Here is a 123740-nt window from a genome sequence, read left to right as displayed (position 1 = left end):
CACAGAGGTGAACCCCCCTCCCCTTCTCTCACAGCTTCTCAGCAAGCAGGGGCGCACCAGGATGTTTTTTCTTGAAGAGCTGGGCTCTTGCTCAATTCGCTCATATCAGGGACTACTGCTCACACGCTTTCATAATCTGCCTCTTGTGTTTGCAGTCTTTTGGCATGTCTTTGACAATCTAGGTTTCCTGTTAATAAGTAACTTTAACTTAATGAGTAAACCTGGGTTTATCTAACAGCTAACGAGATCAGTTGGATCATAACAGTTATATTAGCTCACTGGTGGACAGAAGGTGATACCTGCTCGGATGCAGTATAGCACTCTCTTGACTTTATCTTGAGTATTACCACAACTAACCATCTGTAGTGCAAGGCCTGGCTCAATCACTGTCCAGGAAACCAGCTCATAATGTAGGCTGTGTGTGCTACTGGTTAAAGTCACTTTAAAATAACAATCAACAAAAACCGGTTAGAGAGCACAATCTACTGCAGTTCATGGTTAGGTTGTCCTTTGTTTCCCAGATTTAACAATACATATGGTAGGACAAAATGGACACACCTGGATGGCCACATCAAAAAAGCAATGCATTTCCAGGGTCAGTATAGAAGGAGCATCCTCATAGTGTGTTGGAGTGGATCAAGGTTCAACTAAGCTTATTGTCACTCCAGAACATTTTGGTCCATGAAAGCATAGAAACAGTACAGCTTATTTAGCTCCCAGTTCAGAATAGCAACAATAAAACAACTAAGTCAGAAGAGTCACACAAGAGACATCAAAAATAGTCAGTACATAAACTACAAGGTACAGCACATGAAAGCATTTTTTTTATTGTGGTACAGCAGTTTCAGTGAGATGCAGAGTTTATCTCACATGTACAACTTCCTGTATACTCCTACATAGAGGGAGCCAACAGTCTGTTTGCAGGGTGGGTGGACCCCCACATGATGCCGGAAGCCTTGTTCCTGCACCTGCTAATGTAAATGTCACAGATAGTGGTTAGGCTGCTGTCTTTAATCTTCTGTACAGACTTCACTAACTGCTTATGTGCATATCTTTCTGCAGTAGAGCAGCTTTCGTACCACACGGTGACGCATTGAAGTACAGAACAATCATTTAGAAGAATTATTGAATGTGAAAAGTCACTATTCTCAGCTCCATAGTGAGAAACACGAAGTTAGGTACACAGGCGGCCATATTCAGATGAATGCCTGGGGCCAGAGCAGGTAACATAGAATCCTGCTGGGCTGGCAAAGGATGAACATAAATTTGGTCAAATCCAGAGGCGGAAGTAATGAGTTACAAGTACTCATGTTACTGTCATTGAGCAGTTACTTTGTTTACTTGTACTTTTTTGATTTTTCAAAGTGAGTTATTTTACTTTTACTTAAGTATGGTATAAATTAAATTAAGTAATTAGTTTTTTACATTCATCCATTATTGAGTAAATGATTGATTTGTGCTTTAAAATTATCAATGGATATTGTGATCTAGAAAAATACCGGTCTTGAACCAGACACCAAACAAATGCATCACATCAAAAACAGGTCAATCTGATCAAAATGTCATGACAAAACAAAGCCACAAGACCCACAAAAACAGCAGGTGACCTCATTTAGAGTCTGTCTATCTTTTGTGTTTTATCTTTTTGTGCAGCACTTTGGAAACCTTGTGTTTGTTAAAATCGTGCTATATAAATAAAGTGGATTGGATTGGATTTTGAGTGGATTACACTTTTAAATGACTCTTCTTTGTAATGTTTTCAACTCTTCAACTCTCCACCACTGTCTGCCTCTGAATATAGCCTAATACATCAAGCCTCTAAATCCAGAAAGCCAGTGTGCTGTGTGAAAGCACACATGGGAGGGGCATTATGCTGGTTTTGGTTAGTTCAGTGTAATAAATAAAAGTCGGCCTAATGGCAATACAATACAGGGTCTCTGCATAAAAGAGGCTTATGGTTCACTGGACAGGGCTGATCCACACACAGAGACAATGAACCAGGTGAAGAACAACTACATGTGTTATATTACTGTAAGTGCAAGAAGAGTTATTCAATTTAATCCACCCAAAGAATGGACAGACATCAGGTGGAGGCTGGGGGAAGGCACAGACCAACTATTTATTCAGTGAATTTAAATGTGCTATATCGGGATAGGTATCGCTATAAGGATATGAAATTACCTATATTAGGGAATTAGATTTTGGTCATATCACCCAGCCCTAACCCTAACCCTAACCCACCCTTATCACTAAAGAAGGCAGAGAAATATCTTAACATTTAACACAAAGCTCTTCTACACCTTGAGAAATAATGAAGTAACTTTTACTTTTAGTACTTTTTTAGTGAGCTCCTGTTCTGTTGGCTCTGTCATGAAGAATATGTTGACGTAAATGTATCTGAGTCAAATTAATACACACATTCCTCAAGACACTGGCCAAGAAGATGGATTTGTGCAACTGTCAACTCAAGCTTAATGATCAACCCTGGACATAAAAAGAATCATGTTCTTTGCCTTTCCCATCCAACCTGTTAAACTTTAGACAGTTTATGGTGTACTGCCCTCCTGGTCTGTACACTGATTTCTTCATCGACTTCTCAGAGTTTTTATCAAACGTATCCTCATTACAGATAAAGTAATCATAGTAGGTGACTTAAATATTCACATTGATAATGATACTGTAGTTAATAGATAATAGATCATGACAGTAAATAATGATAGACTCAATTGGCTTCTCTCAGAGTGTAAAAAAGCCCACTTGTTTTAATCATACTCTTAACCTTGTTTTGAACATTAACTGTAATTGTCTTTCCACAGAATGCTATTTCTCCATCAGACGACTACTTGATAATGTTCGTATTGCACATTCTACATGACTAGACAAAAATATCTTCCTTAGCTGTCCATCTGATAGTTCCGTTCATTTAAGGAAGTGATTCATCGAGCATTACAGCCATGTTTCAATAAAAGCAAAGGATTTAAATGTATCCTGGGCTCTGCCATAAAAACATCTTCCACCGGGTGAGGCAAGGATCCCCCACATCTGCTTCTTGTTTGGGATGTTTGTTTACAGGACTTTGGGAAAGATTAAACAATAATGCGGAAAGGATGGATTCCTGAAATGGCTCCATGTTTTAATGCTGATGGATGACACTTTTATTCCGGCGACATCAAAAGAAAGGCTGTCCGAGAAACTATAATATTTGGAGGAATACTGAGATCAATATGGCATGCTTCGTTCTTACTGATGATATAACAAAGTTTATGGTTGTGACAATTATGTTTTTCAGTGTGTTTTAACTACAAAGTCGGACATCTCAACTCTCCCGCATATTGATAGCGGCTCCCTGACGCCCGCAAATGAGATCCAATCTCCCTGAATCTGGAGCGTGCAAGCAAGGACGCGCGCTAGAGAGTGCAGCGCGTGTGAGAGCAAAGCGTGCTGATTGTTCTGTGTTGCAGTTTATCAGAGCAAGGTCAAGCAATACAATGTGTGTTGCTGCCATAAAAAAATGAAGAACACGTGCATGTGTGCATTCTCACACAAGATAACCGACAGACTAACATGACACGATTGAACTGGGTTCACTCTTTAGACACTGATAAAATCATTTTAGACATTATTTTCTTGCTCTATTGGAGCAAGTTTCTACAGTTTGACTACAGGATATAGGTATTGTGTTGTTAATTGTATTACCTTAATATTACTTGCTTATATTACTTTTTGTATATTATTTAAACTCAATTTTGGACTATGCCAATAAAATAACTAGTCCCTCCCATTTTATGTTGTTGATTGTACTGCATATAAACACATAAAAAAGAAGAGGGTAACTCCCTGATATAACTCTCAAATCCACAAAAGCAAACTTTGTGAAAACCTGAAAAGTTTTATTATTATTGTTTTATTGTTACCCCAAACACAGCCACGGTTGACAAGCACAGACTGGGTCAATGATCTATTTTCATATCAAGGAGTTGGGAGGGGGGGCGGCCCCTCCCAATTTGAGCAGATCCTTTTCCTGATAAAAAAAAAGGAAAGAGGAGCGAAGCGGTTTAGCAAACATGCCCAAAAGAAACAAGCCAGAAAAAGAGATGGGTAAAAAACTAAAGGCAAAAAAGAAAAAAAGGTTAGTGCAGGATGCAGCCAAATGTCAGACCTTTGGAGGGGCTGAGGTCAGCGTTGCCACAGTCAGTGATGACACGGGACCGAGCAGCAGCAGCATGGCAGTGTGCTAACACTGTGAATTCTTTTCAAAGGTGCTATAACGTTATCACTGTTGCTGTTATTATTAGCTGATAAGGCCAGTGTCAGTTATAGGAGTGAGAAGGAGGAAGAGACAGATGAGGAGGGACACTCCTGCAGTTATGTCAGTGGCTTTCAGTTGAAGTCAGTAGAGTCAGTTGAATTCAGTACAAGTCAGTAGAAGTCAGTACAGTCAGTTGAAGTCAGTAGTCAGTTGAAGTCAGTACAAGTCAGTAGAAGTCAGTAGAGTCAGTACAAGTCAGTAGAGTCAGTTGAATTCAGTACAAGTCAGTAGAAGTCAGTAGAGTCAGTTGAAGTCAGTACAAGTCAGTAGAGTCAGTACAAGTCAGTACAAGTCAGTAGTCAGTTGAAGTCAGTAGTCAGTTGAAGTCAGTACAAGTAAGTACAAGTCAGTTGAAATCAGTAGTCAGTACAAGTCAGTAGAGTCAGTAGAAGTCAGTACAAGTCAGTAGAGTCAGTTGAAGTCAGTAGGGTCAGTTGAAATCAGTACAAGTCAATTGAAGTCAGTAGTCAGTAGAAGTCAGTAGAGTCAGTAGAGTCAGTTGAAATCAGTAGTCAGTAGAAGTCAGTAGAGTCAGTAGAAATTGAAGTCTTGTTTCTAAATATTTGCTTTGATTTTGATAAGCTGCTTATTTTTATTGCTTATATCACTGAACACACTCACACACACTCACATGTTTAGATTGTTTTTATACTGCCAATAAATGTTTTTGTGTTAAAATTACAGTTCCACTTGCGTCCTTCATGCAATCAGATAAAAGGCCTCTCCAAGCCAAGCCCGCCCCTGCTCTTGAATCATGAATTTCTATAATGCTCAGTAGTAACGACTTCATGAACTTCTCCAATGATAAAATTGTAACTAATAGAGACAAACACATGAACCTTAGAAACAGCTGTAGAACTTGATGTTTCCTCCAGTGGGCCCTCCTGGGAATTATGTTTGATTAGGAAATGTGCTTCAACTCCTACATAAAACAAATTTCAAGGACCGCATTTTTTCCTGACCAGCTTAATTTACTTAACAAAAGTAGGACACATCCTGTCTCAAAAAATGCAAAAAAAACTAGTCCCTGCATTTTTAACTTCAAGCCTGGATTATTGCAATTCATTCTAAGGCTGTTCAAAACAAGACTTGAAAGACTCTCCAGCTGGTCCAGAATGCAGCTGCATTTCTACTGACAAAAACTAGGAAGAGAGATCATATTTCTCCCATTTTAGCCTTTCTGCACTGGCTCCCTGTAAAATCCAGAATAGAATATAAAATCATTTTCCTCACCTACAAAACCCTTAATGGCCAGGCACCATTACACATCAAAGAGCTCATAGTACCCTATTACCCCACTAGAATACTGCACTGCCAGTATGCAGACTTTCATGTTGTTTCTAGAGATTCAAAAAGTAGAATGGGAGACAGAGCCTACAACTATTAGGCTTGCCTGCTGTGGAACCATCTTCCAGTTTCTGTCAGAGAGGCAGAAACCCTTTCTATGTTTAAGAGTAGGCTTAAAACTTTCCTTTTTGATAAAGCTTATAGTTTGGGCCGGCACAGGTTTACATTTGACCAGCCTTAGTTATGCTCAGTCTAGACTGCCTGTGGACATCCCATGATGCACTTAGCTTCTCTCCCATCCTCCCCCTCTCCATCTGTGCTCATTCATGTGCCATTAATGAGTTACAAATGAATTACTAACTTGGCTTGTTCCATCTCATGTTGTGCTTTCTCGTCTCACAGGAGACCGACTGATATCCAGCTGGACTGCTATTGGTAATTTTTGCCCTCTGCTACTGCTATTAATGTTAGTCATGTTTCTATTATTACAATTATTATTATTATTATCTGTATTTCACTCTCCTCTCTCCCCTCTCCCTCCTTTTCTCTCAGCCCAACCAGTCAAGGCAGATGGCCGCCCACCAGTCCAGAGTCCTGCTCCAGGATTCTTCCTGTTAAAGGGGAGTTTTCCTTCACCGCTGTTGCCACGTGCTTGCTCATGGAGGGCTGATCTATGTGCTGAAGTAATGTCTGTGGTTTTGTGTTGGACTGTGTGCAGTGTACACAGGTTCTTTAGGTGTTATATCTTTTAGATATGTTTCAGATACTTTTACTTTTCCCCCCATTCAATAGTATCTATAAGTGCCCTCAGATAACTTATCTTGTGATTTATTGCTAAATAAAACTGACTATACTTTAATTGACTAAATTATCTAATTCTCTTTTTCTTTCCCTTTGTTTTAAATGATAACAGAGGGATTTTCCGTGCTTTATATGATCTTAATTTTCCATCCTTGCTGCAGCAGCCACGTTTCAATATGGACCCAGACCCTTTGCTGCATGTCATCCCCTCACTCTCTATCTCATTCTTCCTTTCTCATTCCACTTCAGGCCTACCTGTCTAATAAACAAAAATATAAAAAGAAAAAAATGTAAGTCCTATTACTGCACCTTTTTTTTTTAACATTACAGCCAGACCAATGGTTTTTTTTAAGCCAACCAGATATATCTTTGTTCGGCCAGTTCCTTTTAACTTATTAACTTTCGTTTTCATTCATTCGTTTATTCTAGACATATTTCCATAGACCTGCATGGTTTCTTAGTTTCTCTCGCGAGATCTGGCAACGTTGTATGCAAACATAAAAAAGCAGTATGCAAAACGTGCATTATCCATCGATGCGCTAGACGTCAGATTTAATGGCAGTGGGCCGGTTTCCCCGCCTGCTCTTAACACACAACTGCAAATCAGAAATCAGAGACCGAGACCTATCAGAATCAGAAGGCGATTACGGATGGATTGATAATTGATGTGGCACAATTTAAGCGATGCAGCAGAGACTGCGGGGGAGGAAAAAACAGCTTCGGGCTGCTGCCGAATCGAATGTTTCATTTGCGCAGCTGCATATCCCACTTCTGCAAAACTGACAGGGCTGCAGCATCAATACGTGTCTACTAGCCCCTCCACTGCATCCGTAACGAAACTCTCCTCCTACAGCCTCGGGTTGCCAGACAGAAGGCAGAAACCGGAGGAAACGCTTCTTCTAGTCGTGGAGACAAGGGAAGGAGAGCTGGTGCTTGACTGGGCAATTTGCAGCAGCTACAGTGGTCATCAGAGCTGCGCAGTGGTGGTGAAGGTTGGTCATGGTCGGACGGGGACTGTGGATATGTAAACCCCGATTTGGAAAGCGAGGGAGCAGACTCGGGGTTGTTCCCCTTCTGTGCGCAGCGGCGGCGTGTGCAGCCTTGTTGGCTCTGCTGTTTGTGGACTTCATCGAGTCATGGGTCACCTCCATCAGTATGAACACCGTGGTGGAGGCGCATGCCGGCATCATTCCCCCGCAGAGCGTCCCTCCGACCAGACCCGAGGAGTTCCTCCTCATGCCCAGCCCGCTTGTGTGCCAGCGTGCCAAGCCTTACCTCATCACCATGGTTACCTCGGCTCCTGCAAATCAGAGGGCCCGCCAAGCCATCAGGGACACCTGGGGTGGGGAGATAGAGGTGAGGGGCTTGCGGGTCATGACCCTCTTCATGGTAGGTGTGGCGTCTGATCCTGGACTGGCCAAGCTGCTAATAGAGGAGGCCAGAGAGCGAGGAGATCTGATTCAGGGGCGGTTTTTGGACACCTACTCCAATCTCACCCTGAAGACCCTATCCATGCTGGGCTGGGCCCGCCGGTTCTGCCCTCAGGCTCACTTCATGGCCAAAGTGGACGATGATGTCTTGTTCAACCCCAGCGCCCTCCTGCATTTCTTGAACAAAAGCCGCAACCCGTACGAACAAGGAGACCTGTACCTCGGCAGGGTGCATCTCCACGTTGCCCCGGACCGCGATCCAGACAGCAAGCACTACCTCCCTTCAGGGGCCTACCCTCCCTCCGTCTTTCCGGACTACTGCAGCGGTACAGCCTATGTTCTGTCCCGCTCTGCATTGCTCAAAATATCCCTGGCGGCCAATGCATCCCCCTTATCCACACCTCTGCCCCCCGAGGATGTCTTTGTGGGTCTGTGCGCACGGGCGGCTGGGGTGCTGCCCTCGCACTGCCCGCTGTTCTCTGGTGGCCCTGGTGTGCCATACGGGCGCTGCTGCTTTCAGGCCATGGTTTCCGTTCACCACATCCCACCCAGGGAGATGTTGCACTACTGGGCTGACGTCCATTCATCACCCCCCTGCTCCTGGCTGAGTGTGCGCGTCTCTCTGGGGATGTGCAAATTCAGAGCGATGCTGGGGTCAGTGCTGGGCCTAGAACAAGGGTTGTGAAGGTTGGTGAGAAGGAGAGCTGGACTCATTGGGGCTGTGCCTCGCTTCGATACTGTGAACAGCACAAGTGCTCTTCAGGCTGGTTAGAAAATATGTGACTTTATTTTTATAAGGTTTTTTTTTTAAACACTATTATTTATGTAACATGATGTTTTTTTTGCAGAAAATGGGACTATCAACTGGAAGTACGAAACATTGTAACACTAGTTTTTATCCTATTACCCGTCGTTATTTCATTGACTGTTGATGTATGTAGAGTAACCACACAGTATTGGCATGCTGATAATACAGCAAGGACATACAGCAGCTTATGTAATGAATGCACATTGGGCATTTCTACTTGCACACTCTGACTGCTACCTTCACATGTTTAACACCTGCGTAGTCGATCACCAGCTACTTCGATTGTAGATGTTAGTCTAATAAGATGCTTAAATGCATGATGTCTCCAAAACAGTAGATATCAAACCCACAGGCTTCATATACCCCGCAGGAACGGAGTTATGCTAATATTTATAACTATTTATGTTTAGGACTGGAAATCAATCACCTCAGTACAGGTTTGTATGACAGAAGATCTAGTCATGTGCATTTCAATGATAATATATGTACAACATTTTATCATTTGGACTGTAAAAACTGGAGACAGTGGTGAAGTTGTGTGATGGACAGTGGAGGATATTAGGTACTTTAAGCTCATCTCTTCTTCTTTGAAGGCTCAGTTATTCTGCTGTTTCTTATCACCGATACAACTAATGTGATACCCCACTATAATCCTTCCAAATATCAGTATTTAAAGCTTTTCTCTGTAACAATAATATTAAACATTAAGTTGAACTTGAATAACACCATTGTGCAATGCGGTCAGACTGGATTGGTCGCTCAGTAGGCCTATATATTCAAGTTTAGTTCCTGAGTGTAGTTCCAGGCAGTGCTGTCCCTCCTGCATTGTAAACACAGATAAAATCAGTGTCTTTACACTCAAGAGGAAATACCTGTATGAATTGATTACTCAGTCACCAATAAATCAATTTAAATATTAACCTAGGTTTTCCTGATGTCTTTTTCAGAGAAGAAACACACACGTACACATCAAATGTGTTACCTATTAACATTTTTTCACCTTTCCCCATGACCAATGTAGAAAAAGAGAGGTGAGTGGTGCCAGTCCCATTTGACAGTGTAATGTTTCACTACCACCAGAAAGCAGACGCTGGGAGCCAGGTTCCAAAGTCCTTTTTGTATTTCCTAGAGCATGAAAGACTAGCTTCACAGTTTTTCAAGTCTGTCCTAAAACTAGTCAGGTGTCCATATGAACACTGAGAGGGGTTTTCCTGACTGTAATCATCATGTTCTTAATCATCACTGCAGTCTCATGTTCAAATTGACTGTTAAAAGTCCTAGAAACAAGAATAGAAACCGTGGCATTAAAAAGACAGTAAAGACATTGTAAGTGAAGTGAACACAAGGAATGATAATAAGAAAAACCTGTATCATTGTTCATTTGGGCATATAATTGTTCTTTTGTGATGTGACCAATTATTTGAGCCTGTGGAAAGTACAGCGCAAGTCATTCCAAACGTATGTGCCACATTGACTGCACATTTAAGTTTCAAAGTGTGTGAATAATTGTGAAACCAGTTTCCCACAATTCATATCAACTGCCACAGTATAAATTCATTGTATTCATTCTGTAAGTCTGGTTGAGACAAGTCACAACAAATTACATCTACAAACAATTCAGTCACACTGATTTTAAAAATCAACAAACAGCATTTAAAATCTCACCAATTAGAACTGATTTGTGATTTGCACTGGAAATAGTGCCAGTTCAGAATAGGCATTAGAAACCTTTACAGCTAACCTAGCCTGTTAACTAATATAACTTTATTGCACTCAATGCATTTCTACTACTTTGTTAACAGAGGGAACATGTGAGTGCCAGTCAAACCACTTCCTCATTCTGAGTCACACTTTTTCTGTAACTGCAGAACATACATCTGAAACATGAATCTACAGGCTGTGCTCATGTCAACTTTTAATTCAGTTATTCTGTTAATGATTCATAGTAAATGAAAATGTAAGCAAATGTAAGCCTGTTTTACATTCAACCGTGATCTCTAACAACACTGAATTCAGAGGTCTGTTTATTTTGAGAACATATTTATATAAAATATTTGACATATGCTCAGCCACCAAAGCACTCCATTTGACAAGGTCAAGAAAAAAAACACAATTTAACACAAATTGGGGGTGACATCTATGCCAAACAAGGGACCTCACATTAGTTCATCCACCCATGTAGACAGGAAGTGCTTCAGGCTACAGGCATTAAATAGAATTGCCCTACCACTGCACTCAACATTGATCACAGATTAACAGATGACTTCATCCACAATTTCTACTGAATGTGTTTTTTTCACAGAGAGCAGTAGTGTGTCCTTTATTTGAAGTTCAGAGGTCACTCCCACAAAATGTCACTGGGTTTCTGGCTGCACAATGAGTTCTACTTTTCTATTTTTTGAATCTGTCCAGAGCTGATCTCTTGCTAGATAAGGCTGCCTTCTTCTCGCTTCTTTCTTTTTCCATCTTCACTTTGTCCTGCACAGTTTTCCGTATTATATCCTGTGAGATAAACAAGTCAGATGACAAGTTAGATTAGCCTAATGGTGCAGACATAGCAGAAAGACAATGTTTTTAGCTTTGTTATATTCTGAATTATTTACCCTCTGGTCCTCATGAGCCACTTGCTTCTTGCGCCTTTCAACATTGCCAGTAGAACTCCGACCTTTTTTCTTATACTTAGGAACAAATCTTTCTTTGGCAAGTGGGTCATAGCCCTGACAAAACAAAACATGATTTCCAGAGTTTGTTAAAAAAATAATACGTTTTGGGCATGCATCTTACAACAATGTAATATGTATCTTAAAATAAAATTTGATATGTGCCAACAAGATGACACTGACCAGAGCTTGGATCCTATCTTGGTGCCTTTGCTGAAAGGTGGCGTGATCAACGTGCCCCAGTTCAGTGGGATCCAGGCTGATAAGATCTGGCTGGATCTTATCCAGCAGGGCTTTAACCTCCCACTCTTGCCTCTGTTTTGCACTGCGGTATGGATTTGCATCTAGGCCATCAAAGTTAGGTTCACCCGAGCCTGTGAATGTAAATTAGGATGACAGAGGCAAAAAAGAAAAAACAACAAGTCATGAAGTTAATGCAGAGAAAAACGTAATGCATGGATTGTTATAGGGTTAAGTGATGGCAGCTCTTGCGTTTTTAGAATTTTAAAAAATAATTGTATTTTCACTTATCAGAAAGTACACACCACCTCATTAAGCTGAAATACCAGTTCATGTCAGACTGACCTAGTTATTGCATACTTGTTATTCAGTGTACTTTTTAATATGTAGGTGCAAGGTGAAATCGAGTCAGACCTGGTACAAGCATGCTGGTGAAACCATCTCCGTGCCCGACCCCGAGGACATCCTCAAAGGGACAGAATTGCAGACCCCACGCTGTTCCCCGAACCCTGTGAGCCATGTAGGGTTTAGTCACTGGAGAGCTCCACACGTCCCTGTACACCTGCAGGGAGACAGTTTTTACAGACACACATGAATTGATATGCAGGTGTAAGTTTAGCAGTATGTAAAGATAACAATGTCTAATCAGATTTTTTTTGTATTGTAGTTCAAAAGAAGACACTTGACACCTACAGGTCCACTAGTTTATCCCTTAATGAAAAGGGAAGTAAAATGTAACTGCAAATTCACAGAAAGTTAAAGTTAATGAAAAAGTTCTTTCAGAGCAATCCGCATATCAACAAATGCTTTTAAAGTGATACAAATAATTAAACGCTCATGGTGTCAGAACCAATTTTCCTCTTTAATTCATACCAAATTACTGGGGCTGCAACTAATGATTATTTTCATTATCAAAATATATAAAATCTAAGACATAGAAAAGCAGTAAAGTGTGACATTAATAATCTGTAAATATCAAATCTTTGACATTTTAGCTTTAATGACCTAAATAATTAACTGATTATCAATATAGTGGATTAATATTCCTTTCTCTTAATCTAACAATCAATCAAATAATCTTTGCAGATCTAAAAATTAAATATCTCTATACGGGACTTCCGTTAATGTGAAGTGAATGCTCTGTAACCAATGATAGTCACACTTCAATTTTTTTTACATTTCCTGTGCATGTGTTTTGCTGATAATGCAGATGTGTTCCTCAAAAGAAAAACTGCATCACTTCCTGTGCACCAGATCGTATTTCAATGATAAATCATTAAGCGTGCAGGGTGTAGGCGACAGTGACCTGAACAATATCCCCCGTGGCTGCAGACAGCAGACCCCTCTGGCTCAGAGACAAAGAAGATGCTCCAGCTGGGAGGAAGTATGACTTCAGTGGCTTGAAGGCCCTGATGTCATACACTTTCAGCTTTTTATCCATGCCAGATGTCACCATATATCTGCCAAAACAGGAGACAATGATATCAGAGTGCTCTCTGGTGGACAATGAGGAAACTGCAGTTCAGTCACACTGATTTTAAAAATCCCTAAACAGCATTAACTGCTCACAACAGAAAATATAGTTATTCAACATATAAATCTGCAAATAAGGATTTATTCTGTCAAAGAAGAACTTGTTCATCTTGTACCACACTCCAGTGTTAGCTGCAGGGTGCTAACACTATGAGTGCTACAATGTAGAGTTACATTAATGGAGGAGCGTGTGATACACTGCATGTATGAATAGACTACACTACTATTTGGTACTGTTAGAGCTAAACGATTTCTAACTGTGATTATTTTGACTGATTATTTTAACATGATGGAGACCTGTGCAAGATGATGTGACAATATTTAACTTGATGTAAGAAGACCCCCTCTCGCTTTTTTTCCCCAACAGCTGCTTTTGGAAAAACAAAATTGAAGTTACAACACATTTTGGGAATGTTTCCCTGAGATCGCGATAATCCCAGGAAAAGAGACACCTCATCTTGAAGCCAATCTCCAGTAAAAATGTTATATATTTTCATTAAAGCGGAACTTAAATCCCATATTTGTGTATCTCTCTCCTGTCAGGCAGTTAACACTTTTCAGTCTGTTTGAGCTCCTTATCAAATATGTGGCAGCTGTAATTTTTAGCAGCTTGACAGTCAATTTGGACCCCAGTCTGTTTCTGCAGTGAAGATGCTGGAAGGCACTATTCATGGATTTATTTCCCCCATGGGAGAAAAACATGGCAATACAAGCCTTCAGAAACTCCTGTAGCTTAAACTGAGTTAAAAAAAACAAAACACTTTTAGGGGTGACTGATTCCAACAAACTCTACAAACAACCTATAACACTCTCTGTAGCCAGCAAGCTCTCCATTCAAAAAGAATCTCTGACCTTGTGACCACATAACTGTCTAGTCCTTGAATATAAGACAACTCCCACTTCTTCAAATGTAACTTCGAGAATTAAATATCATTCTATATTCCGGCAAATATGATAACCATAAAAATGATTATCATTGAAGCTACGAGGCAACCTCTTGTTTCTCAGAGAAATAATAATCCATATTGTATTCAAGGACAAGTTCACAGAATTAAGATGACTCACGTGCCCGTCTTATCCACAGCGACAGAGCGCACGCCACCCTGGTGACAGAGCATCTTGACGAGAGCTTCTTTCTGGTTGGGTGACCAGAGGGTGACTGTGCCATTAGAGTGGCCGAGGTGGATGATGGCATTGTGAGGGTTCTGGCACATCACATCAAGCCGGCCAGTCTTGGTGCAGATAGCTGCCACCTCCTTTCCCACAGACACATCGAGGTACTGCAGGAAACTCGTGGAACTCTGAACACAAGAGGAAGAAGAGGAGGATTGAAGCTAAAGAAACACTCTCAACTGAGCCACTGATGTATAACACCTGGGTTCCGGGCAAAATCCACGATTCATAGATGATACATTTTAAGTATTCCTGACAAACATGCAATGGATCATGTGCAAAACCTGGAAAAGAAGTTTAATGAACCCACCGCTGTGGCTAGCAAGAAGTGGTAGGGGAGGAACTGCATACGAAGGACATCATTGAATTTGCGGATGCAGTGAAGCTCTATTCCGTTGGAGTCGTAGATGTAAAGCCACTTTTTCTGAGCCACTGCATACATGGTCTCACTGTGGAGCCACCTAAAACACACAGAATATTTTTATAATTACAGAAAGGGTGCTAAATATTGTTGATCGGTGAAGCTTTACAATTATTACGTAACGGTTGGGATGACTTACTTTACGTCATTGACAGACTCCATCACATTTATCTCACACGTCAGCTGTTTGGACTGCCAGTCTATACAAGCAATGTGGCCTCTTCTGCCACCAAGCAGCAGGTGACTGAAGGAAAGAAGACATCATTAACAAGAAGCAAACATCTAAAACACACAAACATCTTTACATAAAAACGTTGAGTTTGCAGAGTACTTAATTTAAATCATTAGCTGTAGCAGTTATTTGATTAAATTATTATATGTTGCCTTCCATTAACTCAGATTAACTCAGGTGATGTAAATATGAATACAAGACACACATCTGATATATTGTTTGTTTGAGTACAGAAATCGTGAACTGACCGTCCAGTCTTGCTGTAATCTACTCGATATGGTCCAAACTGAGACAGTTTCAGATTAAAATACTGAAGAGGAAGAAAGAGATAGGAAAAACATACATAATCAACAAATAGTCAGACTAAAAAACAAAAGACCTGTGAGCTCTTTAAATATAATTCAAACATTTGTCATGTCTGATGCATAAAAATATAATTATAAAGTAACATTAACTTGTTTCTTTCATGTACAAATCTTAAATGAGGTCTGACAACATTGAAAAGAAAAATACATTCAGAAACAGTTCAAAAGCAGCACGATGAACAAAAACTGAATTTGTAGACACAAATGACAAACGGAAATAACTGTTAATTATGAACTAAAAAGTAATCTCAGTTTTGTACCTTTCCCAAACATGATGTTCTATTAGTTTTGTGTTAAATGTGTTTTTATAACTAGAACATAATGCAATGACTGGGGAACACTCTGCCCTTTGTATTTGACACAATATTTCCAGTACACACACACACACACACACACACACACACACACATTACTCTGCATGTCTTGAATTTATGAAGATATTTTTTACATGAGAAACTTTTGACCCATTGATATAACTACTTTATCGTGACTTTCTTTTGTAAATTATTATTTAAAAGTGACATTTGATGGTAAATAAGGTCATAATAAATATTTTATAAATAGCTGGGTTTCTGCAGAATTCAACATGTTAAAAAGTTAAGACTTTTTTTTAGACCACATAGAGAGCAATTTAACACCAGTCATACCAGAGAGTATCAAAGTATGATGGAAAACCAGGAAGGACGGTTTGGTATAGAAGTATATAACAATAATTCCTGATGATATAATCAATTAATGTGACCAGGACCCAGACAAGTGACACAAAATATATGTGTATGTATATAAATGGATTAACCAATGACAAATGAATAACTTGATTTTTGAAAAATGAATTGCTTGTCAAGACTTTCAGACACATATGTAGATACCCTGAAATGAGGATGCAGCACAATGATGTCGGAGGTGCCTACACTAATGCCCAGTCAGGGTCCTACCTTTGACCCAGATGTTATATCCACAACATCAGCAATATCCTCCTGAGAGATGGTACAAGTGTCCTCATCTTCATCTCCTTCTAGAAACCTGAGATTAGAGGGCACACAACCAGATGTTTCAGCGATGACACGTTTGATAATTTAATCTCCATCAGCACTGTGACATGAAGGAGACAGCAGCTGTTAAAAGAAATTACCCTGCATCCTCTGGGAGTAGAAGGTCAAACCGGGCAGCTTCTTTCTGGGCCATTTCTGCGACTTCCTCTGAGCGAGTTATTACATCTTTCAGCTTCTTATGGTGGCGCCGAGGCTAGGATGAGAAGAATACATAAATGATGTGACAGCTTGTGGCAACAGCTAACTCCACTTACTCACCAGTAATTGTAAATAAGACACATTGTGGCGCTTACCTTTTTTGTTTTTTCTTTCCTCTTGAACTTCTGCACCCTGTCTGCTGGAATAGGGGCGGGCCCAGGGAAGGGGTCCGATTTCTGAGGGAGTATGAACAATAATCAGAGAAAATATACTGACTTTAATCAACATTATAATTCTGAGAATTATATTAATAAAACTTCATTACTGAAGGATGAAATTAGATATTTTTTGGCATCTACGGTATTGCACTGATATGGTGCAGTGTAAATACGATCTACTTCTAGTTATAAATGCTTAAAGCTGGAGTGGAGCAGGACTTTTGTCTCCCTCATCTGGCAGTGAGAATAAAGGGGGAGGGGGGGGGCGCTCAGCTGTAAATGCCTGACACAGGCATGCAGCAACACTCTCGTGCGCTCCCTCAGTCACTGGCACACAGAGAGGGAAGGTAAAAACTGATATGTCTTGATGGTCCATTGGCCCACCAGGATTTGTTCCAATATACATGATGAATACATTGTTTTGAGCATCACAGAAACCCTGTTAATGACTAATGAATGGCTAAAGATATCAGGCTCAATTTGGGGCAAATGTTAATAAAAAATTTGCACAAGATAATTATTATCAAGAATATTCCAGTTAATGAAGTTAGTGCTGTCACAAATCATGTGGCATCCTTTGATATTTCATTTGGAGCTGAAGCCATTATCAAATGACAGAACTAACTATTCATTTTATAATGTATTAAATGTTTACTAATGCTTTACACATACCCTGTTGTAGCTTGTCTTCAATAACAGTACATACAAAGTTTAAACTATATTAGAGCTGCAACGATGAGTCGTTCAACAGAAAATCAATCACCAACTACTCTGACAACTGAATAATCATTTTGGGCGATTTCTTCAGAGAGAATGTCAAAATTCTTCGTGTATCAAAATGTTCTGGTTACTTTAGTCTTTTGGATAATAAACTGATTATTAACTACTTTGGGTAGTGTCAGAGGTGCTTACCTTTATTAGGTGCAGCCATGATGAACTGCACAGCTTATGTGTTTGGAGTGCTTGTCAGATAAAATAAGACATTTAAAGATTTTGTCTCAAGGGAAACCATCAACAACATTTTACCATCTTACATACAATGATCCCAATGAGTCACACACTTTCTGATTTAAATATTGATTTAAAAGACAGCACTGGTATCAGATTGGCTCTAAGTATCCACAAATATCTAGACCACAAGTATTGGAATTGGTATGGGAAGGGGGAAAGGTTGAATTAGTGCATCCCTGTTTGCAGACCTCTTGTGTTTAAATACACTCGTTTTGACTGTATTGATTGTTTTCATTGGGACAAAATCTGGCTGATTTTTAACCCCCACATTAGGCTCAAGGTTTGCAAGTTGTTGCAAACTTCAGTGAGTTAATGCTGATTGACAAACAACAATCACTTTCATTCTCTTACGCCTGATATTGATTTCTCCTCTTCTTGCTTTCTTTTCTTTCCTTTCTGTGTCTCTTGCTCGTCCTCCTGCTGCTGAGCAGCTTCACTCTTTTCTTCGTCTTCTCCCACTTTGTTTTCATCTTTCTCCTCTTTTTCCTTCAGTTCATCCCAGTATCGAGCAGGAGGCTGTCAGAAAAGGAGAAAACGATGTGATAGGTTAGCAGCAGCAGAGAGTTTATAGTATTTATTTATCCTCAGAAACAGGGTCAGCTCGACTCAGGACCCTGTTTGACTTACATCGGTGCTACAGCAAACACTGAGTTAAACAGGACTTAGTGTCCGTCAGTTTTAATGGCACAGCAATAGTCAGTCTTATTTGTCAGCAATAAAACCATGACACCGTTACGGTAATGGCCTCTTACTTATTTATTCACAATTACCTTTTTCTTTTTCCCCACGTGTGAATCTTTTAACGTTGCCTCGCCGACGGACGCCATCTTTTTTGTATACGTTTTTTCTTCTTCTTCTTTTTCGGGGGTTTAAAGAGCGGCTTTGCATCCTTGGTGTTGCAGTACTGCCATCTACTGGACTCAGTCGACGCCTTCAGTTTCCAATTTGTCATTTTATTCCTATCAGTCCTGCTCTCTTAAGAAAGCTGACCAGCCCTGTTTACTCTCACACTTATCTTCCCATTCCCTCCATCATATCCTTTTCTTTCTGAGGTATATTTTCTGTAGTTAACAAGTCCATGCTCTTCTGTTTCTGGTACCAATCTCCTCTTTTCTATTTCTGCCCCTATTTCTTGTAATACCCACTCTATTTGTATTGCATGTAGTTGTATTTCCCATATTCTTTGATCCCAGTGCTGCTGCCACTTCATTGACACACCACTCTGCAACTGGATACTGGACTTTCTTACAGGCAGGCCACAGTCAGTAGGAATAGGAAAGAGAACATCCTGCAGCATCACACTGAAGCTTTGTGCTTGGCCCTGTCATGTTCACACTGCTCACACATGACTGCACTGCCAGGTTCAGCTCAAATCACATCATAAAATTTGCAGATGAGACTACAGTGGTCAGTCTCATCACTAACAATGACGACACACTGTACAGAGAAGAGGTGGAGCAACAACAAAAACCTCTCCCTAAATGTGGAGAAAACCAATGAGATGGTCCTGGACTACAGGAGAGGCAGCAATGAGCACCCCCCGCTGACCATCAACGGTACGTTAGTTGAAAGGGTTCCTGTGAGTGCACATTGCAGATGACATCACCTGGTCCACAAACACCACTGCTCTCACCAAAAAAGCCCAGCTGCATCCTTACTCCCTGCAGAGACTGAAAAAGGGCCAAATCCCCTCCTTCAATCATGACAACAGAGGGACAATAGAAAGCATCCTGACCCACTGCATTACTGTCTGGTATGGCAACTGCTCTGCGGCATACAAGAAGATCCTGCAAAGAGGTGTATGATATAAGTGACAATAAACTAAACTGACTGAACTCAATTATTTTGAAAGGTTAATTTGGGTGTCCATGTTTTCGTTTTTTAACAGCTTGTTTATCTAGCTTGTCCACACTCTTATTTTCCATAATGCCCATGCATGCAGGAAAACAAAGGGAGGTGACCACAGTGCCTTGTTTTATTACTTGTGAATGTGTTCCCATTTTTTCAAACAGCACGTACTGGGGATTACTGGATGTGCCTGGCTTTATGCTGTACAGAACAAATGCTGAGTCACTACAGATCAGCACTCTCTTAGGTTTGGCTTTTTCAAACTACTTCAAAGCTATTCAAATAGTATACCACTCAACCCCACCTACACTTAAGAAATTTGATTACTTCTGACTATGTTTATTTTTTATTAACTTTTTATTTTTCAAATGCACCTATAATGAAGTAATTAATAAAACAAAGTATTTTAGGAACGTACATTATTGTTTGGCATTCCTTATAATAAAATAATTACCTGATTACCTGACTTGATTTATTTAGTTGGACTGATACTGATAGTATGATAAAACAAGCAGCCTAGATCCTTACTAAGGGTCAACTCTTGAAGATTCAGTTACATTTTGTCGTGGACGAACTATGTAATATTGTTGCTGTTGCTAAATCACCGTAAACATATCTTGATATTTCTATAATGCTATTTTGTGTACTAATCGGCCTCACATGCACAGTATTTGCAAGTAGTAATTACTGTAGACTGTTTAATAAATATTAAATTGTGACCCAGGCTGCCCACCCATATGTTGTGCATTTCCATTTCAAAACTTCCACAATGCTGAGAAAAAGCATTATACAATGTTTCTGCCAAGTTGTGAAATTCTAGAGCACAAAGTAAGTCTTCATCTGAAAGTCAGTTAAAATATAGAATATGTATTTCCTTGTGTGACATGTTTTGAAAGTGATCCTTTCCCTCACGAGCTCCTTAGCTTCTTATCTGTTTTTGTGTTTGTCCCTAATAGCCAGCAACCAAAGTTACCACTGCTCATGACCTTTGGGTTAGTTCTCTTTTACTCTAGATTCACTGAAAAGATTATTCATTTACACAGGAAACGTGCACTTCACAGACACACTGCACTTTATTTTGCCAGAACAGGACAGATTGAAGACGAACAGCAAAGACGAAGCTTTTAATAGTCTTCTTGCAGTATATTGTAGTTTTATCTCAAAGGAATTTTAAAGGAGAAAGAATAGCATGTGTTTTGAGTTTAAGCCAAGTGCACAGTTCCCAAGTGACTGGAGTTGTTTAAACGCGCATACCATTCATACAATGTGTAACCAAGGCAAAGCAATGAGGCTGCTGGGCCTCAAGGTTGGACAAAAGCTGAATCAGATGAAATCTTTATGAATTAGGCATAAAGCTACCATGCATGTTCTGTATGTTAAAGACCTGATAAATCTTGCAGGACAGGAAGGAGTAGAACTTTCTTATCACCTCTGGGACCAAGAGTACAATTACAATGGGGAGAGTGTTATGTAACAAGAAGAGACAGGAAGCAAAATAGTTTGCTGGTCAGGGAAGAATAACAGAGGGAGACAAGAAAAGGATCAGACGCAGAAACAACAGAGCAGCAGCAGCAATCGGCTTGTCCTTCACTCCAAACAAGGTATGTTTAATGTGATACTCTAAATTTGTTTTCTAAATCTGCATGTGCTTTACTTTCAAATGGGGTTTATTACTCGTTAAACATGTAGTGCAGAGTTTATGAGCATGGATTTCTGTCTGGAAATAACACAATCCTTTATTTATTTGTGCCTCTCTCTTCTATCCTTCCTTTCTCTCCTCTCAACCCCAACCGGTCGAGGCAGATGGCCGCCCACTCTGAGTCTGGTTCTGCCTGAGGTTTCTTCCTGTTAAAAGGGAGTTTTTTTGCCACTGTTGCCAAGTGCTTGCTCATGTGGGAATGTTGGGTCTCTTTAAAGTTAAAACCTGAAGAGTTTGGTTTAGAACCTACTCTATGTGTAAAGTGCCTTGAGATAACGCTGTTGTTATCTCTAACGCTGTTGTTATACAAATAAAGATTGATTGATTGATTGATTGATTGAATTAACTTGTACTTGTACACTCAGTCAACATGTAGTGACATTCAAAAGTTTAGAAACCCCTACCCCATTCTCTTAAATGAGAAAGTGTGTCCAAGCTTTTGAATGTTATGAGAGGGACATTCGTGTTCTCTTCATTTTAAACTATGACATATTTTTTCAGTTTATTTTTTACTGTGCATCTATTCTGTATGATTGACGGTATTTTCTCTTACTTTGTATAGGTACTTGTAGTTTGTATAATCTTACATATTTTGATTGTTGTGCACCACAACACCAAGGCAAATCTAATCTGCAATAAACCTGATTGTGCTCGTTTCCCCTCAAATTGCTCCAATCTCAATATTATTTTTTTTTATTTTTAAGATGGATTCACCTCCTCGACCAGAGCTGTTTGATTTCCATGGAGTTGGCATGACCCACTATTTCACAGACAACTGGGAGAACATTCAAAACTTTCAGGCCAGGCCAGATGATATACTTATTGCAACATACCCCAAAGCAGGTATGTCCAGAATCTCTTAAATATCTGCATAGAAATGAGTAGACGCCGGTCACAGGTCAGTCTCTAAATGCTTTACTAATAAAGACGGGGGACATCTCCCAGGTTTCACTGTCAAAACATGGTTGAAACAACTATAAAGTTAAAGAAAAAAACATGCATTGCTGATCCAATCCAAAGTCTTTAGAGTGGCCTTTCATATTGGGGTGGTCATATGCAGTCTGCTACAGAGGAGAATGGGGGAGTGCATTATTACCAGTAAGGTGGGTCCTTGACAAAACGCAAGGGAAGTAGCTTTGTTAGCATCCGTTCTTGCCACTGTTCAAGCAACTACTGTGCATTAAGAAATCCTAATAAGCAGAGATATCCAATCTGGTATCACAAGACTAAGAGGTGAGGGGTGAGGATCATATTGGGTCCCTGTCCATAGAGTACTGTCTCTAAATTGTACAGTCCTGCTCCATACGAAAAGTGTCCTGAGATAACTTTGGTTGTGATTTGGCACTATATAAATAAAATTGACTTGGCTTGACATGACTATTTCTTTCTGCTCTTTTATCTTTCAGGGACCACGTGGGTCTCATACATCCTTGACCTGCTGTATTTTGGCCAGGCATCTCCAGAGCGTCAGACATCCATGCCGATCTATGAAAGAGTGCCTTTCTTGGAGATCTGTCACCCACGTTTTGAGTCAGGTTGAATAGAAAATATCACATCACACATGTTTACTTCATGTTTAATTTAATACTGTGATAGCAACTACATTTTTCCCAAATCAATAAGCTAAATCTTTGGCAATGGGTTACATGAGATTATGTTGTCTAGTAGGGGTTGTTTAATAGTAAATATGGTTATTGCATTTGCCTTATCCATCATATTGCAGAAGTGCTATTCTCATCATCATTATGTTTGTAAACACATCCTGTGTTACATTGTAATATATTTTTTTTAAATTGTGAATGGTGTACAGGATCACAGTGTTGCTCTCTCCATCTTCACATCTTCATCCAGGGAAAGATCTGGCAGACAAGCTTGTCACCTCTCCTCGACTCATTAAAACTCATTTTCCAGTCCAGTTTGTGCCGAAGTCCTTTTGGGAGCAAAACTGCAAGGTACCGTAGCCTGTGTGTTATTTCCATTCTAAACATATGATCACAAGAAGCTGAGGCTAAGTAACTTCAGCTACATAAAGGTCTCATATTTCGTTTAAAGGCTAAATGATGACAAACAGAGCAATCTTTAACATGTCTACATTTATCCTTACCAAACACTCATGTTTCATGTAACATTGAATTAGTCTTAGATGAATAATGTCTCTTCTTTTCCTCTAGATAGTCTATGTGGCTCGAAACGCCAAGGACAATCTGGTTTCTTATTTCCACTTTGATCGTATGAACATGGTTCAGCCAGAACCTGGAGACTGGAGCAACTTCTTCCAGAAATTCATGGAGGGAAAGAGTATGTACAGAATGAGAAGCAATGTGTTGTTTTCATTGGAACAGAGATGCATATATTTCCTCAACACACTGGAAGTGCTTTCATGTATTGTTTTATTTCTTCAGTGGTGTTTGGCTCCTGGTATGACCATGTGAACGGCTGGTGGAAGAAGAAACAGACTTATCCAAATATCCATTACATGTTCTTTGAGGATATGGTTGAGGTTATTTTATTTATTTATTTATTTTTGGGTTGTCTGTGCTCATGTTTGTTTGTGCTGTAGCTTTCAATATGGAATTTTGTTTGTGTTTCCAGGATACAGGACGGGAAATAGACAAACTCTGCTGCTTTCTTGGTTTGTCTCCTTCAGCCGAGGAGAAGAACAGAATTGCAGGTGGGGTGCAGTTTGATAATATGAAGAAGAACAGCATGGTCAACTATTCTACGTTGGGAGTTATGCATCAGAACATTTCTCCCTTCTTGAGAAAAGGTAACCTAATGAATAAATAATGAAATGTGTGTGACAAGAAAAAATACAGCTGCAAAACCTGACTGTTTCTTTGTGGTTCGTCAGGAAAAGTTGGTGACTGGAAGAACCACTTCACTGCAGCTCAGATTGAAGAGTTTGATGTTGACTACAAGAAAAAGATGACGGATACCACTCTTCAGTTCCGCACTGAAATTTAAACAGTACTGAACAGACTGTGTATGAGAAAAGTTAAAAATGGTCATTTTATAGCTGATATTATCTTATTTAGACCTGAGAACTGCAAATTATTAAGACAAAAGATATCAAATTCTTTAAAAACTATAGGCTGTGCTATATCTGTATAAATCACAAATATTAACCAATGATGTAATTATCCAAATACATTCTTAAAGAAAACATTTAGACTGAGTTTGTATCATATCTCTGTATGACTATATACTGCACAATTTATACTGAAGCTCTCAAATGAGACAGAAATCTGTGATCATTAACCCAAAGGTGTTTATCTGTCTAAATTTAGTCTGCCGTTTCTTGTCCTTGATTATAAGTAGGGTTTGTATTTTCATGGTATATTCGTAATAAAACAATAATAAAACTTGTTCTTCTTGTTCACTAGTGTTCAATTTCATTATCTGTGTAAGACAATAAAAATGCCTCTCACCTGCCATAAACCCCCAGGACCCCCAGAGAATTTAAGAGCCAGTCTGAAATAGTTGTCATTACTGAGCTTTTTAAGACATCAAAGGTCTATCTAATATGGTATATCTCCTTCACCTCTACTACTCTTCAGGGACAACCTCCTGTTAGGGAATTTTCCATCATTTCCATCAATCATTGGCATACTGGGTCAAACTAGGCTTTGTGGTCATCGCAAGGCCACACCAAATCCCGACTCTGAGACACTGTCTCCCCTTGAGATAGTAGTAGGCAGTGAGGCTAGGTCAAATGTCGTCCATTCAATTTAATGTTGTATTGTTGTCCTTATTAATAGAAATATTGTAATATTATTTAGTGCACATATAAATGTCTTTTATATCAAGAGATGATAAGTGTAATTTAAAGCTACTCTTACCTTTCTTGCATTTCACACAGCACTTTGGAAATACTTGAACAGCAACAACCCCTCCTCCCTCCTATGTCCCACCCCCGCACCTCCCTTCGCCTCCACTCCATTACCTTATTAATAGCATTTTAACCTAAACAAAAAAATGTGTAAAAATGTAACAAAGGTAAGGGTAGCTTTAAGTAGTCTATGGGTTGAGAAGGAAAATGTAAAAAAATGTCACAATTGCCCCCAGCCTCCCCTACATCTATTTCTGTCCCTGCTTCCTGCTACAGCTCATCAATATATTAACAAATGATCGATCAAAGGAGGAAAAAAGCAAGCAAACAAACAAAAACTCCAGTGCAGGGTATACATGATGTGGCTCCTATAAGCTCCTTCACAAGCCTCCTCTTTCCTCTCTTTTATCTACATTCATGAGTGAAGCATGAATGCAGGTTTATAAGATCTATAAACTATTAAATAAGAATTCAAAGTGTTAATTGATTGTACAATAATTTTAAGTTTAGACTGTTGCTTCATAATTTTGGACTTCCTGTTTGGTGCATAAAATTCCTCCATCCTCCCATCTCCTCCTCTCATCTCTCTCTCTCATCCTTGCTGGGAGGAGCAATATGGGTGAGCGAGGAGACACATAATAAAAAGCAACCCTCTGCCTTCAGACATTCTTTTCCCAGTGAGGATAATGATTGCCAAAGGCTTAATGTAAATTCAAGAGGATTCAAATCTACATCAACACATTTACTTTATCCCTGTCACTCCCTCTCCTAACTCCTACCAGCTGGTTCTTCAAGTTAGGTCACTTCTTTGAACTCTTTTGCAAAGGTAAGCAAACTGGGGTGCATGTGGAAAGTTTAAATTGTGACTTTAGTTAACTTAACAGTTGTATTAACCAGCTCTAAAATCTTTATTTCACTATTGCCACAAAATAGTCTGTTGAAGCTGGTTAGGTTTTTACAACTACGGGTAAGCCAGTACGAATCTTGTGGATAGACTATTATACTATTGCAAAGTTTTACTCTGAAAGCTGTTTTCAACCACGGAAAGTAAATGTATTCAAGTGATGTATTGTTTAATGAGTCATAAGGTTAGTCATTTAACACATCCTGAAGTTTGACATGTCAGAGTTTTTCAGTATAGAAGCAAGTCAGGTTTAACTGTGAGGAGGGATGATAGTAACAGCTGTTTCTTCGTCCCCCACCACTACACATATGATCACACATGTGTCACAGCATATTAAAACATATGTCATATTAAATATGTTGAGAGTCAGTGTGAGAACCATAGAGGAGGTCTGGTTGACCATGAGCTGTGTAAAAGGGTTTTTTTAACGTCTTTCACAGAAATGTCAGTATCAGAAGTATAGCAAAGGTGCACAGCATGAAATGTGATTAATTCAGGAGGAGGGCAGATACCAGAAGACCGCAGGTTGGACCACAAGGATACAGGCAGGGATGGGCACAAATAAATCAAAATGTATTTCCAAATGAAATACCAAATACCAACCTTAAAAATGTATCAAAATAAGCTACAAAATACAGCAGCCAAAAAATGTATCACTTGTACACTACCTGGAAAAACATCTGAAAGCAAGAGATATTCCCATATTCAGTCAACAGATTAGATCTGCTGACCCCTCATGTTAGAGACATCCCAATATAAACCTCTGCCCTGAGAAATGTTTGGTAACTCAAGGAACCCTTCCTTAAATATACTTATTTACCCTCTTGGTGTAAAAGATTATCCACTATGAATCAGTGACAATAACTCAAAGACAAACAATCCAAATTGATGATTTATTTAGTAATATAAACTAGGTAGCATTTTAACCTTTTCAATTATTTAACACCATCACTACCAAACTTATGGTGAGTTTCATCAAAGTTGAATAATTTTGTACACACCTGAAACTTGTGTGTGCACAACCTCTAGCAATGTCAATAGAAAAAAAAAGTAAAAAAAAAAACTGGTTGTCACATTAATACCATCCAATCAGTTAAGACAAATATAAGCCAATAATTATGACATAATCAATCATTTCTTATTTGAAATGTGCAAGAGGTTGGAAATGTCCTTGTTTGAGGCAGGATATTATCTTGTCAAGTCACCATAGCACTGAAACATTTCATAGGTCAGAGAACATAGACAAATTTAAAGTCTAGAAGAAAACTGTAAAACAGAAAAAAAAAGAAAAAGAAAAAAAAGCAAACTCAAGTGTTGCTATCAAAGCTTGTGAACTCAAGTCCTTGTGCTGTCCTTGTGTGAGCAAAGGAGTATGTGTAACCTTAGCCACCTTAGCTAGTGGTGTCTACTCAGTTGATGCCTTTAAGCATAACTAACTTCTCAAACAGTATTGCATTCAGATGACGCCTATGGGGCCTGTTAATCAGTCCAGCAAAGGAAAATAAACGCCTGCACACTGTACCCCCTTAAATAAAATTAATCAATTTATTATTTTTATTATTAAGATAAATGACATAATTGCATATTAACAAGAATATTGTCAGATATTTAAAATAAACATAAGAATAACATGAACAATTCTAGTTCATACCATTTTGTTACTCTCATCCCTACTGATGAGGTTGGAAGTAACAATGCACAACTTGTCTTCAATGTCAAATTATACTGAAGTTGTTCCACATTCGTGGAAAACAGAACCTGGAATTGATATACGACACATGTGAGTTGGTGATCAGAATAAAAAATAGTTTCTGCCTGTCATTAAATCTTTTAAAATGAAATTTATCTGAAAAGTGTTACGGCTCTCCCCTAAACTGTAAGTTGTTTTGTTTTCAAATTATTATTAAATTTTCAAAAAACAAATTGGCTTCAAATTGAAATATTTCAGAGGTGTAAGCAGTAGAAACTATATAAATGAAGCAGTGCTAGTAGGTGTTTAGCCTTTGTGTTTCAGGTGAAAGACATGTGGACAAACAGGCATGAAACCCAAATTAATAGTGTTGGCACCTGCAGATATTCTTCTAATCAATCTGTTATTATTATCAAGAATTTGGATTACAGTGCATCCCTCACTTTTTTGTCTCTTTGACTGTTGCAAATGAGCAAATTGTGTCCTGTCATGATTATTCATACGGGTCATGTGGTATAGTATCTCTCCAAGTGATGATAATGATGATGTTTAAAGTCCATGTAAAGTAAGAATAAATATGTGTTCTGAGTTTGACATACCACAGAAAAGTGTGTTGTTAACCACCCTGCCAAATTTGAATGATTAAAAAAATCGCCAAATATATGAAATTAGGCTTCAAAGTTGTGTAAAACTCAGCCTCCGTCTCTGCTATGCTTTGCTTTCCAGTAGAGTTCAATACTTGTTTATCATTCATCATGGAGCTTCTCATAAAAGATTCTCAACAAATTTGCAAATGCAAAGTTGCTGTTTGTTCTCTTCATTCAAGATGACATGAAAGAGTCTTGAGACAATCTCAAAGTTTATTGTGCATTTATTTACTATTTTCTCATACTGTTATTTTCTTTCTAGCGTGTCCTTACTTTGCAATCAGATTATTCCAATGTGAAACCAAACACCACCACATGTTCATGTTTTTTGTTTGTTTTTGTATTTTTAGATGGAATTACCTGCACGACCAGAGCTGTTTGATTTCCATGGAGTCTCAATGACCCATTATTTCACTGATAACTGGGAGAACATTCAAAACTTTCAGGCCAGGCCAGATGATATACTTCTTACATCATACCCTAAAGCAGGTCTGTCCATGAACATGAACAGTATGTATAACTGCTCTTAAACAGAGATGAGCCATTTAATCATCTCAATCGTTTTTATTCTGTCTTTTAGGAAACACATGGGTCTCCTACATCCTTGACCTGCTGCACTTTGGTCAGACACTTCCAGAGCGTCAGACATCCATCCCTATCTATGCAAGAGTTCCCACATTAGAGATCACCTTCCCTTCTCTGCAGCCAGGTTTAGCAAGCAATTTCATGTTCACCATATTTCATGTCACAAATGTACACACAAACACTTTGTGTCGGTCATGGTGGTAATTTTGTCACATTTTGCTTCAATCTGTGAACTAAAATTCACATTAAGTTATGAGTCTATTGTAAAGGTTGTGTGTCAGTGAGTGTACATACTGATGTATTTATCTTCATCACCTCAGAAAGGTCCATAAACCTTTAATCACTGTAGCCAGCAGTCAAGCAAAGTGCAAAGAGGCAGTAGCAGTTTGACTTTATTTCATGAGCTGATGTTTCGGTACAAGCGTACCTTCTGTAGCACTTGACCTCTGAACTTCAGGTATGAAGAAGCCATGCTTGTAGAGAAACATCAGTTCATTGAATAAAGTCTCTGCTGCATAACATCAAACCTGTCTCTTTTCAGGCTTTTCATGTTTGTCCAACTGTAGTTAAACAAAAGCCTTTTATCATGGTTTTATTCAGGCACTGTATTTACCACTCTGAATGAGTCACTGTGATGTTAACTGTTTTAATAATCTCCACGATCAGGGGCCTCTCCACCCATCTTTAAAGGAACAGAATTAATCGACAAGCTAACCACTTCTCCGCGACTCATTAAAAGTCATCTTCCTGTCCAGTTTGTGCCAAAGTCCATTTGGGAGAAAAACTGTAAGGTACAGTAGCCTGAGTTTTATTCTTATTGTCTAAAGTTCACAGTAAATGGAGACAGGAGACAATAGGAATATCTTTTTGATACAGCATTAATGTACTGGAACTGATCCTCAAGGGACCAGCTGAAATAGATACTCTGTAACACAGGTGACACATCACCTGTGGTGGCCAAAAACTGAGTGGCAAAATGATTAATTGAATTGTATTGCAGAGCAGCCTGTAGAAACAGTCTGTTTACACAGACAACCCAGATTACATGTAACATTTCATTTCATCATGCCTGTTACTGATTTATAGTTTTAATAGTTAAAAAATGATCTAATTTTCTCTCTGGCGTTTGATCAGGTGCACTTGACCGAAAGGGAATTATTCAAACTACCCGCACACTTTTTCCTTTGCTTCTTTTCATATAGGTTAATAAGTCTGATTAAATCAGAATCATCTCTATGATATACGTATGATATATATTATATTATTAATTATTTTGGTCATGTGTCCGGACAGAATGGTGACAAAGTCTACCTGATGTCTGTCATCAGAGGTTCATGAACAGTTAGGTAGTGGTTTGTGGTGTGCATAATCCTGTTTAAAATATTGTTGTTGTTGTGTAGATAGTCTACGTGGCCCGCAATGCAAAGGACAGCATGGTGTCTTATTTCCAATTTGAACGCATGACCAAAATCCACCCAGAGCCTGGAGACTGGAGCAGTTACTTCCAGAGATTTATGGAGGGAAAGAGTATGTATGAAATACAATGAGGCATTGCTTTGCAGATGTCCATATTTCTTTCACACTCTCCATGTGCTTTCATATATTGTTTTATTTCTTCAGTGGTGTTTGGATCCTGGTATGACCACGTTAACGGCTGGTGGAAGAAGAAACAGACTTATCCAAACATCCATTACATGTTCTATGAAGATCTGATTGAGGTAATTTATTTACTTTTCTAGGATGTTTTTGCCTGTATTTGTGTGACACAGTAGTCTTTTCCTGTTTAAATGGCTTTTTCAAGGCTATATTTCATCCAATATAATATATTATGATGTAATTATGATATTTGACCATCGTGTTTGCAGGATACTGGACGGGAAATAGACAAACTCTGCTGCTTTCTTGGTTTGTCTCTTTCAGCCGAAGAAAAGGAAAGAATCAGAGGAGAAGTGCAGTTTGACAAGATGAAAAACAATAACATGGTCAACCTGTCAACATTTAGAGGGATGGATTTCAAAATTTCTTCCTTCATAAGAAAAGGTACAGTATGTTATATACTAGATATGACCAGAAAAAAACCCCAGATATCCCCCTTCAGCTAAAATATCTGACTGAACCTTTGTGATTCTTCAGGAAAAGTTGGAGACTGGAAGAACCACTACACTGTGGCCCAGAGTGAAGAGTTTAATGAAGACTACATGAAAAAGATGAAAGATCCCACTCTTCAGTTCCGCACACAAATTTGTTAAATACGTTTATTACAGGGAACTCATCTATATCACCAAATACATAGTGCTTCATTTGGTAATATGGGGTGAGCACAGAGTAACAATCTTAATTAATGGTGTAGTTAATTTCTTCAAAGTCAGGTTTTTCATGGTCCTCGGCATTATTGGGGAGGTGGAGGTGTTACTTTGAATTTGTACGCCCCAAATTTATTAATATGGGCATTATAGTAGTTGGGAGAGACTTCAATGGAAAATTAGATAGATAGAGTGAGGACCCCAAACTAAAGCATGTTAGATATTTACAGAACATCCACACCCTGTCCACCTACAGATCCACGCCAATTTATTCATGAACATCAATAGAGAGCCGATCAATAAATACAAAATGCATCTATGGCACTGTAAGAGAAAACACAGGATTAAACAGTATTCCATCTGAATATTCAAAATATATACAAATAAAGATTGACTGTTTGATAAAGATTGATCAAAGTATCTGTCCTCCTCCTACTCAGTCCAGACTTTACATCAGAGGGAGAAAAGTCTGAGGACCTCTGGCTGGTGGATAATGGCAACTTAGTAACATGAAGCCAGACTGGAACAGAATCACAACAGAACACTGTATAAGTTTTCTCTAATAATGTATTTGTTTTCTCTGTGTTCATGGAGGTTTTTTGAGAACTGAAACTATACATGGGCATTAAGACCATGTCAACATCCATGGACTCCCTCCCTAAGACATTTATGCTTATGTTGTGTTTCTGAGTATTATTTGAGTAATATGGTCCCTATATTTGATATGTTTAAGAGGTGCCTCTTGGATGTATTTTTATGTAATATGATGGCCTTTACAGCTTGAGTCCTGTTTTTTAAGGAACATAAAAATCTATCTAGTTGTTTATGTGTATGCATTTCTATTTCTATGCATGCTTGCTATCTCTATCTCTAGAAAGGTTTTTCTTTTTTCTATTGATGAATTAATTGAGACAAATGTTCCACAGTTGTGTTAGGTCATATGACTGGGCCATGGGACTTTTGAAAGATGGTGTCTCTGAGCCTCCTTACTTTATTAGCATCTGAAGAAGAGCTAAAGTTAAAAAAAATAATAATATTGTGGATCTCTGACTTTGTTTTAAGTTGTATGAAGTGATATAACCTTCAGGTACATATTTGATCTGTGATCTGATAACAGAGTTTGGCACAGTGACACACGCTTTGACATTGTGGGCTGCTAAGTACATGCCCACACACGTTTCAGGAAGTTGTGCAGTATATATATGTGTGACTATTTCATAACAAACTGACTTCTTCGTTGTGAATGAGCCAGAGAGGACCTGCTTTGAGCAATACCAACTCAGCAAGGTGAGTGGATCTGTGCATGGACTTCTTTTAAACTTGATAATTCACTGAAGCAACATGGTAGGGCTTTAAATATGTGTGTTTTAAATGTGCTGCACTGAACAGTTATTGGGTTTATTTTTATTTGATATTTTTCTGACCTCATGCTCTGACAGTTATAGACCCTTGGCAGCAAATATTGAACCGAACCAGTTGAACGTTTTAGTGTATTTGCTGAGATTAATGATTTTGAATTGTGGAGAAACATGCCTCATTTAAAGTCTGAAGAGCATTTGAGTTATTGAGGATCAAACCAGAAAAACAAGTGGCAACAGTAAATCTGCACTTAAAGAAAACAGAGTAAAGGTTAGATTGATTCGTGGAGTTATTTCATTTCATTTTTCAAATCTGCAGTTGATGAAATTAGGGGAAGCAGTAGGTTGTTGTTCTTTTGTGCATTTGATTTTGTATTTGATTTAGTTTTGGTGGGGAACAGTCAGCATTAAGTCACTAGGAAGTGTTGTAATTTCGGTGTTTTCCTCATTTAGTAAAGCATCATGACCACAGTCATGGTTGGCTGTATTGTCATTTTTTCTGTTAAATGTGATTAACACTGACAATTTCTCTAGCCTGGACTAGATGGTAACTGACTAATTAATGTCCATTATATCATACTGGTATTTTGAATTTATGATCAATCATTTTCACAGATGGAGCAGCTACCTAGGCCTACGCTGTTTGACTTCCATGGAGTCTCCATGTCCAAATACTTCACTGACAACTGGGACAACATACAGAACTTTAAAGCGAGACCAGATGATATTCTTATTGCTACTTACCCTAAAGCAGGTGGGGTTGTGAGCATGAGAGTACAAAACTTGTAGTTATTCTTTTAAATCTATTATTTATTTAATGCTAATAAATGACCTGTGTTGATATATTTTCCAGGTTTAGGCCACTGAACAGCTTGTATTCATTTGTTTTAATCTCAGGAACCACATGGGTCTCTCACATCCTGGATCTTCTGTATTTTGGGAAGATGGGTCCAGAGCATCAGGCATCTCGTCCTCTTAATGAGAAAGTACCATTCCTGGAGATCAGCATACCTGGTGTACCCACAGGTTGAGTCTTGAGATCATAGCCACATTTGTTTATATTGCAGCACAAATGTCAGTTGATTGTTACAATTTTCTGCCATAATTGCAACATTATGATTGTTATATTAACAGACTGATTTATTTATTACAAACTGTACAAAGTCCTGAAACAGCATTCTGTGAGTTCATTCAGGTATCCATCAGATCAAATTTGTTTGCATGAATGCACTCAGTTATGTGTGTTATAAGTTAAAAGGGCTGCAAAGGGCCCAAAATAAAACCTTCTTTGGTGGCTTTCTGATGGTATTTTACCAATTGAGGAGTTTATGACTTTGCAGTAGCCACGGTTATTAATGGGCTACTTGGCACCGACTTTGCTGAGGTTTTCACCATTTTTCCCTGTTGAAGTTTTTTTTAGGTGTGGGGTCTGTCTAAAGATAGAGGGTGCTTCATGCTGTACAGATCATAAAGCCCCAGGAGCAAGTCTCAGGAGCAAATGCCACTCATTAATAGCACAATATATGACTGTAAATTAGATTGAGTTTGCTATAGTTTTATGTAATATTTAATATCCAGCTACTGCATTTAATAAATAAACATTATGTGGTTAAATTTTCATACAAACTATACGGAGTCTTTCTTTAATGAGATATTTCTAATACAGTAAAAACTAGCACAGTAGTTAATATGACCTTTTGTCAGCAAAGTGTTGAGTCATGCAGCGATACCCACTAAGCCAACAGTCAATTTAAAGTAAATATAAGAGGATTAATGTGCTCTTGAGGCCCAACCCTGTAACCATTGATTTTGTGTCCTAAACATTGTGGCTCTGTATCAGGGGCGGATCTGGGAGTTGACTAATTCTGGGGCTTAGGTCAGAGCACCCAGAGCCAGGGCCAATGTTTTTTGTTTGCATACACAGAATTTAATTCTATTGCATTGTATGACTATTGCAAACATTAATAGTATTAGTAGTAGTGAGTTATTTTGGTGCTTATTAACAATTTTCCAAAAAGAATGCAAATAGGAATAAACAAATAACAATAGCAGTTTGTTTATTTGTACTTTTTTGAGTATTTTCCAAAATCAGTAACTTTGCTTATGGTTTAAATGGTTTAAATGAAGTAAAGTAGTTAATTCTATTTGAACATTCATCCATTACTGAGCAAATTATAAATTTGTGCTTTTAAAATGATCAACGGATATTGCAAGCTAGAAAAAAACCCCACGTCTTGACCCATATGCCGATCAAATGCATCACATCAAAAACAGGCAAAGCTATATGATAAATAAGGAGTTTTTTTGTTTTTTTTAAACCTGTAAATCATGCAAAGATATACAAGTAGAGTCCCAGAATATAAATATTCCTCACAAATGTTTTGGTTATAAGGCACATTGTTCTCTATTATATAAACAACTCTTAACTCTGTGTGCAATCATTCACTGACTAATTGTTGTGTTCATAAAGGAAAAGACTTGGCAGACCGTCTCCCCACGACACCTCGCCTCATTAAAACTCATCTACCAGTCCAGCTTGTGCCAAAGTCCTTCTGGGAGCAGAATTGCAGGGTATGAGCCATGTAATGGGTATGTCATTCATAAACACCTCACTTGATTCTGATTCAGATAGCTTTAAATTTGGGTTTTCTCTTCTGTAGGTAGTCTATGTGGCCCGTAACGCCAAGGACTGTGCAGTGTCTTATTTCCACTTTGGCCGCATGAACACTGCCCAGCCAGAGCCAGGAGACTGGAGCACCTTTCTACAGGATTTCATGGAGGGAAAGGGTGAGTTTAATATAAGTTTTAGTGTAAAGGAGCTTTAATTTCAGCTCATTTTATATGTGTTCCTTCATGTGTTTTCCTGTGGCCTCAGTGGTGTTTGGATCGTGGTATGACCATGTGAACAACTGGTGGGAGAAGAAGCGGACCTTCTCAAATATTCACTACATGTGTTATGAAGATATAATTGAGGTGAGCTGAAGATGTTTTGATTGTGTTAAAATCAATTCTCACCTCAATAACTGCCTGTCTTTGTTCAGTGGTTTCAGGTATTCAAATGTTTCATATGTACAATAAAGGATCAGGGACATTCACATCTAACAATATGACTCTAAAGTCAAGAGATAAATTAGCTTAGCATAAAGACTGGGAGCCGGGGTAAACAGCCAGCATGGCTCCTTCCTGTAGCCACTACACCTCACCAAGAAACAGTCTGAAACATTCCCCATTAAGTTGCGTGTTGTTGTTTTTTATTACTGTAGAGATGTTGGTAGATGGATTTTGCAAAGAGGCGGTTACCTGCTTCCCCCTGTTTCTAGTCTTTATGCTAAGATAATACAAGCTAACTGTCTCCTGGCTCCAGCTTCTTATTTATTGTACAGACATGAGAGTGGTGTCAATTTTCTCATCTGACGGCAAGACTTCTTTTAAAATATACATAGACATCTAATATGTTGTATAGAAAAGTGTTGCATAGTTGTTATCTTTCTGAGCAACAGCTTAAAATCTTATATAATGCTTGACACATCTCTGTACATCTTTGATTTCTGTATCACAAGACTAATGCTGATTCTTTGAGCAGGACTCTGCACGAGAGATAGACCGACTCTGCTCCTTCCTTGGTTTGTCTCCCTCTGCTGAGGAGAAACAAAGAGTTGTAGCTGGAGTGACGTTTGATGCAATGAAACAAAACAAAAAGACCAACTATTCCAACGTCCCATCTATGAATCACAAGGTGTCTCCTTTCATGAGAAAAGGTACAAAGAAAAATGTTTGCTCAGAGTTCTTGCTTGGATTTCTTTTTCCCTGCATCAAAATCAGCTTAAAGCATTTAATCACTGATTTCTTGATATCTGAATCCTTCTCCAGGGAAAGTTGGTGACTGGAAAAACCACTTCACTGTGGCCCAGAATGAGCATTTTGATGAGGACTACAAGCAGAAAATGAAGAATCCGGCACTGCAGTTTCGTACTGAAGTTTAGTGCAAAAAGTGTATAAAGTCCTGAACTGATGAATGATGAATAACACAAATATTGATGCATGGTAAATTGGATTGACAGGGACTTTGCCTAACCATTGTGGAATATTTCTCATTTTAGTGATGTAATCTGATGATTTAACACATTTGACTGACATTAAAGTTTGAAGAAATCAAAATCAAACCATATTTTTACATTATTATTTTTATAACAGCTGCAATCACTAACAGTCTCTTGGAAACCATGTGAATGTGTTTAAGATTTTGTTCAAAATTATTAAATACGTTAAAATAACTTGCTAGTTTAGTGACTTTTGTTCATCCAAAGAGTTTAAATTAGGTCATTTACACAGTGAATTCTATCAGGGGCACAGGAGAACTTGGAAACCGTATTCTGTGTTGACTTCATTGCCTCAGATCACGTAGACCAGTCAACATGAAATGTCATGGTTTGCGGAGCAGGTGGACCCAAATGCAGACTGCCAACTGACAGAGTCTGGATAATACATTTTAATGAACACAGAATACAAAACACAGAGACTTGGACAAAGACTGAACTGAAAATCAAAACCTATGATGGGGTAATAACTAAACAGGACACAGGTAAGTGAAACATGAGGCAATCAACTAAGGCAGGGGAAACACAGGAAGCAAAATAACAAAATACACAAAGGGAGAATAACTTCAAAATAAAACACGAGCTACAACAGGATGTGACAATAAAACATTTTTTTCCCCCCATAAATATTAACAAGTAGATGAACCCTAACACTACCGTCAGCAGCAGACTATGCACACAGTTAAAATCTTAATAGTAAGATATTATTGCAAGAGAGACTTGAGAGTAGATTAAATATACACATGATCACACTAAAATGATTAATTCACATCATAATCACAAAACAATCATCATACACACTCACAGACACACTACACAATCACAAACATTGCATGTAAACAGTGGAACTCGCTCCCGTTGCACATCAAGGAAATTCATACATATCACATTTTCAAAAGCCAGCTGAAGATGTGAATGTGGATGTTTATGCTTTTACTTATGTATCAGTTTCTTGACAGACCAGTTGTTTTGTGTGATTAATATTTTTTCATTTTGCTGACTCTTTTCTATCTCACACCCTAATGTTGTTTAGGAAGCCTTTTAATATTTGACCAGGGAAAGCAGATGGACATTTTCCTCTTAGGCTAATGCTGGCTCAATAACATGTATACACTCATCAAGAAGCACTAGCCCTGACAATTAAACTAATTAATGTAGTGAAGAAGATCAGCTGTAAAGGTGAATACTACTGGAAACCAGTCTTACCTGGTTCCAAGTTTGAAGGAGGAACTTTTTTTTCCAACTTCTTCTTTGATCTGGTGTCCTGGTTGTTAATTAAATGACTTGCATTTTTTTTGCATTCACTCATCGGACTGTTTATCTAATAGGTGTACGTGTGTGTGTTTTTGTGTGTGTGTGTGTGTGTGTGTGTGTGTGTGTGTGTAGGTGTGTGTGTGTGTGTGTGTGTGTGTGTTGAATTTGGACTTTTGGACTCACACACTTAAAGACGAACGGCATATACAGGTGAGCAAATGTGTTTGAGATTAAATGCATTATGTTTGGCTTGTTTGGGCATGTGTGGGCTTACCCAAGTGTATGTTATATTTTTCTGTTGATAGATTTTGAGTCCAGGTGAAGAAGTTTACTTTTATTGTGAGTACATGTAACTAACACTGGAATATCTCATGTTACTGCTTACTAAGACATACAGCAGTTATTTGTCATTTAATTAACTACAACAATTGCTAACTCTACTAAACACAACTTACTAACAGCTATGTATATGTAGCTGTAAGTAATAAGTAATCAACAAAAATCAGAGACTGAGAGGAGCACTCAGAGTGTTGGTGTGTGTTTTGTGCCAAAATATATCACCAGGTATTAAAAAAGCAGAGAGGGAGTGTAAGGAAAATATGTTGGTCAGAGAGAATTTAAATATTTTGTTTGCCATTCTTTATAGATCTGCTACTCAGTAGATTAAGTAAAGTAACATTTGATAGGTCTGGGTGTGCCTGTTGCTCTTATCAAAAATCACGAGAACCATTATGTTGTTTATAAGGCTGTTGGCAATAGAGCTCCTGGGTGTGCTAAAAATGATCAGTTGACCTCCCACATAAAAACATATAAAGAAAAAAAAACAACATATATTGTTTTTTTTTCACAATGACTTCAGAATTGGAGCATATTTGATGAGTGTTTTCTTCATGTTAGGTACCAATCTGACCACAACTCATTTAGAGAAACTTAGTTAGTGCCCCTCTCAGAGATGGAGCAGCCATCTCGGCCTGTGCTGTTTGACTTCCATGGAGTATCCATGACCAAATACTTCACTGACAACTGGGACAACGTACAGAACTTCAAAGCAAGACCAGATGATGTCCTCTTAGCCTCTTTTCCTAAAGCAGGTGGGCTTAACTTTATGTGGATGAGCTTCTTTTTTTCTTTTTTCTTTTAACAATACATTGTTGAACCGTTTGGTAGTATGTGTTTGCTTTAGTTGATGCATCTGTTTCAACTCCAATAAGAAATCTCTTTGAATTTCCAAGGAAACACATGGGTGTCCTACGTCCTGGATCTTCTGTATTTCAGCCAGATGTCAGCTACACGTCAAGACTCAGTCCCTCTTCATGAAAGAGTGCCGTTCTTGGAGCTACTCATGCCTGGCATACCATCAGGCAAGTTCATTAAACAGCAGATGCAGTAAGTTAGTTTAAATCGTCTGCTGCTGCACGTCTTTTAACATGGCACAAGCAAGTATGAGCACATTTCACCTATTTTAGCTTCACTCCACTGGCTGCCCTTCCATTTTAGGATTCATTTTAAAATTCTTTTATTTGCTTTTAAAGCCTTGAATGGCCTTGCCCCACCTTACCTCTCTGAGCTGCTGCACCCCTACACTCCTAGCTCATCTCTCAGGTCAGCTGACCAGCTGCTCCTGACAGTGTCTAAAGCTAGGTTTAAGCTCAGAGGGGATCGAGCTGCACATTAGACAGGCCTCTTCTCTGTCTCATTTTAAAACTCTTCTTAAAACCCACCTCTTCTCTTTGGCTTTTGACACCATGTAGAGTGTTGATTTTATGTGTATACGTGCATATTTTTATCTGTGTGGGCAGTGCATTTTATTTATTTCATTTTATTTTATTTTATTGCTTTTATCTTTCTATTGTGTACTTCATCTTTTTATTGTGCTTCTATTGTGTTATCTATTTATTCAGTTTTATCTTTTTGTGCAGCACTTTGGAAACCTCGTGTTTGTTAATATGTGCTATATAAATAAAGTGGATTGGATTGGATAATTGTTTCATTCTGGTAACATCACACTTTTCAGTATCAGGAGTGGATGAGCTGAATAAGTTAACCACCTCTCCACGCATTATCAAGACACACCTGCCAGTCCACTTTGTTCCTAAATCTTTTTGGGAACAGAACCCCAAGGTATGTTGCAAATTAATTTTAAATGTAAGTATGGGGACATATACATCCATGCTTATGCAGCATTTCCTTCTGATCTTGCTGCAGATTATCTATGTGGCCCGTAATGCCAAGGACACTGCAGTGTCCTATTTCCACTTTGATCGCATGAACACTGCCCAGCCAGAGCCTGGAGACTGGAGTAGCTTCCTCCAGAGATTCATCGAGGGGAAAAGTGAGTTATGGGCAAAGATTTATAACACTTATGAATGAGTGAAGATGTAATAATACCTCTGTTTTGTGTTTCTGTTATCTGACAGTGGTGTTTGGTTCCTGGTATGATCATGTGAGAGGCTGGTGGGACAAGAAACAGACCAGTTCTAATATCCTTTACTTGTTCTACGAGGATATGATTGAGGTGAGCATTTACATTGAATTCACTGTTTGTAAGATTGTGAATATAAGTACACAAGATCACACCTGTTTTCTGTTTGCAGGATACTGAGCGAGAACTGAGTCGGCTGTGTTCTTTTCTGGGACTGTCTCCCACCGCAGAGATGAAGAAGCAAGTGATAGAAAAGGTTCTGTTTAACAACATGAGGAAAAACCAGATGGTGAATGGCTCCCTTGATGAAGTCCTTGATTTCAAAATATCTCCTTTTATGCGCAAAGGTTAGATGTTTTTGCCTTTATGTTCATGTAAAAACATAAATACTGTTAAGTAAGAAAGAGAAAAATGCTTTTTTTGCTTTTAAATTTTATTGATGTCTTCACAGGGAAAGTTGGTGACTGGAGGAATCATTTCACTATCGCACAGAATGAACAATTCGATGAAGACTACAAGAAGAAGATGAAAAACACTAATCTAGAATTCCGCACAGTCTTGTAGCTGATTTGACTCATTCTCGTCCTTGACATAATGTAAAAGATACAAAATCAAAAATAATAACACAACATATGACAATAAAGAGATTTCAAGATATCTTGGTTTTATTTGAATCCAGACATGAAATGCATCAAGAAATACAAGAACAAAATATCAATGAGCAAATCAAACATGATGAATCTAACACTGTATTTCTGCACTGTGACTACAGACTGGAGGGGGCACGTTGATTGTATTTTCTATGGCACGTACTGCTTTGTGTAGGGGACAACACTACGGGTGCTGGAGGTACCACCCTGGTCATGAAATAGTAGAAGAGGTAACAGCAAGTACAGATTCATTGGAATGTAGACAACAACACAAAGGCCATTGTACTGCAAATACTAAACAAGTCAAGCATCACACATCACTGGGAGGTACTGCGAGTCACCCCGAGGTAACTGGAACAAAAATTGTCGTGTGATACACTGACTGGCTCATGTCATGATTATCCACTTAACTGAAATGTATCAGTCAGGATTTCATGACAGCAGCCCAAGATAACATTACAGCAATAATTTATAAATAAAGGATAGCTCATGTTGGAAGAAAACTTTTCAAATATATGATTCGGGAGGGAAACACTGGGCTATTTTTAGGGTCACCTAACAGTTTCAAAGTTGACGAGACTAAATATGGTTCCACTTGAAGTGTTTTGTCTGTTTTTTTAGCGCTACCTTCATCATCATTTCTGGACAGGAAAAAATAAAGAAATCTAAGTCCTGCATACCTTGGCCATTAGTTATACATTCTACAAGACCTGCATCAATATTGCAATCCTGAGCACAGCCCAGAAAGTCCTTGACTTTAACCTCTGAAGTCAAGCATCAACGTCACAACTCTGCAAGTCCTCACAATCTGATGTCAAAATAAACTGTCTGCGCAGTTCAAGCAATACCACTTTAGATTGTCTTTCACAGTAACAACTATGACTATAGTTTGAAAACACCTTTATTCATGAACATCAAAAATAACATTATTTACATTGTTGCTTATACATGATATTTTTTGAAAGATATTTTCCTCTTGAGTAGTAAAATATTTCAGTCTAGTGCTCAGGTGTACAGTTAAGTGCTCTGTTATTGAGTTAGGTCGAGTATAAGAGTTTTGAGGGTCATGCCAAGCCAGTCGTGAGAGGTGCAGCCCTGCAAAGCTGTGTAGCATTTAATCGGATTAGATATCAAACAGTTTGAATTGATTCAAAGCAACTTATAGTATCATGAGTATATTCAATATTGTTCGTCAAATTGGGTAAAAATGCAGTTTGAGGCTTTAATTGTACATAATTACTGATTGCAAAAGCGTAATCCTACAGCAAAATAACAGAGTGAAATGCATTAATCTCACAGGTGAATACTTGAATCTCATTTTGATGTCTGGTAATTGCAGCCGCACGGACGGACAGTTTCACATGTAAGCATGCTGTCTGCATGTCACCTCTACGCCCGCCGTGTCTCTGGCTGTTGTTTACTGCCTGCCTCTTTATGTAATCAGCTTCACATTTACTAACAAGGCAGACTGGACAACAACAGCAGCAGCATATTAAGAGCTTAGAAGTAGTAATCCGTAGCTGAGTCACTATGACACTTGTAAGACGCTATAGAGAGTTAACCCAAATAATGGGTTTATAGAACCATAAAAAGAGCAGTGAACCAACAGAGGTTATGTATGGCACATCTTTACATCACAAAGCAAACTGAAATATGAAAGACAGCAAATAAACTCTATGAAAGCAATGAAATTCACTGTTGATATGCAGATTTTTTTTTTCACAGAAACAATAAAAATGGGACCTACAGAAGCTTTGAGCCGCATTTCTCTTTTACCCATCAAACTTATCCAAACTGTTAAGTACTGTTTCCAGACAGGGAGCTGGTGATCTAAATCTGTTTTCATACAGTATTGGAAGTTCAAATTCATCACCATCATACACCGTGAGCAGAGACCTGCTGAAGAGCCAGTCACAGGACATACTGAAATGTATGTACAGTATGTCCCAGTGTGCATTGTGTTATATTAGTGTTATGTGTTTGTGTGTTTCCGAAACAGGACGAGACAGAGAGGAAGATGATGTGTGTATGAGAGAATGAGATGGAGAGTGTGCTGTATTGTTTATCTGTGCTAAATCTCCCAGTTTTACTCCCAGAGTAAAAAGTACACTATATCTGTTCCGTAAACACAAGTTGTTGAACCGTTGTAAAAGGCAACTAGGTGATATCCTTTAAGTTCATCACCCAGAGACACTTTTATGCATTTTCCCTCTTCTAAAAAGAATTCATTTTTAGGCAGTTGAAAGGTCAAATGTACCCCAAAGTCTCTTGAAGTTGTGCACAAGTCTTGGTTCGGAACAGTATTTGTTGACTGGGTATTAGATATGTGGTCATTGGTCCTCATGTGTTTGGTTTATAAGTCAATAATTTCACTGCTGACGCTGGCGGAGTCGTCATGTCGGTTGACCTCCAGGTAACTCCGTGACCCGACTGGCTTCCCCGCCCTCCCCCGCACACTTTCTGAGTCTGGTGTGATGAATGGCCGTGTGTCGTCCACTCCATCCTCCCCCAGCTGACCCGTTGATGTTCTGGAGGGACGAAGTGACACAGGGCAGGACACTGATGAAGGGACGCTTCCCACCCCGCCCTCCCACCGGTGACCCTGGTGGGAGGGTGTGGGGGGAGCAGTCACTTGCCTGCTGGGCACACTGCTGAGAACGCTGCCCCCCAGTGGCATGGAAGACTCAGTTGGGGCATCGCTGCTCTCAGAAAGCTGAGGATCACTGTTCCTACGAAGCCATGGCCCCTGGCTGACCCCTGAGCCAGGGGAGGGGGACTGTGAGGTGGGGTTCAAAGGATGAAACAGGCTGCCTGCTCCGAGCAAGTGTTCCCTGTGCAGAGCGTCGTCAATGCTGCGGGTCAGGTTAATGGGAGAAGGGGGCCGTAGGTCAAACTCATACAGAGAGAGTGAGGTGTCTCTCTCCTGATCCAGACTGCCACTCACTGACCGCTGTGGAGGCTGACCCAGTGTCTGCAGTCTGAGCAGAGACCCCGTGGAGCCATCAGATACGCCTCGTTCTGCAGAGTGGCCCCTGTGGTTACGTCCCCGGTTGCTATCTTTGATGCAGCGTGGCTGAGCGGTAGCCTGCTCGTGGTTCTGGTTCCTGATGAGACTCTTGCTGATGTCAGCTCCAGGACGCTCCTGGCCTGCCCAGTTGTTAGGCACCTCCCCTGGTACTCCTCCTCCTACTCCTCCAACCCCATTACTATCAGACTTTCTACAGGGCTTCCCCCTCAGGCTCTGGACTATCTTGGACCAGCAGGTATGTCTATGAGAGGAGCCTACAGATTGGCCAGGGGACGGCATGTCTCCTGCTGCTCTGCCATCTCCTGCCTCCCCCTCCTCCCTTCCCCGGAAACTTTGAGGCCTCCAGAACACCCAGGAACCCAAGACTAGGAGAGAGAACCCCCAGGCCAGCTCTAGGAGCCGTGCCCAGAAGTGAACCAGCCACCATCCCCAGTTGAAGTGTGTCCAGTCCCCTAGAAGTCCATAGAGCCATAAGGTGGCATGGACATGCAGCCCACAGCACAATGCCCCCAGAACTGCACACACTGCCAGCACTCTCCCTAGGATGACCCCCATCCTCTTGCTCCCTGTCCAAGCCTTCCTCCTGGCTTCTTCAGGGGCTCCAGGGTGGGGAATGGGAGGGCAGCGTATACGTGGAAAGACATAGCAGAGGAATCCCAGACAGATACCCAAGCCCCAGCACAGGGACATGACCTGCAGGGTGACGGGCACCACAGGAGACAGAGCTGGGGATAGTAGATCAGCAGCCAGCAGCAGAGTACACTGCAACACGGCCAACACAGCCACGAGTGGAGGACGCTCCAAAGTTGAAGGTAACACGCTTACTCCTGCCACCCTCAACGCCAGCAGTGCCATTGCAGCCTGCGTCCACACCAGCATGTGTAGAGGCAAATTGTAGAGGGCCGTAACTGCGGGGCGAGGGAGGAATTTACGTGTCCCATAGGGGTCAATTAGAAAGAGTGCGGCCCTGAGGCCCCCAGTAACAAACAGGAGAGCATTGGCGAGCGCAAGGGCCCCCCGATGAGGACAGTTCGCACCAGGGGACAGGGTGAGGCCGAGAGCAGCTCCAGCAAACAGCAGGATGAAAAGGCTAGCTGATCCGTAGACGTGCAGCTCCCAGGCGAAAGCCAGCGTCCTGCTCAGGTCACCCCAGTAGAGAAGAGTGCTATTAGGGGAGAGATTAGAGCTGGGAGAGGGAGCTGGATTAGAGGTGGAGTGGGGAGCTTGGTGAGGAGGTCGCTGGAGAATGGAACGGTTCTTTCCGACGCCAGCTTGATACGTGGGGCCAAACCTTATTCGGGTAACAGGTACAACACCGGTAGTAAGGAAGGAAGAAGTCCCTGGAAAAAGAAAAAAAGAGAGGGTTTTTTTCAATGCTCTGTTTTTTGATTTAGAAGTTAAAACAAACACAACATATAACATCTCCCCCAACAATCTCAGCAGTAAGGAAAAAAATAAATAGTATCCACATAAATAACCAAATAAGTACTAATATAAATAAAAGGAGTACACATATGTACACCCATACCTACACTTACATACATGCATTTATACCTATACACATGTACGTACTCAGATTTAAAACATATGAAGCCAAAACGCAAAACAGAAATTTCCTTCATCAGTGCCATTTAACTGAAAAGCAGAGCGCCCAAACAAAGGCACATGAAATTCTATTTTTGAGCCACTAGAGGGGTGTAGATCACCATCAAAGTCCTGAGCTAAAAGCATCTGGACCTCTCAGCTGTTCATAGTAACTTAATCAGATCTGCAGATACACATTGTCCCGAGTCTATAAATGATTTCTAAATTCTCAATAACGTCTATATTTAAAATCTTAAATTTCCACCACTTCCTTTTCTTTCTCCCTTCTTTGAACATCGGGTTAGCGTGTTGCCACCCCTCAGCTCTACAATTTTATCACAAAACTTGGCCGAGAAAGGTGATAACACAATCCCTAAACCAAAGACGAAAACCAAAGTGTCCCTTTATGCAAGAACACAAGTACAGATTAAACATCATGTATATTTACTTGAAAGGCTACACGTTTAATCCAGCAACAAGGCACAATAATATCACATCATAACACTAGCATATAAAGTAGGAGGAGTCTGATTCTAGCTATTGTTAGTCACCTTTGCACTGAATTACTTTAGAGGAAGTTTACACGTGTAATAAAACTGTGATAAAAGTGACAAAAGTGATAAACAAGAATCTCAGTATGATTTGAGTACGATGCCTCCTGATAATTCATAAACACTTCAGAGATTATACTGAGCAACACTCCAACAACTCCTTTAGTTAACTCAGTGGTAATTGTGTATCTTAATTGGACTAGATTATATAATTAATGAGAACATCTACATTGCATAACATCATACAGCGTCACAATGCATCTATGAACTGGAAACACTCAATCTTCAGCCTTTTGTAGAGTTATACAAGACACAATCTCCTAAAAAAAATAGCATCTCACTCTTTTATTTCCTTATTCACCCACATAGACTACTTCTGTTAGTTTAAGGTACTGGAAACACCCTGCAGCATTACAACCATATGTCAATTCATCACTGAGTGCTTTGTGAGGTATCTGACTGTAAAGATAACACACAGCATAAAAAAACTTTACTTACGGGGAACTAAGATACAGTCTTAGCTAACAGGTATGTCTAAAGTTATTTCTGAGGAATTGTTTCACACACCCACTCATTTAACTTGATGGATGGTGGAACAACATGATCAGTGGTAAAACTCTCAAACCATCAGCCTCTTAGAGAACCTTAAGCCTTTCCTCACCCTGTAGAAGACGCCCATAAAGCTGACACACCGACTAATGACTCACTTCAACATGTGCTGCGCTTCCTGGCTCTCACTTTCACTCCATCCCTCCTATTTCTCAAACACACACACACACACACACGCACGAGCACACACATTTCACTTTCAGCCTCACATACATGAGGTGATAGCTGTGCACGCAGATCACAGTCACACTTCTTTATTTATATAAAGGTATGTTTGACTTCCTTCCCTCTATTTTTTCTTCTTTTTCTTACAGGAGCAGACACATTCCAGATGTCCTGATCACATTTCACAGCTGGATATGCTTAAACTTACCCCTGCCCTTCAGTTTTCTCTTTCAAACACAAACACAATGCTGACATAATACGGCCACATGTGCCAGTGAGCTAAAAAAGAAATATCCTGTTCCATCGCATAGGAAATATAGTTATGTTTAAGGCCCAGTTATCTACATACATGGATGCAGGCAATGAATCCTTTCAAAGACCTGCTAAAGAGCCTACTTGAAGATTTTAAACGTGCTCAAGGGGAAAGAGAACCTGAATGTTAAAAGTTATGAGGACGTTGTTCTTAAGGTATCTAAAGAGGCTGGCTCATGTGCCCCATGTGTCATGCTTTCCCCTTTTCCATCGACTTTTCCTCCGTTCCCCTCCCTTCATCCCTTTCACTCTGCATCTGGTTTTCATTACCATCCCCACTCCCTGCATTTCTATGCCTCTGTACCTTTCTTCCACTACACTTTCACCCAGCCCCATCTCCTCTCTCATCTGTATTCCCAGCAGTCTCTTTTTCAGACCCTACTTTTCCCCTCTATATCTCTGCCTGGCTGCGATTTCTACCTGCCCCCCTCTCTGTATTCAACCCTCCCTCTCACCTCCTACTCATACTTTCTTGCCTCACTGTGTCTACCCCACACAACTTACACCGCGCTTTCCATGGAAAAGTGTCTCTGCTTTTTTTCCCTTCCTTTGAAGCCTTTTCCAGATTCTTCCAATAAAAAAGAAAGTCCCAGCTGCACAAAGAATTCCATTTTAAATCTAAAAACTAGTTAATCCAGCTGTTTCTTAAACAATCACAAAGAGCAAGACCTTCTTTTTCTTACCTGTCCTGGCTGTCGCGCTCGCTGCACTTCGTCCCATTTGTGCTGTTTTGTTGGGTTGATTTATTATTTTAGGTGATGTTTTCTCTGCCTCCTGTGTGGTGGTGAGCACACTTGCTGTAACTGTGGTTGTCACTTGATGCGTCACAGTGTTTGACTGTGAATTGTTTTGGCTTCCAGCGGTCACTGACTGTTCTGTGATTTGTGGCTGTTTCTCAGTAGGGCCAGCAGTGGTGGTTGTGGATTGGGGTAACGTCGTAGCAGCAGAGTCTTGCTTTGGAGTAACTCTGCTGGTTGGCGTAGTAGTAGTCGCTGTCAGATCACCTAAAATTGATGGAAAAGACACATTTAATGACAATAATAAGAATACATTTTATTTGTAGAGCACTTTTAACAATACTCAAAGATGCTTTACAGGATGAAACCATAAAACAATAAAACCATACAGAATAAAACAAAATAGAAAAAACAAAACAATGACATTAAAAGCAGATTTGAAAAGGCAAGTCTTGAGAAGTGATTTGAATTTGATGAAGTCAGTGACATTATGCAAAGGTTTTGACCTCAACAGCACTTTAGCACTTTAGCATCATGAAGGCTTCATTCTAACATGTTTATCTTCTCACCTGTTAATACAACAGTCCGAGGTGTTGCCTGTGTCACCACTGGGGACAGTGTGGCTCTTGTCTCAGTCTGTGGTGTCGTAGAGACTCTGACGGCTGTTGTCAGCGCAAACAGTTGGGGCTTTACAGTTGTGGCATTCATTTCTGGTGTCTTTACATCAGACAGTTTAGATGATACACTTTCAGACACCGCAGTCTGTGCCTGTGGTTGATACTGTGCCATTTCATCACTGACCGTTGGCAGAGGAGCAGGTGATTCCTTCACAAGGTCCACTATCGGAGTACTGCTTGATTCCAACCACTGCAAATCACCATCCTCTGTGCCATTAACTGATCCCTCCTCTGAACTGCCTGCTGTCACTGGCTTATCATCAGCAGGCTCATCGACAGCAATGGAGGGTAAAGTTGGCAGAGGTGGAGTTGAGCCTTTTATTGCAGCACCCCCCTTTGCTTTAGCCCTCATGAGTGCTAGACTAGCTGTGTCAGTCCTGGACCTGGAGACAGTTGGTTGAGTAAGTGGTCCACTGCTGAGATTTCGTGTAGTGAGGGCTGATACAGAAGAAGGAGGGGACTGTGCTGTAGGGCTTGTCACTCTTTGCTCCTGCTGCACTGAATTCATAGTTGTCAACCTATCCTGGAATATGATTCTGACAGGCACATCACTGCGGCCTCTGGGAGGTAAAGAGGGCCAGAATCGAACAGTTTGTTTAGTTGGTTGAGGTCGGGAATTAACAGGTAGGTCCAGAGGAGTGAAGGATGAGTCAGTGATGACCTGGGCATTTAAAGGACGAATAGAGGAGAGGATGATGCTTAAGACAAGGAAGGATATGGGAGCCATGGTCTGCCTTTAAGTGGTGAGCAGTGCCTGATGCCTCTGACTGTGTGTCACACCATCCTTCATATGTGTTTCTGTAGAGAGAGAAAAATAGAAATTGTGTAAATGTCTATTACTTCAAAGGCACAGACATACAGAGCATTGTGGACATATGAACATTGTGATATCGCACAGTTTAAATTGATTCAAATTTAATAGTATTTAACATATAATATACATACATTTTTTCTTTCACTTTAAACTATGCAATAACAATATAACTTCTGGTATATTATCACTCAATACCAATATTACTCTTGTAAATAAAGTCACGATTATTCTTATTGTTTTCTGTACTTATTATTATTTACTGTTCTTTATTATTTTTCTTATTGCTGCTCTTCTATTTTACTGTCCACTTGCTGCTGTAATAATGCAAATTTCCCCATTGTGGGACTGATAAAGTAATATCTTATCTTGTATCTTTTTTTAACACTAATGGTCACTGTTTGATAGCTCTTTGTTGATTAATAAAACTTCATGGAATAATTGAAGTGGTTAAAAATTGAGGAGAGCATATTTCAGCCTTGCTGTGCTGATTCAGAGGGCATGTCAATGAAGCTGCCATGAGGTTTTGGCAGCATATCACCAGCAGACATGCAGGGTGCGGTAAGGTGTACGGTTTCAGAATATATGACCCTAACCCTATGCCCACATAGAAAACACACACATACATTCACACACACATTCACACACACCCACACACACAAAAGTGTTTCGGTTGTAAGTTATATAACAAGTTGCACCATCAAATCCAAAATCATTCATTCAATGGCAGATGGACACATTTTATTATCTCTGCCATAAAATGTTCTTTGGACAACGATCAATTTTTCCCCGCTTCAGTTCCTCGTTCCAAGCGGCAGGACTTGACTCCCTTTTTCTGCGAGTTGTTTGACTCATGGTTGCCAGGAGCTGACAGCTGTAACGCACAGTGTGGTGAAGCTCAGAGAGCCCAGTGACATGGAGAAACCCTGTGGTCCTCGAGGATTACACAATCAAACGAGTCATCTATAACTAAACAGCTGCCAGTCGCATCCCCTCAACATGCACATCATTCTTATCAAAAACACCCCTTTTCTTTTACTGTTTCAGCCTCTGACTTACATAAACCTTCATTGCTCACACCAACCCTCTCTACCCATGACGCACAGTGGGAGATAACCCTTAGGGAACAGAGTCAGGATCATACTGAAACTTCAGTTTAAAACGCAGATAAAATAGAAATGAGTGCCTGCGGGAGAATTCATTTTACTGCTTATGACTCACCTAGCCCCCCATTCACAGACGACAAGTAACTGCAGCTGCCGCCACGGTTGACATGTGCATTTCGTGCTCCTGAACACATAAGACTGAGTAATCTATGTGACTATTTGGAAAATTGTGTAGGTGTGCACACAAGAGGGTCAGTCACCAGGCAGGAAGTCACAGAGCATAGAGTGGAAATGTGAGAAAATATAAACTAATGTTCAGCAAATCACATTCTCGACTTGACTTGGCATGATTACTATTAATGTATCAGGAGTATTTTACAAGAGCAGCTGGACAGACAGAAAAACTGTCCATATATACAGCAACATGACTGGTACTTTATCTCAACCTCCACCCTCTCACAGTAGCCTTGATGTTTATTTTCCTCCCTGTCTCAGCCACCTCTTCTGCTCTCAGTCTTGCTGGCTGTTGGCCAATCAAACTGATGATTAATCCCTGTTTTTCCCCTTTTCTTTCTTTTCCTCTCGTTCCCCCATTTAAGTTGTTATATCAACACAGTCATACAGCGTGCTCCTGTGCGAAGGTTCAGGCTTGAAGATAGAGAGATAAGCAGAAGTAAGAATGTGGAGATAAGACAGAGGAGTAATTTCACAGACGGTGTGGGAGAAACAGAGATGGAAAGCTGGAGAAGGTGGAGGAGGCTATGTGATGTAATGAAGCTGACAGTGAAGGGTATGGCTAAGCGGTTGTTGTTGGTGGTGGTGGTGGTGTTGGGGGGGGGGTTTGTGCGACGGGATCGTGACAAAATTAAGACGGAGAGATGTGGTGAAGGCTGTAAATTTAGAGGATGTAGACAGAGCGGGGGTTGCTGGTTGATAGAAGCTGACAGGAATTAAGAAGCAGAATATTTGAGGGGTAAAAAGAAGAAGAGTCATGAGGAAACTGTATTTCAAGACTAACAGGTTTTTGTTTTGGTCAAAGTGCAGATATGGCAGTCCGTCCAGGAAGCCATGCGGAGAAACTGAGCCGATTTCACCTTTCCACTGAGGTTAACTAGCAGGTGCGTAATCGCTGGCAGCCAAGGGTAAACAACCTGACGATTGAGAAATGGCTTTTAAAAAAACACGAGACTATCTTGATCCAAAGTAATCCAGCATGTGTCAGCCTGTGTGTACATAGATATCTATGTGTGTGTAGGTAGGTAGAGATTAATGAGTCTGCAAAGTCTGTTGGCCAAATAAGCTTTAGTGAGAGGACAGAAACACTCTGCTGCTGTATTTGAAACGCTGTCAACATTAATCTCATCTCCACACGTCGGCCATAAGGACTCACACACACACACACACACACACACACACACACACACACTCACACGGTTCACCAAAATGTTTTTCTCCACTGGATTTAGACCATTTGAGTTTCCATTGGACTGATACAAAACGGAGCAAATTTGAGGGAGATTGGCAGCTCCTCTAGGCAGTTGGAATTACAGGCCAGGAGCAAGCGACCAACCAACCATTTCCAACCAAACACTACAAAGACCAGATTGGTGTAATCAGCTGGTTTGGTGTTTGGCTTTAAAGAATATCTTCATCCTCTCAGCCCTCTACGCCACATATTTGCACACTGCATCCCTCAACTGTGTGTAAAATACCGAAATACAAATGAACTTCTGGGACTGTCCAGGGAGGGAGGGCAGATGGGTGCTCAGTCAGTCAGAGTATTTTTATCATGTTCAGACCCCTGGGGCCAAGGGACACATCATTCTTTATTGCACTGGGTTAGGCATGTTGGGTAGATGTCGTCACTCTGTCTCGCACAATACGTTCTTTATTCAGAGCAGGAAATGCCCACGGATAATATCGAACAGTACAGCAGCAATCTGAAGATTACTATAAACTCCTTCCACACAGTATAGACCTGCTGGTTATACAATCACATCACTCAGTACTACAGCAGCAGCTGCTACTAATCAGTTAATCGTTGCAGTCGTGATGTCATGTCTGCGCTGATCTATTAATATAACTAGTTAATGTTCGTACATAAGGGAGAGGGGGCGGGGTGTGTGCAGTGAAGTTTATGGAGAGTCGTCCTCTTTTTTCATGTAAATGCTCGCTCTCTCTATTTCCTGCCAGACTCCAGTCTGGCAGTCCAAAATTTCCATTAATTTGAGTGAATATTTCCAGGAGCAGACTTCTGTTTGTGGACAGAAGGCTCTGTGTCTTTTCAACAAAGACTGACACTAATGTACACTTGTCTCCATCAGGGCTGGGCATCGATGCTAAATACTTGTTTTTTGTTATCAACCAAAATGTATCTGTGGCATCAAGTATTGAAAACTGTTCAATACTGAAATCTGATAGCAAACTTTTGGTTAAATGCATAATCTTGTTTTATTATTCTTTTATAAATTAGTCCCCAATTAAATGCATTTTGCCAATTTTATGCTGTATTTTATTTTATTTAAGCAAAGTTCTTGTTCAACTCTTACACATGAACATTTATGACATTAGCTTTTTTTTGTTAAATGAAGTAAGTAAGATATTTGTAGGGTACTTATTTGTTACATATAGCTGCTAGTGCCTTACACGAGCAGCTCTGTAACTGATTAGGTCAGTGTGCTAACATGCTCACAATGACTATGCTACAGTGCTGATGTTTAGCCAGCAGGTATAATGGTAACATGTTAATAATCTTTAATGAGTTAGCACGTTAATATTTGCTAATTAGCATTAAACACATAGTGCAGTTGAGGCTGATGGACATGTCATCAGCTCTGCAGGTATCACTAAACTTATTAAACTTCATACTGAGGGACCAAAATTCATGTCAATCCATCTAATAGTTACTGAGACATTTCACTCAAATTGACAAAGCTCATTGAACCACAAGACGAAAAGTCAGGGCATCACCAAAGTCATGAGGATTCACTCTTTGGACATTTGGAAATGTAACATCGATTAATCAATTAGTTGATCAACAGGAAATGAATCAGCCACGAGGTTTTGATGATCAAATAATCATTTTAGTCATTTTTAAAGCAAAAAATACTGAAAATGCTGATTGCAGCTTTTCTAATGTAAGAATTTGAAGCTTTTCTATGTCATACATGATAAATTGAGTAGCTCTGGATTTTGCACTGTTGATCAGACAAAACCAGACATTTGAGGGCTTCACCATGAGCTCTATGAAACTATAACAGGCTTTCTCCTTATTTTCTGACATTTTATTAATAGATTAATGGAGAAAATTATTAATAACCCTAATTATTAGTTGCAGCCCTAAGATTAATGCCTGCACAAAAATTCATGGCATGTGAGCCCGTGAGATGTTTCAGTTTTTGCTAAAAAATGAAAAATGTCACATACTGTACTGGTCTAGTCTGCAGCAGTATGTATGAGTGTGTACCATTACAAGGCTTTGCCCACTACCGTAGGAGTTTAATCTAAGTAGCATTCAATGTCAAGCCGTTTAACGAGTAGGATTACAAGTCATGAACAGAGAGACCCTCAGCTAGTTAACGGGAGATGAAGAAGAATATGAGCGGAGTGGGGGAAATTCACGACAGATAAAGATCTTTTTGAAAAAACGACAGTCAAGATTCTGATTTCATGGCACAAAAAAACTACTGTCAAAAGTACAGTTTCTGCAGTGACAGCAAAAATGGAGAGACGCGGAGAGCACAAGACGGAGAGAACAAGAAAAAGACTGGAATAAACCGGCAGAAAGCTGTGTGCAACGGTTCTTCCGTCCAACAGAGCAGTTAAATATTACTGCTTGAACATCAGCCTGCAATACAGATGTATAACTTGTTTGTACTGTGCTGTGTAGGGGGAGAGCTGAGACTGTGAAGCAGTGTATGTGAATTTGTGTGTACGTGAGACAGAGAGAAGGGGGGAAAATGGGAGAGGGAGTATGTGTGGTTATGTTGGTATGCGGGTGGTGGGGGGAGGTCGCTGGTTTGACCGTTAAAAATTCCACACCTTGAAATAACATATGGATTGCAAACGGCTCCCACAATATTCTCTTGCTCCTTTTATTTATTTTATAGCTACCAGAGCAAAATAATCCACTCAAGCAGGCACTTAACAACTCGGTTTAAATTAAATTGGTTAATATATCAGGAGATATACAAGCTTCATATGCTTTAATGATACTCCAGGATGTTACCCAGAGGGGGTCACCCAACTTCCAGACCCCTGCCTGAGACTAAAGCTGCCCATTTAGCTCTTAAGCCAAACTAAAGCCTGTTAAAGATGTCTCTCTCGTGGCACTCAACTGCCTGGGGGTGTGTAGGGGTCAAAACTTCAGCGGGGTAACCGACCACACAGTGAGGAGGCGCTATATGAAGAGAGGAGGCTCCGGAACCAATCACGGGTGCTTTTGATCCCCATTTGAAGCGGATGTCCAGCTTGAAAGTGCCGAGCCGCACAACATCTTTGACTGATGTTCCGCCTTCATGTGAGCCACAGATCAAAGGCTGAAGGTCGGCCTGAAAGGGTGAGGCCCTTCCAAGTGTGCTGTGACTCCACCACCACACACACACACACCCACACACATCTTAACACATAGGACATAGCCCTCTGGACACGAGACTAGCTCACCCATGCTACAAATATTGACATACCATGGCAAGAGAAGTTTACTGAGAGGGTTTACACAGATTCAGTGATAATTACAGCCTGTCCAGATGTTCAATTTAAGACATGCACTCCTCCAGAAAACCCCACCATGAGACAGCAAGCCTGGTGACCGATTGAGACAGCTGCCAAACCATGACAAGTCACAAAACACTTTCAGGAAAACAGATTACAGGCATCACAAGTCATAAACTGTTTGCCTGCTACAGGGAGTTTAACCACAGCTCCACTTTTTTCTTTAACCCAGTACTCTCACACTGTTACAGCTGGATGCAATAAAATAACTGCTGTGTTAAGTGGTGTGTTGTGTGTGTGGCAATTAGGGAATTTGCAAACCGACTGTATAAAGCATTATCTTTTACATATTCATCATTACTGAGGTATATTGATTTCTTAGACTGCAATAATGGATTTATACTGTAAGCTACTTGGTTGACCCATAGCCAAAAAGATCTTTTATAAAAATCTATAGATCATGTCTGTTGCTTTGTGGGTTTGTACTTCATTGATATACTGATGTCTTGAGTTATGCTTTATTTTCCACAGCTCTGACACTTAAGGACTGTCTATTCTGGCAAGCATTTTATATCTGCTGGAAGATATTATTTAACTATCCTGCCAGTTTAAAAGCCTCTGGCCCAAAATATAAATGAATTATATTTTCTTTCACCAGCTAAGCCGTAAGTAAGCCATTTATAGGCTACCCAATACTGAGGTATGCCTGTGTGGAATATCTTCCATCCTGTTACACCCTTTTACTCTCTCAAAACCACATCACTTCTCCATGAAACCGCTATCAAAGCAGGTAGTAAATCTTTCTTGAGCTACTTTGGAAAGAGATGGAGAGCTCTTTTGTCTTGTCAGTGGATCAGGGTGTGTTGTTTTCCTTTTGAATTAAAGTGGTCTGACAGGGCTCTGCGTTACATCCAGTAGCACCCTGGAGCAGATCTGGTTGTGCGCACTGGTACTTGGGTTTTGCCACTTGGATGCGTCCAAATGAATCCTGATGAGGAACAGGTGAATCCAGATCCTCAAAATGCCGCAAACCCTTGAGCCTGTATGCTGAAGTTGGGCAACCCCTCGTAAATTTACCCTGCTATAAACACTGAAGCACAACACGTTGCGCACCTGCCAGCACTGCCCAAATTGAGTAATAGTAGACTACCCCTACTTGTTGCTATTTCACCAATGCGCACCCACTTATTTTCACTTTCTGGGCAAGCCTTTTTTTAATTTCCTGGGACATTTTAGCGTTTAGTTTGCCATTCAGTCCAATGAAACTCGAGAAACTGCTAGGTGAGTCGCATTACTGGTGAAGCCTGAATTGGGCCATATAATGTGTCATAAACTGGGATTATTTCTAAGCTTCGAAGTACAGCTGGCTCACGATCAAACTGCTGAAGCTAAAAGCTTTCGTTACTGAGAAAAAAAATGCGACAAAAATGAATGAATTCTCCTGTTTTACTAATGTTCAGATATAACATTGGTTAGATCCTCGTTAATGCGCAGTGTTACACCCCGTTAACTGGCGGTTATACGTCTCCATCCCGTAGTAACGATTACTAGCGTTAACGTGGAGTAACGATGGCAACAGTAACGTTTAATATGCCGTCGTAAACTTCACAGGACGGTGCTAATATCCATAGACTGTATCTGAATAAAAACTGGATTTTGTTTTATTCAGATATAATTGGATTTAGTTACGCGGTGTTTTAGCAGTTCGTCGCAGGTTAACATTAAAAGCCAACGTTACCGTGTACGTTACCATCACCATGATGGCTTCAGCTGACACAATTACCTCGAGCAGCCGCTTTGTCCTGGGTTCATTAACACAACTAAAGAACCAAATAAGAAACCACGTACACGCTCAGGTAAATATATGACGGTACGGAAACCCCCCTCGGTGTGTTAAATTCGCGTTTATAACGTGTGAACCGGGTGATACCTCGGCACAGGTAAGAGGCAACGTCACGCATGAATCACTGCGCAAAGTAACGCCGCATAGCAGCCACTCCACATCCTGGTCCACACTACTAACAAACATACCCGCAGGTCTGTATGGGTCCTCTCCGATGGCGTCCTCTGCGGCAGGATAAGAGGCTAGGGCATACAGAGGTAGCCGGGAGAAAAAAAAAAGCGTAGAGTCCAAGATTCGCCGCTTATTAGCTGCAGGATTCAACTGGAGAGTACACGCTCCTCTATCAGCACACGCACACACATATACAGAGAGGCTGCGTTCAGCCTTGTACCACTGCCAGCTCTCCTACCATGAGCTAAGGAGGAGATGCACGCCCCCCTCCCTTCCAGACAGCTCCATCTCTCTCTCCACATCGCTCCCTCCCTCTCATTTTTTTCTCGCACAAGCGGATAAACACGATTGCCTACCTACCAACCTACCACATGGCACGCATCTTACGCAACAGCCCGGCACGCAGTTTCAGCCTGAACACTGCACCTCTCCATCTACCTTAAGAAAGAAAGAAGCCTGGTTATTATACAGTGCCCTGTGGAAACATGACGACACTGATATTGACATCATCACTCAGCATGAGAGTGCCACTATGCAGGTTCTGGGGTTTTTCCCACGGATTATAGCTGAAAACAAGGTGTCATGACACACACATTACTAAAGTGGCTAGGCGGTGTCAAAAAGGTGTGTCATGTGCACACAGGTGAGGAGACACCTGACATGTTTTGGCAGAGTGGTGCAGCAGAAGAGAGGACAATAAGCTGGGAACAAAGCTGTGCATGAAACTCTAGCTCCCTCTCCTCTGCTGCCCTCCAAGTTTGAAGAGGGGAGCAAGCCAGCCTGAGCCAACATGATACAGTTTCCTCATGCTGCACCTTGGCTCTGTGCCTCACCTTCATCCCCCGCCTGATTGTCTCAGTGTTACACAAACACATCAATCTAGTTTGGACATGCTTTTGAGTCACTGTTCTCTGCAGAAATGCAGACATAGTCTTGGTTACAAACAGGTAACCACCATATTGTCTACTCATTATCCCTCTTTGTGTAGTTGTCACTTTCATTAGATTGTCTGCGTCCTAAAATAACTTGTGCAGCTCAGGGGATTGTCCTAATGCCATTACATTACTACTGAGCCAGCAGGAGAGACACTGAGGAGGTTGGACAAGAGGAGCGAGGACACTTCACATTGGTAATCACGCTACTGTACATGGATTATGACTAATATTCTATAGGTTAGGGAGGTATGAAGGCACCAAACAGATAGAGAAGATTAAATACTGCTTGTTCATTTCTATGTTAAGTTTTAGCAAGAGATGTCATTATCACATGTAGGCAATTTGTGTACATCTCCTATCTGCCACTCACCTCCTGGGTGCAGTGTTTATATTATGAATTCAATGTCATTTTTCTGCTGTAACAAGATTACAGTAATCTGGTGTACCAGCAGGGGATTTAATTCATCTGACAGCCTCAAACGATATGTTAAAAGGCCCTGATAAGTCTTTTCTTCTACCGTGAGGGGGAGCTTTGAGAGCGCTCCACAAAAGTTAAGGGATAAATGAGACATTAAGGCACTTTGGTGGTCCTGTGTTAATTAGCTGAATAAAACTGGAACTTTCCTTCACAATTAATATCCGGATATGAGGCGATTTTGTCTTCTTGTCCCACTTTCTAAAGTACTCCCTAATAGACTTTTCAGATACATTTTTAACACAAAAGTACTTCAAAGACCATTTGAGCATAGCACCTGTCAGCAGTTGCTATGCTCTGTGACCATGTGCTTTTTTATTATTACTTTTATTATTAATGTTGTTGTAGTATTTTTTAATCATAATTTTGATTTCTTTTTATTGTGTTTAAAGTGCTAGATAAATAAAGTCAATAATATCATTTTCAAGTAAATGAGTCAAACTTTCCTTAAAAAAAGCAATTAAACTAACTTGAAATACTGTATGTTTACATGACCTACTTAAACTAAAGCAGGTCAACTGTGTAACTCAAATGTATATCACCTTTTAGTGACAGCTCTTCATATAGGGAATTTTTAGCAGACTTTAAATAAAGTGGGCATAGTATTTCAAGCTTGCTAAATGAACTAATTCTTAATAAGGAGGGAGTTGGCTGCACTGACACTGACATCCACCAAGCCCATGGTCCTCATGGTAGCCCACACCCATATATACAGTGGATAATGTTTCTATACCATCTTTGTCCAGGAATGTGTGGAAATACATTCCACTTAGTCATTTGGATTGATCCTGGTAGAGGCTCTGAAATTCAACACTGGAGCAGACGGAACTGCTTCTTCCCCTCAATCTATATGGCACTGAACCTTAATCACAGCCAGCCAAGCAGGGATCCTATCAGATGGTAGAACATATTAATTATCTCCACAAAATAAGCCTCTTTCATTAAGAACAGCCAGGACCTTCATATGCTAACGTCCATCAGCACACATTATGAGTCAGGAAAGCTTAAGATCTGAAAATATCTCTGCCAACTCTGTGCTCTCAGTCTCTCTCTCTCTATGTCTCTGTGGCTTTTCCCCCTCACCCTATAGCTGTCTAGACACCAAAGAATAATCTCCCCAACGCTGGGCCTCAAAGAAAGACTTCCATGTGGGGACTGACTTCCCCCTGTCTCTTAGGCTCCCCCACGGCCTCCTCCAGCAGCATTAGGTTTCACCACATCTAACGTGAATCAACACAGTGTCTTTATATTTTATCCATCTTAGGTAGTATATCAGATACTGTTATATAATACATCTGTTACTATTCAGGAATAATAACATACATCATTTTAGTAGTAGACAGGAGGATGGATATACATTGACCATTTTGGGCTCACATGAGAAACCTGTGCAGGGTTTTCATATGAACAAAGGATCACATTTTTAAAAAATATTGTAACCTATGACATAAAGTGCAATATCATAATGTAAAATAATATATAATTATCAATTGATAGAAATATTGATATTCACATTGTGGTAGTTATTGCCTTGATGTCTCTGGTTGTTTGTAATTAGGACAATTTTGCATGTCAGTTCTTGCTTTGTGGCAACATATTGAATTTCTGCATCAATGTGATGATATATCTTTATTTTTCAGGTATTCATTTTTTGGATTAGTCAAAAAATGAGATTCCCATTTAGTTACTTTATCCATAAACTGTTAATAAACTGGCAATAGATTTTTCAGAAAATGTTCTATAACACAGTAGCCTATACAGTATATAAAATCCCATTTGTACCAAATTGCATCACATCTCTGGAAAATATCCTGAAATTAACTGTTAAATGCCTGCAAATTACTTTTCCAAGAAATTACTGTAAAATAGGACCCATAAAATAAAAAGTTACCAAACAATCATCAAGAGACAAATTAAATTTTGATGCTGCACATCTGGAAGTAAATAGAAATGTCTCCCTTTTGCAGGCGCTACAAATGTGGCGCCCCCTGGTGCCCACAGGAAATAATCCTCTTTGGGAAAGAAGGTGCATCCCTCCAACTAAACAGTTCCAGAGGGCATAAAACAAGCTGAGACCCATTTCTTACGTAACGCAAAGGCCACTGTTGTGTCGTCTTTATGTCAACTTGCGTGTGCACATGGCTTTTCCTTTAACATTCATGTCCCGCACCTCCAGCACACTTTCACCTATCCCTCTCTTTTTGTTTAATTTTCCCTGTTCTCTCGACTCTATTTTTACTGCTGCTTTTCTTCTTCTCCCTGACTGTGCCCTGAAGCTGGGCCCCAGCTTCTGTCCAGCTCAACCAGAGTAGAGATGAAAGCTGACTCACATATTCATTAACATGCATGGCTGCACGCCTTTCCACAAATAAACAACTTCTATGGATGTAAGACATGCATATTCAGACCCCCACACAGATGCAACAACTCCATGCATGATGCACCTGCTCCCTTAAGCCTACATGAAAATCTGTCTTTCAAATGAGGTCAAGAGGGACTCTTAATTGTGGTTACCACATTAGAATAATTTGTCTCCATATATTTTTAACAAACTAATATTTTGCTCTGTAATTGTCATAAAAGGACAGTAATAGGCCAAATGCTCCCAAAGACATGTCCATGTTGTCACCAGAGACCGTCACACTAGCCCCGGAGCAGTGACAGCAGATGACTGCAACTCCTGCTATAAAAAGACCAGCTGACACAGTCAACCAATGCCTATAGATAAACATACAGACCCAATGGCACGTCACAACTGCCCAGCCAAGCCACTTTATTATGATCCAACAGTCACACACTATTTTGATACAGGGAATGCACTGGAGAAACATAACACACCATTTTGGTGTGCAATGACATTCACATGAATGCCATGACGTATTGGTATGCGGTGTAACAGAAACCCAGCGTATTCACCCAGGGAGTGTTCACCCAGGGAAGTAGTGCTATTTGTTCTCAAATTAAAAAACAGAAGGCTGGGCTACAGCAAATGACCCATTATATGGTATCAGCTTGCTGAGCAATATCTTCCAATGCATAGTGCCACCTAGAGGCTACTTAAGGTAACATTTAGCCCAAGTTAGCAAACATGACAGTGATGGTGTTAAGTGGGATTGTGATGTATAGGGTATTAATAACTGAGCTAATATGGACAGTTTGTCTCAAAACACATACACTAAAGAAAACTATTTTGTATTTATTATAAAATCACCAGTGTGCTGTGTTTATAGCAGGGAAGTAGAAAGGTTACAGTAAAAGTAGTAGTAAAGTAGGGAGGTTACAGTAAACAATATAAACAATATATGTACAATAACCTGAGGTTTTTATGTCATGTTCCTGGCATCCTTTATATATTTCATTTTCAAACATGATGTGACATGACAATGGGGTTTTCAAATGAGGCTCAGTTAAAAAGGTGTGTGGAAAATGCCTGGTGCTGATGTGAATCCTGATGTAAGAGTCTTGTTTACCTCACACCACCTTCTCATCCTTAACAGACTTCTTTGTGCTCTTGCGACACGCTGACTTAGTTTTCCTGTTTTTCACAGTTCCATTTTCTTCTGTTTTAATTTTTGTTTTCTTACATGCTACCATCCTCTCTCCTTCACCGTCTTCCTCTTTCTTTGGCTTCTTCTGATGCAGCGTTTCTTTCAGATTTTGGAACTTCTTGAGGTCAGCACAGAACAACACCTAAAGAGGCAGAAATGTGATCTGTTGTTATTGTGGACAGAGTGCAAGGAGACAGAAACACACTGACTGATACTGAAAGATGACACTCACCGACTGTGCCCAACCAGCATAAGGACCCCACAGCTTTCTGAAAAAATCCCCTGTGTAGAAATATAACATTTGGCATTGTCTTAACAATTAAACAAAAATCATTATTCATTGTTTACACTATGATGATGAGGTCCATGAGTACTAACCAATATCTTTGTGAAGTTTATCTGTGATGCTTTTCTGTCCGCTGCCAGAACCATATTTGTAGTCACGCTTTGCAATCTGCCACACATGTGTGTCGACTGGCACGGCCTCTAGCTTATCCAGGGACATTAGACATACACAGTCTGCCACCTATAGGACACCACAACACCTTTAGGTACACATTACTGTTATAAGTGTACTCTCTATGTTCTCTCCTCATAAATACTAACAAACTGTATGAGGCTAACAGGTTCTGTTCCTGCTGTACCTTGGTGCCCACACCAGGGAGTGTACGCAGAGCATCACGGGCCTGCAGATACGGGACATCTCGTAGACCTTCAAGCCACTGGAGCCCATGGGTGTCCAGAATCTGTTTCGCACTCTGCTGCAGGAACCGAGCCCTGTATCCAAAACCAAGTTCCCGGAGACAGGCCTCTACGCTGCTGTCTGCCAATTAAAATAAAGAAAACAACACAATTATGATCACTGTATTCAATACAAGCATACTTCTTTATTAGAAATTCAGATCCAAGAGACTAGTCCCACTTAAGAACTGGGTTAAGAAAGAGATTAAACAGGAAACAAGGTAATAAAAGATGTGTAACATAACCTGGAGAGAAGTTTTTATACCACTCAGTTTAACCAATGCACTGATCTTATTACTATACTTTCATATATCAGAGGCTGACATCAACAAAACCTGGTAGTAAAACGCAATGCCCCATGTGAACTGTGCGCATGTCCCACTGAAAACATAGTGTCTCTAGTTTGGCAGGATTTTCTACCACTGAACCACTAGCAAAGCACTACAGCAAAACATATGGGGCAAAGTTGTGAACCCTGTAGTTATGTTACTCTTGGCAAGAGATACAGGAACATGTAGCACCTGCAAGCGCAGACAGGGAGGGAAAATTGTAGTAAGAAGTTTGATCCAGCTGGCACACTGGGACACCCAGAGCCTGACACAGTCGCTCCACCATGCCCTGGATACGAGAGATGTGATTGTTGGAGGTACAGATGAAGGAAAACAGGCATTCAGTGGGGTCCTGGCGTAGCATTCGCACACCTGGGGAAAGAAAACTATGTATTCAAGACACATTGGACAAAACAAATATCATCACAGTCATTACTTACTGTGTAAAAAACACACACTGACCAGTGAAAATGTCTGCAATATGCTTGAAGTGGGGGTCTGCTGCTCCCCACTCCTTGTACAGATCTCCCAGTTTAACATTGAGCTGGAAGTAATCTCTCAGCATCTCCTGTTCCTTCTCAATGTCCTGCAGTGGGGTCACAGCCACAGGCTCCTCCTCCTCTTCCTTCTTCAAAGCCCTTTTAAAGCTCATCTCTGACTTGATTTCATTCTGGAGAGTAGCACCAGCTCTCTTCTTCCTGTCACTTGAACTTCCCTCCTCCGGCCTGTCGTGGTGGCTTTTATAAACGTGGTACCATAGAGTGTCATCTGTCTGGGTCAGAGTCCACACTCGTCCCCCCATCACTCCGGTCCAGTGGCCCTCTGCAGTCTCCCTCCAGCTGTGGGTTGAGATATATCATGAGTGAATGCAAATGCACAACAGGGTGATCTACACTGTATCAAGTGTCCTATTGATTATTATGCTGACAGACGGAGAGACTACACCTGAGCCTTAAACATAACAACTTACCGGAAAGATTGTCCACAGGCAAGAGTGAGATCCAGACGCAGCTCTGACTTTGCACAGGCCAGACGTCTCCACATGTTTGCACCCGATGACAGCACCGCATGTTTAGCCATAACTGATCTGCTGCCCCCTTATTAATTATGCTGATTGGAGAAATAAATGTGCAAACCGGTATAGTAACTTACGGCATCATAAAACACTTCCCTACACACGTCTGTAGGTGCGTTGATTGTGGTGGACAAAAAAGACCTTACACTGCGTAGCAATATCACACATTCAAACAGGAAAAGTGCAAAGGTTGGATGTTTATAACTTTAAATGTCATCTACTACAAATCATAAATTATTCCGGTATTAATTTCATGTTTAAAATTCACTGAAATTACTGTTATGTCAATCTGATGCAACATTTTTTAATTCCGGTGGCCCCTCCCTTTAGAATGTCAACATAACCGCTGATTGGCTATCTGGCCTGTAGTGGGCGGTAACTTTAATCAAGATCATTGGCAATTGGTCAACGCCATTCTTGCCTGTCGTGTGCGATTGGCTCATATAGTTGTACAGCATTCTTTTTTCTGAGGTGTACAGGAAATCGTCCCTCGCCGTTTCTGTCCAAGAGAGAGTGGTGTGTGTGGCGGCGTGTCTGAGTGTGGCTCCCAACAAGCCGGTGAATATACAGAGGATAAAATGGCGGATCCTGTGACACTTTTCATTTCCATTGGCCTCAGTGAGCAGAAAGCTAAAGAAACGCTGAAAAATGAAGCGCTTAGTGCCACCCTGAAGGACGCGATCACTCAGGTTTGACCCGACACCTCCTGAATTGTGACATGTACTCCTTTAGCTCACTTGTTGTTCCTCTTTACTTCTTTCTCTTATCATGTGTTCAGAGGTATGTGCACCTATATAGCTCATAACTATAGTTATATTTCCTCTAAACTGTGTTAGTTAGTGAAGCAGGGTCACTTCACTTTCATTTTCACTCAATTCAGGTTACTTGAAGATATGATATCAAGGGGCAAGATATAAGGAGAAGTGGTCCTCCCTGTTTTTGTCCCTTATATCTTGACACACTGATTTTTTTATTGGCAATAGTTAATTCTGCTATTTTCCTCTCTGCTCTCATTAGGCTCAGCGTGTCAGTGGATCATCAGAATTGGACAAAGCCATGGGTACACTGCTGTACAGTATGGCATCTCGCCTTAAAGACACCAAACGCCTGGCTTTCCTCTCTGACACCATAGCTAAGCGCAAAATCTGCACAGAGCTACAGCTGGCAGGTAATTTTTTGACATTTCTGACATGTCATAACTTGACTGATCTATAGGAAAGAGGTACCAACACCGAGTGATACTTACATTTTTAAAACCCCTCCTCACCCAAATATGTTTCAAGATATGTATAAAATTTGCGTCTTTGAGTGATTATTTCTATCAGATTTTCCATCAAATTTAAACAAAAGTTAGATTATCTTGTTAAAATCTGTAAAATGACATCTGGTCCAGAATAGATAAATCAAAAGTTTAATTGTTGGACACAAGATATCTCCTACTTCACTGAAAAGTCAGTTCTCAGTGTGTGTGTGCACTGCAGGCTTCATGTTTCCACATCACACTTATGTAAATTAAATATTGGACCAGGGGCTTGTTTCAGGAAGCAGGTTTAACTAACTCTGAGTTAAAACCTTAACTCTAGGTTGACCAACTCTGAGCTGTCAAACAGTTAGATCAATCAACTCTGAGTCAAAGTAACTGAGTGAAGCTCGTGCATGAGGAGATACCAAGCCCTCATCAATGGAGCACAGACAACATGATTCACCATGACAACAGAAGAAACAAAGGGCTCAGTCCTCCTATTTCTCCCCAAAGGAGTTAGAAATATTAATGAATACATGCAGATGATGAGTATATATTTAAGAAAAAAAACAATACAGTAGCAGCAGCAAAAGAACATGAGCTGATGTGGCAGAAATGGACTGACAGTCAACAGTGAGTATTAATGAAAAAAAAGAGAAACATTTTGTCTCGAGTGGTCGACTTATTCAACATTTATATTCTGTGTATGTGTGTGTGTGTGCGCGGCACATTTAATATTCATGCAGACCCCAACAGGTACAAAACGTAGGCCTACTTGGCAGCAACTGAATATGAAATATAAAAATATAGCATGAACATGAACTTGAACAGAGAACTTGTTCTGAACTGAGAGCATGTCCATGTGGTGTCGTACAGACGATACGAGGAGTGAGAATATTGTTCAGATAAATTATCGATTGTACAGAAAAATGGAAACACTCAAACAGAACATCATCAGAGAATGATAAAACATCCCAGTGGGGTCCGATCACCCTCTGACAGAGATTTGTGCTTCAATATTAACTGACTCTTTAAGAAAAGGACACACCATGTCTGACACCTCCTTCAGTCTGCAGATAAACTCAGGGTTAGTTGAAGAAAACCTGCCAGCGAGCAGGTTAGATTCACGGAGTATGTTGCCAGGGTAACTGACTCAGAGTTAAGCTGAAACCGAAAAAACAGAGTTTCCCTCATCTCAGGGTTAACTAACTCAGAGTTTTCACTAAACCTACTTTCTGAAACAGGCCCCTGCTCTACCTCCTGAGTCACAGTGGCTGCTAAATAAACATGCCATTTGAGCCCATATCTTATTCAAATACATGTTGTGCATACTGTGTTTTTGTCTGTTCTGCACTGTGTAGATGTATATAGATGTGTTTTTAATTGTTGTCATGGTGAATCATGTTATCTGTGCTCCATTGATGAGGGCTTGGTATCTCCTCATGCACAAGCTTGAAGAGTTGGTCAACCTAGAGTTAAGGTTTTAACTCAGAGTTAGTTAAACCTGCTTTCTGAAACAAGCCCCAGGTTGTCTACTAATCAAAAGATTGGTCAGTCCATACGTCGAAGTGTGTTTGGGAAAGATACTGAACCCCAAATTGCTCCCAATTGCTATGCAAGCGGTGTGTGGGTGTGAATCCTGATGAGCATCCTCAGCCATCAGCATGTGAATATGTGTATAAATTAGTGAACATTGATATGTATTGTAAAAATGCTTTAAGTGAAAGGTGATATATAAATACAGTCCATATATAATTTACCATTTAGCACTGCTATGCAAAATAAAAAATGTATACACAAGGACACAAGGTTTTAAATCATGATATGTAGTACGAGTAAGGCTGTGTGACTGTGTTAATTTGATGCTCTGTAACTAATCTGAGTAAGCTTGATATAAACATAAACATCTAAATCTAAATCTCACAGCAGACCAGGAGATACAAAACATTTAACAAACACATTGAAAAAACTCGTGAAACCACATATCATGCTAATGTTTGTAGAGGCTGGAGGAGGTTGCATTGTGAGCATTTTACTAAGCAGAATGAATGAGTGACTCCTCCATCAATTTCTACTTCCTCTTTTTTTTTTGCAGCTGCTTTGGACTTTGTGAAGAGTCATCCTCAGGACCCCCTCAACGAGAAGGAGTTTGAAGCAGCATGTGGAGTGGGCGTGGTCGTAACACCAGAGCAGATTGAAGATGCAGTAAGTGCACAATGACCATAATTATGTCATTTTTACAAGCTTTACAGTGCACTGTGTGTGTAGTGACAGAGGAATGTTGTGCAGGTGGAGACTGTGATCAAGAAGCACAAGGAACAGTTGGTAAAAGAGAGGTACCACTTCAACATGGGACTGCTAATGGGTATGCACTCATGCTTAAATGGATAAATATTTTTGAATACATAAAAGTCTAAAAGGCCAACAGAATGACTCACAGGGTCTTTGTGTTGCAGGAGAGGCACGCGCTGCTCTGAAATGGGCTGATGGAAAGGTCATCAAAAATGAGGTGGACATGCAGGTGTGTTTGAAAATGTCTGTCCTTGTGATTTAAAGATTTGGATCGGGCATTATTAGATTCCCACTGCATTCTGTAACTAACTCTGACTTTGATCTTAAAGGTCCTGCATCTGTTGGGTCCCAAGACAGAGGCTGACCTGGAGAAGAAAGCAAAGGTAACTCATCTCATGTTGTATAAAGGAGTAGTTAGACATTTTGGGAAATACACTTATTTGCTTTGAAGTTGGCAAAGACTGCAGAAAGTCTCTTTGTCTGTAAAAATATTACTCTTATAAACTACAAATTGTAGTTTTTACACTTCGGTTTTTGAACATATTAAATGAAAGAGATATATCATGTTAATAAATTAGCTTTATTATGCTGAGCTGAGCTTAACGGCCGCTGCTGCTTCATATTCACCATACAGACATGAGAATGGTATCTCATTTAACTCTTTGTAAGAGAGTAAACAAGCGTATTACCCAAAATTGTTACTTACTTACTTACTATTACTTCGTTGCACTGAAGGTTTTGATTACATCTGTGGATAATTAAAAATCATCTCGCAGCCCCAGAAGACTAAAGTTGCAGAGAAGGATGTAAAGGCGAAGAAAGAGGAGGTGGCAGTGAACGGTAAGCAGCAGGCAAAGTGGATGACTGAATTTTACTGTTTGTGTTTGTGTCAGGTGGTTTGTTTTTAACCGTGTGTGTGTGTGTGTGTGTGTGTGTGTGTGTGTGTGTGTGTGTGTGTGTGTGTGTGTGTGTGTGTGTGTGTGTGTGTGTGTGTTTCAGGTGATGTGATGACTGGGGAGGGAAAGTCGCTGATGGAGCAGCTCAGAGGAGAAGCACTGAAGTTCCATAAAACAGGTGAGGAGGAACCATCTGAAACAATTAGATACAGTAGCATCTTTGCTTGTTGCTCTGTTTTTTTTTCATACTCTGCCAGCAATTTTTAAAAAGTTTTCTCATCTTTCATCCTTGCCTTCCATCCTACAGGTGAGAACTATAAAACTGAGGGCTACGTGGTTACACCCAACACCATGAACTTGCTTAAGAAGCACCTGGAGATCAGTGGTGGGCAGGTACAAACCTCATATGAGTAACATTAGCTTTTGGAAAAGAAGCATGCTAACTTGAAAATGATCATTCATTTGGATTTTTCTTCCTCCCATGTTGAATTATTTTAGATTCGTACTCGCTTTCCTCCTGAGCCCAACGGCATCCTTCACATTGGACATGCTAAAGCTATCAACTTCAATTTTGGTTTTGCCAAGGTGCGTAACTTTTTATCCTCTTTCACCTCCACATCAGTTACTGTCGAAGCTGTTTAACTCCCTCTAGTGCAAATGTATTTTTTTTAACCTCATCTTGTCTCACAGGCGAACAGTGGAATTTGTTTCTTGAGATATGACGACACAAATCCAGAGAAGGAGGAGGAAAAGTACTTCACTGCTATCAAGGACATGGTGGAGTGGCTTGGTGAGTTTAATTTTCTTGATTTACAATATTTGATCTGATGAATTTTTTTCTTTTACTTTCTACATTCATGAAGGTAGTTTCTCATCAGCGTTACTGTATTACACAGGGTATGAGCCGTATACCGTCACACACGCATCAGACAACTTTCAGCAACTCTACGATCTTGCAGTGGATCTTATTCGTAGGTGAGTGTAACAACTGTGTGTATGTGTGTGTATGTGTTGGTTAAAGTGCATGCATGGATGGATGGATACATTACATTTCATTCTTCTCTTTGTCTTCTGTCAGGGGTCATGCGTATATCTGCCACCAGAAGGGAGAGGAACTGAAGGGCCACAACGTTCCTCCATCACCGTGGAGAGATCGTCCCATCGAAGAGTCACTGGTGTTGTTCGAGAGGATGAAGAAGGGTCTGTTTTCTGAGGGAGAGGCTACACTCAGGATGAAGATGATCATGGAGGATGGGAAGATGGACCCGGTGGCGTACCGCATCAAATACACGCCTCATCATCGAACAGGAGATGAATGGTATGAAAACCTAAAGTGTTGCTCTATTCACACAGGTAGTTTTATTAATACTTTCCTCCTCACAACAAGCTGTGGTTTACTTTCTTTCCAGGTGCATCTACCCCACGTATGACTACACCCACTGCCTGTGTGACTCCATCGAGAATATCACACACTCACTCTGTACCAAAGAGTTTCAGGCCAGGTGTGAATTCATTTTTTTGGTGCTTTTAGTAAGTAGTTATACTTCATCATAGACTTGCATGGAAGCATACAAGCGTGATTGTTCCTTTTGTTACTGTGACAGGCGTTCATCATATTACTGGCTGTGTAACGCTCTGGATGTCTACTGCCCTGTTCAGTGGGAATATGGCCGCTTGAACCTCACCTACACCGTTGTGTCCAAGAGGAAAATCATCAAACTGGTAGAGACAGGTGTTGTCAGGTAACATGGTATTTCTGTTAGCTGTTTGTTTCCAGTCTGTTAGTTAAATGTGGGGATAGAGAGAGCACTGCTATGGAAAAGAAATCTAAATCAGCAGATATCCTGAGGAGAGAAAAAGTCTGCCTGCTTTTTGCGCACCTACTTACTTCAATAGTTTTATATTTCATATCTTATTTTTTTTTTTTTTTACTTTTTCACAAAAGCCACTTTTCAGATGTGCACCTCTTAGACCTGCAACAATTACTCAGTTAATCAGTCAGATTAATCAGCAAATATTTATACAGTTCAATAATTGTTTTAGTTATTTAGTTAGTTTTGTAAGCAAAAATGCCAAAAACTTAATTAAACATCCTTTGGTTTTGAGCTGTTGCTAAAAAAAAAAAAGACAGTTGTTGGAAATGATAACAGGAGGTTTAAGTACATTTCTGACATTTTAAAGACAAAGGATCACAAAAAAAAGGATTGGCAGATTAATTGATAATGATAATGATTATTAGTTGCACCACTCTACTTTTAATAAGATGGCAATTCTACATTGTAATCTCATAACAGAATGCAAAAGTGACGCCAGCAATTGTACAGGGTCGGACTTTCGACACAGCCCAAGCCCTCCTGAGCATATTGAATTTATTATAATAGCAACATAAATCTCTGACAGCACATAATTGACTCTACCACCTCAAAGCATACGGTTTATTCTACTCACTGTGATTTATTCAGTCTTTGTGCTTCTTAAAATGTGTGACTACATACCATATTCTTCTAATTACAGAGACTGGGACGATCCCCGCCTCTTTACTTTGACTGCACTGAGGAGACGAGGTTTCCCACCAGAGGCAATTAACAACTTCTGTGCACGGGTATGCAGAACGTAATGTATGGAAGGATGAATGGTTGGATGGATGGATGGAGGAACTAGTAGTCTAATGTAGTAACACGCTGTAATAATACATTCCATGTGTTGGCAGGTGGGTGTCACTGTTTCCCAGACAACGACAGAGCCTCATCTGCTGGAGTCATGTGTCAGGGATGTGCTTAACGACACAGCACCTCGAGCAATGGCTGTCCTGGAGCCACTCAAAATCACCATAACTAATCTTCCTGAGAATTCAATGGTACATTAGTGACAAATACACAGACATATCTAATTACCAGAGAACTTGTTTTATCCTGGATGCTCTGTCTTTTATGTGACATTAACATCATGCATCGTCGTCTTCTCTTTCAGTCTGAAGTACGAGTGCCAGACTTTCCTGCCAACGAATCCAAGGGTAGCCACACCGTTCCATTTACACGCACCATCTTCATTGAACAGAGTGACTTCAGAGAGGTTAGAGACAAACATCCATACGTACTTTATTTCTACATTTTTTGGATTGTAGACAGAAGATGATGGTGGGCTCTTCTTCTTTTGCAGGTGATGGAGAAGGGCTACAAGCGTCTGTCCTTAGAACAGCCTGTAGGCCTAAGGCATGCTGGGTATGTCATTTCTGTCCAGAAGGTCATCAAGGTACGTCCAGATGTTTTACTCAGTAGCTCTAAAGTAAAATGTAATAGTTTCCCCAGATCATATTATACTCACATGTGTAATAACACACATGATCTTAGCATTTTATATTCTTAGCAGGTATTGGCTTTATGAATGTCTTTAAAGTACTATTTTATGTATCATGTGGTCCGTCTGCTGTCTTCCGCTGTGTTTCTCAGGACTCTCAGGGTAAAGTGGTGGAACTGGAGGTGACATGCTGCAGCTCTGACACAGCTGAGAAACCAAAGGCCTTTATCCACTGGGTCAGCCAGCCACTGAAGTGTGAAGTGCGCCTCTATGAGAGACTGTAAGTCACAGAAAAGCCATTCTTAACCAACACTTCATGTAGGAAACTCATTTACCAAAGGGTATTTGCAAGTCCTGAAAAGGCTTTAAAAACATTGATTTTAGTTTTCTCAAAATAAAAAGGCCTCAGAATGTTTTTAAGTCTCAAAGGTAATTCACCAATGTCTTAAATATTTTTTTCTCTGATGTTTCTTTTTTATGTAATTTATGTAATTCCAGACCTCTGAGTTATTTTTTAACAGATGAATCTATTGATTATTTCTCTTTCTGGAGCTTTCGTCCAGGTCCTAATTAATTAGTTATTAGTCATTAGTTATATTATTGGGAATGATTCTTATATACTGTCAAGAAGTTGCACTTGGTAAATAATTCTAGGCCTCATATCCCTAATGGTTTTTATTGATATCTTTCATAATTTTAACATAAAACAGGTATTAAATTACATTCTATGTGGCATTAAAAAATGTCTTTAAGTTTGTGAAACCTGCATAAACTCTGAAAATCTCTCTATCTTGGTAGATTCCTGCACAAACACCCAGAGGATCCATCTGAAGTGCCTAACGGCTTCCTGAGTGACATCAACCCTGTGAGTCTCTCTTCCCTACAGTGATAGAAGTGGATTTACTGAGATGTTGTAGTGATTGTTTAACATTTCTTCATTTCCTCCTTTTGTTATTCAGAATTCCCTTAACATCAGCAGTGCCTTAGTGGATACTTCGGTCAGGGGAGCAAAAGTTTTCGACAAATTCCAGTTTGAGAGAGTTGGCTACTTCTCCCTGGACCCTGACAGCACCGCAGACAAGGTACAGTACCACAAAAGTACTGCTGCTACTAGATTTAGGCAGATATACTTTGACATTCTCATGTTTGTTACATCTTCACTTCTTTCTCATGTTTTTTATGCAACTTTGAAACTGCACTGTTTGATATTGCAAATGCTCATTATTAAAAGCTTCTATTTTTAGTTCATTTGAGATATTATTTTTGGCTACTACTACTCCGCTACTATGCAAAACATTTTGGGACCTATGTAACAGGAGTGTGAACTGTAACGTGATCTTTTCTCTCACTGCAGCTCGTCTTCAACAGAACAGTCACGCTCAAAGAGGATCCTGGGAAGATCTGATTGACTTCGATCAAACCACATTTCCTGCTTCCCATGAGCCCACAGAAACATGTCCAAATTGTTTGCATCACTCAGTGTGTAAAACCAGCAGAAGAACAGACTGTTTAGCTTGAGATTGAGCCAAATCAGACACTGTAATAAATATGTCCATATTTCTAAATTGCAGTTCTGGTGCATGCAGCTGTTTTACAGAAATTGGGAAAACTTAACTCTATTTCATGATTTTTGGTTATAATTTCCTGAGAGATTAATGGTAAAAATAATTACTGCAGCTTTGGTTTAATCAATCTGAAGCTTTGCCAGTCAGTGTCAGTCCTAATTTCTTTTAGACATCCGCTGCAATAATATACACTTAGTGTTTCTTCTTTGTTGAATGTATGCAACTTTGACCATGGTTCAACAAGAATCTCATCTGTGTTAATTTAACATTGAATCTATGCTGGCGTTAAACACAGGAGATGCTCTCAAATGCCATACATGACTTTCTTACAAAGATGGTGGATCACTGCCAAACCATCATATGTTTTTTTAAGTCTCAGAGGGATGCACGTGTCCTTTTGACAGGAGATGAGAATAAATAATAATGAAATAAAACTGCCACGTCTCTGTCTTTATCACCTCAAGTATGGATGCACTGATTGTGGTGATGTAGACAATGATATTATACAACAAAATCAATATGTCTGATGTAGTATATTATATATTGTCTATGGTTATTGATGCCTTCACATAATATTGAAACTGGTGGAGGGGGACAGTAAATGATCATGTGTGTATATTAACTTAATAAATAGAAGTATTTGCTGTTGATTTTACAATTTCAAAAAGCAAGTCTACAGTGTAAAAAATCAAAGCTCTTACTGAACTGTGATATAATCTATAAAAGCAAGAACACAAAATAATGTGGAAGCTACACTGATTTAAACAAAAAAAATCAATGCTGCTCCATTCACTGGCTAATATAATTATTTGAATATAACTTACAGCCTTTTATTCTGTTGCTAATGTGACAAATTTCCATTTTAACACTACTTTATACTTCCACTCCACAACATTTCAGAGGGAAATACTGTACTTTCTACTCCACTATGTGTATTTGACAAATTTAGTTATTTTTCAGATGAAGATTTGACACAACGGACAATATAACAAGCTTTTAAAATACAAAACATTTTTAAAGATGAAACTAGTGGTTTCCAACCTTTCTGGCTTTTGACATCTTTCGAAAAAAGCAATGTGTAGTATGGGTCACATGTTTTATGTCTGTGTTAACAGCTCCACCAAATAGTGATTTTTCTCTCTAAACTTTTCACATGGATTCATTTCAGTAAATGTGTTAATAATTTAAGACTTTTTTTGGTCCATAACAGAAAACAGTGGAGGAGATGCAGGCCATAGACTGCAAATAATAATAAAATAATATAAAAAGTAATATTATTACAGCTATGATGCAGACCGTTGACTATAATAATATGATACTGTAGTCATGCAGGCCATGCTGAACCGTATTAACCCTCAACTGCCCAGAGTTTACGGAGCACCACCCGGATATTCAGCGCATCTCTGCAGGACCACCTTAAAAGATTCAGAAGCCAGTGAACCACTAGGAGCGTCTGTCTGGCCTAAGTGGTTTTTAAGGTGGACTGACATCTACCCTGATCTGGCCAGCCACTCTACCTGAGTCTGTCGCCTTTAACAAACCATCTTACGAGCTTGAGTCATCGCGATACCAGCCGGTGGAAACACCGCGATAGCAGCGCAGAGTTACAAATCGCTCTCTTATTGGTCTGAGGACGCTGTTGTAAGATGGCGCCCAGAGAAATATGAGTGGTGTAGAAAAAGAAAAAGCAAAGCCATCTAACGAACACCACTAAAAACACAGAGTAAAACAAAAAAGAGAAGAGAATCGGCAATACGTGGCTCTCCTCGCTCGTGGGGAAAGACACGCGCCGATCAGAGGGGCAGGAGAACGCTCGTGGGCGGCTCGAGCCTCGGCCCGGTTGGAGGAAGAGGTAGCTCACGCGCCTGCTAATGTTAGCCTGCTAGCTTGTGGGACGATAACAAAAAATATAGTCGGTGTGTGTAACCTTAGCGGCATTAGAGAGTCACCCCAGCTTATTTAGCTCCGTGTAGATGAAGCAGCGGTGAGTGTAAGTGAGCTATGAAGCTGCAGTGGTGAGACCCGAGCGCTTTAATACCCCAAACTCAGCTGTGTCTGGCTCTTATTTGTGTGCCGTGTACCTGGCTAACAGGAGCTTGTTGTGTAACCAGCTGTTTTGTGGAACCACTTGCTCCAAATATAAATAATCGTAATCTAATCGCCCCGTGAAACTGTGCGGCTCTGTGTGTGTTTCCCGTCGCTGCTTTTGAATAACTGTCGGATTTTGGAAAGTGACCGCGCTTTTTGTCCCAGCTCAGCTCGTATACACTCAGCTAGATTTAACCCTTTCGTATTACCACCCGTCTGTGGAGCTGCTTGAAAACACTGTGTTTGAAATTTTAGCTTTCCTTTTCATTGTTATTTCAAGCATAACATATCTGCTTAATAGTTTTATAAGAGCTACTGCGGTTATAAGTATAGTAAGCAATTTTAAAACAACCCTACATGAATTCCCCCTGTTATCCAGATTCCCCCTTCATAGAAGAGGACACTGTTGGCAGCCATGAATAACTCCCTGGATGGCACAGGCTCCTATGAAGAGCTTGTGAGGCAGAAAGCTCGGAGCATCCCTCAGCATCGCATGAAGGAGTTCCTGGAGTCCTTGGCCAGCAAGGGTCCAGATGCCCTGCAGGAGTTCAACCAGCAAAGTGGAGATACTACGACCACCACCACCACAATGGTCTATCAACAAGAGGCAAACTGCATCTACACAGACAGCACTGAGGTGGCAGGGTCACTCTTGGAACTGGCTTGTCCGGTAAATCTGCTTATTAAGTTTTTAAGATTAAGGTTTTGTAACTCTCAGTTAAAATTCTCTCTGATAGGCATGGTTCTCTGATGCAGGTTCAGGTGCAGGTTCAGCCGCAGCAGCAACAGATACAAGAGTCCACGTCTCAGCAGCAATCTGTACAGCAGAATACAGAGCAACAGATAGTGCAGGTTTGTATCTGCGATGTGCTGTAGTGGTATCTTTGTCACCCAATCATCCATTTAATCCCTGGGGTGCACATTCTTCTCTTTTCAGGTGCAGATTCAGGGCCAGCAGCAAGGTCAGATGCTGGGCCAGGTCCTCCAAGTGCCCTCTGGGTCCCATCAACAGCTACAAGGTGTGACTACGGCACAGCTGATTCAGCCTGGGGACCTCACTGAGGAGCAGCACCAACAGGTATGCCAACACATGCACACACCACATTAATGGCAGGATTGCAAATGTTATTATCAACCAGAGTTTTAATCAAAGTCCCTCTTTTGTGTTATAGCTGCAAGCCCAGTTGGTGGCAGCCGTTGCAGGGGGGCAACAGATCCAAATCCAGACAGTCGGAGCTCTCTCTCCCACCCAGCAGCAGGACAATACTGAGAGGAGGGTACTGGGAACCACTGTTACATCCCAGGGAGCAGGCGTCCTTCAGCCAGCCAAGAAGCGCAAGGTGGATATGCCCATCACTGTGTCCTACGCTCTGCCTGGTCAGCAGGTAGCCACAGTCCTAGCTATCCCTCAGGGACAGGGTCAGCAGCAAAGTTATGTGTCCCTGCGGCCAGATCTGTTAACTGTGGACAGCTCCCACCTTTACAGTGCCACAGGCACTATCACCAGTCCAACAGGGGAGACCTGGACCATCCCTGTTTATTCTGCTCCTGCTGGATCTGGAGGTCGTGAGCAGGTCACACATATTGCCATCCCCCAGGAGGCCTATGGAACAGTGCAGGTTGCAGGAGCGAACACTACAACGATGACCACAATGCCAACACAAGTTACTATTGATAATGACAAGTTGAAAATCCCTGCCAGTCAAAGTCAGACAGCGCAGGCTGTTTCCAGCATAACGAGTTCTGTAGGAATGGGGGGCCAGGAAGAGGTGGTGCACACGCTGGCTGCAAACACACTGTTCCCTGCCCAGCTGATGAATGGAAATATCCACATCCCAGTTGCAGTACAGGGCTACTCCAACGCTACACAGTCCCTTATCTGGGACCCACAGCAGCAGGTGCTGCACACACAGGGGCTGTCAGGACAGGACGCACAGCAACTACAGGTAATAACACAATGTTCCTATTTAGGTATTTTATCTTCACCAGATGTACACACAGTGATGCATCTCTTTGTATAGAATGGGGTAAAGGTGTTGTATTTGTGTCTGTTCAGGGTCAGACAGTGGTAGCAGAGGTAGACAGTCAAGGCCAGCAGCAGGTGCAGGAGCTGCTGTTACCCGCTACTTTGAAGCCAGAGGAGGGGCTGGACGTGTGGCGGGTTTGGGCTCAGCGGAAAAATGCAGAGTTGGAAAAATCTGACAAAAATAAATTGGCCCCCATTGGCCGTAAGTGCATATACACAATGTTTATTATGTTAAAAAAGTAACATACAGTTTTATCTGTCAATCTAATCACTGGCATGTCTGTGTTTTAGGACGCCAGGCACTGCGTTTCCAGGAGGACTTAGTGTCATGTGCAGTTGCTGAGCTCTGCATGGGTCTCTCTTTGATGACAACAGAGGCCCGAGGGCTGGAAGGGGAGTGTTTTGAGTCTGATGTTCTCTATTATATTTTTCTGTGCATACAAAAAGTAAGTTCACTTCAAACATACAAACACTCACAGCTTTCAACATTCGATCCATCACTGTTGGTACTTGTTTTTAATGTGGAAACACTGATGGACCTCATCCGTTTTCCTTCCCTGCAGTATCTGTTTGATAATGGTCGTGTGGATGACGTTTTCTCAGATCAGTACTACACTCGCTTTGCTCACAGTTTGCACCAGATCCTGGAGCCCTGGAGACCACCTATTCATCCACTAGGTGAGACCAAAAAACCTTTATCAAACCTATCAGGGACTTGCAGTGTGTGTTCTTATCAGCTTCATGTCTTATCTACTCAATTTTTATCTCAGACACAGTGTGCAATAGTTAAGGTATAAATGTATTGTGCCAAAATTTCTGTCTCAATCTTAGGGCAGAGATAACAGGTTATCACGTTATTTTTTCCTTCTGGTAACAGCGTGTTATCGCTGGATGTGTGGTTTGTTCACCAGCATTTATCTGCATTATTTGGCGTTAATGCTGTGAGCCAAATCTGATATGTTTGTTGTTTGCTGTGATATCTATGGGAGGATGAATATCAGGGTTTAGACAGCTTCTCTTCCTCGCCTTAAAATGCAGCTGAATTAAGGAGGCACGACTCTTCTGAAAAATCACAGAGGCACCAATGCTTTTTAGTCCTGCTCATTTTACTTGCTGACACACTGTCAGTGTGAATAGCTTGACGTAAAAGTGCTGACTCAGTTTGTTTATATTATCTATATATTCTAACGCAAGATTAAAAAAAGAAAAGAAAAAAAAGTTAAGATCCAATTTATTATTCCATTTTTCTTAGATTATGTGAATTTTCTTTTTTTCTTTTTCTTTTTTCCCTTTTCATTTATTAGAGCCACATTCACTCTTAAATCATAATGTATCAGTCATGGCCTTATATTTAGGCTCTCACTCAAGTACACTTTGTGCTAAATCAATGACTCCCAGAGGTCAGCTGTTTGGCTGCTGGCCAGTTGCTCACTTAAGTCCAACTGACTACTTTTATTGTATTCATTTTTGACTAATAGAATAGTTTTGACGTTGTGATTTTCAATGCATGTATATTTCTGATCAATAACCTTCACAACAATGCAGGCATGATGATAGAGAAACCTGTGTGTGTGTGTGTGTGTGTGTGTGTGTGTGTGTGTGTGTGTGTGTGTGTGTGTGTCAGCTGAGACATTGTGTCCTGCTGAGTAGATAATGGAGAGTTTTTCAGTGTTTGACATATATAAAACACACAGACGTTTATGGGCTTAATGAATAAATGAATCAATTAATAATCTTCACTTACACTGCGACTTTTACAGCAGAGCTTTTTCTAAGAGGTGTAGCACACACACACACAAAACAGGCAATGTTGCTAAAGTAACAGGCCTGACATATGAGGAAAATGTAGGCTATGCCTCAGCCTCACACTGTAATTATACAGTTAAAAATATCCCAGAAGGCTTTTGTATTTTTTTGCCATTGACCAATTATGCAAAATAATGTCAGATGTTTTAAAAATAAAATATGATGTAATGAAACTTTCAGCAAAAATATATATGATTATGTTTTTCCACATTGTACTTTTTATCCATGGTTTACATTTTTGGTTATATCCTGTCAATGAGTAATTTTCTTCTGCATGGTGTGTAACAAAGTGAGTGTTTTTCTTAAAGAACACCTCCTTGCTGCCCGTACATGTTGAGTATATCAAGAGAAGCTAGCTAGAAGCTAGTAAACTCATTATATATGGAATAGTGTAATTCATGTGCCACGGGCCATCATATCTGGGGAAAATACAGCCATAATTTGTCCCGGCATGTCACTGGACCCCCTCCCCCAGATGCCTACTTTGTCCCTCTCTATGAAGCTGGCTTCTTACCGCTGTGGAACTCCTGTCCTCTGTCCACTGAGCTGAAATATGAAACATAACTGACAGTTAAGCTAACCGGTCCTGGTGAAGGTCACTGTCTCTGCAGCTTTTAAACATTATTTATAGTTATATATTTAATTTGAATGCATTACGTTGAAAGCATTTTACAGCCTCTCAGCTACACTGTTTGTATCACTGTAATCAGAAAATGCTGTACAGCGGAAGGGTTTTAAATGAAACAGACGGTGGATGAATGAGGATGATTTTCTTCGCTCCACCTGAGTTGGTTTAAGTTGTTGGTTTGTGAAGCACTGCAGTGACTGTTGGTCAGCAGGTCTTGTTTATTAGAGCTGGAGTTAGTCTATGAGTGGGGTATGAGGGTTTTAACAAAGTAGTCCTCCTTCTTCTTGTAAAACTAATTGTCTAGTCATTAAATCCAAAATGTGCCCAAATGTTTTTCTCTTTTTTTAAATTGAACTACAAGATGACTCCAGTGTGTGCATCGGAGGCTGCTGCGCTGTTCCCTCACAGTTTAGTTGTATCAACATATGCATTGATCAATGTTGTTACAGAATATATTTTTGGCCATTTGTCAATTGATTATGAACCCCCCCGCCCCCCACCCACCGACCCACCTCTTCTCTGAACTGTTCTGAAATCCCTGCAGTATAGTTTGTCTCAATTGGTTATATTTGCATGCAACACTATTTTGTTACATATAATCTCTTCATCTCCCCTGTAGGTTATGTTATCCCCAGTCATGTGACAGAAGAGATGTTATGGGAATGTAAACAGCTGGGAGCACATTCCCCCGCAACGCTGCTCACAACTCTAATGTTCTTCAACACCAAGTGAGTTACTCTTTGCTTGCACATGCTGCCACCTCAAATTACCTGAGTCATTTAGTGTGGTGACTTAATTCTTCAAGAATTTGGCTATACTGCTTTACATACCATATTATCTAAAATCTAGATCACAGTAATAAACACAACCTGCTCATCTGACGTGTATTCTGTATTTTTACAGGTATTTCCACCTCAGGACAGTGGATCAGCATTTAAAAGTGGCCTTTTCTAAAGTGCTAAGACACACCAGGAAGAGTCCCAATAACCCCAAAGACAAGAGCACCAGCATCCGATACCTAAAGTCTACAGAGAGGTTCATAGGGCAGAAAGGTAAGAGCACACATTGATTGGATTCGTGCTGCAGTCAGATTTCATCTTAAGGGTAAATAACATTTGTATGTGTGTTCTTTCAGTCACAGACGACATGTACTCAGAGCAGCTGGAGGACCCGGAGAATCCGTTGAGATGTCCGATCAAGCTCTACGATTTCTACCTCTTCAAATGGTAAATATAAAACTAAAAGAAAGCTGAGTAGGGATAGAACTGGAAGAGGAGAAAATTGTTTATTTTCTTTTTTCAAAACTTTATTTATTGGATTTCCAAACAGAAAACACACAAGTAGTATACTGAGTTTCAATTGAGACTTTAAATAATTACAAAACAGAAGATGAGAGAGAAAAAGAAACGGAACACCTGCGTGAAAAGAAGATAAATGTACAAAACAGATTTGGTCACCTATGAAAAATAAAACGTGTAGTTCCATGACAAATGTAAAAGTAAACGTGTTTGTCAGCCTTCATTTAGTTGATCCAATATTGCAACAATAAAATGTGTGAAACCACATAACAGGATTACTTTGTAGTGTCACTCTGGCAGGATGTGGTTATCAATTCATAACAAGAGTGACAGTTTCTCTTTGGAGATGCTCCAGCTACGTTTAGGTAAAACTATTTGTCTTTGGTAACATACAAGAACATGGATGTGGTATAACTACTCCTTGCTCTCTTTTCAAAAACAGTGAATGAGTTGCATTGCAGGCACAAAATTCAACAAATATAATAAAATGATCAAAGACATCACACATTCAAAACCTCAGACAATTCAACTGAGACCAGGAAATGATATTTTACATTCGTAATTCAAGTGTTGTTAAAATAATCAATCAATTATTTCTTTTTCTGAACACTAAATCATAAATACTACAGAAAAGTGTCTTCTGTCACACTAACATTAGTAAACATGGGCAGAGATACACTGGATATTTTTTTTTAGTGAAGGCATTTTGTCACTAAAATGCTGCTGACTGTTGTTTGCATCAGTCTCTGGGTCAGTGTCGTCCCTCTGAGTTTGCTGTTTTAAAGCTGTATGGCCATGAATAAAACAGTCCTTGGCTTCAGTAACTGTTTTTCCTTCATGTTACTCACCTTGTGTTGACTGCTCCACTTCACAAAACTCACTCCTTGCTCCTCTTGACAAATCACAGACACACCGGCACAGAGGTGTGCTTGACTATGTTTGTGATGCAGTTGCTGTTACTTGAAATGTCACTTTTTAATTGAGCTATAGAACATTAGCTTGCCTAAATTTAGCTAACTTCAGCTTTGTTTGCCCCAGAGGCGAATAGTTACAAGTGGTGCATGATGGAGCCTAGTTCTTACTTTTTTGTCACCTTTTTTTTCTACCCACTTGCATTTGCAGCTGTAACATTTTACCCAACTTAAATGCTGATTATACAACTATATTTCAGTGAGATGAAAGGAACAATGGCCAATTCTACAAGAAAAGATTGTACAACAGTGAATTTTCTTTTTTAAGGGTGCTATCTGCATCATTGTGGCACTAATCTTCTCCTTCATTTGCAGCAAAATGAGTATTTAGTCAATTATAGTGTAGGCAGACTGTGGCTAAAATTGTAACTTTGACATCAGATGAATGATAATGTGCTGACACTGTTCTGTTTCTCTGTCAGTCCACAGAGTGCTAAAGGTCGTAACGATACCTTCTACCTGACTCCCGAGCCTGTTGTGGCTCCAAACAGCCCCATCTGGTACTCCACTCAGCCAATCCCAAAAGAACAGCTGGAGCAGATGCTCGCCCGCATCCTTGCTGTCCGCGAAATCCAGGAACACATTAACATGTCGGAGAGTGTGCACTAGTTGATCGGGTCGGAGAAGAATGAACGGACTAGACTCTTCCTCTTTCTCTTCACCTAGCCTTTGATTGCTCATTATCGGTAGTTTTCTATTCTCTCACACCCTCTTGTGGTCTTCAAGGGTGGCATGTATATGTTTATATTCATTATGTGTCAGCATATCTTACACACATGGACTGTACATACACATACAACCAATACAAGTCATTATTTGTCTTACTGAGACAATTTCTCAACCTTACCACAAGTTGCTTTTTATTTTTGTTTGTTTGGCCAAAAGATGATTGGACACGAACTCTAATTTAAATGTTTTAACTGTTGGATATTCTCACCAATAGTCTGAAAAGTTTATTTCTCTATTCTTTTTTTGTTTTGTTTTAATCTGTAATATATTTCATATATATTTTCTCTGCGGTTGGTCGGCGCTATGCTGCTTTTCATAAAAATCCCTCTTTGTTGCTCTACTTTCCTCGTCTGCCTTGTCACTATTAAGTGTCACAGTGAATACCTCAGTGGTATTATGGTCGCATTAAGTAGCCTAACAGGCTAAAAGCTCATTTTCAACTTTTGTGACGTCTCCCTCTCTGTCTTTGTTTTTTCACTCTTATCTGTGTTGAGCTGGACACCGAACTCTGGAGATGACTGGCTTGTTAGTGAATGCTGCTTGGGCTGTAGCGGCCCCCTGCTGGACAAGCTCAGCCACACAGAATCACATCAGGACTCTGTTACAGACTTTAATGCAATGCAGCTACTAGCACTTGCCACACAGTGGAGATGTGGCAGAGGAACGGTCATGGATACTGACTGCTGCTGGATCCTCCTTTCTCTATTCAGTACATCACCAACACCCCCCCCCCCCCCCCCTCCAAACTCACCTGAAGAGGGATCTTCTTGTATCATACATGTTTATTACATGACAGATGAAAGACTAAAACAGTGGTTTGCCCTAAATGTTCTATAATGTATAATACTCATAGCTCCTTCATGTACTGTAATGGGTTTCAGTCATCTAAGGAGAATGGCAGTGCCTGTGTGTTTTTGAAACATGACCTTTTTTGTACAGCCACTATACCATGCGTCTGCCTTTCTAGCAAGTCCGGTATCAATTCTGCACATGCATCCTTGATTACTGATAGCCTGCATTGTGTGATATAAAATGGTGCACAATGATTTTTCAAAAAATCTAAATAAAAGTCATCTCAACAAATGTAATAGAAGCAAACAGACTTACACAAACAATGAACCAATTTACACTCTTTAGTATTTTTAGTTAAAGGACAGATTCACAATTTTTCCAGTCTGTCTTAAAACAACAGTCAGGAGCCCATATGAACACTGAAAGAGGTTTTGCTCCTAGTCATTTCTCCTGTACATACTGGTCCCCTTCAAATGCACTTCTAATGTAAGTGATGGAGCCAAAATCCACATATGTCCACACATTTTGTGCAAAAATGCATTTAAAAGTTTATGTAAAGCTTCAGCAGCCTGAGTTAGTCAGAGAATATCTGCCACATTTACAGACTTTACAATCAAGTTCCTTCTTTGATTGTTGTGAAGCTGTTGGAATTGGGGATGTATAGTAATAAAGGGAGGGAGTTTGACATTAAAAAGACTAACATTGAAAGAGATCCCCTTGATATGACTAATTTGGACAGCTTCAGATAAACTTACAAATGCATTTTACCACAGATGGAAGCTTGTGGATTTTCACTTACATTATAAGTGCATTATGAAGTGATCATTTAATAGCCAGAATGAACAGGATAAATGATTACAGCTAGAAAAACCTATTTCAATTTTTATTTGGCCATGTGACTGTTTTAAAACAAACATGAAAGATTGTGTCCCGTCCTTTAACATGAAGAGTGTTTCCTCAATGGTAACCTGCTGACAGGTGTACTTGCACTCCTTATTAAATTGTGTGCTCAGGTCTCATACTTGTTCTCTTGCTCCTTTGGCAAGTTATTCACAGACTAGTAGAGAAACAGGTTTGACCAGAATGACAGGTTATGTATTTTTCGTACACTATGTAATGTTGTGTGTGTGGTTTCTTCATCAGCATTTATTTTGCATGTTGTCAGACCAGCTTCCCGCCTTCAGTGCCTGTCGTCATGCAGCTGCAACAAATTATCTGACAAGCCTTGCAGCAGTGTCTTGTGGCTTGTCTTTGGTTTTTTTTATCAGCTTTACAGTATGTGAGTTCAGGAGGTCTGTGATCCCAGATTAAACTGATGAGGAGGGCAGCAACCTCCTCAGCAGGTTTCCAGGGTGTAAAATCTTCTGCATTGTGTTCTGCGGTTGGTCTGATGGAGGTTTCTGTCTGTGATGGTGATGTCTCCTCCTCCCCGTTCGGTCTCTGGGTCCTGAGGAGCTGTGAGGCCCATCCAAAGCGTGGTTAATGTTTGAAGTGGCACCCTGAGTCTGGGGGCTGCTGAGAGAAGAGAAGACACCTAATTAAAATGTCATCATACGTTATGGTGACTAATAATACGCTGCCTGTGCTGAAACTCAATTTAGTGTGCTTATTTCTGTATCCTCACCATGCTGAGGCTCCTCCGCTGAGCCAGTGATGAAGACACTGATGAATAAATATGTACTGCTCCTGAGTACACACAAAGGAATGAGCAGGTAAATAGGATGGTTGAGTTTATGGTAAATGGTCTATGACTACTAAGGATGCAATGAAATACCTCTGAGTGAATCACAGGTATGCATTCAAACACTGAAACGCTAGTATCACAGTTTTCAAGTTTGTCTTATAACAACAGCCTGGTGCCCATTTGAATATTGAACCTGGCTTATACATACACACACACACACACACACACATATATGTATATGTACATGTATGTATATATATATATATATATATATATATATATATACTGTGTAATAATAATAATTCCTCTTGTGTTGTGAACATATGCATATTATCAAATTTCCATAATGCCCATTACAGGTGAGTGTTAGTGCTGAACTGACCAGATTCTGGACCATCCACATTCGATGTAGCCGTAGGTCCTCCACAGCAGCTCTGACATCAGGCCGGATGCCCCTCGCACACAGCTGCATCAGCCACAACAGTGCTACAAATGTCCCAGATCGGCCAACACCTGCACTGAAACACATGACAGAGGATTTTAAAAAACAACAATCTGATAAACCTCCAAACACACTTGACAGGATTAGAGGATTAAATCCAGCAGAGGCACATTTTTTTAACAATATGAGTTTCTTAGAGGAGATGGTGATGGACTCAAAGTCAGAGGTCACACCTGCAGTGCACCACAGCTGGCCCCAGGCGTGGAATGGCCTTCAAATGTTGCCGCACATGCTCAGTGAAGGCACAGAGTGAGGACACTTTTTTGGGGATGCCCCGATCTGGCCAGGCAGGGTAGTAGTAGTGTGTGATTATCCTGTCTGTTGGACAGTCTCTCTGAAAAACAAACCACCCTCCTTCAATCCTACAACAAGGACTTCTTCTTTGATAGATTACAGGTACGGTCAGTGCACACAGAAGTCAACAGCAGCAGTTTAAAGGTGCCAGATGGGATGATGAATGAGTCCCACACTCACCTGTCTGAGGTTAATAGTGGTGATAAAATAGTCTGGACCTTGTTTGCAGGTCACTGTCGTCACTTGGATCAGTCCATGATAAACTGTCCCTCGTTCCGGAGGCCAGTACTTTTCACAAAGCACCTACAAACACAAAAATAAGCTGCAAGGTCGATTCCTTTAAGAATTGTATGGAACTTCCTGTTATTATACTGAAGGAATAGTTCAACATTATGAGCTAAATTTAAAAAAAAAAAAACGATACCACTCTCAGACATAAGAGCATTTCCCAAATGATTTCCCAAAATTTCAAATTAATATAATGAGCTTGTTCTTATAAGAGAGGTCAGAGGTAAATAGAGATTAGCATGCAACAGGCATGCACACAGACTAAATGTATCTTTTCTCACTATGTCCTTCTGTTTCAGAGCTGTCACCATGACGACTATCCTGACGTTTTGCTCCCACACCATCCTCCAGAAGTCAGCCATGGTGTTGTACAGCGGACCCTGAGTGCAGATGAAGTCTCTTTCTGTTCCTCCACCCTGAATACAGACACACATTTAGTCATTAACCAGCAGAGGCAGATACACAGACAGACAGAGTTATCGGTTAAGTTAAGGAAGTCAATGAGTTCTTACAGGCACATAATTTGCATTGATGTAGTCAGTGTGTGGATGGGAGTTCTGGATGGATAGCCTCACCCGACAGTGGTCATCTATGATCGGATGTGAACACAAAATGAAGAGCAGGCAAATAAATGTCTCAAACACTACTAAACTTACTTATTTTAAACAGTTAAACTAATTCATGCTTACATGGCAAAATGTAGGGGTATCTGTTCTTTACTCTGTTAGCCTCCAATTCCCCAACTCTGGTAGAGAGGTCTTTGCCAACTTCATTAAGATCCTTAACAGAGCAAAAGACATTAGCACACACGATTAATAGCCTACTCCTAGCTTCACAAACCAAAATCAATTTCTAAACAAACTTACCTCAAACTCCTGTTTAAAACCTCTGTTCTTATTGCCGGCGAGTGCCTGGCAGTGCATATTTAACTCCTGCAGGATCTGCGCTCTTGAGTAAGTTTGCACCCTATAAAATATGATTTTGTCACATTAAAATCAAACATTTTCAGATCATTGATACACTCAGACAGTAAGGATAAGTCTGGTGATATTCTTTGTTTTTCTGATTGTTAAGAAATGAAAAAAAAAACTACAACCAGCAATTGATCCTAACAAGTTTTGTCTGTAATGGACTGGTATGGACTTCATTTATACTGAGCCTTTCTAGTTGTCTGGCCACTCAAAGCGCATTAAAATACATCAAAATTCACCTGTTCACACACACAATCGTATGCTGATACCTGAGGCTGCTGCACAAGGTGTAAACCTGATCAGCAGGTGTGAACAAAGCAATGCAGCCTGTTCTTTTGTGCTATAGAGCTCAATTGTTGTACACAAACAATGATTAACTCATCAGTGAGCCACACTGCTGCACTGGGTAGCACTTTATTACCAAGAACACGGACATCATAGTTTATCTTGATTTAAACCCACCATCCAGCTGTGTGTACATACTAGTGCCCCACATCTGTGACGGAGCGATACAACAGAGTGATAAATATCTATAATGCCCATCTGTACATTTTTAGCCTCTTTTAAAAAAGAAGTATGTTTGTGCTAAAGACAGGACAGTAAAGTTGGGAAGTCAAAAAATATCACCAGAATTATCATTTGATCATATTCTCAGGATGCTATGATGAATGTTGTCATCCTTACCTCATGTCTTTCCATGAAGTCAAACCCTAACTCAAAATACAAAGTTAGCAGGGACTTTGGGATGTTAGATGATGATGATGTCCTTTTCAGCGTCAGTGCTGTGAAAAAGAAAACAAATCCTCTCTCATAAATGAAACATTTCTAATTCAAATCAAGGATTATTACTAAAAAACAGAAATAAAAAGAAACAGAACAACTGAGATGTTGGTGGATTGTGTCTAATAATGCGTCTGGCTCCTGGTTACCCTCCCCCGAGCAGTTAGAAAGGAATTTACATCTTCAACAGTTATTTGACACCACAAAATACACAACACACAAAAGTGCAGGTACGTGTGATTACCTTAGGGAAGCTGACTTTGTTAGTTTTACTGTATTAAATTGCTAAATTATACATTCAAATCTGACTGTACTTCTCTTCTTACCGTCTCATTTGAATAGAAATACACGTACCTGACAAACACAGCTCAACATTCCCATCGGGCAATTAGCAACACTGACCTGACAAGACTGAAAACCTGCTCCAACAAGTTCTCAACCCCAAACACTACAACACCAGAGACCAGCAGGAGGGCAAATCAGCTTCAGTATTGTATGTTTGTTTCAGGATTACCTTTCCAAATGGGCCTCAAGTGAGATCCAGTACAAGATCACGTTGCTCCAAGTCATCTTATAAGGTGTCTAGTTTAGTTTTAATCATTCCCCCCCCCCCCCCCCCCTCTCTCTCTCTCTCTCGCTCTCTCTCTCCCTCCCTATGTTTGTGTCTGTTTCTGTCCCCAGGCAGGAAAAAGTGTGATGGGTGGAGACACAGTGGGTGGAGATAGGAACACAAAACTTCAGACATTTTCTAACATTATTCGATGGCCTCAGCTTTTCTTTGTTCTCATGATGTCATTCCTTGAAATTGTAAACAAAAAATAATTTTTCTTCTAGGAACTCTCTTCCATTCTGATGTGGTTGATGGTATTTAGGGATTTTTTTGTTTTTTGTTTTTACCTTTGAGTTAAAGCCACTTCTCACTTAAGAGTTTAACTTTACCAACAACAGTTTTTTTGTTCAGTTGAACAAATATTTTTGTCTTTGAAACACATAAAAACAAAAGAAGTGTTATAACACCAATTATTTTGTTAGATTAAAAAATTCAATGAAACATGACAGCACACTGCGGCCTACTTCATAGGTTGTTGCTTAGTCACATTACATCCTCACCTTAATGATGAGAGGCCATTCAAGCTATGTCTTTTCAGGCAATGTAAAAGGACCAATTAACAATTACATTTTTAGTTTTTCAAAACAGGTTACAGTGTGATATTTATGATGTTCAGCACAAATAGTTCTATTGTGTATGTAAAATACCAATCAAACACATGGACACAGTACAAGGGTAGATGTTCTGTTGATGTTTGATATAAATCTATATAACAAACATATTGTCTTGGGTAAAACAACCAATATTACACTTACAATAGGTTAAGGTCTATTATAATTTATTATAGAAACAGGCAGGTTTAAAAGTCTCCCTGAACAGAACATGTTTTGTTTTTTATTTGTTACACATTGTTACTTTGCTCATTTTGTGATGACAGACTTTAAGTTAAAACATATTTAATTATTGACACTCTGTAAAATGTTTCACAACTGTGACAGTGGTGAAACATTTTCACCACAACACAGAAAATAACAATTATGTAACTCATTTACTGTGCTGGTGAGTGGAGGGGGGTTAATGATTTGTGAGCTCACATGCCCTGATACATACACTTACTACAATAAAGTCATTCTGCATTTATCTTTGTATTTTATTCACATTTGCACAAAGATGCACTGTTAGTAAGTCATTTAAAAACATGAACATACAGTAGCCTAAATGATAAACCTGGATCACAGGTCCTTGAAGAACCTGAGTAATAAACATGTATTTGATCACAGTTTCACTCATCAGAAATAGCATTACAACAGGAAGAATGAGGTTAACAGTGAAGACTATTTGTAGAAGTGTCACTCCTTGCTGCCGTCAATGAGGAAGTAAATAGGTGTGACAGGGGTGAATTAGTGTAATGTGCCAAAATAATCTGACAAATGTGAGTCACCTAAACTCAAATGCAAATGTTTCTTTTTCTGCCAAGTGCTAATGATTGGGACTGCTGTCAAATGAAACCTGGTTTATCAATCCACACATGTGAAGCCATAGATTGTTGCAGGGCAATCCTCCAACAGGTCCGTGACAAAGAAGTCTGACTAATTAAATGTTAAGGATGATGCAATGATGCTTATTGTTATCAGATTGTGTTCATGACTCAAAATATGCGAAATATTGCATTTAAGTACATTAAATGTGCAATGTTATTTAATGTTATTTTTAGGCAAACTGACAATTATTATTACCAATATTTATACACACACCTCATATAACTACATTGCTATACTATCTGTAAAAGCAACAAAAAAAAAAAAAAAAAAAAAAAATGTAATTGCTGAAATGACCACATGTGGGCATGCACTTCGGCCTTGGGTGTCATTAATCAGTTTTTATTGAATGAATGAAGGTCATTTAGATCGTCAGCCTCCTGAACTCTCCTACGTCAGGGAGCAATTAGGCACAAGAAACACTTTTTTATTTTCCATTTCTTCTATTCATATATCGAAATATCGCTAACCCTAACCCTATTACTGTAATTCACCCCATTGTGTAACGCGCCTGCGTGATTTTTTAAAGCAGTACAGTAATGTTTCGGTTTTGATAAGAGTTTATGGCTGCAGTAGTCAAAGCTGATTGGGCGGTTGTTGAAAAAGGAAGTAAAAACACTTCTGCGCAACTCTTGCCCAACGCAAGTTGCTGGTGGACATTGTGAGATATTTAACTGAAAAGGACACGAAATAATAAAATAACTTATCGACAGACTGCAGCCTGTGAGCTCAGAAAAAGTGAAGGAAGCAGAAATGCAAAGAAGTTACTTCTCAGCTTTACCGATGAGGCACTTTTGAGAAGTCGAGCGCGCTTCCTGGTGTGGATTTACGGAGAAGAAGAAGTGAAGTCATTGACAAAGATTAAACATCGACCTGCAGACTGGAGGGCATGGATCAAGCACGACCACAGGACCCGCAACCCAGCAAGGTAAAAACCCTTTAAAGGGAGAAAGCTGACAGATGCCATGAAGTGCTTAATTGCCAGGCAGGTCTGCTAACATGCCCCCCCCCCCCCCCCCCCTTTAAACAACTTGCATTTTTTATTACCTCTAATATCAATCATTTAAAGCTGAATCAATATCTTAGAACCAGGGTACCAACAAAAAAAAATGTTAGTTATCTTACAAATACGTAGGAAACATAGTGTACAAATATCAAGTATATTAACAGCAGAGGAGATTAACACAGTTCTACCACATGAGGGCACTAATGAGCATTACACGAGCAAGTACATGGTAGAAATGTGGTGGACATGTGGTGACACTTCGCCGACTCTTCAATGCCCCCACCACTTCAAGTGGGTCCCTGAGAGGTTTCCAGGGGGTTCCCAGCAAAAAGGGGAATAATTGATTTTCACTATAATCCCAAATACGTAACAGAGTGTCAGGGTGTATGACTATTTTGGTCGTGGATTTCATACACTTTATAAAACTTCTAAAAAGAGAAATCTTATCAGATGGGGTACCCTGGGACAAGATCTTATCAAACGAGGGTCCTTCATTTGAGAACCACTGTGTAAGAGCACTAAATTAATATAGATATAGATATATAGATAATAAAGATGTAAAGATTTATTGTCTAGAAACTGAGTAGTAGGCCATTAATAACCTGTATTTTATTTGACCACAGTGTCACTCTCAAGAGGCAACTGTAATGACAGAGTGTTTATCATTGACCTCTATAAAATATATTAATATACATATTTAATATTTATCTCTTAATGTGTGGGGTAGACGTTTAGCGCTCTCATGACACTTGTAGAGTTCACAACCACTAAATGTAAATTACATTTCCTGGATGCTGGGTTGATTTCCTCTGTCTCACACTAAATTTAATGAACCATGCATAGTTCAAAAATCCGGTGTACTTTTGAACACGTAAAAAACATCTTTATCTTGTGCAGGAATATGTATCTTTTTATTCAAATATCTAAAGTTGCAACTAACGATCTCTACTTATTGGTCAATCTGTTATTTATTTGATTTAGCTAATGTGAGTCAGTGAGTGTGTATGTTTGTTTATAGAAGGTCAGGGTGAGAGATGATTGTGTAATGTGAACGATTGTGATAATATCTGGAAATGTGAATGTAAATGAGGCTTGTGTTAGCCGGACACCATCCTCGGATATATATATATATATATATATATACTAACTAACCAAGATAAATGATAATGCTTGATTACCAGAATAATGTTTTAGCTGGAGAAATGACTGAAATGATCCAATTATCAAAATAGTTTCAAATTATTTTTCTAATGATCAACTGATGGATAAATTGACTAGTTTTTTTTAATAATCTCATACGCCATACTAACACATAGCTTTCTTTCTGTAGGGCTCCATGTCGTGGCACAGAGAACACAGTGACGAGTCTGCAGATAAGAGGCCCGCTGACAGCTCTGCATCTTCCACTAAAGTACGTCCTGCTCTCATGTGTTATGTCTCAAAAGATTATTCTGCTCTCTTTGTAAGCAGCACACTGTGATAAATGAGTTTACCCCTGTTGATTCAGGATGAGAAGAGGCCAATCAGAAGAGTGCGAAGTCCATCCAGGCCGAGGGCATGGATGTCCAGTTCTTCCAAATCCAAGGTTGCAGGGCCGTTCTACAAGCCTCGGTAAGACTGAAAGGCTGAGGACAGCGAGCATGTTGTATTTTGTTTTCCTTTCAGTGTGTTCTATTTCCACATGATCGAGGCTGTTGATTTATTTACCTGCAAAGTATTGACAATGGCGACAACGCTCTGAAAGCTTTTCCCCTCCAATGATGCAGTTTTCCAAGAGATGATCATCCATTTTATAAACCTGGCTTCAGCAGCCGTTACCATTACTTCAAACACCGTTCTTACTTCAACCGGAGGGATCATTTCCATCCTAAACTTCACCACCTTGCACTGAGGGAGAGGGAGCGAGAAAAGGAGCGATATGAGCAGAGGGAGAGGGACCGAGAGAAGGAGCGATACGAGCCGAGAGAAGGAGCAGAAGGAAGTTCACCTCCAAAACCAAACACCAGTAAGTTTATGTTTGAACATTTACTTAATATACACATCAGAAGCTCACTATATAGCCAAACATATGTTTAGTCCACTGCACACATACACTGTAAATGAACTTTACTATGAAGCAGGATATATCTTGTGTCCAGCAGTTAAACTTTTGTGACAGAAATAGTAGATGAATAGCAGATGTTATTTTAAAGTATATGAAGTTGTAGAAAGAATATAAAAATATTATAATAAAAAGAGTAACTGGAAACAGTTTGGAGAAGGCCGTTTCATGTTTCACTCCTGTGCACAAAGTGAGGTTCATAAAGAAATGTGGGTGGCTGTAAGAGCAGGTCTTCTTCCACTAATCCAGAGGTCTTCAACAGAAATGTCTTTAAATACACATCAACATGAATCCAACACACTGTAGTGAACAGATAAATGGAGGCAGAAGATGTCTTTCAGTCAGCAATGCACACATTCAGCGACACACAGGAGCTCTTTCAAGCTGGGCACCGGTTCATTCACAACACCTGTCACACCAATGAGGAGAACCCGCCCCTATCACTGCTGTGCCAATCACTCTAAAACTGTAACTGCACACAGTCTGGACCGTTCAGACCCCTTATGGATTTTCGACAGGGCAGAGTCCAAATAAAACACCAAGATCTAATTTGTTTGTTTGTGAAGCTTGGAACACTTTTAAACTTTTTAGAAAAGTTTTTGGACTAAATAAATAATTAACCTCCAATGAAATGACATGCTTTTAAATGTTCTATTGCAGGGGGTTATAATGACAAAACAGTCTTAAAATAGCCTACAATGAAATTAAATGGTTTCAAATGTTTTATTGCACAGGCTTTCACAAATAGCCTTTTATATTATGGCAGTGCTCCTTCCCTCTTCATCTGCCTTTCCAGCCTCCTGCAGAACTCATCCACTTCACTGAAAACAGACAAAATGATAAATACTGGAATAGAAGAACCATCAATGTACTCAGAAATAAGTCAAATGTTCGTTACACTGTCAGATACATTTTCAACAAAAACTTTTATGACATGAAACGAACGATGTGATTAACGTTCAATACCTTTTTGTCCGGGTCTGCAGACACGTCCTCCATATTACGAGTAGGTAACATTAGCATAACACAAACCAGGGGGCGCTGTAGCAAAAAACCAAGGGGTCTGAATGTGCGGGTCTGAATCTGCAGGTCTGAATCTGCAGGTCTCCGGGTCTGCAGACACATGCTCCTCGGTTGGGATGTCTGTTATTATTTGAATATCTTAGTATTGAATGCACAATAACAAGGTACATACATTTATACATGGCACCATAGGACCAGTTTAATATAAAACACAATTTTAAACAATAAAAAGTAGGGGGTCCCCGCTCCATCTCTCCATCACTTTGGGGGTCCTTGGCCTGGAAAACGTTGAAGACCCCTGCACTAATCAGAAGATCAGTGGTTCAATCCCCAGCTCCTTCAGTCAGCATGTTGAAGTGTCCTTGGGCAAGATACTAACCCTCAAGTTGCTCCCAATGACTGTGCCAGCGGTGTTCAAGTGTGTGTGTGAATGTGCATTAGATTCAACCCCGATGAGCAGGTTGGTATCTTGCATGTCAGTCTCTGCCATCAGTGCATGAATGTGTGTGTGAATGTGTTACCATGAGACTAGATCAGTGCTATATAACTGCAGTCCATTTACCATTTCGTGAGTTTAACCTGAACTCAACTGGTCTGCAGAGCTTCGACCGCAAATCATCAAACACCTTTGGCCATGTGTGTTTCAGCTATTTTTGCACTCAGTGTCACCAGGGCTGAACCGTGCTACCACTTCCTGTGCAGTGGAGTCAACCCGTAATAACAGGTCCTACTGCAATATTTTTAACAGGAACTATTCAACTATTTAGTATTAAAGGCAACTCACACAACTCACAGCACCATTCCTTATGCACAAGAATATAAATAGTGTAAAGAAGTCAGCTTGAAGTTGGATAACATTTGCTTTCCAAATGTTATCCAACAGATTGCTGATAAAACTATAAAAGAACAGTTTAGGTACATGATATCCAAAGCAAGCAACTTGATTCATGCATCAAAGAAAAACAGGCTACAGCAAATCTGAAAACACCCACTGCCAAATTAGTCTCTTCACCTACAGTATTATCCACATAGCACACACACATTAAAAATTTAATTGTAACAATGATAGAGATGAGTTCTTTAAAGGTATGTAAACTGCTTCAGGTCTGATATCACTTTAAGTAGACTGGACCAGTTAAGAGCCAGCTATACTGACTGTATTTCTGCCAGTTCTCTTGATGCTGAATGGGAGCAAATCCCTGCAGCCAGGTTTCAAAATCTTGTGGAAATCCTTGATATAAGAGTGGAGGCTTTCATAGCAGCATGTGACTGGCCATGGTTTTGGAATGAGATGTACAGCAATCAGATATGACTGTAATGTTTGGGTGACAACATACTTCTGACCATAAAGTGAATGATGTTGGAAGGAGGGTGTTTTCAGCCTTACAACATAAAACATTTAATGTGTACAAGGGGGTTATATGCAATAACAGAAACACATGTAATATATTTTAATAAAACACCACCACAATCCACACAATTAAATAATATTATGAACTTAACTCTCTGTGTTAGTGTCTTCACCCTCTGTAAATATGAACACATTTATACATGCATCTACAGTATATTTACATAAGCGTCACATTATGTTTGTGCACTTCATTACATGGCCATTGGGTGGCAGTGCAAGCAAACAGAGGCAACGGAGCATTTTCATGAGCACTTTGCATTACAAATACTTGTAGGGCATTTGCTCATCGTGGTATCTGTTGGTTGGTAGGTAGTCACATTCTGGTAGCAACAAACCAGTGTTACATAATGTTGATCACCAAGAAGCTTTTCCTGGAATCAATAGATGGATTATGTCAACACTCTTATTAACTTGTTGATAGTAGTCAAGCTGTTACACAGTATACATCTGATAAATAACATAGTTTATTTGCAGGTAGATGTATAAGAAACATGAGGATGACCTCATCAGTTGTTAGGGTGAAGTCTGGAAGTGAACAGGAAGGCTTTAAGATCTGTTGATGATTATGTTTCCTTGGTTTTAACACTAATTGTGAAGCTCATGTTTCAGATTTCTCTTCATCTGTTGCTGGGATAAAGTGGCTCGGTATGTTGTTGTTAACAACAGAGCTGTTGGTACTGTATGTTTTTATCCTCTCTCGCACTCAGGCACTGTATTTGTGTGCACACTGCAGCACTGTGGAGGTGTGCGTTTGTGTGTGCGTGAGTGTGGAACAGGTTTTCCGTGTGCCAGAGTGATGGTGAGATGATGGTGACTCATTGCTGATTTGTGTGTATATATGAGAGAAAGAGAGAGAGAGAAAGCAGCCAGCACTATATAATGAGCCATAACAAAGCTATTGCTTCACATAGGAATACTGCAGTCCAATGTTTGCAAAGTAAGTTTCCCAAATATCAGCAGGTTTTACTTAAAGTTAAATTGATTATCAATACCTGCAAAGAAAATGAGTGTTGTTCTAACAGGAGCTTGAGGAGGCAGAGAGGTTGATTAGGAGGCTTTAAACATCAATGGTCACCCAGAGATGCACCCAAAGATAAATACTCGCAGGCATGGTGAATAGAAAAAGAGGACTCTTCAAACATGTATCAATCATTTTGTTTGAGATAGTACACACATTTTTGTGTTGTTTTGACCTTCTGTTTTGTCTGTTTTCCAGCTACCAGACCTTTCTTAACCAGGCACACTCCCAGCAGAGACAAGGACATGCAGTTCACCGTAAGTTCACAAGCAGAAAAACCTGCTTTCATTATAGACTGTGGAAAAATGTGATGATCTACTCATCCCTTTCAAAAAACCTAATATTATTTTTCCTTACAGAATATTGATTTGTTTAAGTGTTGGTGTTGAAATATGATTTATAAGAGCTTTATTCTGACTAGAAAACAAAAACATTTGAAGATGACTGCCTTTTTCCTGGGTTTTTAAAACAGTGCAAATAATAATCTCAGCTCTTAGTGAAATCCTCTGCATCATAACAAACATCACTACCTATTGTCTGGAACCTTCAATTAAAAACAAAATTGATAGTTGTTTTAATGTTAATAGTTAATATTTTAATCATGATTTTCTCATTACAGTTTTACCTGATGTGCTGTGTTTGTAGTAGAGATTGATTTAGCTTTGTGGGAACAGCCCAAGTGCTGCAGAAAAGGCTGAAATAACATGATCGCATACATTTCTTGGCTGACCTAAACACAGCAAGAAGAGCAGAGCGGCACGTGATGAATCACTGCTGGTCACTGCTGCAGTGCAGGAAGAGTGAAAGAGAGAATCAAAGAGTGACTGGCTGGTTTCTGATTGTTGTCGGTCAACAGTCTAATCAGTCTTGTGTCTATTGAGCTTTTGATAACATTGAAACAACTAAACGTTAGTGTTAGTTATTGATATTTCCTAATGCTACAATAGTAACATATTTGATTATGATTATGTTGAGTGAAAACATTTTTTCATTTAGAAGTGAAACTCTTCATTGTGATTTGCGGTACGACCACAATTAAACTATATGCAACTAACCCTCTATAAAATGTAATCATGAAAAGCTGTTTTGTTATGTGCAGCATTTAATTTTTATGGTGCGTTTGTTAGATATCAGCTGGTTTACTTCCTTTTGTGGTCTAGATGGCTAAATAGGGGGTAATAAATGTATCACCCTTTATTAATAACTTACCAACAATTATAACTTTATAACTGCAGACTTGATGCTGTTAAGGGACTCCTTAAACCTGCATTCAATTATTTCTACACTGACATATTTTAAAAAGTTGATTGGGCAAACATTTCATATTTAGCAGATGTGGAGCAACATTTATTTTGAGTAGTATATCTTGGGCCACCTGATGAATAGAAGCAACATTCACTGTTTTTTTTTGCAGTTTGGTGTTGGGCAGGTAGGTTAGCTGTGAGAGTGAACCAAAATATAATATTAAAGGCTGTAAAATCAAAATAATGAGCTACAAGACGATAAAACACTCTTATCTCCTGTCTCTATGCGTGACCTCTTTTTCTCTACTTGTAGTAATTTGATTTATTGTTAATATAAAAATACTGACTATAGCTGCTTTAATATAGACTTTTAGGTACTGCATTAATGGGTAAATCAGTGGTATGTAAGATAGCCACAAATTAAATTAATGTTCTTGCTAGTTGCCTATTCTGTGCTCCAAATGGTTAACATATTATTTATTAATAAAGCCAGTTTCTATAAACCTTTATTTATTAGCATGGACTAAATATGCAGTCAGAACAAATTCAAATTTTATAATTGGCTTGCCTCAGTGTTACAAGTTGACACTTGGAATTTTACTTTCTAGTCATCTATTGCTCATTAGCAGGTCGGTCATCACCAGCGTTTGCAGTCATGTTTTTGGCCAGCTGTCTGATTGCTGCAGTCCAACTGTTTTGTCCTGTTTTCTCTTGCAGGCTTCCCAGAGTGGCAGGAACCAAAGCAGGGAGAGAGATCACAGAGGGACCAAAAGCAAAGAAAGAGAGCGAAGCAGAGATGGGGAGCTCCCTTCAACTACTAGCCAGACAGCGGCACGAGACAGAGCAATCCAGCAAAAGAGGAGAGAGATAGATGAGGTAGAGGAGTGTGATTACACACACACACACACACACACGCACACACACGCACACACACACGCTCTCACACCTTGGGAGAAGGGATAGTTATAAACAGATTGAGGGTGGAGAGATAAGAGAAACTGGGATTAGAGAAAGAATGACAGGAAATATCTTTGAAAGAGCTTGGAGACATGAGACAAGAAAAAAAAGATTTGTTTTCTTCAGTCTGAACATAAACTTTGAAATGATGGGCCTGAGGCAACTTGAGTGTCATTACTGTCTTCACTTCTCAGAGCCCGACAAAGAAGAGGTCTCATTATAAATTTAAAGTTATTATACATTACATATTTATTTGTTTATTTAGAGAGAGAGAGAGAGAGAGAGAGAGAGAGAGAGAGAGAGAGAGAGAGAGAGAGAGAGAGAGAGAGAGAGAGAGAGAGAGAGAGAGAGAGAGAGAGAGAGAGAGAGAGAGAGAGAGAGAGAGAGAGAGAGAGAGAGAGAGAGAGAGAGAGAGAGAGAGAGAGAGTCTCTCTTGCTGCAGGATTATAGAGGCAGTCTGGCAACAGGTAACTCATGCAAACTTGTACACCAATACTCTGTATACAGGCACACATGATACTTGTGAACAGCCTGCATGCGAGTGTTTCTGCAGGATTGTTAATCCATTCAGTGGTAATAGCAAACACATGACACGACTTCTCACTCAACTCATTTGCTGTGTGCTCTTCCTTCCCCCCTCCCCCCCAGCTCTCCCACTTAGTCTTCTCTCTCTTTTTTTTTTTACTGATTCTTGTCACTCTTCATCCCTTCATCCCATTTAAACTCTCTGTGGTTGTGTGTCTTACAGGTGTACTATCAGGAATGTGAAATGTTTGGCCTTGTGGTAAAGATGCTGATTGCAAAGGACCCATCCCTAGAGCAATCCATCCAGTCCTCACTGCAGGAGAACCTCAGAGACATCGGCAAACGCTGTGTGGAGGCAATGGAGAAATTTATAGAGGAATATGACTCCAAGGAAGTGTCTCACTAATCAGACACACTCTCCTGTCCATCTAGCATAGATCCCTCTGGTTAAATCTTTTCTCAAGTGATTAAATGCTGCTTTTGTGTTTGCCAGAAGAGGGATTTAGCTTGTACATCCTGCTGGCTGAAAGAAGTCTTTCTCTGTACTTGACCTTATGCTGAGCTCTGATCAACACTGGTGAAATATGAAAAGGAAACTGATCTGAATTTTTGATACTGCTTATAATTTTGATAATGTGATGATGATAAAGAAGCAAACTAGTTGTATTGCTTTTATTGTCCTTAAAGGGGGCCTGTTATGCTCATTTCGAACTTTGTACTTGTATTTGTGGACTCCACTAGAGTAACTTTGCACCACCAAACAACTCCATATTTATCTTATACTGGTTCTTTATGCAGCCCCTCAGTTCAGCCTATGTCTCTGAACAAGCAGTCTTGGCTCCTGTCTCTTTAAGGCCCCCCTCCTGATGACCTTACTCTGTTTTGATTGGCCTGCTTCAGGCTGAAAACAGGAAAAACAGAACCTGAGCAATCACAGGAGTCTGAAGCCAGTTTACCTAATTTTTTGACATTTTGTCATATTTAGTATGAACCTTGTAATGTTATGTATATGACTGAAAATAAGGAAAGGCATAATAGGTCCCCTTTAAGATATATTTTCATATCTGACTGTGCTTAATTTATGATCACTAATTTTGTATACAGCACATTAAACATGTGGTAAATAATATTTTTGGTGACTTATTCATTGCTAGATGGGCAAGCCAAAATCAAACCATAGCAGGAAATACACAAATGGGTCAGTAGGTGACACACAGTGTTGTTTCGTGGTCAGGCATTTGTACAATGAGGAAGTGGAGATTTCTTTCAATGCTTGATCCAGACACTGACTGATAGATCAGCATGTAGATACATACACATATCAGAGTATATGAGCTGATAGATAACAAGACATTACAGAACAAAGTAAGCCAAAGAAATGTTTGAGGTTAATTAAGAGCACACCAGGCTGACAAGTTTAAAGACCTACATTTCCTGGTCAGTACATCTTCACCGATAATACCATTTACTTGTCATAGGGGGCACCAATCAGCCTGAAAAATGGCTGAATAATATCAGTTGGAGGGAGCTTTCTGAAGTCTGAGAGAATTATCTCAGCTTGGGCTTTTTACAAAGACTTTCTTCTTTGGGCTTGACAATGTTAGGTCATGGTTAGTTATCTTTCTGATAGGTCACAGTGAGTCAAAGTAGGTCATATTAGGTCCTCTTTTCTCCCCATTAGAAGAGGAGTTCCTCAAGGTACTGTCCTCGGATAAGTGTTATTCATTAGAAACAATATGACCTTTTCATTGTACAACTGTAACTTCTATCTATACACACATGACACAGTCCTTTAGTCCTGTGCAGATTCTGTTCGTCCTGTCACTTAAAACCTATAGCTATTGTAGGAGCCATTTCTATGTGAATGTGTGTCAAGGTACCAAATTGGTCCAGTAGGTGTCCTCATGGTGTTGGGTGTACATTTCTGTATAGGTGGGAACTTTCTGTCAGGTGTCAGGTGTTGCTATACGGTTGAGCACACAGTTTTTCGACTGCTCCGTCACATTTGTTTGTTTGTTGTCTGTGACACAGCTGAATGGACTTTATATGCACTGGCAATGGAACCTTGCATGTTATTGAACATCATTGAAACGGTGAGAAGCAAATCTGGAAGCTGTTTGTTTCACACAAGCTATAATCGTGCAGTAGCCAGCGCGTCGATTCGTTTTAGCCTGTCTATGCAGCCCCTCAGTGGCTTTAAGTTTTAGGCTTAGCCGCTACAGCTATCATTAAACCTTGTTCAAAAACTTAATAATAATAATTTGAAAGTGGTCCTAAACTGGGCAAAAACAATAACACAATAAATATTGACTATGGAAGTTTTGAAATGTGTTCTGTTAATATTACCATAATATTAACATAATATAGATAGTGCAATACTATAAATATTTAGGCAACTTACTTTTAGTTTAGCAAAAACATCTCGAACACAATAAAATAAGAAAATACAGGCAGAATGCTTAATCTCTGCAGATAAATACAACACTGCATACTTCTACTGGGTCATAAATGATGGTTGAGAGGGATATTTTGTATGTTATGCACGTACAATGTCATTAATGAGGGACAATACCATACTCCTTGTTTTGAGCAGAATGTTTATCTGAAGTTAATATGAGACTTTTGCAGTCAGTCAAATCAAAATTACTGTCCTTTTAGCACAGAGAGTGATTCCTGTTGTGCTGTGGTGGAAATAAAGTAGCAATCAAAAGTTTGGACACACTTTCTCATTCAAGGGAATGGAAAGGTATGTCCAAACCACTTTCTGGGGAAAGACAAACAGGTAATTCTGTACTAAAAAGACAATAACTTTGCAAGATATCATCATTGGTTGACTGATGTGGATGGCTGAAGCCTGTTTTTGCCTATTTTTGCATGGAACGATTGTGGGTTTTGTCTCCCATCACTTACATTTAAATTATGAACGGATCTTCTAATGATCTGTATGAACAGGAGGAATGATTACAGCTAGATAAAGCCTGATTCAGTGTTTATTCAGGCACCTAAATATTGTTTAAAGACAGACTTGCAAAACTGTTCACATAAGTTGTAATACGTATTTTTCATATTCTTAGATATCGCTCTAGCTGTCGTAGCAACATCTGTAATTTATTTATTTATTTGCAATTGTGAGCATCTCCTCCATTTCTTTTGTGCATTGCATAATGGTACAATAGTGTACATCGTTAATGGTGACTTTTTTGAGTGAACAAACTACATCATCCTTTTATGGGACGAACCAAGAGTCTCAACTCAAGGTAACAGGTCAGAGGTCAGTTACAACCAACCGGAGAACTCAGTATGAGATACAACTTGCTGGTTGTTCATTGAAGTACACTTTATTTTCAGTATGAGACAACAACAACAAATTGACATGCAAGTCTCCCTATCTCTACATCATGTTATACAAATAATGATTCTTTAGTTACAAAATATATAAATATTTAAGACCATATGTACATGACATTTACATTACTACATCCATTACTTTATTAAGTTTATTACTATATATACATTTAACAGGTATTATTCTTTAATATTTGTATAATTATTATTTGCATTATTATTATTATTGTTAGCATTATTATTTTTATTCTTACTCATCTATAAGTAACTCTCAAAAAAACAAAGCATGTTGCAGAAGAGAAAACGGGACCATACCTGACGTTACTGTGCCTGAATGGTCAAGGAGCAGAGGCTATTGGGCGCTCTGTCCTTGGTAAAGCATGGAGAGCTGGCTATGTAGAGCACAAGGTTCAACAGACTATTTGTACAAGGTGATAACCGGGCTAGCGAGCCAACACTATATTCCAGCAGCATTTGGATTCCACTGAGGTAAACAATGACATAGCTTGGAATCTAGCACGTAGCTTTCACTATCCCAACACAATTTCTGGTTTGTCCACATAGAATAAGTTTACTGCCCAGGGCTAGGGTCACTGAGCTGCGACATGAACAGTCAGATCACTGCAGTTTTACTTCCCTTTTCAAACTGTAATGGAATAGTTCGATCTCTCTGTAACATGGATACACACACAGACACACACACACACATCATGTTACCTCAACCACAGTCGTATTTAGTAGTCAGATTCATCGGTGCCTCCTGGTACCATCATCGAATTTGATCTCCATCATTGTAAACATCTCTGTTGTGTAAGCCAGCTGAGCTTCCTCTTATGATTAGATCATTCTGTGTAGGTGTGCACAAACACTACCCAGTGTAGAGTTGTGTAAGCTCACAAGCACGAAAAATAGGCCTTTTTCTCGCTTCAACCCCAACACACATACACGCAGACACACAAACTCATAGACAAACACTCTATTCACTCTGTGTCAGCTGTCTCACTCTCACCTTCCCACTCCCTCTGTTCCTACTCTCTGTTGCTTTTAACGTCTCCTTACCTCTCTCTCTCATCTCTTTCACTCTCCTGCTTAATCCCTTACCCTCTTTTTGCTCATATCTATGAAATTATGCAGTTTTTGCTCTTCCTTCTCTGGCGGTTGTGCAGCTGGCCATGAATCGGCCCATGCAGAGGTCCATGATGGCCAACTATCCCAGAGGGGCTGTAGCGATGGCGCAGCTCCTCATTGTTGATGTAGCACAGCTGCACGGGCCGAGGGATTGGTTCACCCAGGAAATAACCCTCATCTCCCTCAGACTCAGAAGAAGAGGAGCAGCTGGAGCACCAGGGGTCAGCAGCTTCCATGTACCCATCGCCCCAGCATGGCCCACCTAGCCCCACAGGCTGCCAGCCAGCATTCTGTAGGGTGAGATCAGAAGTAGTGCGGGGGCAGGGCCGATGGGGCTGTTGTCTGTAGGCGCCTGGCTCCAGACCAAACAACTCCCGGGCAGCATGACCGGAGGGGAAGCGATCATAATCCTCCTGAACGCGGCGGTAGGGTGGCTCCAACATTTGAGCAGGCCGGTCCGCCACCAAGTGTAGGGCGTTATCAGAGCGAGAACGGCGAGAGCGTTTGTGGTGGCGGCCACTGCGGTGCTGCCCATTACCATGGTTTCCACGATGGTGTTTGCGACGTCTTGGTTGTGGCTGTTGCTGCTGGGTTACGGGTTCCTGCCCGTTTATACGTCGACGGGGCATCCTGTCGCTCATTGGAGCCATCCGCAGGTTCCCACTGCTGCCCATAACCCCGACACGACCTTTGCTGTCGAAGCCCAGTGGTTGTGGGCCGTCCCAGTACTGCAGCGGGTAGCCTACTCTTAGTGGAGTGTACATGTTGTTGTTGTAGGGGCGAGAGGAGGACAGTGACTCTGTGCTGTGGAACTGGACTGAGGAGCTGAGGGTTCCCATATTGCTCTTCTCAGACACATTCACACCTGAGTCCTTACTCAAGTCAGGCATAGAGAACCTTGACAAATGCTCCTGACGCCTACTGCCCCCGTCCAGAGAGTTACCTGCTAAAATAACAAATAATCACATGTCAGATTTTCATACAATTTGGATTTGTATTATATTTGATCACATTGTATGATTTATCAGACTGTACCTGTGGCATTGGACATGGTGAGGGAGTCCATGGATCCACGAGGAGTCTGTTCTAGAGGAGTGAGAGGCTCATTGAAGCTCATGGCATTGATGGGGTTCCTCCTGGTCAGCGGGGGCCTGCCATCTCTCTGGAATCCATGTAGGCTGATGCTCCTCTTGTCAGAGAAACCCTGGTTCTGGCTAGACATCTCATTGAAACTCATCTGGGTACGTAGCTTGTTGGGCCTGAACTCATCCTGACTGTGGTGGATCCAGTTTTCATTAAAGGAGTGGCCTCTCAGGGCCGCCATAGGGGTCCTCTTGGCATTGCCTTGTTCCTTCCCCCAGGAGTCAGGCCTCTTACCTGGGTTGGCAGGAGTCTGGGCTGGAGGATGAGGATTTGCGTTGGGATTGTAGCCCTGCCTAGGGTTACACTGACCCAGCAGATGTATAGATGTAGTGGTAGGGGAGGGTTCCCGCTGGGGGCCCTCATAAGCAGCAGCAGGGACGTAGGGATCATCCCGGCTCATCCACACCTGGTTAAGACTTGGGGCACGGCTTGGAGTACGGCTGGGTGTACGGTTAGGTGTCCTGCTCGGGGTCTGGCTAGAAGAGAGGCTTAAACGGTCCATCTGAACAGACAAGGGATCAATTTCAGCTGACAGACGGTCGGGCATGGGTGGAGGAGCTGACTGGCGGGCCTCAGCACTACGCCGCTCTTGCTCAGCATTCCTGCGCTCCTTTTTCCCAATCTTGGTGCTGTGGCGGGACTCACGGGAACGGGCGCTCTGGAAGGCTGAGTCTGAGGAGTCGGACTCATCTGGATCCTGATAGCAACACATTAGTACAATTAGGAAACTGCTAATATGTATGGTCATACTGAAAAATTTGTCCTGCTAAAATATATAACAATATAACAATTCAATAATGTTCATAATACTCATTTGTTGATCAGCTACCTGTCCAGCACTGCAGGACCGTGAGCAGAAGATTTGTCCCTGCTTTGGCAGAAAGGGACGGCCAAGCAGAGAGCGTTTGCAACGAGCACAGCAAAAGCATTCCTCAGTCGCATGCCAGTGCTGCCCATCATATGTCATCTGGCCTTGGTCAATGCCTTAGGTGAAACACACAACATTAATACATAACATACCAGAAAGAAAGTTTATTAGTAAATACTCAAGGGTTCCAGCTTTAACTGCTGAAAAATGGTAAAATGTTATTTTACAAAGTCTGCTGCTGCTAATGAACACAGCCCACAGTCTGATTTTAGCCATTAGGTTAAACTCATTTTTGCCTGATATAATGGAGTCATTTTCTACAAACTGAGCTTCCCCCCCCCCCATTTAAAAGCAAAACCATTTGTGAGTCTATGCCCATACATGACTGCCGGATTTGTAAGAAATCACACATAAAATTCAGCAGCCCTGTTTCTGAGCTGAAGGAAGTAATCATCTTTCACAGCTCCCATCTGGATACAACATGGGCCCATCCTCTGAAACACACTCTTTCACTGTTATTGGAGCTTGGTGATGATAATAACCATCCACATCTCACTGCACTGACTCCGCCTCTTCACAGCTGTGGCACACAAGGCTGATTATAGCCACACTCACAATAAATAGCTGTTAAAGGTTTTCTATGATGTTAGTGTAAAAAAAACATGTCCATGTGTTTTTGTAACAGTTTATGTTTGTTAAAAGTCTTGATACAACAATAAAAATAAAACCCCAAAAGGAAACATGTGTAATACCTATGTGTTCTCCACATGCATCACAGTACTCTGCATAAAGGGACTCAAAGCAATTGCAGCAGTGTGGCCGCCCGTCCTTCATGATGTAGCGCTGGCCGCCGAGGGTGGTCTCACACTCGTAGCAGCAGAAGTGCTTCATGTGCCAGTGCCTGCCCTCTGCCTCGGTGCATTCATCGGCAAAGATAATCTGCATGAGCCAGATATTATATTCATCAGCAGAGACATTCAACACAGAGATTTAATTGAGTTAAATGAAATGTTGGAATTAATGTTAAGCAAAAGATGAATATTAGCTCGTTTTACATTTGCAAATTTGCAAAGATGACTTTTAATGTTGCTGTTTAAGAAGTTACTGGGTAGTGATGATGTTTGGGGTACCTCAAGGCTCTATCCTCGGCCAGTTATTTTTTTCATAATATTTATTTGTTATCCCCAGGATGATGGCCCCTAAACTTTTTTCCCCATGACCTTTTAGAAGCAATGCTTACTTGCTACCTCTCTTCACACATGACATATGTCAATGAGTAAATAAATATCTTGTGGAGCAAAACAGTTTGTTCTTCTTTCTTATCCCGTTAAGCATCTTGCAACCATTCAAAATTGAATGTCACATAATTACTTGTCACAAAAAACGAAACAAAACCCCCCCAACAACCTCAAATTGTTATCATAAAAGAAATTTGTCTTACTATCCTCCAGTTTTCCAGCTAGCAGAAATCCTTGTGTCATATCAGATAGGTATCAGTTAGAGCTGCAGTGATTAGGCAACTGCTTTGGTCAATTAATGAATTAATAATCTCAGTAATTTTTCAAGCAAAAATTTGTTGGTTCCAGCATCTCAAATACAAAGATTTGCTGCTTTTCTGTGTTGAATATTGTTAGGTTTTGGGCAGTTGGTTGAAAGAATCTTGGACTCAGAACTAGGATAGGTTTTCTTTCCAACTTTTTACTGTATTTTATAAATTTAATGATTAATCAATTAATAGAGAAAACCATTGGCAGAGTGATTGATGATGTGAATAATCATTAGTAGCAACACTAGCATCACTTGTACATAACTATTTCTATGATTTAAGGGAAATAAAACAGATATGACACTTGAGTTACTGCATGTGTCATCATATTGATGGTACACTATGCTTACCAGAGCTATTTTTACTGTATGTCATGCCTGCGTGCCACATTTTATGGTAAAACAAACAAGCAGACTTTCTGTATAATGGCAAGAATGCTGAGACATCTTTTCACTCCAGACCAATTTCAAGTCTCTGAGCAAGGAGCCATTCAGCTATTTCCAACCCTGCAAGGCTCCAGGCCGAGACAGACGCACCTCATCACAGGCACAGCAGCGGGGTTTCAGCCTCTCGGCGTGGTGCCGGCCACAGTAGATCTTGCCATCCTGGTAAAAGTAGATGAGATCCACCAATAGCTCCTCACACATGCTGCAGACAAAGCAATGAGGGTGCCAACATTTTCCATGACCCGCCCTCACAGCAAAAACCACAATGTCCCCTCCGTTTATCTGACCACCACACTGTAGGAAAGGAGAGGAGAGGAGAAGGAAGGGAAAGGATAAGAAAAAAAGGAAAGGACAAAAACAGAGAGGAGTGAAGGGAAGAGATGAGAAGTGGACAAAAGGGATCAATTAGGGGTGGGAGAAAAGCATGAGAAAAAAAGATTAATATAAACTGTAGGTCATGCAGAGTTAAATAGATATAATTCTTCTTGAAGAAATTAGGATGCAAGATTGAAGTATTTTCTACTTCTTATCTGTTTCATCCATCTGATGAAACATCAAAAAGAAGCCCGGGTGAGTAAATCCAAAAATATAAATGAAAAGGAGGACAACAGAGCAAAAGGAAGAAAAATTAGTTATTGGTTTTACCTTTTCACAGATGGCCCCATTTATGGTGAGGGGGAAAGGACGGACGTTGCCCCTGCCCAAATTCTCCTTCTTCCGTTGGTTGCTGAAGAGCTTTAGCTCTCTTTTCTCCTCCTCGTCCATTGCGTTACAGTAACGTACCTGAAGAACACGGTTCATCATCAGTTCAAGCGCAGATGTCACATTTGTATTCAAAACCAGAATGCTCCTGAACTACTGGAAGTCATAATACCAATACATTTGTAATGTACTAAGGTGTGACAGAATTTTGCTATTAAAAAACATGTTTCACCTCATTGTCATGTGGTGGCAACTGGTGAAGAAGTTGTTTGATACGATATTTCTCTCCAGGGCTGTTTATATAAGGGACCTTCTCTTCTGGTAAGGAGTTATAATATTGATGAACCTGAAACAAATGACACAAATATGCAGTTCTGATAAAACTTAATGTTCAATTATGAAGCATCTGTTATGTTGAGTTGAATATTTTTACATATTCTACCTCATTTCATTACTTTATGGCAACACACCCAACCTAAATTAAACTGAAATTACTTTCAAATTAATTTATAATGTTCTTCATGTGAATAACATTTTGTTTTTTCCTCCATCAAGGCAGTCCTTGGTGTTAGTGTCTGGAATTGAAAGAGTGTGAGCTCTGTGCTGCTGCTGCAGAAACAACCTTGAACAGAAGCAAATTCTTACATTTTTCAGAAGCTGATTCAGCTTCCTTAAAGGAAATTGTATTACAATTATGATTCATGATGCAGCAGGACTTGGTATCCAAGGCCTAAACATCCTTTTGTATTTGCATGTTAATGGGTGAAATACAGAAAACCTTGGTTGGTGTTTGAACACTGAAGGGATGGAAAACAATCTTGTCAGTTGTCTCTGATTTCAGTACAACAGCCTTTGACACAAAGTGGCCCAGTGTTCAATGCAGTGTAAATATCTATTTTGCTGAAGTTGTTGTAATCCAATTTACATAATCAGTGGAGTGGAGAGTGAAAGGGAAAGGAAGAGCATCTCAGACTGCCACCCCTCAGATTCTCACATATTTATTTATTCTACAATGTAAAGAGTGACACTGAGCCTCATGACAGTTTTGCTGCTCTAGATGGTTTGACGTGAGGAATTCTTTTCCAGAATTTGATCTTTAAATGGGAAACAGGTCAGCTATGAAGGACAACTACATGTATATCAGTGAAACATACTCTCCTCAGTAGCTCCTCTCTGTTTTGAGCTCTTTGTAATTTGGTCAAAGATACATAAAATGCTTTCTTTTACCACATTCTGTATTATCAAGCTCTTAACATGACATTAATAGATACTAAATATTATAGTTTTAGATAATGAAGAATGATAAAGAGGAAAAATATCCTTTATCATGCTATTTTGCCACAATCATATGATCAATTAAAATACTGGGTCAGAGGTGGTCATTAGTCCTAAGATAAGAACATTTTGTCAGAAACATGAGGAATAAAACATTTCAACAAGCCAATCATGACTCAATGAACTGTACTACATGAAATTATGCTTTTCTTTCAAAATGCAAATTAGATTAATGACATTGAACAGAGCGAAACAACAAGTGACAGGCTTAGAAATCGTTACATTCATGTGCATTAAAAAACACAACAGGCAGCTACAATTGTCTACACCTCCTGCTCAATGAGAGAGGCTGTAGCCTTTTTCAGCATCCTGTCAAGATGGCTGACTGGAGAAAATGACTGTTATCACCCCAGCCTGTCATCTGTTAACAGGGCCTGTTGTATTAGAGTGCTGCACTCACTAAATAAAGACAGAAGTGTTTATACCCAATATAGTTGAGCAGAGCCATGTTTATCTTAAGCCACAACTGACAAAAACAGTGGACAGAAATAAAAAATGATGATGAGAAAACATCTTCTTCTGGATATGCACAATTGATTACATTAGCTTGGTCATGCATGCAATTAAAAGGCGTTTAAACTGCAAATGAGTCCAGACAGGGAATTGTGGAACCTGAATACATAAACACATTGCCACACAGTTTCAATTAGATTCATCCAAACATTCAGTGTCTCAAATTACTTCCATTCCTCTGGGTTTTAAATCTGAAAGGATACACGAAAATACAGAACAAATCGATGGCTAGCATACCAAAACCATTCTTAAATGGAAAAATTAAAATGTGCACACAGCTCCAAACTGACATATTCTCTCATATTTTTATATATTCTTGATAGTGATCAGGGAAAGTTCTACTGTTTCTATATGTACAAGGGGACTCCACCTGGACAAACATAACCTCATACATTTCATAAACGTGAATCAGATGTTTCAACCATTGCGTCACATCTGTTCTCCAAAACAATGCAATCAGCTAATCAGCCTGTGGTTACTTTTCAGGATTTTAGTCATGGTTGTCATTCTGACTGTGAACTTGATTCCTACACAGTGTTAGCTTTAACACTGGCAGCTCAGAAATGTCTTTACAATTATTCTTCCGTGAAACGCCTGGCAGCTCAGTCGGAGTGATTTGTATGTCTTCCCTGCACCTTTTCTCTTGTCCTCTTCTTCAACCCAAAGAGACTGAAACAATAATGATCCATTGTCTTGTTTTCAGATCAGTGAATTTTCCATCTCTGGATTATTAGGAAAATGCCACAGATACTTTATCGTCCGACTAATTAAATTCTTCTGACCGATTTGGTTCAATTTGATATGGTCTGGCTTTGTCAGACCAAAATAAGCATTAGCTAATGAGGCACGACGGGGAAGGGGTGTTGAATGTGAAGTGAATATCTGAGGAGAAGAGATTTTGGAGCTGGTGTACCTGTTCAGGGCTGAGGCCAGGTGGAACCCAGGCATATTCCTCCAGTGCACATCCAGAGTCATCATCAGAGGTCGAGTTTCTCTGGAAGTCGTACATCAGCTTGGTGATGGTCTTCTCCATCTCCAGAGACATGGCTGTCACAACATGCTCCTCTACACAAACTGCTTCAATGGACACAGGTATTCCTGTTGATGAAAAAGGCAGAAGAGAGAATGAGAGATAGAGAAAAGAGAGGAAAAAAATGGGAGATGGCAAAATCGTAGCATTTTAGGCTATTGATTGATTTGACGGTGAACATCAGGTGCACCACAGCTATAGAAAATATGTAAGTTATGAACAATACATTTTTCTCATGCTCTCACATACAGGAAAAAAACCATTGGTGGTCCAAATCTGTTAAATGCATTCAAGGTATGAATGCCATTCTAGCTTTGTATGGTTGTAAAAACATCAACTGTGAAGTAACAATCAACATTTTCGAGTGGCAGGGGACTTTAAATTTGAGTTTTATTATATTAAACGTCACTTTTATTCATGTTTTACTTGCAGCTTTAATGCTGGAAAAGTCATAGTCTCAATCTTACAATCAAAAGGCCTGTATTTAAGTAAGCTTTCTTTTTTTAAATAAGTAAGAAATATACTTGTGAGCCTATATATATTATCATATATAGACATGCATACTATGCCTGCACATACACATGCATACACAGAGATTTATTAAATGCCATTAAGTGACATATTATTAAGTGTCAAGTTAGATATATTGGAGCTCTTTCTGAGTCCTAATTACAATACATTGTAATTGGGTTTGAGTATTGTGATTAGGTTGTTAGTTGTAATTACAATAACTCCAACATACCTTGAATGGCACCATTAGTGATGCTATGAGGTAAATGTAAGCAGCATATTAGCATGCATCTTAGTTTAGTGTGTTAGCATGATACCATTTGCTAATTAGCACTAAAAGCAAAGCTGAGGCTGATGGGAATGTCGTAAATTTTACCAGTGTGATAACAATCTTGATGTCCTGGACATAAAGGTATCAAACATAATTCATTTCAATTCAGAATTCACACAAATTTCATGGTGTCACAAGGTAAAACATTAGGTGATCATGCTTCATCCTCTGGGAACTATGACTGTCGTACAATCCATTTGATAGCTGCTGAGATATTTCAGTCTGGACCAAAGGGGTTGACTGAGTGACTGAGCTGTGCTGCAGACATCACTTAAAAATTGATTTAAATAATATCACAGCAGCAGAGCAATCCAAACACATCATTATCAGCTGCTGTATCTGCATTCAATACTTTACTCGAATGTATGGATTCAAGATCAGTTCAATGTTCTCCTACATCTTGCTGCACATATTTTCTGACACATGAATAATTAATAGGGCTAGGTATCGCCTCAACCATCAACGTATGAAGATAAAATGCAACTCATTATGCAGGCAGCTTGAATATGTAGTGAGCCAGCAACGGAAGCAAGAATGATATCTGTTTACATCACAACGCTGATGAGTGGAGAGAGTCAATTAGTGTGAAGTAAAGGACACAATAGTGATGTCAGAGCCTGATATGAGTTTTAAAAAACACAGTGATTATTGAACTTGCTGTAATGTATCATATTTGTGTGTCTGTAGGTCAGGTATCAAGGTCAAACCAGTTTACTGGGAAAAAAACACTCCCCGATGATCTGTGTTTAAGTACGAACAGGCTCTGACATTTTCTGATTCAAAATGATTTCTCAGGTATTCTCTGGTGGTTTCGGAGAGCAACACTGTTTCAAGCAGATTAGAAATCACAGGAAACCAGAGCTTAAGCAGTGGCCAAGGAACAGCCGACATTTCCACAGACTGAGCCAGTGAGTCAGCCTCCATCCAAGCAGAGCTGAGTACTGTTTATCTCTCTAAGATGGGTGCTGCTGATTTCTTTGTGAGAAGAGATCGCAGGTATGTAACCTTGAGCCTCCGGTCTGGCCTGAAGCTGTGCTTCATTAGTGTATGGAGGCTGAGTTAGAGTGTGCCTGCTGGGAAACCTGCAGCCTGTTGCGCCAGTTAGACATCTGTTCATACATGACTTAAGTTGGCGATATGAATCCTAACTACATTCTGACATTTAAATTCATTTCCTTTTCCTTCCTCTGTGTCATAGAGACAAGTGTATTTATATTTAATTGATAGCATCTACAGTGCCTAAATGTACCTCCTTGTCCAAGGACAAACGTTTTTGGAAATATGCTTGTTTGTTGTCTTTCTGGTAGCTACATAAAAAAAGATATTAGAGGGGAAAATTACTTATTAATTTCCATTCTCACAGCAGACATTTTGACATGTCAGAGCAACAAATTAGGGCTAAAAAGCATTCTCTATAATCTTGGTAGCTCAGTGGGCACCTATCAGCTACAGAGTTAATGTGTCATGATGATAGTCTGTGGCTTTGAAGGCAGGATGAAAAATAAGCTTCTAAATCGCTCTAAAACTGCCCTATTTTCATTTTGTCTCATGTATGCTAGCATGCTAGCCAGTAATACACACTAATCAACTAGGTTTTGTTTAAATATAGGAAAATGTGCAAAGTTGAGTACTTAAAGTACGATACCACTGACGATGCTGGCTCTAATAGACTCTCATTCAAAATCATAAACTTCTCTCCAGAAATACGAAGTCAATAATTTTCAGTCAGTCTCAATCTCTACATTTTGGCCCTCTAATGAGTGTGCTGGTCATTTTGAAAATGATTGATCTGTTAAAAAGAATTGCTTTGATATCTGCTGTCTGGGCGTTGATTGACAGTTAGCTTATCTACTGCTCTATTCAGCTCCGGGACTTGCACTGAGTTGGGCTATTTTTTGCAATATTTCTGCAAGATTAATGTTACTTGATTATGATATCTGCCCTTAGCTAATGTAGCTTGTATTAAACCAAGTGTGCACTAGGTTCACGTCTGTCCGAGTTAGCACGGCATGTTTCCAGAGCGTGGAAGGCAAAACCCCTAAAGTGGGGCATTAAAACATTCTATGTGTGTATTTATATACAGTGTTTGACAAAGAAGTTGCAACAGGCCCAGCTATTGTTTGTTAGGAAATAACACCAGTGTGTGTAAGTTCCCATCAATGTCTTGTTTAGTTACAAGTGTTAAATACACCTAATACCCCAACTGGTCAAGGCAGATGGCCGCCCACCTAGAGCCCGATTCTGCGTCAAGTTTCGTCCCGTAAAATGGGAGTTATTCGTGGCCGTTGTCACAAAGTGCTTGCTCATGTAGGCACGTTGAGTGTCTTTGAACTAAATAGAAGAGTACAGTCTAGACCTGCTGTATGTGAAAGTGCCTTGAGATGACTTTTGTTGTGATTATAATACATATAAATAAAGATTGATTGATTTATTGATACCCAAGACACAATATGTACATGAGAGATTGGATATGTAGGAAGCTATGCTAGTCGTTTCCCTGTGCTTCCAGTGTCTCTACTAAGCTAGGTTAAACATGTCATAGAGCTACTCTGTATTGAGCAATGAGATGAAAATATATTGATCTTATCTTCTAAGTCCAGGTAAGAAAGAGCATAATCCTTCAAAATTAAAGAGTATTCCTTTGAAGATGTTTTTAATAAGGTTTTTCCATGGAGGACAGTTTGACATGTCATAGCAGGAAAACCATAGCTTTAACAAATTGCGTTAATGAATAGTAAATGTGCATGCTGACTCTCTGACCTGGCTAAGTAGGGAATGTCAATAAGATGGAGCACAGATTAATGTTATTAGTTACACCTGTGTTTTACCTGCTATGATAATGCTGTGAAAAAGAGGACATCATCAGCAAGTCATCAACCTTCTATTTTATTTTAGAGTCAATCTTTTAAAATTGTGTGATTTTGTAAGAAGTTATGTAGATAAACTACAAATTCTTCCTAACAATGAAGTTGTGTCCTCTTCCTCTCTAGCACAGTATAAGTAAAACCATTGTGGGGTTATGTTAAATCCACTTTGGCACACATATTGTTATTGTCAAGTGGATGACAGCGTCACTGCATGCAACAGCGCTCCGCTTAATGCTCCTTTCACACCCTACTTATTAAGATGTGATGTAAGTCTCTACTGTGCATTGTTAAACAAAGACGCAGCTTTCGTGTCAAACTGTTTCAGTGTCACGGCTTGTCTTTGCACCAAAACTTTTGACTGTATGCACATTGAGCTGGTACAGAAGACTGCTGATGAGTGTGTGACTTTTTGACGTAATAAACACTTGCCAGGCTGAGCGGTTAGTCATAACACACTCCTCTGTTCTTCCCCAGCAACACAAGCAGAGAGGAGAGACAAGTTGTGAACTTCTGTTTCCTGGGGGAGGCACAATTTTGGGTAATTCATGCTTCAGAAGTGTTAATATATTTGGGGAGAAAAGAAATGTTTTTCTGTTCTCTATTTTGTAATTTTCTACATTTTTAGTAATTTGCTTGCCTTTCTGGAAATGAAGCCTTTTGTTGTTACTGTGCTCACATTCACATGCTGTGATAAATACTCATCATACATCTTAACAGAGCTGTAGTCAGATGGTTGACTTTGCTGATTGCACTGTCAATTTTCAAGTGTTGTTAATAATTTCCCCCTTTAATAGGCAACCTGATAAGATTCTTTAATAGACGTGAACCATGTTTAGTTTTCTGTGCTCAGAAAGCTGCTTCCATTGATGTTATTTATTCAACAAATGTTTTGAAATCATTTTTTCAATAGAGGAACTGGCAGAAAGACAGGAGACACTGCTTTAATGCCATCCATTAAGTCATTTTATTTAAAGTAATCTGTTTATTTAACAGAATGTGTGATGTGTGATGAAAGGCATTAAAATATCCAATGAAAAGCTCAATAAAAGTAGCTTAGTGATGGGTTTGCTTTTCTCTTTTAGCACAACTGTGAAAAGGTTCAGGGTTTTGTAATTAACAGTGTGTAAAGGTCTAAAACACAAATAGACAATCATGTGCCTTGTAAGACCGAGTGATTTCACTCTTTCTCTTCTCTTTCCAACCAATCAATACAGCCTCAACCAGAGAGGAGAAACTAATCATTGAAATCAGCTGAAGAAGTGATTGGCTCAACTAAAAAGCGTTACTCTTCCTTCCACTGAACATGTTTTCTGAATAGTTTCAAACAACTTACAATCTGTCCTGACTTTGTCCCTGCTCAATCTTTGACCGTTAAACCACAATTAGATCATCAGAGCTATTAAGTGGGTTGGCACTTAATATATATATATATATATAATAACTAAAAAAATATTTGACATTTGTCTCAAAGGGAAAGGTGGGCTGTAAAGTGCTAAATGTTCTCTCCCTGTATTTCATGACTTTAAGTGCATTTTTACTGCAGCGTTGAGGGGAAGAGGAGAGATAACCCCTCTCTGTGAGATCATACATCTTTGACTGCATCAGGATTATTACAGTAAAATATGAATATTGTCTCTAATAAGAAAACTAGATCTGAATTCAGGATCCTAAACTGATCTAAAATATCACTGTCTGGATAACAGTTTAACCTGTAGTCTACAATTTGTCACTTTTTTATAATGGGGTATCTCATCTTAAGAATCTTCTTAAGGTCAATGTTAAGAATTAAAATGGGAAATATACTCATTCACTTCCTCGCCGTGAGTTGGACGAGAAGACTGATACCACTTTCATAACTGTCCGTCAAACATGAAGCTACAGCCAGCACTATTTGCTTTGCTATTTCTTGCTGGATCCAGTAACTTCTTGGAGTCTCTGCTGGTTGCTTGGCAACTGCTCAGAACCAAGAAATAGTCCTGCACACAAACCCACCGTCAATTTCTTACTTTGCTTAAACAAATGAGATATTATTTGGTAATAAGTGAGATTTAGAGGAGCTGGTAGGCAGATTTAGTTCCACCTTGGACAGAGCCAGGCTAGCTGTTTCTCCCTGCTTCCAGTCTTTGTGCTAAACTAAGCTAACTGGCTGCTGGCTGTAGCTTATATTAACACAGCAAGTCATCCAAATTAAATGCAAATACTTTGTCCATCCACGCACTCCACAGGGACACATAGGGGCGTTTACTCATCTGCTGTTCCTTTCAGCTGGGTGACAATTTATCTGTGCCTTCCAAAATCTTGATGCCTGGTTTAGTTTAGGCACAAAGATGACTTAATTAGTGCTAAAGAAAGATCATGGTTTGGGTTGAAATAAGTACTTTGTTAAGGTTAGAGGACTTGTGTGTGTGTCATGGTTACAGCAATAACTACGTGGTTATGGTCAGGCAGCACTTAAAAGATGCCTGAGGACGACCTGTAGTCTGATGTGGCTTTGATTTAGTGTTCAGGAACGCACATTTTGTTGACCCACCCATCCACCCCAGACCTCTGCAGACTTTATTTCTGTATAATAATGTCACCTCACCTCCTTCTTTGCTCCTGACATCCAAAAGTCACAATTAAGACGACTGCTGGAAGTATTTATCACTTAATCTTAAACATACAGTCATTTTAGCGTTGAAGTAGTGTCAATCTTTTATTCTAACTAATAAGCATATTTCCCTGATTGTCAATGTTTTGTTATAATCTGCATGGCTGACATCTCAAACAAGCACAATCAAGTGATGGGTTAAGTTTGAAAAATTGATTTTTATTTTCTCAGGCTCATAATGATTAGTTACCGTACTGAAATATGAATTATTTGACAAAGATGATAACTATTTTAACCATCCGCAGTGACTGTTGAATGGAGGAGAGGACGACTCATCCAAACTGTATCTCAGTGAGGCAGCAGTCAGCCAACTGTAGGTCAGTTGGAAAAACTCTGCAAGTTGCCGTGGCAACTGGTTGGTGTGCTTAGTCTTGAACAACACCCATTTACAAGTGTGTCATGAAATGTACGATTTTACTGATAGAACAATAAAGTGCACACAGAGAGAAAGAGAGAGCTGTAATATATTTTCATTTGTTGGTATCTGTCTTTATCGGGAGGCACAAATCTACCATCTTTATGCTTCTTTCATACTCACTGGCAGGGTTACATAATGGATAATATACATGCTGTAGGCATATCATGTTTTAAATATTGTAAATGATCACTGAATCTGATTTTAGTTTTACCATAATATGCCTCTTCTTCAGTTAGATCCAATTAGTAGTGTCTTAATTTACACATAAATTAACTGAGATTAATCAACATCTCTGAGCCAGAGCAGAGAAGATCTTCATAACAAATTAGGTAATTTTGAGAACAAAGAGAAGAGGCTCTGCGTATAAATCCACAACCTCTCAGGTTCCAGCAAGAGAAAATACACTCGAAACACATACGGAGAGAGAAATAAAAAATAGAGAAACAATAGATAGAGGGCTGTAGATGCAGTGTTAAGAGCATCGCTTTTCCTTTTTCACGTGTCATGCTTCACCCACCTCCCTCCTTCCTCCTCCCATCCTCATGTGCCTCTGACAGGCTCTGTGTGGGTGTGCATGAGAGAAAAAGAAGGAGAGGGAGTGATGGAGAGAAAAAGCTCTTATTTATGTAAAAGCTGACATGAGAGGAGGTGCTCGGCTGAAGCACAGAGCCTGACCAAGGCTTGATTAACTCTTCACAGTGAGAGCATAACCAATCAGAATCAACACTATCCTCTCCGTGACAACAAATGCGATGCAGAGTCCACATTTAATCTCCTTCTGTTGCCGACATACAGTTTGTCAGCAGTAATTAGAATTTCTCTTGGTTGACAAATTCTCTGGTTCTGTATATTTACAATCATCCCCTTTAAAACACCCCAAAAAACTGATAAAGCAGACAGCGTCTTATTAAGCTTTTCATTGATATTTAACTGGTGCTTTGAATTGAAGCATTAAATGAGACACTAAACATTACAAGCTGCAATCGATAAAACTGGTGAGGAGTTTTGAATTTGCTCCTGCATCCCCTTTAATACACAAAAGCTGAACCAAAGAGGATGCTAATCGCCTCGACAGGTTCTTGGTTGTCAGTTAATCTCAGTGCTGTGTGTCTGCAATTATTTCATTGTAAACAACCGCTGTGTGGAATTATTCGTCCAACATACAGTAATTAATCACCCTTTGTGTGTCAAGTGCTCTGCTGCAGTAAGATGGAAGGCAGAACTTCAGGATTTATGAATGCTGTTCAACCATTAACTATGTGGTTGAGACAACTAAAATCAGATGCAGCAGATTCAAAGTCACGTCATTCACTCCCCTCCATTGGTAATGGCAGCACTTTACCATTTTCAACTGCATCATATTCTCAAAGACTAAGCATATCCGGTGAAATATTCAAGCCATGGAGTGGGAGGTTTGAAGCTTTTTACTCATACCATTTTTGCTCACTCTCGCTCTCTTTCTCTCTTTCTGTGTGTGTGGCTCCACGTATCCTCTGAATGTTAAAGAGGTAGTAGCAGTTTAGTTTGCCCCCCAGGCCCGTCCTCCTGAAAAACTGTAAAACATCAAACACTTCAACAATATGCCCCTGGGACATTGGGAATATTGTGGCTCACAAATACATGATGTGACAAAGTACATAAAGGTCAATTATGGCAAAATTGAAATGCAAATTTATTGGGGAGGCTGGCTGCAGAAAGACTGAGAAAGTGGATGTCCTGTGATGAATTGTCTCATGTATCTTGTTATCAGCCAGGCCTCATCCATTTACTCGTGCATTTTACAGATGCTGCCAAGTCAATACAATTATCCAGTGATACAGAGAGATGAATCCAAATGCAAAATTGAGAATACAGTACAAAACCAATGTAAAATAGATTAAGGCTGCAACTAACAATTATTTTCATTATGGATTAATCTGTCAATTATTTTCTCTTAGTTGTCGGCCTATAAAATGCTTCCCAAAGTTCAAAATGCAACCTAAAGTATCTTGCTTTGTCCCAACCAACAGTCCATAACCCAAAGAAAATCAGTTTACTGTCAAAGAGGACTAACTAAGGAAATATTCACATTAAAGTACCTAGAAATCAATCAAAAACAATTAATCAATTATCAAACTAATTTTATGTTGATCTAATTGATCAATCGACTAATCATTGCAGCTCTAAAATAGTTAACTAAGTCACTTTAGTAATATTTGTTTGCCTGTAATACAGCACTGAATTAACTTAGTTTATCATGTTTCTACTTTGAACATGCTTTTCTCTTTCAACATACATGGTGAGGAAAAAACTCAAAAGCTGCTCTTCTTCCTTATTATTACTCTCCTAATCATTCTTAGAGATAATGGTAATTATTTGCCTGGAAGCCTTCCACATCGACCAAAAACTAAAGCAGGAGGGTTTGGATATTCATCAGATAATAGTTTTGCTTTTCCAAAACAAAAATCACACCGATATGCTTTGAAATCCAATTGATCATTATTAGCTTCATTAACTGATATTGGGATCCTTCATGCTGGCTCTCAAGGCCGCACAATCATACTAATTTGCTGGCTCGTATCATAACTCACACACATTACATAATGGACTGATGTAATCAATTTTATGGGCCAAACGACAGATGAAATCATCCTTTTCACCTCTACCAGTTTCTGAGTTTCCAAAAGGGTCAGCAGGTCCAGCTCAGATGTAACAAAAAAAAAGAGACTATGATTTTCGTTTAGAAAAAAGCCATAATGTGATGCCCTTTTGCAAATGTTTCAAAGCATTCATACAGATTCATAGTGACACAACAAAGCGTGGTGGGCAGGACTGAAACAGTAACCTACTGCCCCCCTGACACTGGTGTGTGAGCCTCCCTACTGAACTTACAACAGCCTGAAATGTCAACCCTTGGCCTCTTTCCCCTCCCCTGCTGAACTCATGGTTATCCCTGATTAATAATAAAGGTTTCCAGACACACATGCTCGCACACACACACACACACACACACACACACACACACACATATGACTGCCTACATACACCTATACCTCTATACCTCCCAATCCTTAAACTTCCAACCTTCCTTTGTAATGACAGGGGAATTATCTTACACAGTGGGGGAACAAGTGTGCCACAAGGCAGTAACCCTCCATACAGCATAATGGCACGGGAGACGGTCGCCATGGAGTCAGCCTGTTGAGTAAAAACAGCAACTCTTGCCCACTATCTCAGATATACACCCATGTAATGAAAAGAATAACAGCGTGGCAACTGAGCAATAGGCTCCACACGAAATATGTTATTCGCTTATCTAAATGTAGCAATACGAATGCAGGAGATGACAAAGTAGTTTGTATGTCAATGCATTTGAGGAAGAGAGAAAATAGAATAGATGACTGAAGATAACAGATTTTTTTGTCAGATTAGCTCCCACCAAGGAGTTGAAATAATGTAAATTTCAATCTTTCAAGCAAGTTCAGTGTCCTTCATTCCACCATCTTGTTCCTTAATCTTCATGTGCACAGAAGGGGAAGTGTGTGTGTGTGTGTGTTTCGTGTGTGTGTGCGCTTTGTGTGTTCAATGGCTCTCTGAGGCCTGCGTGGCAAATCGTTGTCAAGGACACTCATAAAGAAACAGCCAATAGAGTTAGATCTTGTCTCCTGATAGACACTAGAAATAATCATCCTTTTTGTGACAACAAAATTCAGATTTTAATGGCACAGCCATTCATTAACTGTTCAGCTAGGAGTGGCTGTCAATACGCCATCAAATCCAGAAATATGTAACCCTTCATTTCAATAACAAACAGCTCTCATGTAGTGCCAATCAGCTCATAATCCAGTTATGAGGATTAAATTCTTACTGCAGCTTATTTGGATCAGGACTAACAAGAAATTAATTGAAAGGGGTTGACCCTATAGGAATAAAGCTCTGTGGTTCAGCTGGCAGAACAGACTGAGAAACGCTCAGAGTGGAAGACAAAATTGGTGATATAATTGGGAACATAACACACACTCAAATCGGCTATCTGCATCACTCATATGGTGTTGTTGTCAATACCTAGAAGGACAACATTTTCACGTAAAGGCACTATGGATCCCAACAAGAAAAAGGCAATAAAGGAAACACACACACAGACACACACGCACACACAGACACACACGCACACACGCACACATACTACTGTTCATGTTCCTGATGCGCTAATTGCTGGAGGTGTGCTCCTGAAATCCAAAGTAGGACTCTCTCTTACCTACAGAAGCACAAATTTCACAAGGACCTGAAAAGCTGTAATTAAAGGGTGACACATTTCTGCTCCTCTCCCACTGTGTGTGGGATGGCCTTAAATAGAATTGCAGGGTTTCAACAGGCAAATCGCACTCTACGCTGCCGCAAAGGCACCATCCTGTGTTTCAGTGAGGGAAATGGATACCGCCTGTGTTCGTAAGCCTCCCCTCTTTTGTAGGAATTTTATCAGAATGGTTTGACAGACAGGCGTGATCAGGTATGATGACAGGGATGGCTGAGTAGCAGTGGGCTGCCACAGAAGTGCGACTCTGAAATGGCAATACACACACACACACACCAGCACACAGAGCATCAAGTTTCCAGACCAAGCCTGTGACTTGTGTGAGGAGTGCAGCTGGGCAGGCAGAGGCACATGTTTTCTTCACAACTGCTGCCGGTGATTCACAAACTGAGGCTGACTCCTGTTGTGTGATACCATTTACATCATTTGCCCAAGGGTGTAATCTTTAATATGGACCCATTTTGATTCCACTGAGCCTTGTGTTAGGGGTGTGTGTGTGTGTGTGTGTGTGTGTGGAGGGGTGTTATGTGTTCTATCTGTGCAGGCGTGTATTTATTTGTCTCTACATATATGTGTGTGCGTATATGTGTGTGAGAGAGAGAGAGAACAGTAGAGAAAGAGTCTGTTGCTATGCATTTTTACACGTCCTCCCACTGGTCTCTTCACACGAAACGTCAAGGCACAGTGGAGTTGAACACATATAGCTGAGCCATTTCC

General features: G+C 40.0%; 13 protein-coding genes across 15 annotated transcripts; 8 read left to right on the top strand and 5 right to left on the bottom strand.

The window, feature by feature from the left end:
* The first annotated feature begins 7299 nt into the window (after positions 1-7299).
* Positions 7300-8657, top strand: b3galt4 (UDP-Gal:betaGlcNAc beta 1,3-galactosyltransferase, polypeptide 4). The gene has a single exon (XM_053317594.1). It carries the CDS (start codon positions 7397-7399, stop codon positions 8510-8512), a length of 1116 nt encoding a protein of 371 aa, XP_053173569.1. The 5' UTR covers positions 7300-7396; the 3' UTR covers positions 8513-8657.
* Positions 8658-10658: 2001 nt separating this feature from the next.
* wdr46 (WD repeat domain 46) lies at positions 10659-18506 on the bottom strand. The gene is made up of 14 exons (XM_053317591.1): positions 18449-18506; positions 18030-18194; positions 16605-16685; positions 16392-16504; positions 16195-16282; positions 15143-15204; positions 14802-14906; positions 14552-14702; positions 14134-14369; positions 12842-12995; positions 11950-12097; positions 11479-11669; positions 11239-11352; positions 10659-11137 (listed from the first exon to the last, which is right to left on the bottom strand). The coding sequence occupies exons 1-14, from the start codon at positions 18503-18505 to the stop codon at positions 11027-11029; spliced, it is 1776 nt and encodes a 591-aa protein (XP_053173566.1). The 5' UTR covers position 18506; the 3' UTR covers positions 10659-11026.
* A 2007-nt stretch (positions 18507-20513) lies between these two features.
* Positions 20514-24627, top strand: LOC128357282 (cytosolic sulfotransferase 3-like). 2 transcript variants are annotated; one of them, XM_053317598.1, is made up of 8 exons: positions 20514-20518; positions 21930-22068; positions 22632-22760; positions 23077-23177; positions 23397-23523; positions 23628-23725; positions 23818-23992; positions 24077-24627. In XM_053317598.1, the coding sequence occupies exons 2-8, from the start codon at positions 21930-21932 to the stop codon at positions 24187-24189; spliced, it is 882 nt and encodes a 293-aa protein (XP_053173573.1). In that variant the 5' UTR covers positions 20514-20518; the 3' UTR covers positions 24190-24627. The 2 variants fall into 2 exon arrangements, with proteins under 2 accessions (XP_053173573.1, XP_053173574.1); XM_053317599.1 differs by lacking the exon at positions 20514-20518 and adding an exon at positions 21010-21127.
* A 3954-nt stretch (positions 24628-28581) lies between these two features.
* LOC128357616 (cytosolic sulfotransferase 3-like) lies at positions 28582-31129 on the top strand. The gene is made up of 8 exons (XM_053317982.1): positions 28582-28590; positions 28646-28784; positions 28876-29004; positions 29571-29671; positions 30281-30407; positions 30501-30598; positions 30746-30920; positions 31014-31129. Exons 2-8 carry the CDS (start codon positions 28646-28648, stop codon positions 31127-31129), a joined length of 885 nt encoding a protein of 294 aa, XP_053173957.1. The 5' UTR covers positions 28582-28590.
* A 1340-nt stretch (positions 31130-32469) lies between these two features.
* LOC128357281 (cytosolic sulfotransferase 3-like) lies at positions 32470-36808 on the top strand. The gene is made up of 8 exons (XM_053317597.1): positions 32470-32527; positions 33157-33295; positions 33439-33567; positions 35012-35112; positions 35202-35328; positions 35417-35514; positions 36125-36299; positions 36412-36808. The coding sequence occupies exons 1-8, from the start codon at positions 32525-32527 to the stop codon at positions 36522-36524; spliced, it is 885 nt and encodes a 294-aa protein (XP_053173572.1). The 5' UTR covers positions 32470-32524; the 3' UTR covers positions 36525-36808.
* Positions 36809-38062: 1254 nt separating this feature from the next.
* Positions 38063-40978, top strand: LOC128357280 (cytosolic sulfotransferase 2-like). 2 transcript variants are annotated; one of them, XM_053317595.1, is made up of 8 exons: positions 38063-38102; positions 38790-38983; positions 39125-39253; positions 39907-40013; positions 40098-40224; positions 40310-40407; positions 40487-40661; positions 40766-40978. In XM_053317595.1, exons 2-8 carry the CDS (start codon positions 38845-38847, stop codon positions 40876-40878), a joined length of 888 nt encoding a protein of 295 aa, XP_053173570.1. In that variant the 5' UTR covers positions 38063-38102; positions 38790-38844; the 3' UTR covers positions 40879-40978. The 2 variants fall into 2 exon arrangements, with proteins under 2 accessions (XP_053173570.1, XP_053173571.1); XM_053317596.1 differs by having other exon boundaries at positions 38091-38102; positions 38831-38983.
* Positions 40979-43182: 2204 nt separating this feature from the next.
* Positions 43183-49367, bottom strand: LOC128357615 (proline-rich transmembrane protein 3). Its single transcript, XM_053317981.1, has 3 exons — positions 48520-49367; positions 47897-48217; positions 43183-45332 (listed from the first exon to the last, which is right to left on the bottom strand). Exons 1-3 carry the CDS (start codon positions 49352-49354, stop codon positions 43318-43320), a joined length of 3171 nt encoding a protein of 1056 aa, XP_053173956.1. The 5' UTR covers positions 49355-49367; the 3' UTR covers positions 43183-43317.
* A 12542-nt stretch (positions 49368-61909) lies between these two features.
* On the bottom strand, positions 61910-64458 carry ogg1 (8-oxoguanine DNA glycosylase). Its single transcript, XM_053317593.1, has 7 exons — positions 64270-64458; positions 63762-64138; positions 63492-63671; positions 62874-63052; positions 62608-62755; positions 62462-62511; positions 61910-62371 (listed from the first exon to the last, which is right to left on the bottom strand). The coding sequence occupies exons 1-7, from the start codon at positions 64377-64379 to the stop codon at positions 62153-62155; spliced, it is 1263 nt and encodes a 420-aa protein (XP_053173568.1). The 5' UTR covers positions 64380-64458; the 3' UTR covers positions 61910-62152.
* A 400-nt stretch (positions 64459-64858) lies between these two features.
* Positions 64859-74101, top strand: qars1 (glutaminyl-tRNA synthetase 1). Its single transcript, XM_053317581.1, has 23 exons — positions 64859-65063; positions 65392-65542; positions 67713-67822; positions 67907-67982; positions 68074-68138; positions 68239-68292; positions 68686-68749; positions 68909-68983; positions 69113-69198; positions 69304-69390; positions 69496-69595; positions 69702-69780; positions 69884-70123; positions 70215-70307; positions 70410-70547; positions 71320-71407; positions 71516-71662; positions 71776-71877; positions 71965-72057; positions 72255-72382; positions 72901-72967; positions 73062-73184; positions 73457-74101. Exons 1-23 carry the CDS (start codon positions 64953-64955, stop codon positions 73505-73507), a joined length of 2328 nt encoding a protein of 775 aa, XP_053173556.1. The 5' UTR covers positions 64859-64952; the 3' UTR covers positions 73508-74101.
* A 1220-nt stretch (positions 74102-75321) lies between these two features.
* On the top strand, positions 75322-84397 carry LOC128357272 (transcriptional regulator QRICH1-like). The gene is made up of 12 exons (XM_053317582.1): positions 75322-75519; positions 76135-76425; positions 76512-76607; positions 76693-76833; positions 76928-77701; positions 77812-77983; positions 78073-78227; positions 78345-78459; positions 80835-80943; positions 81119-81267; positions 81351-81441; positions 82907-84397. Exons 2-12 carry the CDS (start codon positions 76171-76173, stop codon positions 83091-83093), a joined length of 2244 nt encoding a protein of 747 aa, XP_053173557.1. The 5' UTR covers positions 75322-75519; positions 76135-76170; the 3' UTR covers positions 83094-84397.
* Positions 84398-85312: 915 nt separating this feature from the next.
* On the bottom strand, positions 85313-87696 carry LOC128357614 (receptor-type tyrosine-protein phosphatase V-like). The gene is made up of 9 exons (XM_053317980.1): positions 87640-87696; positions 87463-87553; positions 87286-87362; positions 87013-87189; positions 86666-86788; positions 86365-86525; positions 86072-86207; positions 85630-85691; positions 85313-85520 (listed from the first exon to the last, which is right to left on the bottom strand). Exons 1-9 carry the CDS (start codon positions 87694-87696, stop codon positions 85313-85315), a joined length of 1092 nt encoding a protein of 363 aa, XP_053173955.1.
* A 3532-nt stretch (positions 87697-91228) lies between these two features.
* On the top strand, positions 91229-100999 carry LOC128357283 (periphilin-1). Its single transcript, XM_053317600.1, has 7 exons — positions 91229-91540; positions 92949-93029; positions 93126-93229; positions 93385-93623; positions 97370-97428; positions 99133-99291; positions 100121-100999. The coding sequence occupies exons 1-7, from the start codon at positions 91502-91504 to the stop codon at positions 100301-100303; spliced, it is 864 nt and encodes a 287-aa protein (XP_053173575.1). The 5' UTR covers positions 91229-91501; the 3' UTR covers positions 100304-100999.
* A 3361-nt stretch (positions 101000-104360) lies between these two features.
* LOC128357274 (prickle-like protein 2) lies at positions 104361-120329 on the bottom strand. The gene is made up of 9 exons (XM_053317589.1): positions 120314-120329; positions 111837-111988; positions 109308-109421; positions 109019-109156; positions 108464-108667; positions 107134-107320; positions 106343-106497; positions 105406-106210; positions 104361-105313 (listed from the first exon to the last, which is right to left on the bottom strand). The coding sequence occupies exons 2-9, from the start codon at positions 111966-111968 to the stop codon at positions 104361-104363; spliced, it is 2688 nt and encodes an 895-aa protein (XP_053173564.1). The 5' UTR covers positions 111969-111988; positions 120314-120329.
* Positions 120330-123740: the final 3411 nt, after the last annotated feature.

Source organism: Scomber japonicus, chromosome 4, assembly GCF_027409825.1.
Source record: "Scomber japonicus isolate fScoJap1 chromosome 4, fScoJap1.pri, whole genome shotgun sequence".
In the NCBI taxonomy this organism is placed as follows: Eukaryota; Metazoa; Chordata; class Actinopteri; order Scombriformes; family Scombridae; genus Scomber; species Scomber japonicus.
The sequence above is the reverse complement of the archived record's forward strand: the minus strand, read 5'-3'. Positions and strand labels throughout refer to the sequence as shown.

Coding starts and splice junctions, on each gene's coding strand:
- LOC128357615 (XM_053317981.1), bottom strand. CDS start 49,354: ATGGCTCCCATATCCTTCCTTGTCTTAAGCATCATCCTCTCCTCTATT. Junction 48,218..48,519: donor TCGGACTGTTGTATTAACAG/GTGAGAAGATAA, acceptor CATCAATTTTAG/GTGATCTGACAGCGACTACT. Junction 45,333..47,896: donor GAGCGCGACAGCCAGGACAG/GTAAGAAAAAGA, acceptor TTCTTTTTCCAG/GGACTTCTTCCTTCCTTACT.
- LOC128357616 (XM_053317982.1), top strand. CDS start 28,646: ATGGAATTACCTGCACGACCAGAGCTGTTTGATTTCCATGGAGTCTCA. Junction 29,005..29,570: donor CTTCCCTTCTCTGCAGCCAG/GTTTAGCAAGCA, acceptor CCATCTTTAAAG/GAACAGAATTAATCGACAAG. Junction 30,921..31,013: donor TTCTTCCTTCATAAGAAAAG/GTACAGTATGTT, acceptor GTGATTCTTCAG/GAAAAGTTGGAGACTGGAAG.
- ogg1 (XM_053317593.1), bottom strand. CDS start 64,379: ATGGCTAAACATGCGGTGCTGTCATCGGGTGCAAACATGTGGAGACGT. Junction 63,672..63,761: donor TATTGCAGACATTTTCACTG/GTCAGTGTGTGT, acceptor TTCTTTCCCCAG/GTGTGCGAATGCTACGCCAG. Junction 62,512..62,607: donor TAAACTTCACAAAGATATTG/GTTAGTACTCAT, acceptor ATTTCTACACAG/GGGATTTTTTCAGAAAGCTG.
- LOC128357614 (XM_053317980.1), bottom strand. CDS start 87,696: ATGCACTGCCAGGCACTCGCCGGCAATAAGAACAGAGGTTTTAAACAG. Junction 87,363..87,462: donor ATACCCCTACATTTTGCCAT/GTAAGCATGAAT, acceptor ATCCGATCATAG/ATGACCACTGTCGGGTGAGG. Junction 86,526..86,665: donor CCACTATTAACCTCAGACAG/GTGAGTGTGGGA, acceptor TTTGTTTTTCAG/AGAGACTGTCCAACAGACAG.
- wdr46 (XM_053317591.1), bottom strand. CDS start 18,505: ATGGCGTCCGTCGGCGAGGCAACGTTAAAAGATTCACACGTGGGGAAA. Junction 16,283..16,391: donor CTACTCCCAGAGGATGCAGG/GTAATTTCTTTT, acceptor CTCTAATCTCAG/GTTTCTAGAAGGAGATGAAG. Junction 12,098..12,841: donor CCACGGGGGATATTGTTCAG/GTCACTGTCGCC, acceptor GTCTCCCTGCAG/GTGTACAGGGACGTGTGGAG.
- LOC128357283 (XM_053317600.1), top strand. CDS start 91,502: ATGGATCAAGCACGACCACAGGACCCGCAACCCAGCAAG. Junction 93,230..93,384: donor GGGCCGTTCTACAAGCCTCG/GTAAGACTGAAA, acceptor CCAATGATGCAG/TTTTCCAAGAGATGATCATC. Junction 93,624..97,369: donor ACCTCCAAAACCAAACACCA/GTAAGTTTATGT, acceptor TCTGTTTTCCAG/CTACCAGACCTTTCTTAACC.
- LOC128357280 (XM_053317595.1), top strand. CDS start 38,845: ATGGAGCAGCCATCTCGGCCTGTGCTGTTTGACTTCCATGGAGTATCC. Junction 40,225..40,309: donor GAGATTCATCGAGGGGAAAA/GTGAGTTATGGG, acceptor GTTATCTGACAG/TGGTGTTTGGTTCCTGGTAT. Junction 40,662..40,765: donor ATCTCCTTTTATGCGCAAAG/GTTAGATGTTTT, acceptor ATGTCTTCACAG/GGAAAGTTGGTGACTGGAGG.
- qars1 (XM_053317581.1), top strand. CDS start 64,953: ATGGCGGATCCTGTGACACTTTTCATTTCCATTGGCCTCAGTGAGCAG. Junction 68,293..68,685: donor ACCTGGAGAAGAAAGCAAAG/GTAACTCATCTC, acceptor ATCATCTCGCAG/CCCCAGAAGACTAAAGTTGC. Junction 68,984..69,112: donor ACTGAAGTTCCATAAAACAG/GTGAGGAGGAAC, acceptor TCCATCCTACAG/GTGAGAACTATAAAACTGAG.
- LOC128357281 (XM_053317597.1), top strand. Junction 33,296..33,438: donor TGCTACTTACCCTAAAGCAG/GTGGGGTTGTGA, acceptor TTTTAATCTCAG/GAACCACATGGGTCTCTCAC. Junction 35,515..36,124: donor GTTATGAAGATATAATTGAG/GTGAGCTGAAGA, acceptor TTCTTTGAGCAG/GACTCTGCACGAGAGATAGA.
- LOC128357274 (XM_053317589.1), bottom strand. CDS start 111,968: ATGTCTCTGGAGATGGAGAAGACCATCACCAAGCTGATGTACGACTTC. Junction 109,157..109,307: donor TGCCACCACATGACAATGAG/GTGAAACATGTT, acceptor CGTGTTCTTCAG/GTACGTTACTGTAACGCAAT. Junction 106,211..106,342: donor GGTCCTGCAGTGCTGGACAG/GTAGCTGATCAA, acceptor TGTTGCTATCAG/GATCCAGATGAGTCCGACTC.
- b3galt4 (XM_053317594.1), top strand. CDS start 7,397: ATGGTCGGACGGGGACTGTGGATATGTAAACCCCGATTTGGAAAGCGA.
- LOC128357282 (XM_053317598.1), top strand. CDS start 21,930: ATGGATTCACCTCCTCGACCAGAGCTGTTTGATTTCCATGGAGTTGGC. Junction 22,069..22,631: donor TGCAACATACCCCAAAGCAG/GTATGTCCAGAA, acceptor TTTATCTTTCAG/GGACCACGTGGGTCTCATAC. Junction 23,993..24,076: donor TTCTCCCTTCTTGAGAAAAG/GTAACCTAATGA, acceptor GTGGTTCGTCAG/GAAAAGTTGGTGACTGGAAG.
- LOC128357272 (XM_053317582.1), top strand. CDS start 76,171: ATGAATAACTCCCTGGATGGCACAGGCTCCTATGAAGAGCTTGTGAGG. Junction 76,426..76,511: donor TCTTGGAACTGGCTTGTCCG/GTAAATCTGCTT, acceptor TCTCTGATGCAG/GTTCAGGTGCAGGTTCAGCC. Junction 80,944..81,118: donor CTAATGTTCTTCAACACCAA/GTGAGTTACTCT, acceptor GTATTTTTACAG/GTATTTCCACCTCAGGACAG.